Here is a 121,053-nt window from a genome sequence, read left to right as displayed (position 1 = left end):
AAATAAAAGGGTAAAGTTCACGTATCCTCTCAAACTACCACTCAATTGACAATGTCTCTCCAAACTTTGATAATGTCCTCCCAAACTATTAAAACATTGTCAATGTCACCCAAAAGCTAGCAAAAAGATAAAAATGTACTTATAAATTTCTCAATAAGACAAAAATACTCCTATAAATTTGAAAAAATAATAAAAAATGAATTTTTTTTTTTTTAAATGAAAAATTTCAATTAAAATAAATAAATTTTTTAAAGCAAATTTTTTGAAATGAAATTTTTTATTTTTTTTAAAACAAAAATTTTTTATTTAAAAAAAAATTAAGTTTTTTTTTAGAAGTTTTAGTATTTTTTTGTTTTTATTTTTCTAAGGATTGTTTCATCATTGTCATTAAGGTGAATATTAACAATATTTTGATAATATTTTGAAAAATATTGTCTTTGATGAGACGTGGTTTTCTTTTTATTTCCAATATTCAACTCTTCCGGCCCACTCCCGCATTTTTTCAACATTTCCCATTCAACTAATAGTGATGTCCAACCTACTCACGAGGGTCCATTTTCCAACTAAATATCTCTACATTATCTTTGAAGATAATTGGCACTCCTTGAACCATTCACGCGGGATTACATTCAACTATTTCGATTCAACTGATAATGATATGGAATGGACCAACCTCTAACACGATTTCAACGAAAATGATGCAATCCGTTCCCATTCATGCAAAGAATGTTATAAGTCATGGTATGGGACTCGAATTCCTGTTATTTGTAATTTAATAAAAGTGGCTTAAATGTTCACTTTTCAGACTCATTATTTTAACCAAAATAAAATGGTGAGTGAATAGTGAGTACCGTTCACTCATCTATTGATTAAACAAATAATTTCTCTCTTCTTTTTTTTTTAATTTTTTTTTTCTCTTCTCTTCTTTTCTCTGCAAGCCTTTCTCCCTTCTCTTTTTCTTTTCTCTCACTCATTTAGCATTTAGCGACATTTCTCTCTGTTAAATATATTGGAAAATATATTAGAAGCGGAAGAAAGAGAGAGAAGAGAGAGAGAGCGAAAGCACACAATGGACTACATTGTATTGACTCTAATATTAATAATGAATACAGAGGCCTCTATTTATAGAGAGGCAAGTAACCTAATAGATTAAGGAAAGGTAAACCTAGTAGAATAAGGAAAGGTAAACCTAGTAGAATAAGAAAAGGTAAACCTAGTAAACTAATAATACCTAAAGAAGTAAATAACAAGTAATATTCTTAAAATCCCCCCTCAAACTCAATGTGTAAACTTGAGTTTGGATAAACGAAAAGGGAAAGAAAAAGGAATTCACCGAAAAAGCTGCTTGTGCCAAAACAATTGCCGAAGTAACGCCATAAAAGTTGTTAGAGACCGGTGTCTGAATTTGAGCAATGCATTTAAGCTGGAGCTTGGTTCACTTAGTTGTAATTTGACTTGAAAACCATATACTAGTAATGAAGTAGCACACCTGGTCGGCTGAGAAAAGTAGGTTCAGTTAAAAGGGGCTTGTTTGGCCCATAACCCTTGGACTGTCTTGCCTGATCGGCTGAGCTAAAGTCTGACCCAAAAATTCTAGCTAGTAGATCGTCTCGCCTGGTCGGCTGAGATAAGCAGGGCCGGTTGAAGAGGCTAATTATGTCTGAAACCCTTAGACCGTCTCGCCTAGTCGGCTGAGATAAGTAGGCCCGATTGAAGAGGCCAATCATGTCTGAAACCCTTGGACCATCTCGCCTTGTCGGCTGAACTAAAGTCTGACTAGTAGACCGTCTCGCCTGGTCGGCTGAGATAAGCAGGGCCGGTTGAAGAGGCTAATCATGCCTGAAACCCTTGGACCGTCTCGCCTTGTCGGCTAAACTAAAGTCTAGCCCATCTAACTAGTAGACCGTCTCGCCTAGCCGGCTGAGCTAAGTAGGGAGAAAAATGGCCGGTTGAAGAGGCAAATCATATCTGAAACCCTTGGACCATCTCGCCTTGTCGGCTGAACTAAAGTCTGACTAGTAGACCGTCTCGCCTGGTCGGCTGAGATAAGCAGAGCCGGTTGAAGAGGCTAATCATGCCTGAAACCCTTGGACCGTCTCGCCTTGTCGACTGAACTAAAGTCTGGCCCATCTAACTAGTAGACCGTCTCGCCTATCCGGCTGAGATAAGTAAGGAGAAAAATGGCTAATCAGTGACCGGTGATGGCGGCATTTGACAAGGCATAAGTGGGCCGGTTGAAAGGGGCTTCTTTGGCCCGAAAACCCATGGACCTAAGGAAAGATTGGTCTGACCCGAGAGTGCCATCCGCAAGAAGAATGAACCAGATTGAATTGCGCCAAAGAACAGGCTATAAAACCGAATTGAACAAGCATAAACCAACTTGAACCGCATAAAACAAATGCCTAAATTTGAAAAAGAGTCTTGTTTTCTGCCATATAGAGATGCCAAAAGCAAAAATAGACCACAAATTTGAAATCAGGACGAAAAATTGAGTAAGAAACACCTGGTCAACTTTTTCAGTGGTCAAAGTCAAAGTCAACGGTCAACGATTGAAAAGTCAACGATGACGTGGCACTAATGACGTGCTAAGGTCTGACTTGATACTGATGACGTGGCACACAGACTGACGTGGCACTGATGACGTGACACGTAGGGCTGGCGTGGCTATGCTGACGTGGAAATTAGGGCTGACGTGGCAAGGATGGCGTGGCACGTGGGTGCGATGGCGCGTGGATCTGACGCGTGAAACTTCTGGGGGCGCATGGAAGCGCGTGGAGCGCCGTATGGAGGATATGGGACTTGTTCTGGAATCACCGAGATGAAAGCTATCGATCGGTGGCCTTGGAGAAGTGATCGGACCACCGTGGCGGCTGGTGGCGGAAGGGCAGTGGCGGAATTGCCAAAAATTTGGGCCGCGCGTGAGGGCGAGTGGAAGCTCCGATGGGGCTGTTTGTGGCGGCTCTGGGACGGTTGTCTTCCGGGTTTTCAAGCGGTATAGTGATACACTGAAAACCTCGAGGAGAAGATAGAGAACCGTGAGGAGTAGAGAGAATGATTCGCTGGATAACACTGGCGGCGCCGGAAAACGTCAAAGACGTTTATTGGAGGCCACAAAAAGGTGGCTCTGATACCATATTAAATATATTTGATAATATATTAGAAGCGGAAGAAAGAGAGAGAGCGAAAGCACACAATGGACTACATTGTATTGACTCTAATATTAATAATGAATACAGAGGCCTCTATTTATAGAGAGGCAAGTAACTTAATAGATTAAAGAAAGGTAAACCTAGTAGAATAAGGAAAGGTATACCTAGTAGAATAAGAAAAGGTAAACCTAGTAAACTAATAATACCTAAAGAAGTAAATAACAAGTAATATTCTTAACACTCTCCACAAACCCACTTCCTCATTCACAATCTAGGTGGTTTTCTCCTTAAGAAAACCAACCAAGAATATTACCGTTCGATAAAGAATATTATCGGAAAATTACAGATTTTTAAAAATATTAAATAAGACAAATATTCTTAAAATAGATCATTAAGAAAATACAAACATTCAAAATTATACAAGTTAGAGAAAAAATAAACAAATTTTTGAAAAATAATATTTAAATAGAATACTGAAAGTAGATTATTAAAATAGTGAGGCTGTTTTGGATGCTCAAAAAAAGGTGAGTTGTTAAAATAGAGAAAAATACACTTTTGGTTATTTTGGTGTGTAATTTTTTGTGAGGCTGCTAGGAATGCTCTGAGGTTCGATTGGGTGGTTTATTATGGTGTTTACACATTGATCCTAATCATGTTTCGTACATATACACCCTTTTATGTATCTTTTAAGTGCTCTTGATTTCTCTGAAAATGAATTTATATCAAAAGAAATTGATGAAAAAAGGGTAGGATATTTTCGAAATTAAAAAGAAATAAAATTAGAAATCATTATTATAAATATATGAATGAAATTAAAGAGTATGTTAAATTTTTTGAATGGTTAGAGAAAGTTAAAATTGATAATAGAATAAAATTAGACAAATTGAAGTCTGATAAGAAAAAAATAATTGGTAGAACAAAAGGCAATTAAAGTAGAATCAAATTTGCAAGAAATTGTCAAAGAAAAATTTAATTATACACACTCCTATCAATAATTAAAGCAAACACATCTTCCTTCAACGCTCCAACACCTCTGAATGAGATATGCTACCAACGACAAATGGCCGACTCAGTTCGATCTCTTCAATATTCTCTCAAATTTTTAATACCTCATCATCAGCTTACTTGACTCACCACCCACAACCCACAAATGGCGAAAATAGTTCTCTCCGACACTGCTGGGAGCATCATTAGGAGTTTGGGCTCTCTTGCTCTCCAAGAGATTGGAGTGTTATAAGGTTTCAAAGATGAGCTTCGAAAGCTCGGGGACACCGTTTCCACCATCCAAGCTGTGCTTTTGGACGCAGAGGAGAAACAAGCCCAGAACCATGCGGTCAAAGATTGGCTTTGAAAGCTCAAGGATGCCATGTACGACGCCGACGACTTGCTGGATGACTACTCCACTCAACTTCTACGCCGACAAGTGATGACACAGGAAGATGGCAAAACAGGTAACTTCTTCATTAATGTGCATATGATGTTGTCTGTGACTAAAGCATTCCCATACCTGCATACAAATATTTATCACAACACAAGCCAAAGCAAATATATATCATTTTACGTAGTTTAAAATTTCTCAACAACATTTCCAAAGAACAAATCAACAACAACAACAACAATTTGTTCATTATAATGTTAAACCCAACTATTCAATGGTACGGAATGGACCAACCTCTAACACGGTTTCAACGAAAATGATGCAATCGGTTCCCATTCATGCAAATAATGTTATAAGTAATGACATAGGATCCGGATTTATGTTATTTGTAATTTAATAAAAGTGGCTTAAAACTTAATTTACTTTTTAAACTCATTATTGTAACTAAAATAAAATGGTGAGTGAATAATAAATATTGTTCACATCTTTTTGCTTTTCGTTTATCTCTCCCTTCTTTTTTCTTTTCTCTCACCCATTCAGCATTTAGCGCCATTTCTCTCCACCATTTCACACCCACAAACTGACTTCCTCCTTCACAATCTGGGTGGTTTTCTCCGGAAGAAAACTAACCAAGAATATTACCATTCGAGAAAGAATATTACCTGAAAATTACAAATTTTTTAAAATATTAAATAAGACAAATATTCTTAAAATAGACTATTAGGAAAATACAAACATCCAAAAATATAAAAGTTTGAAAAAATAATATTTAAATAGAATAGTGAAAGTGAATTGTTAAAATATTAAGGGCCCGTTTGGGAGTGCGATTCCAATAAGTGCGATTTTAAAAATTGCGTTTTTAAAAATTGCGTTTTTTAAATCGCACAGACGTTTGGTAAAACAAACTAAAAAGTACTTTTTTTTTATCAATTGAGTGTTTGGATAACATTAGCATATAATTGAGGTTTCATGACCAAATTACCAATAAGGATGAGCAAGACAGAGAGGATGAGGAAAAAAAAAAAAAGAAAAAAAAAAGAAGGGTTTTAATATATTTTAGATGGGTATTCTTGGTATTTTTTTCATTCCTGTTCTAAAAAAGGTAACTATTGCGCCAAATATCGTTTTAATAGAAATCGTGATTTTGTTTTAAATTCGCACTTTTTCAAGTAAGCACACCCTCTAATCCGCTTATGAAAATTGCAGATTTTTTTACGATTTTAAAATTTGCGTTTTTAAAATCGAAATCCCAAACACCCTAAAATTGCGATTTGGTTTAAAATCGTAGATTATTTTTTAAAAAACGCACTCCCAAACGCACCCTAAGGCTGCTGTGGGTGCTCGAAAAATGTGAGTTGCTAAAATATAGAAAAATATATTTTTTGTTATTTTGGTGAGTAATTTTTTGTGAGGCTGCTAGAAATGCTCTAAGGTTGGATTGAGTGGTTTATTATAGTGTTTACACATTGACCCTAATCATGTTTCCTGCATATACGCCCTTTTATGTATCTTTTAAGCACTCTCGATTTCTCTGAAAATGATCGAATTTATGTCGAAAGAAATTGATGAAAAAAGGGAATGGTTTTTTAGGATATTTTCGAAATTAAGAAGAAATAAAATTAGAAATGATTATTGTAAATATATGAATGAAATTATGGAGAATGTTAAATTTTTTGAATGGTTAAAGAAAGTTAAATTGATAATAAAATAAAATTAGACAAATTGAAGAAATTGATAATAGAATAAAAACAAGGTTTAGTGACATGGTTATTTGGAGCGTTTTTAGCCAAAAAAAACGTCCCTATTGATTTCGCAACACTTGATTAGGGACACTTGGGACACGTCGGGTAGGATGGCGACTAGAATATAATTTTAAGCCGCTTTTTAATGAAAAACGTCTCTAAAATGGGGTGTTTGAAGCAAAGCGCCCCCTTTTTAAAAAGGGGGCGCTTGGTTGGGCAAGCGTCCCTTTTTTAAAATGGGGCACTTGCCAGGTAAGCGCCCCCTTTTGGGATTGGGGGCGTTTGCACAATTGTAAGCGCTCCCAATATTTAATACATGAGAAAAAAATAAATAAAATTTCCCGTTTTAATTTTGTTTTAATTTTTTTTTTCTTTTTAATTCTTCAATTAAAAAAAAAAAAATTGTTTAAATAAAAAGAAGCAAATTTTAAAAAATTGGTTGTTGTTTCTACCCCCACAATTATTTCCACCTACTCATGAATTATGTTCACCGATTTCAAAAAATAATGAATTAGAGAAAATTGAGGAGAGTAAGCACATAGTGGAATTAAGTTATTAAGTAATTACAGAGAAACTAGTAAGCCATTGGAAAAAATAAAAAATAAAATGTTAAAGTTCACATACCCCTCAAACTACCACTCAATTGACAATGTCTCCTCAAACTTTGATAATGTCCCCCAAACTACTAAAACATTGTTAATGTCACCCCAAAGCTAGCAAAAAGATAAAAATGTGCTTATAAATTTCTCAATAAGACAAAAATACTCCTATAAATTTGAGAAAAAAAAATAAAAATTGAATTTTTTATTTTTATTAATGAAAATTTTTAATTTAAAAAAATAATAATTTTTTTAGAACAAATTTTTTTTAAACGAAAATTTTTATTTTTTTTAAAACAGAAATTTTTTATTTAAAAAAAAAAAAAAAGATTGAAAAAAAAATTAAGTTTTTTTTTTTGAAGTTTTAGTATTTTTTGTTTTTATTTTACTAAGGATTGTTTCATCATTGTCATTGAGGAGAATATTAACAATATTTTAATAATTTTAAAAAACATTGTCACAATTAAAAGTTTGGTGAGACGTGAGTTTCATTTTATTGCCATTCAACTCTTCCGGCCCACTCCTGCATTTTTTCAACATTTCCCATTCAACTAATAGTGAATGTCCCACCTACTCACGCGGGTTCCATTTTCCAACTAAATATCTCTACATTATCTTTGAAGATGCACTCCTTGAACCATTCACGCGGGGTTACATTCAACTATTTCGATTCAACTGATAATGATATGGAATGGACCAACCTCTAACACGGTTTCAACGAAAATGATGCAATCCGTTCCCATTCATGCAAAGAATGTTATAAGTCATGGTATGGAATGTTAGGACAAATGGCCGACTCAATTCTCTTCAATATTCTCTCAAATTTTTAATACCTCATCATCAGTTTACTTGGCTCACCACCCACAACCAACAAATGGCGGAAATAGTTCTCTTTGACACTGCTGGGAGCATCATTAGGAGTTTGGGCTCTCTTGCTCTCCAAGAGATTGGAGTGTTATGGGGTTTCAAAGATGAGCTTCGAAAGCTCGGGGACACCGTTTCCACCATCCATGCTGTGCTTTTGGACGCAGAGGAGAAACACTGAAACAAGCCCAGAACCATGCGGTCAAAGATTGGCTTCGAAAGCTCAAGGATGCCATGTACGACGCCGACGACTTGTTGGATGACTATTCCACTCAACTTCTACGCCGACAAGTGATGACACGGGATAAGAAGATGGCAAAACAGGTAAATTCTTCATTAATGTGCATATGATGTTGTCTGTGACTAAAGCATTCCCAGACCTGCATACAAATATTTATCACAACACAAGCCAAAGCAAATATATATCATTTTACGTAGTTTAAAATTTCTCAACAACATTTCCAAAGAACAAATCAACAACAACAACAACAATTTGTTCATTATAATGTTAAACCCAATTATTCAACGGTACGGAAATTCTAATCTCAATATAATTTCATCATAAAGAGCATATATATATAAGCGATAATCACTTAAATTGACATGCATTTAGAAGTGGCAAAGAGTACAAGTTACCTCGATAGTCAATACTGCACTAAAAGTTAGGCGACAACTATTAAAACCTGAACAATAAGATTCAGCTAAATTATCCTTATACCAGACACATAAATCGTTATTAAAATTTGTTCCTAAGTTACTTGACCTTTCAAACCTTCCCTCTATTATTAGAGATGTTTTATTCTTAGAAATAAGTCAAAAGCTTAACCTAAACATAAAGTTTCTTTTCTTTTCTCTTTATAAAAAAATATTTTTCATGTTTATTTCTTTTTCGTACCTTGGTCCGAACATAAAGTTTTCTTTTTCCTTAAAATTTATCATATTCTAGGAGCTCATTCTATTAATATTTTCATAACTTTTGAATAAATAAACGAAAGTAGGGTTAATCTTGAAATTGCACTAAAAAAAGTGGTTTAGTTTTCTTCCAAAAATCTCAAAATTGTTTTTATGGGGGCTTGGGTAAGAAATGGCCCATTTGAACCTCCTGCTAACTAGGTAAACCAGATAAGGCCCACAACTCACTAAATGGACCTAAAATAGAGCACTACACTTTGGTCACTTGGCCCATTGGGCCACAACACATATATCTAAGGTTTTTAACTTGACGAAATTTGGATCAAATACCCACCTAAACATGCCATGGACTGAAAGTTTAATTTCCAGATTTAACCCAAAGCTCTTCTTGATGCCATATATGAGAAATTACTTATTTTCTTGATATCGTCTTAACACCCCTTGAGGGTTATGTTTGGAAGTTTTTTACTACTCAAATGAGCCATTGAAAAGAGGTTTCTGGTTTTTGGCTCTAGGTATTAGATGCTATGTCTATTTCATGAATGAACATCATTATAAACGTCATTTTCAAAGGACAATATTTTCTTCCAAAAAGATCAACACATCTTGTACACATAGACTTAAATAGCTTTCTGGTTATAAACTATCATCTTACAAAATTATGAATGAAACATTAAATTATGCCCATCATTAGGGATAAGACTATGCCATGGATTAGTCCATTAGGTTAAGAAATTAATTATCTTATATAATCTCTTTTAGGGTCTGATCCAATTTTTATTAAGTTCACTAGGGCCAATAACATTGGTTCATATATCTAAAGCCCAAGACATTGGGCAAAAACTCGTACTAACTTATATCAAATATGGGGTGTTACAGTAACAATGTTTTCATGTATCATTTTGACATTTATAGATGCTTTTATATTCCATTGTTTTGTCTGTTTTCTTTATCCTTACAACTGCTATAAATAGTCTTACCTAAAATAGTCTCATTTGTAAGAGTACTAACCATATGCAAAAAATGTACGGTTAATTAAGTTGCGACATCTTTCCAAGGAGCAAATGGTGTCTAGAAAAAGTTACATAAATTATCGGCCCCCATTATAAATCCAACTATTCAATGAGAGGGGAATTCTCAAACTATCACATTGAACAGATTGGAATGGGTGGTTGTAAATAAAACAACCAAAAAAAAAAATCTAACTTAAACTTGCAACAATTACAAACATGACCTTCATATTTTCCTTAGTTACACATATAGCCCAAAAAATGTTTAACTTTTCGAAATGGATCATACTAAATATTTGGGAGTATTACAGGTACACATCTTCTTTTCCAAATCGAACCAGCTTGTCTATGGCTTTAAAATGGGTCATAGGATCAAGGCAATTAGGGCGAGACTGGATGAAATTACAACTGATAGGATCAAATTTGGCTTCAATGAGCACACCACAGCGACACAATTTGAGCATATGAAAAGACAAGATACACACTCATTTGTACATGGGGAAGATGTCATTGGGAGAGAGGATGATAAGGAGTCTGTTAAAAAGCTATTATTCGATCCTAATATGAATGAGAAGAATGTTTCCATAATTCCCATAGTTGGGATGGGTGGACAAGGAAAGACCACGCTTGCGCAGTATGTGTACAACGACGAGGAGGTTCGAAGACATTTTGACCTAAGGATGTGGGCATGTGTCTCTAATCCTTTTGATGTGAAAGCTATCATTGTAAAGCTCATAGAATCTGTGACTAAGAAGAGACCTAAAAGTCTTGAGATGGATCCATTGCAAAGTGAGCTTCGAGCAAAAATTGATGGGAAGCGATATTTACTTGTTTTAGACGATGTGTGGAATGAGAATCGTGGTACATGGTCCAACTTGGAAAAGTTGTTAGTGCGTGGCCTAAGAGGAAGCAAAATTTTGATTACTACACGTAGCGAAAAGGTTGCAGAGATTACAGGTACAGTTTCACCATATCCTTTAAGAGATTTATCTAAAAACAGTTCTTGGAATTTATTTAAGAAAATGGCATTTAAAGACGGGGAAGAGCCAAATAATCCAAAGCTAGTAGAAATTGGAAGGGAGATCATACAAAAGTGTGCACAAGTTCCTCTTGCTATAAGGAGCATTGGGAGTCTATTATATTTCAAAAATTCAGAAGATGATTGGTTGTACTTTAAAAACCATGAACTTTACAAAATATCTCAACAAGAAAATGATATTTTTCCAATACTTAGGTTGAGTTATGATCATCTCCCATCACACTTGAAGCAATGTTTTGCCTTTTGTTCGTTGTTTCCAAAAGATTATGAAATTGAAATGGAGGTGTTGATTCAGTTATGGATAGCTCAAGGCTTTCTTCATTCATCGTATGGAAATAGACATCTTGAAGATATTGGTCGCCAATATTTTATGGATTTGCTTTGGAGGTCGTTTTTCCAAGACGTACAAAGAGATATAGTTGGTGAAATAGGAAAGTGCAAAATGCATGACCTTATTCACGATCTTGCACAGTCGATAGCAGGTGAGGAGTGCACAATTTTATATCCAGATAGAGAAAATGTAGTTGGAAGAACTCGTCATGTGGCATTTCAGTCTTTAGATTCATTACCGGATATTCCTGCTCTTTTGCCCAAGCCTAACAAAATGAGAACACTTCTTCTACGCATTCTAATACTTCCAGGATTTGATGATGTTCTTAACTCGATCAATTCAGTACTTGAGTTAAATAAGCCAGTCTCTAATACACTTATTTCAAGTTTTAAATGCTTGCGTGCTTTGAATTTGAGTCAGTCGAGTATTCAAAAAGTGCCGAATTCCATTGGCAAGTTAGAGCATTTAAGATTTCTAGATTTGTCTAGGAATAAAGATATCAAACTACTCCCTGCTTCTATAACTAAATTGCAGAATTTGCAAACACTAAGACTTGACTATTGTCTTAAACTTAAAGAATTGCCAGAAGAGACTAGAAACTTAATCAGCCTTAGGCATCTTGGGCTAGATGGGTGTAATAGCTTGACGCATATGCCTCATGGACTTGGAAAGTTGATTGCTCTCCAAACATTGTCGCTATACATTTTAGGGAAGAAAAAAAGTTTTCTTTCCAAGCCAAAGGGTGGGCTAGTGGAGCTGGATGGTTTAGATGAGTTGAGAGGAGACTTATGGATCAAGGGTTTAGAGCACTCGAGATATTCTCCATCAAAAGCAAAGGCTGCAAACTTGGAGAGGAAGCGACATCTTCAATGGCTGATTTTAGAGTGGGACCCAGAACCTAGTGATGAAAGTGATAAGGCAATTGCAAATGATGAACAACTATTGCAAAACCTTCGGCCGCACCTAAATTTGAAATTATTATCTATAGTTGGGTATGCAGGTGTGAAGTTATCTAGTTGGGTGTCCTCGCTCTCAAATTTGACTTCTATTCTAATATCGGATTGTAAATGGCTTCAACATATCCCACCATTGAACCGATTCCCTTTTCTCAAGCGTCTTTTTCTTAGTGACTTAAGTGAGCTGGAGTATATAAGCAATGATGGTAGTGACGTGTCCTCTTCTCCGCTCAAAATTCTTAGACTTGGTGATTTGCCAAAGTTCAGGGGATGGCGAAAGACGAGGGAAACAGATCATCTTCCATTATTCCCTTCATTTCCTTCCCTTTCTTTTTTATGTATAAAGAATTGCCCTATGATGTCTCTAACAACACCCTCCTCTCCCTCTCCCCTTTTCGATCTCCCCAAATTGAAGTATCTTTATCTTATGGAATTAGAGCAACTTGAATATCTGCCACTAGAGTGGCTGCAGAACCTCACTTCTCTTGAGACCCTGGGGATTTTGGATTGTCGTAAAATGAGAATATCAATTTCTCCACTCTTTCAACATCTCACCTCACTTGAAAATCTGACTATTCTTCGCTGCAAAGAACTTACCAGCAATGAGAATGAAGATGGCGCACATGGCCTTGGACCTACAAGATTTGGTCATCTATCTATCATTGGCGTTTCAAATTTGGTTTCTCTCCCAAGAGAGCTTAGAGATGTTACCACTCTGCAAGGGCTTCAAATTATGGTTTGCCCTAGTTTGGTGTCTTTACCGGAGTGGATAGGCGATCTTACTTCACTTCAGGAGCTTGAAGTCGTAAATTGTCCGAAGTTAATATCACTGCCCGAAGGTATGCGCCGCCTCACCTCTTTACGTCGCTTGACAATTGCGGAGTGTCCTTGCTTGGAGGAAAGATGTGAACAAGGAACGGGAGAGGATTGGCCAAAGATTGCTCACGTCCCAAACTTTTGTAAAGGCAGTGATGGTAATCTCAAAGAATGGATAGCAAGCCGAATTCGCCAATATCTTGAGGTTTTTAAGTCACCAATTAGACAATAATTTTTCTTCTTCTTGTTGTTCCTCTTTATTTTACTCTGTCAGGCTTTTGATATATATCTTATTGATTTCATATGCAGGAAGAATTTAGTTTCACATATGGACGCTTCTTGAGACAATCAGACAGCTCGAACATTTACAGTATTTTTTCCTATCTTTCACTTCAATAGCATTTCCAGTATTGTTTTCTTCTTTTAGTTTTTCAACATTTCTTTCATTTCCATTTGAAATTTAAATTCTACAAACGGTAGCATCACGTATTAGGTAAAAGACTTATAATTAATAGATGAGGGAAGTCAATCCAGTGGCGGAGCCACGTTGGTCTTTGGGGGTGCCGTGGATTTAATTTTTTTTTTTTCTACCCACGTAACCCACGGCACCCCAACGGCACACTGCACTGTGTAGTAGTAATCCCAGTGGGTGTTTCATGTTTGATTGTTCATTTGTTTGAACTTTGAAGGCTTAGTCTTGAGAGGGGAAGAGAAGAGGTGCGTCTGGTGAGGAGTGAGGAGTGAGGAGGTGAGTTGGTGAGGAGTGAGCAATGAGGACTCTTGTCTCGTGAAAGGTGAAAAATTGGAAATAGAAGATAAGAAATGAGTGGTTAAAAGATAAGAATGAAATTTTTTAAGAAAAAAAAAAAAAAACCGTGCAAGGAGTAGGCTGTGACTTGCGCGATTTTTTTTTTTTTTTTTCTCTGAGTAGTTGGCTTGCGCGTGAGTTGAAAACTGAAGTTGAAGGAAGGAAAATAATAATAATAATAAAAGAAATAGTTGTAGACAGTAGAATGGTGAGTTTTAAGGTAAAAAAAATATATATTAAAGAGAAAAGAAAGGCATTATATTCTAGAAGGTGAGGAGAACTAAGACAAAAAGATGAAGATAGGCGGTTAGAATTTAGATTGTAGAAGGGTGAGTTTGTGGAATTTGAAGGAAGAAAAAAAATAAATGAACAGAGTAAATGTAAGCATTAAAATCTAGAAGGTAGAAGGTGTGAAGTGGAATTTTAAGGAAGAAAAAAATAAATAAATAGAGGAGTAGGTGTGAGGAGGTGAAATTTTTTTTTTTTTTAAAAAAATTATGGTGAGAAAGTTTAGAATACAATTTAAACTAAAATAGAAGTACTAAAATTAATTAGTGTTGGAGGAAGTTTAGTAGACAATTTAGAAGATAATTTTTTTTTTTTTTTTTGTGTGTTCAATCATTTCTTTTTCTAATTCATTATTTGTTTTTATTGGTTTATAGCATTTGGCTAGACCTTATTGTGTTTGGTTTGTTTTCAAGAAATCCCTTAAGATACCACTGATTCACTGAAAAGTACTAATTTTTCTTAGACACGATTAATTGTGCTCAAGTTTATTTTGTAAGTGGTAAGTAGTTTGTATTATCATGTGTTTGTGATAGTTAGATAATATCTTGAATGGTTACTTTGTTTGTTGAAGTTCTTGATTAGCTTTTTGTTGTTGTTGCTCATGTCTCTAGCAAACTAAACACTTTTGTATTGGAAATGGAAGTTTTTTTTTTCATATAGTGCCGACATGTTACATTTCTAATATATTAATTTAAGCACGAATTTTTATAGATATTTTGTTGTAATGCATATATTGTGTGAATTACCAAATTTTTTAGGGTGGAGAAAATTTTTAGGACACAAAAAAAATTTTAGCGGCATCCCTAATATAAATTCTCTGGCTCCGCCACTGAGTCAATCCCATCCCAAATTTTCACAAAAATTTAATACAAATTTGCATTACTGTGTTAGGATTTTCTCAGTGTCAAATGTAGATTCTGTTGAACAAACGGATAAAAGTTACATTTTTATTATTTTCATTGAAAATTTTGGGTTATAGTTGAATTTATTATTTTGTTTTTTGATTGAAAGCAGCAATTTATGAAATGGGTTGTGGGAATCATGTGGATATTTCTACAATCTGTTTGGATAAGACAAATTCATTTCTTCAAAGAGACTTGGTGTAATTGAGTTTCTCTCTTTTATCTAATGGTGGAATTGTACTAGTGATACGTATACCAATGTTAAAATGTCAAATGCTATTCCTTCTTCCTTATTTCACTTGCAGAAACAATTGAAGCAATTGAAGCATTTTTTATTTATGATTTTAGAGAATTTCTGATTTATCGGATTTCATATGCAGATACAATTGAAGCACTGGCATTCATGGATTTAAGATTTGGAGCCAACTCGAAACTTTTTCACTCTGCAGCTAAGCATTAAGTTGAGAAGTCGGGAATTTGAGATGGAAAAATTAAGAAAAATCTGTATGATTCCTGGAATATCATCTTAAGGCTTGGTCTTTTAATTATCTTCTCAAAGATCATAACGTGCTGAAAGCTGAAGCAGTAGATATTAGCCTTGGAGTGGATCAGGAGGCATTTGTGAAAAGGGTGCTCCATGTCAATTACCGAAAAGGAGACAATTCCTCTTCTACGTGTTGGCCTGTAACTTTTATGTCTTTGCCCCTGGTCCCATGTTCCATTTCCTCTTGCCTTGGAATTGTGTCCTTTTCACTTAACTCACTCCTTCCTTGATCGAAAAAATATCATTTCACAACAGAGGCCAAGAAGGGAGCTTTAAAATGAAGGTCTTCTTTTTTGCCCTTTTGAAGGAAACCCTGGGAAAGAGGTGGGGAGCTGGGAGTTGGGCTCAAGAGTTGTTTGGGTATTTTGCCGGATTTCTATATGATTTTTAAAATGTGTTTGATGGCTTTGTTTGGATTAGAAGCACGATCTTGATATTTAAATCTGGACATGCACAACTAGTGTTTGAATATTAGGAGTTATTATCCATTTTGTTAATCTAGAATACTTGGGTATCTTATGATTATGGGGTAGATTTAAGATTGGGCAAAATGCAGTTTACCCCCCTGAAGTTTCAAGGGTTTTTCAATTTTAACCATAAAGTTCAAAAATTGGCAATCTACCCCCCTGAAGTTTCAAAAATTGGCAATTTAAACCTTCCGTTACTAATTTCCGTGAAATTTGACGGAAATTTTTTTAAAAAAGCCTGAGGGTAATGATGTAATTTCATAGATTTCTGTCAATTTAGACGGAAAAATTAAACGGAGGGTTTAAATTGCCAATTTTTGAAACTTCAGGGGGATAGATTGCCAATTTTTTAACTTTGGGGTTAAAATTAAAAAACTCCTGAAACTTCAGGGGGTAAACTGCATTTTTCCCTCTAAGATTTATTCTTATACTCTGAATGCATGATACTTTATGTCCCTTGATGAGATAATATGTATTGGAAATCCATTTATATTTTTATGCCTTCCTCTGTTATTTGATGAACAAGAAAAATGGGAACAGCTTTGTGATTTTGAATGGAGTATGTGATAGTTACATAATTTTGATAAAAACTGACATAAATTGTTGGTCTGTCAGCTTGAGCAGCAACTGTTTGATCATGTTTTCCCATCTTCTTCAGAGAATGTTTCAAGTTTGGCTCCATTGATTAGTCCTCTGTTTATTGATCAAATATTCTCCTCTTTTTCCATGTGGTGCCATGGTTGAGGCTTATTCAATAGAAAGTATAATTTGTAATACAGTGGGGATCAATCAGAGTTTTCATGGCTATGATCTAGTTAGCTTAACGAACTTCGATTTCATGTGCTTTTTTGTAACTTTACAAAGTTGAACTGAAGTTTGTGACTTTGTTCTGCTGCTTGATGTGATATTGCAACTCAGATACAAGTGAAGGAAGATGGATCTAAGAGGAGGTTTGCTACTTATGATTAAGTTGTCCTTTAGCTTATAATTTGTTCTTCATTTTTATGTTTCTCTTGTGGACCAAAGAGGAGGTCATACTTTGAATGAAGTTTGATAATTGTTTGCAAAGAATGGGTGCATTGATCCATCGTCTTATTATGCATTTTTCTCTCTAATTTACAGCTTACTTTATACAGAGACAGCTGATAGACCTGGATTACTGGTAGAAATCATCAATATTATTGCTGATCTCAACATTGATGTGGAATCAGCAGAGAGTGACGCAGAAGTATGCTCTCTCTCTCTCTCTCTCTCTCTCGTTCTCGCTCTCGCTCTCTCTATGTGTTTAAAAATCCTCTGTTTAAATGCCAGTGATCGGTATTGGATAAAAGACTTATGATAGACCAGGGAAGTGAAACCCATCCCAAATTTTCATAGAAACTCAATAAATTTTTTGCATAACTCTTAGTATTCTCATAATCAATTGCATATTTAGAGAGATTCTTTTTATTATTACTGTTACTGGAGTTAGTGTTGATGGATTGATTTTACCTTTTTACTGTTTTCATTGGAAAATTGAGTTATTGTCGAGTTTATTATTTGATGGTCAGTAGAGACTTGCATAAAAAATCATCAATTGATGAAGTGGATGTGAGAATCATTGGGGGATTTCTACAATATTCTGGGATATGTCAGCCTCACTTGTACTCAAAACAATGGAAACTATACAAAGCACTTTCATGATGAGGAAGATCGGGTGAGTAAATGGTGCAAGCATGCTGAGCCTGTGAAAGTGGACATTCAATTAACCATATTATTTTGAATTTTTAAATACTATTCTGCCTACAATTTGTTGAGCAACTTTTATTAGCATTTAGAACTTAAAAGACATGATCAAAAATCCTAGCTGTCATTAAATGCCACCTAACAAGTATTTTGCATTTTCAGGTTTCTTCCACTTGCTTGAAAGCATTTTAATCTCAAAAGGCAGTGAGAATGCTTGCTTGTCTTCAAGTGAAATCAGTTGTTTTGCTGACTGGAATTGAAGATCATGTTAGCCATCCACTCTGTTTATGTGTCTCTTGTTAGTGCAGTGCTCATATTGATCTCAATTGTTGTAAAATGCGAATATCCATGTCTCCCCTCTTTCAACATCTCACCTCACTTGAAAATCTGTCTATTCTTTGCTGCAAGGAACTTATCAGCAATGAGAATGAAGATGGCGCAGGATGCCTTGGACCTACAAGATTTGGTCATCTATCCATAATAGATGTTCCAAATTGGTTTCTCTCCCAAGAGAGCTTAGAGATGTTACCACTCTCCAAGGGCTTCAAATTATGGACTATCCTAGTTTGGCATCTTTGCCAGAGTGGATAGGCGATCTCACTTCACTTTAGGAGCTTGGAATCGTAAATTGTCCGAATTTAATATCATTGCCCGAAGGTATGCACCGCCTCACCTCTTTACGTCGTTTGATAATTGTGAAGTGTTCTCGCTTGGAGGAAAGATGTGAACAAAGAATGGGAGAGGATTGGCCAAAGATTTCTCACGTTCCAAACTTTCAAAATGGCGGAGATGGTAATGGTATAGAGTGGAACGCAAGCCAAACTTGCCAAATTTATCAGGTTTTTAATTCTTCAATTAGACAGTAATTTTCTTCTTCGTTTTACTCTATGAGGCTTTTGATATATATCATATTTGATTTCATATGCAGGAACAATTAAAGGTTTTACGTATAGACGCTTCTTCAAACCTTGCCGACAATTAGATTTGTACAGAGCTCGAACTTTTACATTTTGTTTCCAAACTTTCACTTCAATGGCATTTCCAGTATTGTTTTCTTGTCCTTTTTTAAATATTTCTTGTGTTTCCATTTGCAATTTAATTTCTACGAACGGTAGCATCATGTATTAGGTAAAAGACTTATAATAGATCAGGGAAGTCAACCCCATCCCAAATTTGGACAAAAATTTAATACAAATTTTGCATTACTGTGTTAGGATTTTATCAGTGTCAAATGTAGATTTTGTTGAATGAATGGATGAAATTTACATTTCAGATGAAAAAAAAAAAAGAAGCAAATTCTACTGGAACTTGATTTTTCACTCCAAACTGCGTTGAGGATCGATGTGACGCCTCTTCTGCTTTGTTGATCACTTAAAAGGCATCTCGATATTGTGGTTGGAAAACCAAACCTGGAAACTACAATACTCCTGGAATAGCATGTTCTGGATTGGGCTTGTAGTGATCAATCAAATTGTTCCATCCTCTTCATCTTGGTTTCCATGCTTCCACTTCCACTTGCCTTGATATCGTGCTGTTTTCACTCAACTCACTCCTTACTCAAAAAGTCTCATTTCACAACTGAGGCCAAGAAAGGAGGAGTCTAAAGTGCAGGCTTTTTTTTTTTTTTTTTTTTTTTTTTCACTCTTAAAGGAAACCCTGGGAAAGAGGTAGAGCTGGAAGTGGTGGCCCCTCAATTTTCATTTGGGCATTTATCCAGATTTCTATATTTGTTTTTTAAAATGTGTTTGATAGCTTTGTTTGGATTAGAAGCACAATGTTGATTTTATTTTATCTGACTATGCAGGAAGCAACAGGAGCTTTGAATATATTAAAACAGAGCTTTGAATACTAACATAGAGATACTTTCAGATCTGCATATCACCCACTAATTTCATTTTTCTGTAAGTTGTCTTGTTTTCCTCATTATATCATCTTCTCCATATATATGAATTCTGAACTTTTCAATTCAGCAAAAAGAAACCTATAAAATTGCATGCAATTACTTTTTATCTTTATAAATAATTGGTATATATCTTGAACATTATGATTTATGACAGTACGTCAACTTCTTTTTTTCTAAAATTTTCCATGATATTAATTAACACTTGACCAAAGAGTCAAAAGACATCGGTTGTACAGTTGAACTTTCAGCATTACTTTGTACCCCTTCAATTGTTCTGTTAACACATGGCCTTAGTTGCTGCATTTCCTGATTGATGTAACACTTCCCTTCCACGGGTAGACTTAAATTTTTTCTTAATAGGTGAGACGTGACACATGGCCTTGCATCATCAATAGGCTTAATAGTGGAGATAAGCAAAAGCAAATTGAACCGCTTGATGGTCTATCCTTAAAAATTTGCACATCATTGCTTATTCAACATTTAAAAGGATGCAAAGATATAATATTAGCTTTCCCTTTTCTTGTGCAGGCTGAGAAGAATGAGCTTCGCAATGAGAAGCAGAGGCTCAAGGCGGGCAAAGAGAAGTTGGAGGAGCAAGTGAAAGCAATGAGTGCTCAACCAGGCTCCCTGCCTCATCCCTCTGCAATGTTGGGTACATTTTCTGCTCAAGCTGATGCCTTTCATTGGTTGTCCCAACATGGCAATTCATGGCACCTGCTGTAGTTGACACATCACAGGATCATGTATTACGCCCTCCAGTTGCTTAAAATTGAACACACCCAGGGTTTTGGTTCATGTTACTTGTAAGGCAAGGGTGTTTCTTTTGTTATGTTTTTTATGTGATTGTTTTCACTATTTCTATGTTGGTATCTTAGGGTCAGAGATGTAAATAGGTGCAACATCTATGTATAGACAGTATAGTGACTAGAACTTCTTGTGGATTTCTGCTCATCTTGTGTACAATTAAATAAGCAAATGCTTTGAAATTGAAGTTGTTGAACGGAAGTGGGTAAATGTCGTTAACAGAATTAGTGGCAACCTTCGCTGTGGTTGAGCTTTTTGAGCGTCAGGTTATTTTTCCCTTACTTCCAGTAATTTGTTTTTTTGAAGATCCTAAATGCCCACCCTCAACTACTCGTCAGAAGCATGAAGGCATCGACATTACCTGCATTTGTAAGTGGCAAATGATTCTCAAACTTTCAAAATTTCAGTTTTACGGTTTCAAATTGTTTCAAAAATTAGGTCAGTCCTGAAGAAGACAATACACAATTACAAACGATGTTGTTTAAACAAGTCTTTAATTATATATACTAGCTTAGAGCCCGCGCTACGCGCCGGGTTTTTTTTTATTTTGTAATTTACTCAAAAAGTCTTTAAAAGATTATCAACAACAATTTTTATTTTCTTCTCTTAATAAACTAATTAGCTACCAAAAATAACAAATGTTCATAAGATCCTTTTAAACCATAGTTTTACTTAATACATATCTAATAAATTTAAAAATTCATAAATTTTAGTTCTTATAAACTGAAACATATTAAATATTTGTTCCCATATATGTAGTTTAAAACGAAACATAAAGGAAAAAAATTCAAAATAAAAACATAGATTAATCAATTATACAAAATGATTGATTAATCATTATATTCCAAAAATGACACCATTTCTCCTCCATTACACAATCCATTATGGTAAACTTTTGTCTTTAGGAGTTGAACTTTCTCCTCATAAACAATTTTTTTGAAAAATTTTTCTATTACACGAACAAAAATAAAGAAGTGTTCTAAAATATATGAGCATATTGATATTTTATTACAGTTATGTTTACTAATTTTGTAAACAAAAAAATGTTGGTAGTTTAATTTTTCTTTTTAAAAATGAAAGAGATAAAAAACACTGGCAGGAATATTGACATAATCTAATTATACATCGTACCAAAAATAATGATAGGAAACTTTTTCACTATCATTTCCCTTAAATCAACGTGAAATTTACAAAAGAAAACTAATCAATTTGAATAAATAATATATAAATTAGTATAAAATTTAAGGGAAAAAAATGGAAGAACATAACCACTTTTTTTTTTTTAACAACCATCCTTCACATATATAAAGTAAATGAAACTAATTTTAAGACATACAGGAAAACAAAGACGAAAAAATCTACACAATGAACATTGACATAATCTAAAAAAGTATCATACACCGTACCAAAAATAATGATAGGAAACTCTCACTATCATTTCCTAATTCAATGTGAAATTTACAAAAGAAAAATATTCAATTTGAATAAATAATATATAAATTAGTAGAAAATTTAAGGGATAACAATGGAAGAACATAAATACATTAAATAAAGATAAAATAAAAAACTAAAAATAAAATTTTAATATAATTGAAAGAATTGTCTTTTTCTACTGTATACGTTTCCCGATTCCATTGAAACCTTAAAAACCAATGTCATCCATTAATTAAGCATGTAAACAAATAAAAATAATGATAGGAAACTCTTTCACTATCATTTCCTAATTCAATGTGAAATTTACAAAAGAAAAATATTCAATTTGAATAAATAATATATAAATTAGTAGAAAATTTAAGGGATAACAATGGAAGAACATAAATACATTAAATAAAGATCAAATAAAAAACTAAAAATAAAATTTTAATATAATTGAAAGAATTGTCTTTTTTCTACTGTATACGTTTTCCGATTCCAATGAAACCTTAAAAACCAATGTCATCCATTAATTAAGCATGTAAACAGATAAAAAAAATTAAATTACTCAATGAACAACAACATGTACAAACTAAAAAATTATCAACCAAAAATAGCGATAAGAAACTCTCTCTCTCATTATTATTTCTTGAGTTCAATGTAAAATTTACCAAAGAAAAGTAATCATTTGAATAAAAAATAATATATAAATTAGAAAAAAAAATAAGGGACAAAAAAAAATGGAAGAACATAAGCACCGGAAATAAAGATAAAAAAAAAGGAAAAAAAATGAAAATACTAATTGAAAATAACTATTCTAGATAAAAAAAAATAATAATAAAAAAAAAACTGTAGTATAATTTTTCATTAAAAAACAACGATTGGAAAATTGAAAAAAACTGTTCTAGAAAAAAATATATATATAAAAAAAAAAGAACTGTAGTATAATTTTTCATTGAGAAACAACAATGCAAATCTCTCTCTCTCTCTCTCTCTTTTATCTTTTTCTGAATTGATTGTGAAATTTACAAAGGAACATTGAGATATAAATAGAAAGTAAGAGAAGAAAAAAAAAATTAGAAAAAGATATAAGGGACAAAAACAAAAATGGAAGAACATAAGCACCGAAAATAAAGATAAAAAAAAATGAATAAAATAAAAATACTAATATAATTGAAAATAACTATTATATTCTTCATTGAGAATAGTATAATTTTTCATTGAGAAATAACGATTGAAAAATTGAAAAGAACTGTTATTGCAAAAAAATAAAATAAAGAAAAGAAATCATTGAGAAACAATGATAAGAAACTCTCTCTACCTCTCTCTTGTAGTCTTGTCTTTTTCCTGATTTGAGTGTGAAATTGATAGAGGAACATTGAGATATAAATAGAAAGCAAGAGAAGAGAAAAAGAAAAATAAACAGAGAGAGAAAGAGAGAATTTGAGAACCTTTTGTTTTCTTCATTAAGACAATTAAATATATTACAAATAAAACTCATACATTTTAATTGTCTCGTATTGAGATATAAACATAAAGCAAGAGAAGATAAAAAGAAAATTAAATCAAGAGAGAGAAATAGAGAATTTGAAAACCTTTTGTTTTCTTCATTAAGACAATTCTCAATACATTACAAATAAAAAAAATAAAAAAAAATCGGTTCAAACATAAATTATGGGAGAGAGAAAGATTTAAGACATTTAAGTGCAGATAGAGGGAGAGAGAGAGAGACCTACGGATTTGTGGGAGAGAGAGTTAAGACAAAAAAAAAAAAAAAAAAATTCAGGACACGTGTCGCAATTCTACGCTCTCTCCGAGCCAAAACTCGGTTTTTATATATGATGATGAATATATATGAGAATATATCTCACATTGAGATATAAACATAAAGTAAGAGAAGATAAAAAGAAAATTAAATAAAGAGGGAGAAATAGAGAATTTGAAAACCTTTTGTTTTCTTCATTAAGACAATTCAATGCATTACAAATAAAAAATCAAAAAATCGGTTCAAACATAAATTATGGGGGGGCGAGAGAGAGAGAGAGAGAAAGAGATTTAAGACATTTAAGTGAAGATAGAGGGAGAGAGAGAGAGGCCTACGGATTTATGGGAGAGAGAGTTAAGACCAAAAAAAAAAGGAGATAGGAGGACACGTGTCGCAATTCTAAGCACTCCCTACGTCAAAACTCGGCTTTTATGGGAGAGTGAGAGTTAGCACAATTAATTAAAAAAAATGAATTTAGATATAAAATTATGGGAGAGAGATTTAAGACATTTAAGTGGAGATAGAGGGAGAGAGAGAGAGACAAAATTATGGGATAAAGAAATAGTTAGTTTAGAGAGAGAAAATAAAAGGTTCAAACATAAAATTATATTAAAAAAAAATGGTTGAAACATAAATTATGGGAGAGAGAGAGATTATGGGAGAGTGAGAGTTAGCACAATTAATTAAAAAAAAAAAAACGAATTTAGATATAAAATTATGGGAGAGAGATTTAAGACAATTAAGTGGAGATAGAGGGAGAGAGAGAGATTGACAAAAAACAATTGAAACACAAATTATGGAAGAGAGTTAGCACAATTAATTAAAAAAAAAAAACGATTGAAACACAAATTATGGGAGAGTGAGAGTTAGCACAATTAATTAAATGTCTTAAACCATAGAATTAGTTTAAGACATTTAAGTTGAGATAGAGGGAGAGAGAGAGAGACGTGGGTGATGGAGTTAGGAGGACACGTGTCGCAATTCTAAGCATTCCCTATGTCAAAACTCAGCTTTTATATATATATATGATTAATTAAAAAAAAAAAAGAATTTAGATATAAAATTATGGGAGAGAGATTTAAGACATTTAAGTGGAGATAGAAGGAGAGAGAGAGAGACAAAATTATGGGAGATAGAAATAGTTAAGACACTTAAACCATATAATTAGTTTAGAGAGAGAAAATAAAGGTTCAAACATAAAATTATATTAAAAAAAACCGTTGAAACATAAATTATGGGAGAGTGAGAGTTAGCAAAATTAATTAAAAAAAAAAAGAAAAAGAATTCAAATATAAAATTATGGGAGTGAGATTTAAGACAATTAAGTGGAGATAAAGGGAGAGAGAGAGATTGACAAAAAACGATTGAAACACAAATTATGGGAGAGAGTTAGCACAATTAATTAAAAAAAAAAAAAAAACGATTGAAACACAAATTATGGGAGAGTGAGAGTTAGCACAATTAATTAAATGTCTTAAACCATAGAATTAGTTTAAAACATTTAAGTTGAGATAGAGGGAGAGAGAGAGAGACGTGGGAGATGGAGTTATGAGGACACGTGTCGCAATTCTAAGCATTCCCTACGTCAAAACTCGGCTTTTATATATATATATATATATATATGACAAAACACTCCCACTACAAAAAAAATGAGATTTTCTGACGTGGCTACAGTAAATATTTTGTTGCCACGTCTGCAATGTTCTGACGTGGGAATTTTACCACGTCAGAAAATAAATAGTACCACGTCAGAATTTTCTGACGTGTTAAAACAAATACGTCAGAAAATTCTGACGTGGTACTATTCCCACGTCAAAAAATTATTACAGATTTAGCAATTTCAAAAAATTATATATTTTCTGACGTGGCTACATTTACCACGTCAGAATTTTTCTGACGTTGGAATGTGCCACGTCAGAAAATTCTGACGTGACACTGTAGCACGTCAGAATTTTCTGACGTGGCACACCACCACGTCAGAAAATTTATGACGTGCTACAGTACCACGTCAGAAAATTATATATATATATATATATAATTTTATATTTATTTCTGACGTGCCAGGTGTCGCACGTCATAAATTTCTGACGGGCAACACCTGGCACGTCAGGAAATTACCTCGATTAGCCCCCAATAGGTGGGATTTTGAACTTCTTTCCCTCTTTTTATTTCCCCCCTCAACTTTTTCCCACTTATTATTTTTTACCTCTTCATTTTTTTTTCCAGCACATTCTCTCTCCTGTCTCAATCTCCCTGCTTCTCTGCCGTATGCACGGCACCTCTAGAGGATGAAGAAAAACAGAAGGTGAAGGGGAAAAATTGAGAAGCATGAAGCAGATCGAAGAAAGGAGAAGAAGAAGAAAAAGAAAAGGAGAAGAGAAGAAAAAAAAGAAAAGGAGAAGAAGAAAAAAAAGAAAAGGAGAAGAGAAGAAAAAGAAAAAAAAAAAGAAAAAAAAGGAGAAGAGAAGAGAAGAAGAAGAAGAAGAAGAAGAAGAAGAGGAGAAGATCGATAAGAAGATTTGTTGGGTTTTTCAGATTGATTTTTTTGATTTCTTGATGGTTGGTTTTAATTTTTTGAAGATGTTTTCGATTTGAGTTTTTGAAAATATTTTCAAAAACTCAAACCATGGTGAAGATCTGCACCATGGAGATCGAAAAGAAGAGGGAGAGAGTGAGAAAATTAAATGGAGAAATGGGAGCTAGAGTTGGAGAAAAGAAGAGAAAGAGAGAATTGAGAAAAGAAGAAAGGGAGTGGCCAGCCATGGTGCAGATCTGCACCATGGTGCAGAGAAATGTGTTCCTCTGCACGGCAGATCCCTCATGGTGCAGAGAAATGTGTTTCGTGAGGGAGCTGCCGTGCAGAGGAATTCCCAAAAAAATGGAAAATTAAAATTTAATTGAAAATTAATTTTAATTAAAAAAAATTCCAAAAAAAATTAAAAAAAAAAAGAAAAATTAATATTTTATTTAATTTTTCAATTTTCTGACGTGGTAGAAATACCGCGTTAGAAAATTTTCTGACGTGGCATCTTTACCACATCAGAAAATTTTCTGACGTGGCAGAACTGCCACGTCAGAAATATTTTCTGACGTGTGGCAAAGTAAAACGTCAGAATTTTCTGACGTTTTACCCACTCACACGTCAGGAAATTTTTTTTCCTGACATCTATGTTTCTGACAATCGACACGCGTCAGAAACGACCCGTTAGAAAAATTTCCTGACCCGTTAGACACTAGAAAATGTCAGAAATCTCCTGTCATAAAAAAATTGTTTTTTTGTACTGTCCGTTTCAATTAAACCCCATGAGTTGCGTTTTATTTTTTAATGACAAAATGCTACATAATCCATACCTAAGAGTTGAGTTGCGTCAAAGCATTTCTAGCAAGAATAGCTAAAATGACTAGTGAAAAAGTACAAATTTTCATTTTAACCATTGATTTTTTTATACTCCAACAAATTCTCTACTCTACTTTTTATTTTAATTAAATATTAGAGAAATACTAGAGATACTAAGCCTTTTATGAACAGAGGGTTACTAAACTGATGTATAGTTTATTTATTGAAACTCGTTACATTTCTATTGAAGATTGAGTTGAAGAAGTTTGAGTGGATTTGGTTGAAGGAATAATAGAGGATGATGCAGGACCATCCAAAGGCGAGTCAGATGGTGATGGAGGGATCATTGTATTTGTAGGAGTGGATTCCTACGCTTGTGTTGGTGAGTTGGATTTCACAAGTGAAAACAACATTGAACATTGGTAATTGGAAAGCCTACAGGTGCTTTTCTTTCAAGTGAATGCTCACTTGAAATGTTTTATTGTTTGGTATTTGGAGTTGGTTTTAGTATAATGAAGGTATGGCAAATGACAGACTTATGATAAAATAGGAAGTCAATCCAATCCTTAATTTTCATTAAAAAAAAAAAAAATCAATACGAATTTTGCATTACTTTGTTTGAATTTTCTAGTGTCAAATGTAGATCTTGTTAAACGTTTTGGACGAACTATTTTCATTATTATTGCTATTGGGGCCTAAGTGGTAGCAGGTTCGTTCAAGGATGGAACTTACACTTTTAGTATTTAATTTCATTGGTAATTTTGAGTTATTGTTCAATTTATTATTTGATTTTCTTGATTTACGCATGCTTAGGATCGAAGCAGCAATTCATGAAATATAATGGGTTGTGGGAATCATGTGGGGATTTCTGCAATCTGTTTGGATAAGACAGCCATAATTCTTCAAAGAGACCGAGTATGGCCAATAGTATATGCCAATGCTATTCCTTCTTCCTCATTCACTTCGGAGGGTTTTGATATTTGGAAGAGCTTCTGATTTCATGTGCAGAACCAATTGAAGTACTATTTAAGATTTGGAGCTAATTCTAAACTTCTTCACTTTGCAACAATGCAATAAGTTGAGAAGCTGGGAATTAGATATCGTTACTTTCATCAATACAATTGCTCAAACACACCTCCAAAATTCAATTACCCTTTTTTAGGATGAGCTTGTTTTAGTGTAAATCACCATAATTTTTATTGATGTCTTGATCGAGCTGAATCCGGATAGAACTCAATTTAACTCTACCAGATTTTAGTATGATAGAAATTAATTGCTTCTTCTTTGGCTGTTCTCTGAACTTGGACGTGAATAAACAAAAAGTATTTGAATACCTTTGGATGTTACCAAGGCCTCTGCTGCTACCCATGACCAAACAGAGTTACTCAAATCAAAAGGTGAAAAGGTTACCTGTTTTTGCTTAGAAACTGTGTCAAGAAAGCCCAAAAATTCAGGATCATGGTTAACCTCTTACTTTCTCTATAAAGCTTATTTAACTTATTTGATGTGAATAAATTATATAAATTAATTTTCAAAAAAAAGATATACCTTTATTTCTACAAGTAATCATGGTAAAACTAACTTTATTCTTTTCATAATTCCTCCTTCTCCTCTTTTCATTTACAACTCCTACGTACTCTTTATAATCTGTTGATGTCTCATCTCATTCTTTGCTCTACTGCCACTCTATTACATAATTAAATGATTATTAGTTTAAGTTTTTAATATCACACAAAAAATTAAATGCATCATCATATTATTTGTTAGAGATGATATATAAGAAAAAGTTGAATACGTAAAATTGTTTAATTAGTAAGGGTTTTGTCAAAATCTTATAAAAAATACTTATTTCATATAAAGATTAAACAAAACTAAATCTTGATTTAGAATAAGTTTGGTAGTTTATAATATTATGAAAATTTGTTTGGTTGATTAAATACTATCTTATTGCAACTAGGTGACCATGTCTCGTGAATCCGGTGGATACTTGAAAACTATTGGTTAAGGGTTTTTTGAGCTAAAAAGGCCTGAAACTGTCTCATCTCAAGATATGGTGAAATGTATGATTGTTTACACTAATTAGATATAGAAATTCTTATTGTGAAAGTTAAACACATATGCTCTAGCGTGTACAACTAGGACACTTTGAGAATTTCTTTAGAGAAAATAAAACACACCCTAGACAACCATAGATTGATAGAAACCAAATGAATATTGTAAGTGGGTGGGTGAAGGCCGGCGAGGGAAATAAAAAGAAAGTAAATTGGGTGGATGAAGGAAGCATCTCCCCGACACTTGACGTTACACCAACTTTAATTTGTATTCTTATGCATCACGACGCCTACATCTTGTCTGTATTCTTAGAAATTGATGAGGACACCATATTTAATTTACATTCGCACAATAATTCAAACTTTATAATACATTAATCATCTTGTATTCAAAATAGGTAGCTCTCTCCACTCCATACCATTATTAATAAATTTAAGGCTGTTAATTAAGTGAGCGAAACCCTCGCGAGCGAGCTCGGACTCGGCTCGTATAAGCTCGGTTCATGCTCAATTTGATTATTAAATGAGGCGTTTCGTGAACACAAATACTAGCTCGAATATTAAACGAAGCAAGCTCGGCTTGACTCGGTTAAGCTCGTGAGCAGGTCGTATAAGGCTCAAATTGGCAGTTGTTCACATAACCAATATCCTTCCCCTCACTTAATTTATTAATTAACTACCAAAAATAAAAAATGTTCATAAGATCATTTTGAACCATATTACATTACTCAATAGCATGAACCCACACATCAAATAAATTTAGAAATTTATAAAGTTTAATCTTTATAAATTGGAACTTGTTAAATATTTGTTCCCATAGATGTAGTTTAAAACAAAATGAACTATAAAGGGAAAAAAATTATCAAAATGAAAGTCCAGATTAAATTATCATAAATTTAATCCTTTAGCGACTACTTTTGGTCGCTGTTAAAGACCATATTTCTTGTAGTCAGTAGAGATAAAAATTAATAACATATGAACACTTCAAATATGGGATAAAATTAAGGGATAATGTATCATAAATCCTTGAAAAAAGGCACGATTTGAAATAATCCTCACTTTTTATAATTCTAACTTCCGTTGCTTCACTTTGTGTTAATTCGAGAAAGATTCCTCCTTGAGTTTGTTGTCCAAATTTTCTGTAGACGGTTAGTACTTAGTGCCACATCACCTTGAATTAATACTTTATAGAAATTAAAATTTTAAAATTAAATTTTCTAGATAAAATCTTTTAAAAAAAAAAGTCACAAAGGGGCATTCCTTTCGTTGGCCACCTCAGCAGTGGACCAGTGGTGGTGCTCCCTTGGGAGTTGGGGGTGGCTCAGCAGTCAGCACCCCCAAACGTTTCACGGTGAGAAGACTAACAAACACGTTCTGAAGGTGGAAAAAGTTGGGAAAGGGAGTGGTTTGAGTAGAAGAAATTATTTGATTTTCTGATTCCTGCTAATTTTTTTTTGTTGAAATATAATAGAGGTGTAAAAAATTAAATGAAAGTCGTTTGTGTAATATTGGATGATGAGGATTGAGGGCCAAAACTCATTCGTCGACCGACAAAATCCACATACTCATTTTTACACTCAACCCACAATATTTAATTAATACTACTAACCCATATATTATTATTTTAACTTAATTACCTATTATTAGTTTGATCTAAATAAATTCTTTGGGTATCTAATCTATCTAATTAAATTACTTCATTTCTTAAATCACCCAATTATCTTATCATCAAATTAATATCTCTAAAATAATGGTTTTAAAATCTATGGCGCTACATCCTACCCACCTTATTGGAATTTCATGATTGAAATTAAAGCCAATAAATTATCATCTAACTTCTAATTGAGCAACTCAGATTTTAATGTAGCGTCCAACTATTAATTCTCAAGTATAGATTTTGCTCTAATTCTCCAAAGTTAATTCGATATATATATTAAAAACCTCAATATTCAATCTCTTAATTCTAAAGTTGATCCCAAGATGAGAAATCAAAAATGTAGGAAAATCCTCTATTTTATAAGCACAAGACCTATTAATTTGTGCTTCGCATCCCAATTAAATGTTTGAGCTGGATGCACTCTACACTAGCGTTTCACCGTGAAAAGACTAATAAACGTGTTCTGAAGGTGGAAAAAGTTGGACAAGGGGGTGGTTTGAGTTGAAGAAGTTATTTAATTTTCTTATTCCTACTAATTTTCAGTTGAAATATAATAGAGGTGTAAGAAATTAAATGAAAAATCTTGTGTGTAATATTAGATGATGAGGGCCAAAACTAATGACACATGTTGACCCTTGAACGCAGTCACCATGTGATCGCATCTGGTCAATTCAATGGATATTTGAAAGGATTAAATGTCTTTTCCGTATTTGTAGTTTAGGCTAAAATCAATCCGCTATTTAGATTTCAGAAAGTGTCATAAGTAGTACTTCTAATAAACCGAAATATCCGTTCCAAATATCATCTAATTTTTTAACAGAGCTTCACATTACCGCCAGTAATAGACGCTTCTTCAGACCGTGAGGAAAATAAACCTTGCACAAAGCTCCCACATGTCGAGTATGTTTCCTACCTTTCACTTCATATAGTATCTACAGTCCTCTAATAAATTGTTTTTTTTTTTTTAATAAAAAAAAAAAATCCCTATGTTTCCATATTAAATTTATATTCCACAATTGGTAACATTAGATAATAGACTTATGATAGACCAGGAGGCAGGAAGTCAATCCAATCCTTAATTTTCATAAAAAAAAAAATTCAATACGAATTTTGCATTACTCTGTTAGGATTTTCTAGTGTCAAATGCAGATCATGTTAAACGATTTGGACGAACTATTTTCATTATTATTGCTATTGGGGCCTAATTGCTAGCTGGTTCGTTCAAGAAAGGAACTTACACTTTTAGTATTTAATTTCATTGGTAATTTTGAGTTATTGTTGAGTTTATTGTTTGATTTTTTTGATGGACGCGTGCTTAGGAAGCAGCAATTCATGAAATGGGTTATGGGAATCATGTGGGGATTCTGAACCAAATTTGGCAACTATGGACCTATGGTACTCTTGGAGTAGCATCTTAAGCATTGAGCTTGTAATGATCTTCTCAAAGATCATAAGGATCTGAAAGTTGAAGTGGTAGGATGCTTGACAGGAGGAGGATCTTGACGTTCTTGTGAAGAGGGTGCTCATGATCATCATGTTATTTTCTGTTATTTTCCATGCCTCCAGTCACTCTAAATTAAGTGAATTTTTTTTTTCCCCTCTTAAAGCAAACCGTGGGGTCCGGTGGGTAAGAGGTAGAATATAAGCTGAAAGTGGAGCCCCCTCAAGAGTCGTTTGGGTATTGGAATTTCTATATGTTTTTTAAAATGTGTTTGATATGTTTGTTTGGATTAGAAGCACGAGCTTGATATTTAAATCTGGAGATGCACACATTAATAGTGAAACTGGCCACAATACAAGCAAAAGTCAAGACATGAATCATTTTAATTAAGCCATACAAACATGTAAAATAACAGATGTGAACACCCTGAAATTTTTGAAATTGCTCAAACACCCCTCTAAATTCAACAACCCCTTTTTAGGATGAGCTTGTTTTAGTGTAAATCACCTTGATTTTTATTAATACATTGATGGAGTTGGATGAGGTTATAGCTCAGTTTAACTCTACCGGATCTTAGTTTGATAGAAATTAATTGCTTCTTCTTTGGCTGTTCTCTTAACTTCGACGTGAAGAAACAAAAAAATATTTGAATATATACCTTTGGATGTTACCAAGGCCCCTGCTGCTATCCATGACCAAACAGAGTTACTCAAATCAAAAGGTGAAAAGGGTACCTGTTTTTGCTTAGAAACTGTGTCAAGCAAGCCCAAAAATCCAGGATCATGGTCAACCTCTAACTTTCTTTATAAAGAGTATTTAACTTATTTGATGTGAATAAATTATATAAATTAATTTTTTAAAAAAATATATACCTTTATTTCTACAAGTAAACATAGTAAAACTAATTTTATTCTTTTCATAATTCCTCCTTCTCCTCTTTTCCTTCACAACTCCTACTCGTTATAATCTATTGATCTCTCATCTCACTCTTTGCTCTACTACCACTCTATTACATTTTCTTTTTATACCTACTCTTAAAGTATTAATTAAATGATTATTAGTTTAAGTTTTTTATATCACACAAAAAATTAAATTCATCATCATATTATTTTGTTAGAGATGATATATAAGCAAAAGTTGAATACGTAAAATTGTTTTGTCAAAATCTTATAAAAAATACTTATTTCATATACAAATTAAAAAAAAAAAAAAAAAAACTAAATCTTGATTTAGAATAAGTTTGGTAGTTTATAATATTATGAAAATTTTTACTGTCTTATTTCAACGAGGTGACCAAGTCCCATGAATCCAGTGGATATTTCAAAATTATTGGTTAGAGTTTTTTTGTTAGCCAAAAAGGCTTGACACGGCCTAATCAAGATATGGGTGAGGTTCATTGTGGTTTACACTAATTAGACATAAAAATTCTTATTGTGAAAGTCAAACACATATGCTCCAGCGTGTACTAGCTAGGAATGGTACAAAAATGGTTAGATGATGATAAGATTTAAGATGTAAAATATGAGAGAAACGTGCATGGCCAAGTTAGATGTGATGGACTCTTTTCAAATATAATTTCAAGTTGACGATGCAGGATGCAGCCAGTGAATATCACCCCTATGAATATCAATCACTAATCACTATAACCAACCATATATAGATTGATAGAAACCAAATGAATATTGTAAGTGGGTGGGTGAAGACCAGCAAGGGAAATAAAAAAGAAAGTAAATTGGGTGAAGAAATGAAGCAACTCCCCGACACTTGACGTTACACCAACTTTTGCTGTGGACAACGCCTACATCTTGTCTATATTCTTAGAAATTGATCAGGACACTATATATATTTAATTTGCATTCGCACAATAATTCAAACTTTATAATATAGTAATACATTAATAATCTTGTATTCAAACTCGATGGCTCTCTCCGTATATAATAATATTTTTTGTTATGATTTTTTCTTTCTGGATTTTTTATGGGCATGTTGGTTCTTTTTATGGCAATTGACCATGTCCATCCCTTCACAGCAAGCACATCTTCCTTAATTCTACGCTCCAAGTTCAACACCTCTAAACAGCCGCTTTTAGCATTCACTCAATTTACCAACAATAAATGGCCGAACCAGCTCTGTTCCACATTTATGCGAGTATCATTAGGAGTTTGGGATCTCTTGCTCTTCAAGAGATTGGACTTCTATGGAGTTTCAAAGATGAGCTTCAAAAGCTCAGAGACACCGTTTCCACTATCCAAGCTGTGCTTTTGGATGCAGAGGAGAAGCAGGCCCAGAACCTTGCGATCAAAGATTGGCTTCAAAAGCTGAAGGATGCCATGTACGACGCCGACGACTTGTTGGATGACTTCTCCACTCAACTTCTACGAAGACAAGTGATGACACGGGACAAGAAGATGGCAAAAGAGGTAAATTCATATATAAATGTGCATAATTTATATGATGATGTTCTCTGTGACTAAAGCATTCCCGGACCAAGATAAAAATATTTATCACAACACAAGCCAGAGAAAATATATATCATTTTACGTAGTTTAAAATTTCTCAACAACAATTCAAAAGAATAAATCCACAACAACAATTTGTTCTTTATAATGTTAAACCCAACTATCCAACGGTACAGAAATTCTAAAAGATCACAATATGACCGGATTCAAATGGATTGTTTACAGGTATGCATCTTCTTTTCCAAATCGAACCAGCTTGTATATGGCCTTAAAATAGGTCATAGGATCAAGGCAGTTAGGGCGAGACTGGATGAAATTGCAGATGATAAGATCAAATTTGGCTTCATTGAACGCCTTATAGTGACACATGAGTTTGAGCATAGGAAAAGAGAAGACACACACTCTTTTGTTCTTGAGGAACAAGTCATTGGGCGAGATGATGAAAAGAAGGCAATTAAAGAGTTGTTATTGGATTCCAATGTAGAAGAGAATGTTTCTGTCATTCCCATAGTTGGGATTGGTGGACTAGGTAAGACCACACTTGCTCAATATGTGTTCAATGACGAGGAAGTCAAAAGACATTTTGAGCTAAGACTCTGGGTGTGCGTCTCTGATCCATTTGATGTGAAAACTATTGTTACAAAGCTCATAGAATCTGCAACTAAAAAGAAACCTGAAAGCCTCGAGATGGATTTGTTACAAAGTCAGCTTCGAGCAGAAATTGATGGGAAGCTATATTTACTTGTTTTAGATGATGTATGGAGCGAGAATCGCGGTACATGGTTGAACTTGGAAACACTTTTATCGGGTGGCCTGAAGGGAAGCAAAGTTTTGATTACTACACGTAGCAAAAGAGTTGTAGAGATTACAGGCGCAATGTCGCCATTTCTCTTGGGAGGTCTATCTGAAAGCAATTCTTGGAATTTATTTAAGAAAATGGCATTTAAAGATGGGGAAGAGCCAAAGAATCCAAAGCTAGTAGAAATAGGAAGGGATATCGTACAAAAGTGTGCACAAGTTCCTCTTGCTATAAGGAGCATTGGGAGTCTATTATACTTCAAAAATTCTGAAGCTGATTGGTTCTACTTTAAAAACCATGAACTTTACAAAATAACTCAACAAGAAAATGATATTTTTCCAATACTTAAGTTGAGTTATGATCATCTCCCGTCACACTTGAAGCAATGTTTTGCTTTTTGTTCGTTGTTTCCAAAAGATTATGAAATTGAAGTGGAGGTGTTGATTCATCTATGAGCGGCTCAAGGCTTTCTTCATTCATCATATGGAAACAGACATCTTGAAGATATTGGATGCGAGTATTTTATGGATTTGCTTTGGAGGTCATTTTTCCAAGACGTACAAAGAGATGGACTTGGTGTAAAAAAGTGCAAAATGCATGACCTTATTTATGATCTTGCACAATTAATAGCAGGTGAGGAGTACACAATTTTATATCCAGATGGAGAAAACATAGTTGGAAGAACTCGTCATGTTGCATTTCATTCTTCAAATTCATTACCGGATATTCCCGCTCTTTTGCTCAAGGCTAACAAAATGAGAACAGTTCTTCTACGAATTCCAATACTTCCAAGACTTGATGATGAGCTCAACGTGAACAATGACATACTTGAGTCGAATAAGCCAGTCTCTGATACACTTATTTCAAGTTTTAAATACTTGCGTCAGTTGCGTGCTTTGAATTTGAGTCGATCGAATATTCAAAAAGTGCCAAATTTCATTGGCAAGTTAGAGCATTTAAGATTTCTAGATTTGTCTAGGAATGAAGATATCAAACTACTCCCTGCTTCGATAACTAAATTGCAGAATTTGCAAACACTAAGACTTGATTATTGTCGTGGGCTTAAAGAACTGCCAGGAGACACTAGAAACTTAATCAGCCTTAGGCATCTTCGGCTAGATGGGTGTAAAAGCTTGACTCATATGCCTCATGGATTGGGAAAGTTGACCGCTCTCCAAACACTGTCGCTATACATTTTAGGGAAGAAAAAGAGTTCTCTCTCCAAGCCAATGGGTGGACTAGGGGATCTGGATGGTTTAAATCAGTTGAGAGGAGTGTTACGGATCAAGGGTTTAAAGCACTCGAGATCTTCTCCATCAGAAGCAAAGGCTGCCAACTTGGAGAGGAAGCAACATCTTCAATGGGTGATATTAGAGTGGGACCTAGAATCTGGTGATGAAAGTGATAAGGCAATTGCAAATGATGAACAATTGTTGCAAAACCTTCGGCCACACCTAAATTTGAAAATATAAAATATAGTTGGGTATGCAGGTGTGATGTTATGTAGTTGGGTGTCCTCACTCTCAAATTTGACTACTATTCGAATATGGGATTGTAAATGGCTTCAACATATCCCACCAATGGACCGATTCCCTTTTCTGAAGCATCTTTCTCTTCAAAACTTGAGTAAGCTGGAGTACATAAGCAATGATGGTAGTGACGTGTCCTCTTCTCCCCTCAAATTTCTCACACTATTTAATTTGCCAAAGTTGAGGGGATGGTGAAAGACGAGGGAAACAAATCATCTTCCATTATTCCCTTCATTTCCTTCCCTTTCTCATTTATTTATCAGGAATTGCCCTATGATGTCCCTAACAACACCCACCTCTTCCTCTCCCCTTTCCGATCTGTCCAAATTGAAGTATCTTTATCTTGTGGAATTAGAGGAACTTGAATATCTGCCACAAGAGTGGCTGCAAAACCTCACTTCTCTTGAGACCCTGGGGATTTGGAATTGTCGTAAAATGCGAATATCCATGTCTGCACTCTTTCAGCATCTCACCGCCCTTGAAAATCGGTCTATTCTTGGTTGCAAAGAACTTATCAGCAATGAGAATGAAGATGGCACACATGGCCTTGGACCTACAAGATTTGGTTATCTATCTATAGTAGACATTCCAAATTTGGTTTCTCTCCCAAGAGAGCTTAGCGATGTTACCACTCTGCAAGGGCTTCAAATTATGGTTTGCCCTAGTTTGGTGTCTTTACCAGAGTGGATAGGCAATTTCACTTCACTTCAGGAGCTTGGAGTCGTAAATTGTCCAAATTTAATGTCACTGCCTGAAGGTATGCACCGCCTCACCTCTTTACGTCGTTTGACAATTGCGGAGTGTCCTTGCTTGGAGGAGAGATGTGAACAAGGAATGGGAGAGGATTGGCCAAAGATTGCTCATGCCCCAAACTTTCGTAAAGGCAGCGATGGTAATCTCAAAGAATGGATAGCAAGCCGAGCTCGCCATTATCTTGAGGTTTTTAAGTCACCAATTAGACAATCATTTTTCTTCTTCTTGTTGTTCCTCTTTATTTTACTATGTCAGGCTTTTGATATATATCTTATTTGATTTCATATGCAGGAAGCATTTAAGGTTTCACGTATGGACGCTTCTTCAGACCTTGCCGACAATTAGATTTGTGCAAAGCTCTAACATTTACAGTATTTTTTCCTATCTTTCACTTCAATGGCATTTCCAGTATTGTTTTCTTCTTTTAGTTTTTCAACATTTCTTTCGTTTCCATTTGAAATTTCAATTCTACAAACGGTAGCATCATGTATTAGGTAGAAGACTTATAATTAATAGATGAGGGAAGTCAATCCCATCCCAAAATTTCACAAAAATTTAATACAAATTTGCATTACTATGTTAGGATTTTCTCAGTGTCAAATGTAGATTCTGTTGAACGAACGGATAAAATTTACATTTTTATTATTTTCATTGAAAATTTTTGGGTTATTGTTGAATTTATTATTTTGTTTTTTGATTGAAAGCAGCAATTCATGAAATGGGTTGTGGGAATCATGTGGATATTTCTAAAATCTGCTTGGATAAGACAAATTCATTTCTTCAAAGAGACTTGGTATAATTGTGTTTCTCTCTTTTTTCTTGATGGTGGAATTGTATTAGTGATACATATACTGATGTTAAAATGTCAAATGTTATTCCTTCTTCCTTATTTCACTTGCAGAAACAATTGAAGCAATTGAAGCATTTCTGATTTATGATTTTAGAGAATTTCTAATTTATTAGATTTCATATACAGAAACAATTGAAGCACTGACATACATGGATTTAAGATTTGGAGCCAACTCGAAACTTTTTCACTTTGCAGCTAAGCATTAAGTTGAGAAGTCGGGAATTTGAGATGGAAAAATTAAGAAAAATCTATATGATTCTTGGAATATCATCTTAAGGCTTGGTCTTTTAATTATCTTCTCAAAGATCATAAGATGCTGAAAGCTGAAGCAGTAGATATTAGACTTGGAGTGAATCAGGAGGGGTTTGTGAAAACGGTGCTCCATGTCAATTGCCGAAAAAAGAGACAATTCCTCTTATACGTGCTGGCCTGTAACTTTTATTTGTCTTTGCTCCTGGTCCCATGTTCCATTTCCTTTTGCCTTGGAATTGTGTCCTTTTCACTTAACTCACTCCTTCCTTGATCGAAAAAGTATCATTTCACAACAGAGGCCGAAGGGAGCTTTAAAATGAAGCTCTTCTTTTTTAACCTTTTGAAGGAAACCCTGGGAAAGAGGTGGGGAGCTGGGAGTTGTGCTCAAGAGTTGTTTGGGTATTTTCCAGGATTTCTATATGATTTTTAAAATGTGTTTGATGGCTTTGTTTGGATTAGAAGCACGATCTTGATATTTAAATCTAGACATGCACAACTAGTGTTTGAATATTAAGAGTTAATTTTCCATTTTGTTAATGTAGAATATTTGGGTATCTTATGATTATGGGGTAGATTTAAGATTTATTCTTATACTCTGAATGCATGATACCTTATGTCCCTTGATGAGATAATATGTATTGAAAATCCATTTATATTTTTATGCCTTCTTCTGTTATTTGATGAACAAGAAAAATGGGAACAGCTTTGTGGTTTTGAATGGAGTATGTGATAGTTACATAATTTTGATAAAAACTGACATAAATTGCAGGTCTGTCAGCTTGAGCAGCAACTGTTTGATCATGTTTTCCCATCCTCTTCAGAGGATGTTTCAAGTTTGGCTCCATTGATTAGTCTTCTGTTTATTAATCAAATATTCTCCTCTTTTTCCATGTGGTGCCATGGTTGAGGCTTATTCAATAGAAAGTATAATTTGTAATACAGTGGGGATCAATCAAAGTTTTCATGGCTATGATCTAGTTAGCTTAACCAACTTCAATTTCATGTGCTTTTTTGTAACTTTTCAAAGTTGAACTGAAGTTTGTGACTTTGTTCTGCAGCTTGATGTGATATTGCAACCCAGATACAAGTGAAGGAAGATGGATCTAAGAGGAGGTTTGCTACTTGTGATTCAGTTGTCTTTTAGCATTATAATTTGTTCTTCATTTTTATGTTTCTCTTGTGGACCAAAGAGTTTGAATAAAGTTTAATAATTGTTTGCAAGGAATAGGTGCATTGATCTATCATCTTATTATGCATTTTTCTCTCCAATTTACAGCTTACTTTATATAGAGACAGCTGATAGACCTGGATTACTGGTAGAAATCATCAAAATTATTGCTAATCCCATCATTGATGTGGAATCAATAGAGTGTGACGCAAAAGTATGCTCTCTCTCTCTCTCTCCGTGTTTAAAAATCCTATATTTAAATGCTAGTGATTGAATAAAAGAATTATGATAGACCAGGAAGTCAATCCCATCCCAAATTTTCATAGAAACTCAAAAAAAAAATTTGCATAACTTTGAGTATTCTCATAATCAAATGCATATTCAAAGAGATTCTTTTTATTATTATTGTTACTAGAGTCATTGTTGGTGGATTGATTTTACCTTTTTACTGTTCTCGTTGGAAAATTTTAGTTATTGTTGAGTTTATTATTTGGTTTTTTGATGGTCAGCAGAGACGTGCATAAAAAATCATCAATTCATGAAGTGGATGTGAGAATCATTGAGGGATTTCTACAATATTCTCGGATATGTCAGCCTCACTTGTACACAAAACAATGGAAACTATACAGAGCACTGTCATGATGAGGAAGATCGGGTGAGTAAATGGTGCAAGCATGCTGAGCCTGTGAAAGGGGACATTAAATTCAATTAACCATATTAATTTGAATTTTTAAATACTAATCTGCCTACAATTTGTTGAGCAACTTTTGTCCGCATTTAGAACTTAAAAGACATGCTCAAAAATCCCAGCTGTCCTTAAAAGCCACCAAACAAGTATTTTGCATTTGCAGGTTTCTTCCACTTGCTTGAAAGCGTTTTAATTCCAAAAGACAATGAGAATGCTTGCTTGTCTTCAAGTGAAATCGGTTGCTGTGCTCCAAGGGTATTGACTGGAATTGAAGATCATGTTAGCCAACCACTTTGTTTATGTGTCTCTTGTTAGCGCAATGCTTCAATTAGTACTGCCTTTGCATATATTTTTTGCAATTTATATTCATGGTTCTGTTATATCTAAATTGGCTTTTATAAAATCCAGTGTTGAAAATTGTGTATGTAGTGCTTGAAAATTCAGCCTATTGCGCCAGGTTGCTCAGTTTCTTTCTGTGGTGGACTATGGATAGCAAAGTAATATTGCAGTATTTGCAAATTTTAAAATGATAAAAGGTAATATTGCAGAGTGCTATATATGGCTGCCATTCTTCTTATCTTTTCTTACTAATCTCTATAATCTAAACTTAGTGATTATTTTTACCGTGGTTTTATTAGGAAAAGTGAATTCCTACCTTCTCCTTTAATCAATTTTCTCCCTAAATCTTGTAACTGATGCAATTTAGAAGGTTGCTGCTGCTTATGACTGCAAAAATGTTGAATGCGTTTTTCTCCATCAGCTGAAGCAGTTTGACAGGAACTACCACTTGAAGATGAAAGCATCTAGGTTTATTTTCAGTGAAATAAATCAGATATTTCTTCCCATGCCATTCACAGCTAGGTGTGTTGTGCCTTCACCGCTTTTTTTAGAACATCGTCTTTTGGTGAATGTGTTAATCATGAACTCTGGCAGCCATATCCTGTTCTTCATGAGAAGCCTGCCGGTAGGAAACTTGTATCTGGGTTAAATGCAGAACCCTGGCCAGATTCACACAAACGCACACAGTTGATGTTAGTTTTGCTAATTTTGCAACAATGGGTTCTTGGTTTTGCATGAGATTATGTTGCTCACATCAAATTCACAGTTTTGCTAATGCTAGATGGTTCGAATGGAGTCGCATCTCATCCACTGCAAGAGCTGCAGCCCACAAAGACAACAGATGATCCCGAAATCAAGGCATTGTTAGCCTTGGGCACAAAGAACTAGAAGAAAGGTAAGCTGGAAGATGATAATTGGTAAACTAGAACTATATTAACCTCAGTTATGTAATGGAATTGTTATTTGTTGGGATTATTTGTGTGTTGCAGGTAAAAATGGTGACAAAGGTGAGGAGTCAACAGAGGCCTAGCCTATGGATGCAACAAATGGTGCTACTTCCTATTCCAAGATTGGGATTATTTGTGTGTTCTAGGCTGGGTCGTGCTTCTTAGTGGCCTGTCTGATGGAAGAGGATTGTTAAGGATATAAATCTTGTATTTAAAATTATTCAAATCATATGTAAAAGTCAATAAGTAAAGACTTGTACTCAATTCAAATATTAAGGAAACTCAATTCAAATATTAAGGAAAGAGGTAGCGTCTAAGGCTTTAAGGTTTGGATGTAGGTCATCGGTCAACTACCTTAATCTCTATCTCTTTCATTTCTTTTCTCAATCTCTTTGTATCAGAGTTTTTTGGCTAACACCAAGATTGATTCCAAATGGTGAAGTCCAAATTTTGGTCATAGTAGCCGTTAGGACCGTTACAATTCAACCTACAGTAGCCATTCTTCAGCCACTGGATATTCAAGATGAACAATCGGTAACAGAGCGTTCATGTTGCAGGGCATGTTAAAGATATAAATCATTTGTGATAAATGTTAATTTGTACTTTCTAAATCAAGGAATTTGGATAATATTTATTAACCATAATTTAAGGGATATGTTTGTATTTAAAATTATTCAAATCACATTGTACTCAAATCAAATATTAAGGAAAAAGGTATCCTATAAAGCTTTAGCTGTAGAGATAGTGAAGGTGCATATGATGATCACACTATTATAAGTGTGGTCATACCCACACCAGATTGTATAATATATACAGGAAGGTAATATAACTTCCAGTGGAAGTAACCTGTCAAGAGACATAACTCTTGGTCAAGAGTTAAGTTGGAACTCTATAAATAGAGTCCCATGAGAACACAAACACTATCTCAATCTTACGTACGATGGTTTTGTTACGTACAGAATGTGTGTTCAAGGTCTCTTGATCTCCACAGGATTTCCACCCTAATGGGAGAAATCCTTCTTGAGATTAATTATACAAGATCCTACGATCGTTAAGAATCTAACAGTGATATCAGAGCCAAGTTGTGGAAGATCAAGAGAATCAAGAAAATTCTGCAAATACTCGTGCAGATACGCGAGATCGAAAGTCTGGCATCTATTTGTGGGTGAACAGCGACAAATGTTGGGGTCTCTCAAAGCCAAGTCTGTGCCGCTGGTCACTGGCGAGGAAGCAGAATGGGTAGACCTGAAGGCGTCTTCATCTGGGCGCTCTTTTGTGAACACGGTTTCTTTCCCATGCGATCTGGGTTTGGAAACTAGAGGGATTGCTTCTCTCGGTGGGGTTTATGTTGTTTGGTTTTCTCTGTGACTGCGGATTGGGATTGTGGCTGCCCATACGATTGGGTTGGTTTTCATGCCGCCAGAACCATTGCACAGGAATCGGAAGGAGTTCTTCAAGAAGAGGAAGAGGAGGCCGCCGTCAATGAGAATAAGGCTGCTGAGGATAAGGGTCCCAAGAGGAGGAATCGGTGGGACCAGTCCCAGTACGAGGGGGCTGCCACGGAGGAGTGGCTGCCGAGGATCGCTGGACGGCTAAGATCGCTGTCGGTGTCGGACTTTTGGTTTCAGTCTTGTTGGAGAAAGTCGGAGGTTTTGTCTCTGGTTTCATCGTGCTGTGAGTTCCTCCTACGTCTGTGTCTGTATAATTTTGCTTGTAATTTTATCATTCATTATAATAAAACATGCTCACACGAAATGGATGATTGACACTGAGATTAACAAGAGAGAAATATCACTGATCGGGGAGGAGCGTGTGAAAAAGAAGGACAAATCTCGAAATCTTCATCTGAGGATTTTAATTCAGATTATTATCTATGGGAAGAAGAAAATCCTGAAGAAAAAAGAAAATATTTCAGACGAAGAAGATGAGGTCTGGAGGAAGAAGAAGACATCGGTTTGAACCTGTACTTCGCAGATGGAAAATGGTTTATTATTTATTTGGTCAAAATCTAACATCAGACATATCTGGTTAAATGGTTAAGTGCCTGTAAAGGAGAAGTGCGAAGAGAAGGCACCGGTTCAATCCAGAGTGTCGGCGATTATTTGGGTTTTAACTAAAACCATTTTTTTCGATGAAAAGGTCTAACCATTGAGACGCGAACTCGCACCCATTGAGTCAAGGATACAGCACCTGCACCAACAGGCTATTAAATTTTCATACAAAATTGTCACTTGGTTAATATATTAACATAAAGCGTAGTGGAAGACAGCATCCGACCAAGCCCAAAACAAACGAGCCCAGGCTGAAGCCCGACCCGCCGAATCACCCGTACCCGAAAACTGGTCCAAGATTCAACCCGCGAGAATCTGGCTTCCGCAGTACCAGTTCAGCATCAGCAAACTGCTCGGTTCATGGCAGTTTTGGCAGATTTGCTCGTTCTATCTGGTTTTAACTCCGATTTGATCCATTCAAAAACAGTTGAAAAGCTGATTCGAAAGGCTACAGCTTTACTGGTTTATGTAGAGGGTGCAAAATATACTATTCAGAGAAAAGATTGATAAAAAGTAGTTATGCTATCTTTCTTCAGAATATCAACTAAATTACTCCTATGGAAATGATCTAATTTTCACAAAATGTAGATCCTCAATGTCAAGAACTACAATATACTTCATTACAAGATGAGCAAGACACATATGTTCAAAACAGTGGGAGTAAAAGAAAATTTAAAGATCAATCACTTGTAGATGCAAGTGATGGAAACAGTGGGAGTAAGAGATAAAGGCAACCGTCAAGTATACTCAGGACTTAGGGGTCATTATGTTTTGAGTGCAAATGACATAACTCTACAAGTCAAAAGATCCCTATATAAACTCATATAGTATCCTAGACAGTGGTATTTGAAATTCCGCCAAGTTATATTGGAAATAGGATATGAGATGAGTTCGTTAAATTACTATGTTTACACATAGAGGTGCCAAGATAAGTTAACAATATAGCCATTATATGTTAATGATATATTGTTAGCTGGTAATTGTTCGGATATGGTGAATAAAATAAAAGGCATTCTCAAGATCCAAATTTAAAATGAAAGACATGGGTAATGACACTCATGTTCTTGGTACAAGAATTTCTGGATATAGAAATTCTGGATTATTGTTTTTGGATCGAAGATTATTTGGATAAAGTGTTCAAAAGGTACAATTTGGAGAATTGTAAAGTTTTGAGCACACTTGTCTGCGAAGAGCAAAGTGACTATGTGCTCTAGAAATGAGGAGTAAATAACAAAGAAATGAAAATGTTCCCTATGCCCAGGCTATGGGCATCCTCATGTATGTTATGACAAGTATTAGCGATGCAGGTTTTGCAGGTTATCTAGATGATAAAAAATTTACAAGTGAATGCATATTTCTATTTGGTGGAATGGTTGTTTCTTGGTTTCAGAAAGAAACAAGGCTGTGTTGCGGAGTTCACAAATCACAATGGAGCTTAGTACATTACATGCAGCACAAAGGTAAGTAATTTGGTTTGGATTTAATTTTTTGTCGACAATTTAATTTAGGTATACCTAGTAGACCAATAAATGTGTTTTATGATAATAAGTATGCTATCTCTTTAATAAAAAATGGAACACATAGCTCCAAAGACAAACACATTTATAGAAGTTATCACTATATTCAAGATATAGTGAAGGGTGAAATAAAGGTTGAATTTATTTTATCAATAAAGATGGTAGCCGATCCTATGACCAAGGGGTTGCCTCTGGATGAATTTAGTGGGCATGTAGCAACAATGGATTGAAATACACCTAGGTGAGAGCTACATGGGTTAACGTATAGTCGGAAGGATCCGGGGACGCCTGGAAGAACGATTCTATGCACTTCTGCCTAATGGGAAAAGAATTGGTCAGTTAAGGGCAGATGACACTAATGAGGTACAGATATTACATCTCACATAAATGTAAAGTCCACTAAAAGGCATTATGTTGAGATTGGATAGTATCTATTCTCAGAGAGTGTAAAAAGACGCTAATAAGGTGTATCAAAGAAAACCATAGGAATAATGGCTTTAAAGGAAGTACTTGATCAAAAATTTAGCGCAGATCGACACATGGTTTGTGTACGACTAAAGTCGTCAATTGTGGAATGGGTGTGGACTATACTCCCAACCATGGAGAATTGATGCCGTTCGTTTGAGAGATAGCGAAATGAAGTCATCCCTAATATACTATCAGTAAGGAAGTATATGGTAAAGGATGCGGTCAGATAAGATGACGAAAACGTGCGCACGTATAGCCATGTCATGATCTGACGACAATCTGTAGGTTTTACAGATGAGAGTTGGCATGGGGCAAAATTATTACTACCATGGTAATCATGCTCAACTAATGGTAAAATGGCGTAATCAGAAGGATTCAGGGAATGCCTGAATGAATGATGATATGCGTTTCTTACGCCTCTTTAAATGTAATGAACATTTTTGGGCGAATGACACTTGTGAATAACAGACATTATAAACTGACATAAATGTAAAGTTCACTTAAAGGCATTATGTTAAGTTTGGTATAATATTTGTCTACCGATAGTCATCGGAAAGAAGTGTCAATGTAAATCTCAAATAGGGATAACCTTGGAGATAAGAAATTGAATGAAAATTTCAATACAAGTTTACATATGGTTACTATGTAAAAATCATTAATTGTAGTTTGCGTGTGGACTGTATTCCCAACTATGGATAATTAATGTTATTTGATTAGATTATATAGCAAGTAAAGTCACCATTAGTATGTCATCAGTAAGACACATATGGTAAAAAGGTGCAATTAGATGAAATAACATAAGTGTGTACACATCAAAGATGTTATGATCTAATTATTGTCTGCAAGCGTTAGCAGATAAGGAGTTGACATGTTTTATGGTATCAAAGGTAAACATGTATAACTAGGGTTTTATTACCGATTATAATAGTATGATCAAGTGGGAGATGAAGGTGCATATGATGATCACACTATTATAAGTGTGGTCATACCCACACCAGATTGTATAATATATACAGGAAGGTAATATAACTTCCAGTGGAGGTAACCTGTCAAGAGACATAACTCTTGGTCAAGAGTTAAGTTGGGACTCTATAAATAGAGTCCCATGAGAACACAAACACTATCTCAATCTTACGTACGATGGTTTTGTTACGTACAGAATGTGTGTTCAAGGTCTCTTGATCTCCACAGGATTTCCACCCTAACGGGAGAAATCCTTCTTGAGATTAATTATACAAGATCCTACGATCGTTAAGAATCTAACAGATAGTCCATAGGACAAATCACCTTAACCTCTATTTCTGTCTCTTTCATCTCTTTCCTCAATCTCTTTAGATTAGTATTAGTTTCTATAAGGATAATAGATCATGATGTCAAGTATATTGCCTTCATGAGCAGCATTGTTTCTATGGATTCAAGGATGCTCACAAGCCACAGCTCATATTTTAGAACCTTCAATACTTGAAGGACACGCCCAAAAAGAAAAAGTAAAAAGGTAGGTTAAAGTAACAATTATGGGATCACCGATCACACTCCATCAACTGTATGTGATCCCATGCTTGATACTTTAACATTCCTTTTACTTTTTCCTTTCGGGGCTTAACCTGTCTATTGAAGCTAGGTTCTAAAGTATGAGATAAATGCAAATGGCCACACCTAGGCTATCAAATATACACCAAACACATCTTCCTAATACACCCCTACACGTCAACAGCGGCTTTGAAATGGCCGAGGCAATTCTATTCGACACTGCTGTGAGTATCAGTAAGAGTTTGGGCCCTCTGGCTCTCCAAGAGGTTGGGCTGCTATGGGCATTCAAAGACGAGCTTCAAAAGCTCGGAAATACGGTTTCCACTATCCAAGCTGTGCTTTTGGATGTAGAGGAGCAGCAGTCCCAAACACTGAAATTATAATTGTGGCCGCCTTTCCATCGTGTGTGTGTGTCTATATATATATATATATATATATATATATATACATGCAAAATCTCCACAATAGGGGAGTTCTAAAACTAGCACAGTGATTATATTTGAATTGGTGATTATAAATACTAGCTTAGAGCCTGCGCTAGGCACTGGGGTTTTTTTTTTTTTCTTATATAATTAAGTCAAAAAGTCTTTAAAAGATTATCGACAACAAATTTTATTTTCTTCTCTTAATTAACAAATTAGCTACCAAAAATGACAAATGTTCATAAGATCATTTTAAACCATAATTTTATTTAATAGCATAAACCTACATATCCAATAAATTTAAAAATTCATAAATTTTAGTTCTTATAAATTGAAATGTGTTAAATATTTGTTTCCATATATGTAGTTTAAAATGAAATATAAAGGAAAAAAAAAAACTCAAAATAAAAACCTAGATTAATCAATTATAGAAAATGATTGATTAATCATTATATTCCAACAAGGATACCACTTCTCAAAAACATTGTTTTTTTTAGGAGAAAGTTCAACTCCTGAAACTTTATTATATTCCAACAATGATACCACTGACAAAAATAAAAAGTGCTCTAAAATAAATAAGCATGTTGATATATGATTACAATTATGTTTACTAATTTTGTAAACAAAAGAATGTTGGTAGTTTAATTTTTCTTTTAAAAAAGAAAGAGGTAAAAAACAATGGCAGGAATATTGGAACACCCAAAAACAAAAATGAACAACAAAAATCAATTAAACTTACAAAAGAAAATTTGTAACTTGTATTAAATAAATTAATAAAATTTGAATGAAACATAATACATAAATTAGAATAAAAATTAAGGACAAAAAAAAATGTAAACAAATGCAAAATACTAATATAATAAAAAAGAACTCTTTTTTCTATATTTTTCTCCATTCCAATGAAATCCACAAATATTAAAAAAGGTTTTGTCAAATAGATTTTTTTTTTTTTTTCAACCATCCTTCACTTATATAAAAGTAAATGAAACTCATTTTAAGACAGAAAAACAAAGACAAAAAAAAATCTACGATCAGAAAATTGAGTGTGAAATATATTGGAAAAATTGAGTTTCTATGAAAAGAAACCCTCTCACTATTATTTCCTAAATTCAATGTAAACTTTACAAAAGAAAAGTAATCATTTGAATAAAAAATAATATATAAATTAGAAAAAAAAAATAAGGGTAAAAAAAAAAATGGAAGAACATGAGCACTAGAAATAAAGATAAAAAAAACGAGAAAAAAAAATGAAAATATTAATATAATTGAAAATAACTATTCTAGCAAAAAAAAAAAAAAAAACTGTCATATAATTTTTCATTGAGAAACAACGATTGGAAAATTGAAAAGAACTGTTATAGGAAAAAAAATATAAAGAAAGAAAATTACAGTAGTATAATTTTTCATTGAAAAACAACGAATAAAAACTCTCATAGAATCTCTCTCTCTCTCTCTCTCTTCTTTTTCTAGAATTGATTGATATAAATAGAAAGTAAAAGAAGAAAAAAATAGAAAAAAAAAATATAAGAAACAAAAACAAAAATGGAAGAACATAAGCATGAAAATAAAGATAAAAAAAATATATAAAATGACAATACTAATATAATGAAAAATATATATAATTTTTTTCAACCATCCTTCTCAAAAAAAAAAAAAAAAAAAAATCTACGATTAAAAAATTGAGAGTGAAATATATTGCAAAAATTGAGTTTCTACGAAAAGAAACTATCTCACTATTAATATTTCCTGAATTCAATGTAAAATTTACAAAAGAAAAATAATCATTTGAATAAAAAATAATATATAAATTATAAAAAAAATAAGGGTCAAAAACAAAAAATGGAAGAACATAAGCATCGGAAATAGAGATAAAAAAAATGAAAATATGAAAATATTAATATAATTGTAACTATTCTAGCAAAACAAAACAAAAAAACAAAGAAAAAAAAATTGTAGTATAATTTTATTTTCTTCATTAAGATATCAATTAAATGCATTCCAAATAATATAAAGAGAAAGCAAGAGAAGATAAAAGGAAAAATAGAGAGAGAGAGAGAGAGAGAGAATTTATAAACATTTTGTTTTCTTCATTAAGACAATTAAATATATTGCAAATAAAACCTATACGTTTTAATTGTCTCACATTGAGATATAAACATAAAGTAATAGAAGATGAAAAGAGAGAATTTGAAAAGCTTTTGTTTCCTTCATTTAGACAATTCAATACATTACAAATAAAACCCTTATGTTTTAATTGTCTCACTAAAGGCTAATATCTAAAATACCACGTGTCGCAATTCTAGGCAAGAGAATTTGTGAACCTTTTATTTTCTTCATTAAGACAATTATGTCTCATATTGAGATATTAACATAAAGCAAGAGAAAATGAAAATAAAATCAAATAAAGAGAGAATTTGAAAACCTTTTATTTTCTTCATTTAGACAATTCAATGCATTACAAATAAAACCCCTATGTTTTAATTGTCACTAAAAGGCTAACATCTAAAACGCCACGTGTCGCAATTTTAGGTACTTTCTAATAGGACCAGTTGAGGACACGTGTTGCAATTCTACGCACTCTCTAAGCCAAAACTTGGCTTTCATATATATATATATATAGATGATAACAACAACAACTATAACATGACCTTCATCTTTTCCTTAATTACATAGCCAAAAAATTGTTTCAACTTTTCGGAATGGACCATACTAAATATTTGGGGGTGCTATAAGTTTGCATATTTTTTTCTGAATCAAACCAGCTTGTATATCACTTTAAAATGGGTCACATGATAAAGCAAGTTAGAAACAGACTGGATGAAGTCACAGCTGATAGGATCAAATTTGGCTTTACTGAGCGCCTCATAGGGACACAATTTTTGCGTAGGAAAAGAGAAGATACACACTCTTTTGTACGTGAGGAAGAAGTCATTGGAAGAGAGGGTGAAAAGAAGGCTATTAAATAGCTGTTATTCCATTCCAATGTAAAAGATAATGTTTCCATCATTCCCATAGTTGGAATTGGTGGACAAGGCAAGACCACACTTGCTCAGTATGTGTACAATGACGAGGAGGTCCGAAGGCATTTTGATTTAAGAATGTGGGTGTGTGTCTCTGATCCTTTTGACGTGAAAACTATAATTCAAAAGATCATAGAATGTGCAACTAAAAGGAGACCCGAAAGCCTTGAGATGGATTTGTTGCAAAGTCAGCTTCGAGCGGAACTTGATCGGATTAGATATTTACTTGTTTTAGACGATGTATGGAATGAGAATCCTAATAGATGGTTCAATTTGAAAAATCTATTGGTGGGTGGCTTGAGGGGAGGCAAAGTTTTGATTACTACACGTAGCAAAAAAGTTGTAGAGATTACAGGCACGATGTCACCATATCTTTAAGAAGGTCTTTTCCAAATCAAACCAACTTGTATATGGCCTTAAAATGGGTCATAGGATCAAGGCAGTCAGGGTAAGACTGGATGAAATTGCAGATGATAAGATCAAATTTGGCTTCACTAAGCACCTTATAGTGAAACATGAGTTTGAGCATAGGAAAAGAGAAGACACACACTCTTTTGTACATGAGGAACAAGTCATCGGGAGAGAGAGTGAAAAGATGGCTGTTAAAAACTTGTTATTTGATTCCGATGTAGGAGAGAATGTTTCCATCATTCCCATAGTTGGGATTGGTGGAGTAGGCAAGACCACACTTGCTCAATATATGTTCAATGACGAGGACGTCAAAAGATATTTTAAGCTAAGACTTTGGGTATGCGTCTCTGATCCTTTTGACATGAAGACCATTGTTGCAAAGCTCATAAAATCTGCAACTAAGAAAAGACCTGAAAGCCTCGAGATGGATTTGTTACAAAGATAGCTCCAAACAGAAATTGATAGGAAGCTATATTTACTTGTTTTAGATGATGTATGGAACGAGAATCGCATTACATGGTTGAACCTGGAAACATTGTTATTGGGTGGATTGAAGGGAAGCAAAGTTTTGATTACTACACGTAGCAAAAGAGTTGCAAAGATTACAATCGTAAAGTCGCTGTATCTTTTGGGAGGTCTATCTGAAAGCAATTCTTGGAATTTATTTAAGAAAATTGCATTTAAAGACGGGAAAGAGCCAAAGAATCAAAAGCTAGTAGAAATTGGAAAGGATATCGTACAATAGATTGCACAAGTTCCTCTTGCTATAAAAAGCATTGGGAGTCTATTATACTTCGAAAATTCGGAGAATGAATGGTTGTACTTTAAAAACAATGAACTTTACAAAATTAATAAAAAAGACAATGATATTTTCCCAATACTTAGGTTGAGTTATCATCATCTCCCGCCACAGTTGAAGCAATGTTTGCCTTTTGCTCATTATTTTCAAAAGATTCTGAAATTAAAGTGGAGGTGTTGATTCAACTATGGATAGCTCAAGGCTTTATTCATTCATCAGATATAAACAAATGTCTTGAAGATGTTGGTCACGAGTATTTTATGCATTTGCTTTGTAGGTCATTTTTCCAAGACATAAAGAAAGATATATATGGGGATATTGTTGGATGCAAAATGCATGACCTTATTCATGATCTTGCAGAGTCAATAGTAAGAGCCGAGTGCATAATTTCAACTCCATATGCAAAAAATGTAGTTGAAAAAACTCGGCATGTGGTATTTGATCCTCCATTTGAATTAAGGGATATTATTCCAACTCCCTTGCTCAAGGCAGACATAATGAGAACCCTTCTTCTGCGACTTCCTATATATTATGGATATAGTCAATCAGTACTTGATGGGAATAAGGGAGTTTATGAAACACTTATTTCAAGTTTTAAATGCTTGCGTGCCTTGAATTAGAGTAACTTGAATATTCATGAAGTATCAAACTTCATTGGAAAGTTAAAGCATCTAAGATTTCTTGATCTTTCCTTAAATGAAGATATAAAACTACTCCCCACTTCTATGACTAAATTGCAGAATTTGCAAACATTAAGACTTGACTATTGTCGTGGGCTTAAAGAATTGCCCAAAGATACTAGAAACTTGTGACAAGTGCTAAAATATTCATATTTTCAGCCCTTAACTTGTATGTTTTAATCCTTTAGTTTTGGTTAATTAGGCCATTTTACTTCCTTTTTGTATTTTCTTTGTTTTATAGGCTTTTGGAAGAAAAGAAAGCGTTTCTGGAAAAATTCCGAGCTTAAAGGACAAATTTGGAAGACCTAGAAGATATGGTTAAGCTTAACCAATCATGGTTAAAGTTTAATCAAATAAAGGAAAGGATTAACTCGGAATTTTTCAATTTGAAGTCAAATCGGATTGGATGCAAAATTGGATTCTTAATACGTCTCAGTATTTTGACCATAACTTTCAGTTCAGATATCCGATTGAGGTGATTCAAGCGGCATTAGAAATCTAACTCAAAATTATACAATTCATTGTGACATATCATTTTCCCAATTCGGAGCTCCGCAAGGCCAAAATCATGCCACAAGATAGGACCGCAATTATGGGCGAATCCTATTTCGATTTGGACTTGGGTTTTCTTTATTCTAATTGGACTTGGACTTAAATCTTAGAAATTCCTAGGATTACTAGGGCTTCTAGGACTCTCACAAGCCCGATAAATAGACCTCTAAGCCTCACAATTGAATAGACAATTAGACGGAGACGCGTCGGGGGCGCTGTACTTTGTCAAAAATTCGTGTTTTCTGGGTTTTTGCAGCTTTGAACTCCAATTCTTTTGTAAGTATTTGATTTTTAATGAAGTTAATTAGTTTCTATATGATTCCTTTTGTCATGAGAGGCTAATTCTTCAACTAAGGTTGAAGATGAAGCCTGACCATTGATTTGTTTTATGTTTTCATGTTTTGTTCGTACAATTCCGACCTTAATGTCGTATGTTCGTTTCAAATTCAATTATGTAACAAAATTGTGTTTAATTGTGCCGAAGTTTGATATTCATTGTGTTTCATCCAACAGATAAACTACATCTTTTAATTTACTTTGGATATCCATTGTCTTTTGTGCAAAGCATGGATACATTGGATCTTTTGAACTAAATTAGATATGCATTGTCATTTGTCAAATGGATGGATTCATTGAATCTTTCAATAGGAACAATAGAACATGCATAGGTTTTAATTGTTTGTCAGATGTATGAACTAGCACATGAGAATGTATGCTTTAATTTGGTGAGGTGGATTCTAAAAACCTTAGTGCCATTTTTATCTTTTAACAAACTTCGGAACTAGGTTAAAATAGGATTAGTTTAGATAAGAATTAGTTTTCACGACACAATTCCCTGTGGATCGACCTCGCACTTTCACACGCTATACTGCACACAACTCGTGCGCTTGCGAGTACAATTAAATTTGTACATCAAATTTTGGCGCCGTTGCCGGGGAATTTGTTTGTTTGTGAAAATTGATTTTTGTTTAAATTGATTTTATTTTTCTACTAGTTATTTTCTTTTTACAATTTGTTTCTTTTTTTCTTTTCTTTTTTTTTTCTTTTTTTTTTTTAATTTTTTATCTTTTTTACTTGTTTCTGTTTATAGTTACTAATAAAAAATAAATAAAAATAAATAAAAATAAAAAAATAAAAAAAAGAGAAAAAGTTGTTTGTTTTTGTTGTTTCTGTTGCAGTTCTGTCGAAGGAACTAGTCCCTGCCAAAGCGCTCGATCGCACATCACCTACGCTTGAGCGCATTCGAGCCTAACGCAGCAAGCATCCGGCGTGCTTGCGCTCGACGCTTTCACAGGTCCGAGCGAGCACACACCCTGCGCCCATCTACGCTTGATTACACATCACCTGCGCTCGAGCGCACCTTCGCAGACTGCACCAAAACGGGCCAGCACCTTGAATTTTGCCAAACTTATGTTTGGTTCGTTTTGTGAGTTTTTGTTTTGAGTTTTTATTTTTAATTTTTGGTATTTTTGTTTATTTTATTTTCAAAAAAAAAAAACCCAACCCAACAAAAAACAAAAAAAAATTTAGTTAATGTTTCATGTGGAAATGTTTTTTGTTTAAAGAATGAGGATAAGCATGAATTTTCCTTTAGGTAATTTTAATGCTATCCCTAGTTGTAGGATACCCACTCCTACCAACTATCCTCACCATTTTCACTCATATGGACCATGTTCATACAGCTCTAACCCTTATCATAGTTCAGGTAATTGCCCATCCTGGGGACAATTTTCCAATTTTTCACAAGAGCAGATGAACACCAACTTCTCTAGTCTGGGGTCTAAATCAAATTTCAATTGCTACACCCCAGACTGGAGCAACCATTCTAATTTCTCGTGGCAAGCTAATGCTACTGGAAATTATGCTCCCAAATTTGATGAACTGCACCATCCTGAATATCCGGAGTTCGACAACCAATCCTCTACCCCTTCACCCTGCAATTATCCTCTACAAGATTTATCATTGGAAAACACCCTCAAAGCGTTCATACAGTCTAATGGCCAAACCTTGCAAGAGCTTAAAAATGCCACCATGGTCAACTCCCGAGCCATAAATGAAGTGGAGAATGCAGTCATGGCCAACACTCAAGCAATTGAAAACTTGGAAGGACAGCTTGGTCATTTAGTTGCTGAACTCACCAAAAGAGAGGAAGAAGAGCTTCAAAGTCAGTTGATAGCTGAAAGGCACTACATGATTGATGAGTATGATTCCAGCAATCCTTATCATGAGCATGTTCAAACCACCACCATACTTGGGAGTGAGGAAAAAGATGAGGAGATTGTTGATGAGCCAAATCTGGAGGACCCATTGGAAAAGTGCTTTGCTCAATTTGGATGTAACATAGACATTGACAAGTTACTTGAGCAAGCTGATGCCTTATTGGACTCCACTCCTAAGATGCGAACTGAAAATGGGAAAACCACTGAGATAGCATCATCTAAATCATCTTCATCAATGGCTAAACCTTTCATTATGGATAACAATGAAGAGGAAGAGAAAGAGGAGCACTTGGAGCAAGTTGAGCAACAGGAGCAAATTAAGCCTCCAAGTCTGTCCAATGACAAGGAAGCGAGTACTGAAGCTCATTCCTTCATCACAACCCCTCTTGAGACACTCCATGAACCCCAAGCTCCACTTATTCAATGTCAAAGAGCCATTTTATGCCAAGACTCTCAAGGATCTTTGCAAACAAGCGAGCAAACCTAGGAACCATCGTCCCAAAAAGATCCTTCGGAGCAAGCAAGTTGGCTACATAAGATGGCGAAACATCCTTTCAGAGGGATATCAAATTCTTAAGAAGAAAGGATGGAAGGGATTGGTCGGACACCCAAATGATCGGGGAAAGTGTGGTCTTCTTTCTTCCTGTTTATTTTATGCACTTTATTTTGGATTTCTTTTCCTTTTTGTCATTTCATTTCTTGTCATTTCATTTTTTGTCTCTAACAGCAATTAATCTTTTGATGTTTGTTTCTATGAGGAAATATTGCTGTTAGATTTTGACAAGTGTCTGCCATTCAAGTTTGGGGGAGCATTCTCCTACGTTACACCCGACTTGCGCCGCTCACCTGGTATTGTATCTCTGGACCCATTGGAGACAATGTGTCATTTTAGTTTGGGGGTGGGGTAGACATTTCTCTGTCTTTTTCCTTGATTATTCGTGTTGTTTTGTTAAAAATAAATAAATAAAAAAATAAAAAATCTGCTATGTTATTGATTAAGCAAGGGTAACACCTATTCTGTGGTTTGCATGTCATTGGTCTGTTTAGCATTTTGAACACAGTATGTTAGTAGGAATTTGAGTCTTTTGACTCATTGTTGAATTAGAGAGATTTCACATGTTCGAGTTTATCACCACGAGCACACTAGCACAGAATCGGTAAGGTATAAGAATTGACTTGATTGGGGTGTATTTTGAGATAGGTTGGATGAAGTATGATGAAACCTTGGGTTGAAAATAAAAAATTTTTTTTTAAAAAAAATCAAATCAGTTTGAGCTTCTCATTGAGTAACCGGACCTCATGCCTCACAAAGCATTGAGTGTTCGCGTAAAAAGATGAGAAACCTAACCTGGTTGGTTGTATGGCTAGTTTGGCTTCATAGTCTAGTTGACTTGAGTAATTAAGCCCTTAGGGATGTTTCTACATCTAATGCCCTAAAACCATTTGGTTTGAGAGTCTTTGGCCCAACACTTGTTACTTGGGTTAATTAGAAAGCTTAAGGAAGCTAAGCATTGCATAACCTACACCAAAAAAAAAAAACAAAAAACAAAAAAATTAAGCCTTGGTTGTTTCATCTGAGCAAATTTCTATCACTTCTAAAGTACACCCAAGTTTGAGAATAAATTGAAGCCTCCGGATTTTATGTTAGTCTCACATTGCACTTATTGGAACATGTGTTGTCTCAAATTTCCATCTTTGAGTTGAATGATTTGTGCTTGTCTTGATGATGTGATTGTAGTGTTCACTATGATAAACCTGCTCATGATGTTAAACACCATATGTTCGTGTGGAAGTCCTTGTTTATCAAATAACATAGTGCATAAATGTTTGTGGGTATCATTCCTGTTAAACCTTCACGAGACTTCACTCGTCCTTTAGGGATGCCTAGGAGTTTAATAGGCTTGTTGCATACGCTAAATGCAATCGTACATCTCACGAAAGATGGATTTATCTTTTGTATTCTGTTTTTCCATTCTTGTTTTTAGTTTTGTATTGCTAAGGGACTAGCAATATGTAAGTTTGGGGGTGTGATAAGTGCTAAAATATTCATATTTTCAGCCCTTAACTTGCATGTTTTAATCATTTGGTTTTGGTTAATTAGGCCATTTTACTTCATTTTTGTATTTTCTATGTTTTATAGGCTTTTGGAAGAAAAGAAAGCGTTTCTGAAAAAATTTCAAGCTTAAAGGGCAAATTGGGAAGACCTAGAAGATATGGTTAAGCTTAACCAATCATGGTTAAAGTTTAATCAAATAAAGGAAATGATTAATTCGGAATTTCTCAATTTGAAGTCAAATCGGATTGGATGCAAAATTGGATTCTGAATACGTCTCGGTATTTTGCCCATAACTTTCAGTTCAGATATCCGATTCTGGTGATTCAAGCAGTATTGGAAAGCCAACTCCAAATTATACAATTCATTGTGAAATAGTATTTTCCCAATTCGGAGCGCCGCAAGGCCCAAATCATGCCGCAAGATAGGACCGCAATTCTAGGCGAATCCTATTCCGATTTGTACTTAGGTTTTCTTTATCCTAATTGGACTTGGACTTAAATCTCCGAAATTCCTAGGATTACTAGGGCTTCTAGGACTCTCCTAAGCCCTATAAATAGACCTCTAAGCCTCACAATTGAATAGACAATTAGACAAAGACACGCCGGGGGCGCCGTCCTTTGTCAAAAATTCGTGTTTTCTGGGTTTTTGGAGCTTTGAACTCCAATTCTTTTGTAAGTATTTGATTTTTAATGAAGTTAATTAGTTTCTATATGATTCCTTTTCTCATGAGAGGCTAATTCTTCAACTAAGGTTGAATATAAAGCTTCACCATTGATTAGTTTTATGTTTTCATGTTTTGTTCGTACAATTCCAACCTTAATGTAACGAATGTTCGTTTCAAATTCAATTATGTGACAAAATTGGGTTTGATTGTGCCGAAGTTGGATATTCATTGTGTTTCATCCGACAGATACACTGCATCTTTTAATTTACTTTGGATATCCATTGTCTTTTGTGCAAAGCATGGATACATTGGATCTTTTGAACTAAATTAGATATGCATTGTCATTTGTCAAATGGATGGTCTTTCAATAGGAACAATAGAACATGCATAGGTTTTAATTGTTTGTCAGATGTATGAACTAGCACATGAGAATGTATGCTTTAATTTGGTGAGGTGGATTCTGAAAACCTTAGTGCCCTTTTTATCTTTTAACTATTGCATTTTGTTTCAGTCTTTGTTTTCAATTTCAAATGTACGACAAACTTCAGAACTAGGTTAAAATAGGATTAGTTTAGATAAGAATTAGTTTTCAAGACACAATTCCCTATGGATCAACCTCGCACTTGCACACGCTGTACTGCACACGACTCGTGCGCTTGCGAGTAAAATTAAATTTGTACATCATAGACACATTTTTCAGACCTTGCCGACAATCAGATTTGAGCCAACCTCTCAAATTTTCAGTATTTTTTCCTATCTTTCTTTCGCTTCAATGGTATTCCTACGTGCCTAATATCTTGTTTTTTTTTAAATTTTTCTTGCATTTCCATTTGAAATTTATATTCTACAAATGGTAGCATCACATATTGGGTAAAACACTTATGATAGACCAGGAAAGTCTTTCCCATCCCAACTTTTCATAAAAACTCGATAAAAGTTTTACGAAACTCTGGGTTTTCTCATAATCAAATGCAGATCTAGACAAAAAAAAATTTTATTATTGTTACTGGAGTCTAATTGCAACTCACTCTGTTCATGGATTGATTTTACCTTTTTACTGTTTTCAAAATTTTGAGTTATTGTTGAGTTAATTATGTGGTTTTTTGATGGTCAACAAAGACATGCATTAAAAAAGCAGCAGTTCATGAAATGTGTATGAGATTCATTGGGGAGATTTATGCAATTTGCTTAGATATGTCAAGCTCACTTGTAGACAAAACAATGGACAATATACAGGGGACTTCCGTGATGAGGAAGATCGGGTGAGTAAATGTTGTAAGAATGAGAATGAGCTGAGGGTGTTAAAAGGAGATGTTCAATTAAACATATTTCTCATTTTTAAATAGTATTATTCCTACAATTTGTTGAACACCTTTTTCAGCATTTAGAACTTGAAAGACATGATCAAGAATCATAGCCGTGCATTTTGCATTCACAGGTTCTTTCACTTGCTTGAAAGCATTTTTAACCCAAAAGACAGTGAGAACTTCTGTATCGAAGCTTATATGTGATGCCCTTGAAATTGGTTGAATGCTTATTACCATGGTTGGTAGTGCAGATCATTTAGTGATGAAGACGCAAGGTGTTTCTTCTAAATATGTATATGCCAGGTTCAATATCAGTTATTACTAATCAGAATCAGGACAGCATTTACAGAAAGTTCAACCTGTTTTCTTCAAAGACGTGTCCGGATAGCATTTATAGAAAGTTCATTCTACTTGACCTATACGGACAACCAGAAGCAATGTCCAGACAGAATTTACAGAAAGTTCATTATACTTGGCATGTCCGAACATTGAGGGTTTACGCATATGTAACCCTAACCGTGTCTGGACACGTACTTATCCCTGTCCAGACACGTTTGCTTAATTGTTGTGCAAATTTCTTTTTAAACGATCCTTATGCACATTCTTATGTATGTATTCAGAGAGCGAATACTGTGAATTAAGAGAGAGATAAAGATATCAATTCGGAGCGTTTGGATCTCTTAGAGTAAAGGTGAGAAATCTCATTCTTGTTTCTATGATTAAGCACTTGAAGTCAATCGGAGTTCTAGTAAAGGAGACCATATAGAAGAATTGTGCCACATGTTCTGGAAATGGCTACTGCGGTAAAAGTCAAGTGGGTCGCTTGTCTTATGCAAGGGAGTGTCAATTGCAAAGGTTTAGTAAGTGTGAACTTCTTGTAATCCTTATTCTTTTATAGTGGAGTGATTTCCTGGGTTTGGATGCCTCGGAGAGATTTTATGTTTAGAGAGTTCTTTAAATAGTTTCCTCTTCGTAACCAAATATCTGTGTTCTTTATTAATATTCATTGTATATCTGTATTTGGTTGATTATTATCTGTTACGTCAGATCTATTTCCGCATACTATTTTATGAAACACCTATACAATCACAATAAGTGTTAATTGGAGTCAATTAGGTTTTCACAATGTTTTAGTATTTTTTTAGCCCATGTTTGCCTATATGTAAGCATTTTTTTGTGTAGGCCCCTTTAGCTTTTAGGCCATCTTGTTTTTTAGCAGTTGCTTATGAATATTTGCAGAGGATCTAACAGAAAAGTAGATTTTTTTTTTTTTTTTTTTCTTATCTTCCTAATAAAAGAAAAGAAAGTCCAACTGGGGTTCATTTATCAATTATCATATGCCTTTTCGGTGGTCGTCCGTTCTATTTTTAACTTGTTTCCCAAATGCATCAGGTAAAATAAAAACTTGGTCACATAAATCACTCAACAACATTCCCCACGAAGTAGAAAACCATATCTTATTCAAGACCTTATGAATGGTTCAGTTTATGGTGTTAAACTTTCATTAATCTGATTCCAACTATTTAGATTGTTAGTTCTTATAGTTTATTGGCTGGATTCGTTTGATCAAAATACTTATGCTTAACATGTTAGTTTTATATGTGCAGTGCGCAATATAGTAAAAGTAAGTGAAACCGAAGAATCATAGAGTGCTTCGTCTGAAGCCTCGGCTGCGCCACGTTCGGACGAGAAGATTGAAATTGATTTCCAGATAGCCCTGTCTGCAACTTCATCTACAAATCGTCTGGACGAGATAGCTGAACAAGAAAACCCGAGATCCTCATCTGCAATCCCGTCTGTAAGCCGTTCGGACACGCCGCCAAAAGAACTAGGATTTAACTCATTTAACCTAGTTTCGTCCGGACGAGCTTACTTACAGTCCGGATGCCATGTGTATTTTAAAACTAATTTCAAAAGAGTTTGTATCGCACTAGAATAGGGGTCTTTAGTCTATTTACATGGATCTCTACTGATATGTACAACTACGAATTTTGCATCTAGAGTTCGGCAATTTTGTGCTAAGAGATCCTTTGGTTATAAAGCGTTAATTCACTATCTTAGAGTAAGGATCATTTGATCATCATCATTGATAAAGCAATTGAAGTCAACCGGAGTTCCGGTGAATGGTTTAGATGAGGAGGAGGCTTATGGATCAAGGGTTTAGAGCACTCGAGATCTTCTCCATTAGAAGCAACGATTGCAAACTTGGAGAGGAAGCAACAACTTCGATATCTGATATTAGAGTGGGACCCAGAATCTTGTGATGAAAGTGATAAGGCAATTGCAAACGATGAACAACTGTTGAAAAACCTTTGGCCACACCTAAATTTGGAATTATTATCTATTACTAGATACGCAGGTGTGAGATTATCTAGTTGGGTGTTCTTGCTCTCAAATTTGACTTCTATTCAAATATTGGATTGTAAATGGCTTTAACATATCCCACCATTGGACTGATTCCCTTTTTTGAAGAGTCTTTCGCTTAAAAACTTAAGTGAGGTGGAGTACATAAGCAATGATGGTAGTGACGTGTCCTCTTCTCAACTCAAAATTCTCACAGTCGTTAATTTGCCAAAGTTGAGGGGATGACGAAAGACAAGGGAAACAGATCATCTTCCATTATTCCCTTCATTTCCTTCCCTTTCTCATTTATGTATCGAGAATTGCCCTATGATGTTCCTAGCAGCAAGGAGCAAAACAACACCCTCCTCTTCCTCTCCCCTTTCCGATCTCTCCAAATTGAAGTATCTTTATCTTATGGAATTAGAGCAACTTGAATATCTGCCACTAGAGTGGCTGCAAAAACCTCACTTCTCTTGAGACCCTGAAGATTTGGAATTGTTGTAAAATGCGAATATCCATGTCTCTGCTCTTTCAGCATCTTACCGCACTTCAAGATCTATGTATTGTTGGCTGTAAGGCACTTATCAGCAATGAGAATGAAGATGGCGCACATGGCCTTGGACCTACAAGATTTGGTCATCTATCTATTGTAGGCGTTCCAAATTTTGTTTCTCTCCCAAGAGAGCTAAGAGATGTTACCACTCTGCAAGGGCTTCAAATTGTGGATTGCCCTAGTTTGTTGTCTTTTCCAGAGTGGATAGGCGATCTTACTTCACTTCAGGAGCTTGGAGTCGTAAATTGTCCCAATTTAATATCACTGCCTGAAGGTATGTGCCGCCTCGCCTCTTTACGTCGTTTGACAATTGCGGAGTGTCCTTGGTTGGAGGAAAGATGTGAACAAGGAAGGGGAGAGGATTGGCGCCAAAGATTGCTCACGTCCTAAACTTTCGAATTGGTGGAGATGGTCATCGTAAAGAATGGACAACAAACCAAAGTCACCAAATCAATCAGGTTTTTAAGTCACCAGTGAGACTGTAATTTTCTTCTTCGTTTTAATCTGTCAGGCTTTTGATATATATCATATTTGATTACATATGCAGGACAAATTTATGGCTTTTCATAGAGACGCTTCTTCAGACCGTACCAACAATTAGATTTGTGCAAAGCTCTAACATTTGCAGTATTGTTTCCTAACTTTCACTTCAATGGCATTTCCAGTATTATCTTCTTTTTCTTTTTCAAATATTTCTTACGTTTCCAATTAAAATTTAAATTCTACAAACGGTAGCATCACGTACTAGGTAAAAGACTTATAATATATCAGGAAATTAATCCCATCCCAAATTTTGAGATTTAATACAAATTTTGCATTACTGTGTTAGGGTTTTCTGGGTGTTAAATGTAAATTCGGTAGAACGATTTGGTCACTCTTTTCATTATTATTGCTATTGAAGCCTAAATGCAAGTAGCTTCGTTCATGGATGAAATGTACATTTTTATTATTTTCATTGGAAATTTTTGGGTTATTGTTGAATTTATTATTTGGTTTTTTGATCGAAAGCAGCAATTCATGAAATGAGTTGTGGGAATCAAGTGGAGATTTCCACGTTCTGTTTGGATATGGCAATCTCGCTTCTATAAAGAGATTGAGCTTGACTGGTAATACCCACTTATTTCGAAGAAAGTAGAGATAGACAAGAGACTTGACACACGTTTCTCTCTTTTTTCTGATTGCGGAATTGTGTTAGTGACGACAGTTCTCAGAATTTGCTGCATCTTTGACTTCTTTAGGTATAGAATAGAAATTCGTATACCGATGTTAAAATGTCAATTCTATTCCTTCTTCCTTATTCACTGTTTTGATATGTTAAAATGTCAACACATACGCAGAAACAATTGAAGCACTGACATACAAGGATTTAATGTTCGGAGCCAACTCGAAAGCTATTCACTCTGCAATAAGTTGACAAGCTGGGAATTAGATCTTACAATTGCTTTGTTGATCTCTTCGAAGGCATGTCGATGTTGTGGTTGGAAAACCAAACCAGGAAACCACAATACTCCTGGAATGGCATCTTAAGGATTGGGCTTGTAATTATCTTCTCAAAGACCACAAGGTGCTGAAAGTGGATCATACATATCACTTTCTGAAAACGACTGCGTTTGATCCTTTTCATCTTGCTTTTTAAATTCTGGCTTGTGACTTCTATTTCTCTTTGCCCCTGGTTTCCATACTTCTGTTAGGGATGGCCACACCCTTGACTCAATGGTTGTGCAAACTCCACAGAATAATAATGGAATGATAAATGCAAGAGATCAACACACAGCATTTACGTGGTTCGGCAGTGGGCCTACATCCACGGAAGTAACTCCAATCAATCCACTATAAACAACTTGTTACAGTGGTGTTTACTCAAGTTATGCAAAACTTGAGTTAATACAGGAGTAAAACAATCAAGAGAGAAACAACTTCTGTTGAAACTAATATACACTCTCAGTGGTGTATTAAAACACTCTTTTCTTAACTCTCTCTCTGGAGTATAACTGAGGCTCTCTTGACTTCTCTTCTTGTGTGTGTTGTGCTTGATCTTCCTCAAGCATCAATCATCTTAGGCATAAGACCCCTTGGCTATTTATAGCCAAAGTTAGAATCATCTAGATGATGAATTTAGCCCCAAAGTTAGAACCTTCTAGATGAATGAACTTGGCCCCCAAGGTAGAACCATCTAGATGATGAAGACAAATTGAGAACCTTCTAGATGAATAGAGAATCATCTAGATACATCTTGAAGAGAACCTTCTAGATGGATGGAGAACCATCTAGAATAAATCTTTGAAGAGAACCTTCTAGATGGATGGAGAACCATCTAGAATAATCTTTGTAAAGAACTTTCTAGATGGATGGAGAACCATCTAGATAAATCTTTGTATGACTTGCTCCATTTTGTTTGATCAAAATCTTATCTTAAGTAGGGAAAAACCTTGTCGGCAGCCAACAAATCTCCCCCTCCCTACTTAGAGGAGCAAGCCACAACTAACTTCACTCACAGGAAGGTTAAACCGGATAACTAAGAACATAGCTCATGCTTCCCAGTCAGAACCACCTTAGTCAACATATCAGAGGGATTCTTTTCTGTATGGATCTTTTCAAGCTTCATTTGCTTCTTGTCTATCACCTCACGTAGCCAATGATACCTCACATCAATATGCTTCGTCCTTGAGCATAAATTGGAAGTACCCTTCAGATATCTTAAGATCCATTTCATAGCTTCCCAATAGTCTTTGCCTAGATTTGGGAGAAATCTATTGATAGTACCTACAGCATGTGCAATGTCTGGTCGTGTGCACACCATGGCATACATAAGACTCCCAACAACTAAGGAGTAAGGAATGACCTCCATTGCTTTCTTCTGTGCAAAGCTTTTATCTACTAACCGTGCTTTGTGCTTTGCTAGCTTTCCACTGCTATCCCTCTTCAGCTTGAACACCCACTTGTTTTTCAATGCTTTTCTGTCTTTAGGAAGCTCTACCAACTCATAGGTATCATTTTTCTGCAAAGAATTCATCTCTTCTTGCATGGCGTTTACCAGGCAGATTTTATCCTTATGAGATTGTACTTCTTGGAAACTCTCTGGCTCCCCCTCTTCAGTAAGCAGAATATATTCTGAAGTAGGATATTTGGATGACAGTCTATGCTCTCTCGTAGATCTTCTAACTTGAGATCTTGAATCTTCCTGATCATGAGGATGCTCCCTCTGCTCAGTATCTTCATCATTATCAAGCAACTCCGGCTCATCACTGGGAGTCAATTTTGGTGTAGCATCATGCAGAACTTCCTCATCTAGAGTATGCTGAGAAGGACTGGAAGATAAATCAACTATATCTTCAATCGCAGCTTTAGACTTCTCAGGTTTATCTGCATCACCATAGAATTGATCTTCATAGAAAACCACATCTAGACTTCTGACAATCTTCCTCTTGATTGGATCCCATAGCCTGAATCCAAATTCTTCATTTCCATAACCCAGAAAAATACAGGGAAGTGCCTTGTCATCAAGCTTCAACCTGTTCTCCTTTGGAACATGTGCAAAAACCTTGCACCCAAATACCTTCAGATGAGAATATGAGACATCTCTTCCACTCCATACTCTTTCCGGTATGTCGAAACCCAAAGGAACTGAAGGTGAACGGTTGATTAAATAGCAGACCGTCAGTGTGGCCTCTCCCCAAAATGACTTGTCTAATCCAGCCATTTTGAGCATGCATCTAACTCTTTCTACAATGGTGCGGTTCATCCTCTCCGCAATACCATTGTGTTGTGGGGTGCCTGGCACAGTCCTTTCATGCCTTATTCCATGCTCTGAGCAAAAGCTTCTGAATTTCTTCATAGTATATTCTCCTCCGTTGTCAGTACGGAGACACTTCAATTGCTTTTCAGTCTCTCTTTCAACCATGGCATGGAATTGTTGAAAGATATCAAAGACTTGATCTTTTGTCTTTAATAGATAGACCCACACTTTCCTTGATGCATCATCAATGAATGTGGCAAAATATCTATTGCCACCCAAGGTTGGAACTTCGATAGGTCCACAAACATCTGAGTAGACCCTCTCCAGAATAGTAGATTTCTTTTATGAAGACGTTGCAAAAGAAACTCTATGCTGCTTCCCGAATAAACAATGTTCACATGGATTAAGAGCTTTACCTTTGTCAATAGGAATGAGCGACTTCTTTGCCAAAATCTGCAGCCCTTTCTCACTCATGTGACCCAGCCTTTTGTGCCATAAATTTGGAGATGAACTATCTTCCACAGCGAACAGCTCATCACGACACACCTTCATATGTATCTTGTATAATGAACAAGACTTGCCTTTAGCCACCACCAAAGATCCCTTGGTGAGCTTCCAAACTCCTTTGCCAAAGTAACTTTCATACCCTTCTTTATCAAGGATATTCCCAGATATGAGATTGAGACGCAGGTCGGGAATATGTCGAACATCCTTCAAAATCAATGTACACCCGACATTGGTTTGAACACGGATGTTACCAACCCCAACTATCTTCGAGTTGCTAGTGTTACCCATTCTTACCATACCAAAGTCTCCTGCTTTGTATGATGTGAAGATCTCCTTGTTAGGAGTAGCATGGTAAGAGGCAGCGGTGTCTACAACCCACTCCTCATCATTACCCGTAACATGCAAACAATCCCCAGCGCCATAAGATAGAACTACCACATCTTGCCCCGAGCAAGTGGCAGTTGTATTCTTTTCATCATCTTTCCTTTGGCTGAAGTCAGCTTGGTTTTGTTCTCGCTTCCAAGCATAGCAATTTCTCTTCATATGACCCTCCTTGCCGCAATGATAACATTTTCTTCTTTCAATCGACCTCCCTCTTGACTTTGACCTTCCTTTGGATTTATCACGACTCTTGAAACCTCTGTTTTTGCTTCTGCCACTGTTCTTTGTGACAAGAGCTTGTGCATTGTCTGTCCCAGCAGCCTGTCTTCTGGTTTCTTCATTGAACATGCTGCTTGTGACTTGCTCCATGGTCATCGTGCCATCGGGAGTTGAGTTACTCAAGGACACCACCAAGGTTTCCCAGCTATCTGGTGGAGAGCTCAAGAGCATCAAAGCTTGTAGCTCCTCATCAAGAGTCATCTTCATAGTGTTCAGTTGATTTACGATACTCTGAAAATCATTCAGATGGTCGGAAACTAAAGCACCCTCCTTAAACTTCAAGTTAACAAGTTGTCGAATCAAGAAGGCTTTCTTTACGGCTGTCTTTCGCTCATATCTTGCTGTCAGCTTCTTCCATAATTCACAAGCATTGGTTTCATCGGAAATATGATGGTATACTTTGTCATCCACCCATTGCCGAATGAGACCAACTACTTGTAAATTTAATTTCTTCCACTCTGCATCTGAAGTCTCCTTTGGCTTGGCTGTGTCACCTTCAATTGGAGCATACATATCTTTATAGTAAAGTATGTCCAACATCTTGCCTTTCCAAAGCAGCCAATTACTACCATTTAGGCTTATCATTCTGCTGCTTGTACCGTCCATTAAAATTGCACAACAATCTTCAAATGAAAGACGTCGGTGAATAGTACCGTATCACCGTCAGCCTGGCTCTGATACCACTTGTTAGGGATGGCCACACCCTTGACTCAATGGTTGTGCAAACTCCACAGAATAATAATGGAATGATAAATGCAAGAGATCAACACACAGCATTTACGTGGTTCGGCAGTGGGCCTACATCCATGGAAGTAACTCCAATCAATCCACTATAAACAATTTGTTACAGTGGTGTTTACTCAAGTTATGCAAAACTTGAGTTAATACAGGAGTAAAACAATACAGAGAGAAACAACCTCTATTGAAACTAATATACACTCTCAGTGGTGTATTAAAACACTCTTTTCTTAACTCTCTCTCTGGAGTATAACTGAGGCTCTCTTGACTTCTCTTCTTGTGTGTGTTGTTCTTGATCTTCCTCAAGCATCAATCATCTTAGGCATAAGACCCCTTGGCTATTTATAGCCAAAGTTAGAATCATCTAGATGATGAACTTAGCCCCCAAGTTAGAACCTTCTAGATGAATGAACTTGGCCCCCAAGGTAGAACCATCTAGATGATGAAGACAAATTGAGAACCTTCTAGATGAATAGAGAATCATCTAGATACATCTTGAAGAGAACCTTCTAGATGGATGGAGAACCATCTAGAATAAATCTTTGAAGAGAACCTTCTAGATGGATGGAGAACCATCTAGAATAATCTTTGTAAAGAACTTTCTAGATGGATGGAGAACCATCTAGATAAATCTTTGTATGACTTGCTCCATTTTGTTTGATCAAAATCTTATCTTAAGTAGGGAAAAACCTTGTTGGCAGCCAACAACTTCCACTTCCTCTTGACTTGGAATTGTGCTGTTTTCACTCAACTCACTTCTTACTCAAAAAGTCTCATTTCACAACAGAGGCCAAGAAGGGAGATCTGAAGGGAAGCTTTTTTTCCTCTTAAGGGAAACCCTGGGAAAGTGGTAGAGCTGGAAGTGGTGCCCCCTCAAGAATCATTTGGGTATTTATTCAGATTTCTATTTTTTTTTTAAAAAAATGTGTTTGATAGCTTTGTTTGGATTAGAAGCACGATGTTGATATTTAAATCTGGACATGCACAATTAGTGATTGAATATTTGGATTTATTATCCATTTGGTTAGTGAGAAAAGCTAGGAGGGGGAAAAGAAAATATTTTATAATTAAAAAGTCTTGAAATTTCTAGCATTTGGAGCCAACAACTACAGTGAATGCTTACTTGAAATGATGAGTCAAATTTTTGCAAGTGAAAACAACATTGAACATTAGTAATTGGAAACCTTATTGTGCTTTTCTTTCTCACTCATCAGAAAAATGCCAAGCAGCAACAGTTGAGATTCATTCATCAAAGCTTGAATGCATGTGATTGGTTTCATCGTAGAGATAGAAATTAATATCATAAGAACACTCCAAATATGGGAGAAAACTAATATCATAAGAAAGCGCATACCCTTTTAACCGCAGTCTCTAAATTAGTCAAATACCATCAAACTATTATTCGTTGTTGTCTTTTGTACCAAGTATGTTGATTTTATTTTATCTGATTATGCAGGAAGCAACAGGAGCTTTGAATATATTAAAACAGAGCTTTGAATACTAACATAGAGCTACTTTCAGATATGCATCTCACCTACTAATTTCATTTTCTGTAAGTTGTTGCCTTGTTGACCTCATTATATCATCTTCTCCATATATGTGAATTCTGAGCTTTTCAATTTAGCAAAAGGAAACCTATAAAATTACATGCAATTACTTTTTATCTTTATAAATAATTGGTATATACCTTGAACATTATGACAGTATGTCAACTTCTTTTTTTCTAAAATTTTCCATGATATTAACACTTGACCAAAGAGTCAAAAGACAATGCTTGTACAGTTGTACTTTCAGCATTACTCTGTACCCCTTCAATTGTTCTGTGAACACATGGCTTTAGTTGTTGCATTTCCTGGTTGATGCAACACTTTCCCTCACGTGTAAACTTAAATTTCCCCTTAAAATTGAACACACCCAGGGTTTGGTTCATGCTACTTGTGTAAGGCTATGGTGTTTCTTTTATTATGTTTTTTATGTAATTGTTTTCAACTACTTCTGTGTTGGTATCTTAGAGTCAGAGAGGTAAATAGGTGCAACATCTATGTATAGACAGTATAGTGACTACAACTTGTTTTGGATTTCTGCTCATCTTGTGTACAATAAAATCAGCAAATGCTTTGAAATTTAAGTTGCTGAACGGAAGTGGGTACATGTCTTTAACAAATGCTTTTGATCATCATCTCTGAATTAGTGGCAACCTTTGCTGTAGTTGAGCTTTTTGAGCGTCAGGTTATTAGTCAAATATAGGAGGTAGAGCTAGAGATGAAGGCAAATATATATATATATATATTTTTTCTCTATTATGGTTAAATTATGATGGCTACTATGATGCCGAAAAATGCCAATGCTAGTACTTCTTCCTCATTCACTTCTGAGGGTTTTAATATTTGGAAGAACTTCTGATTTCATGTGCAGAACCAATTGAAGCACTATTTAAGATTTGGAGACAAGTCAAAACTTCTTCACTCTGCAACAATGCATTAAGTTGAGAAGCTGGGAATTAGATATTGTTACTTTCGTCAGTACGATTGTTCATTCCACATTTGATTTCTTAGTCAAAACTACTCCAAGAATACGATGTCTTTGCTGCTTTGTTGATCTTTCCAAAGGTATATGGATATTGTGGTTGGAACACCAAATTTGGCAACTATGTTGCTCTTGGAATAGCATCTTAAGCATTGGGCTTGTAATGTCTTCTCAAAGATCGTAAGGATTTGAAAGTTGAAGTGGTAGGATGCTTGACAGAGGGAGGATCTTGAGGTTCTTGGGAAGAGGATCTTGAGGCTTCTCATTCTGTATTCTTCATCTTTCTTTCAAGTTTTGTTCTATGGTTTCCATTCCTCTCTGCCATATGCCCCCATGGTTCTACTTCCTCTTGGAACTTGGCTCGAGATTGTTCCTTTTCTACTCAACTTGCTCCCTGGTTGAAAATGTCTCAATTTGGCAACAGAGGCCCAGAGAGCTCTAAAGGGAAGCGATTTTTTCCCACTAAAGGAAACCATGGGGAAGAGCCAGAGCTTGAAGGGGTGCCCCCTCAAGAGTCGTTTGGGTAATCATCCTGATTTCTGTATTTTAAGCCCAGAAAAGTTTGGAGAAGAAAATAAAAGATTTTATAATGCAAAATGTCTTAAACACGTGCAGCATGTTGATTTAAAATAATCGACATGCTTATTACAGTATTATTATTTAAAATAATACTACTCTATATTGTTACCTTTTGTCTCACGTATGTTGATTTAATGATATCTGATTATGCATGTGAAGCGAAAGGAGCTTTGAATGCTAAAACAGAAAATGATTTTTAGATATGTGAATTCTAAACTTTTCACTTAACAAATAGAAACCTATAGTTGCATGTAATGATTTTTATTATCCTTATAAATAATTGGTCTATATCCTGGATGTTTAACTAGGGTCCTAGTTATTGCATTACGTTTTTAATTTTAAGATCCCAGAACTCTCACCCCGTTGTGAGAGGCAGGGTATTACATGTTACTTAAAAACGTATGTCCACTTGTCTGGTTCACACTCAGAAATGCTAAAGGATCTAGGTGGGACATACTTCGAGCTTATATGCTTGCAAGAATTATGGAGTTAAAACAGGTTGCAGACTGATGGATACTCAAGGTTGGGTTGAGACGGGAATGGGATTTGTGTAGGAGAGACCACAATAACTACTTTCGGGTAAGAGAGGCCACAAAACTCCAAAGAGGATGGGATGATAGCACAAAATTCACAAATAAGTTTTCTGCATTTCATTAATCACAACTAGTTTTTATATAGGTACAATAAGATGACTCATGAATTGACAAGACTCCTAATTTTAAATGACATAATCCTAATTTGAAATGATGGAATCCTAATGACTCTAATTCAACTCTTAAACCTTAAACCTATCTAATACTAATCTTATCTCTATCATAGACTGAACGTAATCATAGATTACTAATCTTGAAAGTGAGTTATGTCATATTAAGTGTATTATCATAATTTGGGAATCAAATCACAAAGAATTGATACGCAATTGCAATGATTTGATTGTAATCACAAGACCCGACTAAGCCATTGCCAAGACTTCGCCGGCATATCGCCGAGACCTGGTTAGGACTCGGCTAAGACCTCGACATTGTCAAAGAAAAAATAATTGGTAGAACAAAAAGCAATTAAAGTAGAATCAAATTTGCAAGAAATTGTGAAAGAAAAATTTAATTATACACACTCATTTTCACTCATTCCCCATCTTTTAAGAATTATCAATAAAAAGAAGCAAATTTAAAAAAATTGGTTGTTGTTTCTACCCCACAATTATTTCACCTACTCATGAATTATGTTCACCAATTTCAAAAAATAATGAATTAGAGAAAATTGAGGAGAGTAAGCAAATGGAGGAATTAAGTAATTACAGGGAAACTAGTAAGCCATTGAAAAAAAAACAAAAAAACAAAAAAAAAGAGGGTAAAGTTTACGTACCTCCTCAAACTACCACTCAATTGACAATATCTCCTCAAATTTTGATAATGTCTCTCCAAACTACTAAAACATTGTCAATGGCACCCCAAAGGTAGCAAAAAGATAAAAATGTGCTTATAAATTTCTCAATAAGACAAAAATATCCTTATAAATTTGAAAAAAAAAAAATATAAAATGAATTTTTAATTTTTTTTTAAAATGAAAATTTTTAATTTTTAAAAAATAAAACAAATTTTTTAAAACAAATTTTTTAAAACGAAAATTTTTATTTTTTTTTAAAACAGAAATTTTTTATTTTTTTCTAAAGTTTTAGTATTTTTTGTTTTTATTTTATTAAAGATTGTTTCATCATTGTCATTGAGGAAAATATTAACAATATTTTGAAAATTTTGAAAAATATTGTCTTGATGAGACGTGATTTTCTTTTTATTTCCATTCAACTCTTCTGGCCCACTCCCGCATTTTTTTTCAACATTTCCATTCAACTAATAGTGATGTCCCACCTACTTGCCCTCCATTTTCCAACTAAATATCTATACATTATCTTTAACACGGCACTCCTTGAACCATTGACACCAATTTCAGTGGCGTGGCTTAAACGTCAAGCAAAGTAGAAATGGGATTTACTTGGAAGACCCAACTGGAATTTCTGGAAATGCATGTCTGATTGAATTCAATCTTCAAATAAGACTGAATTCAGTGGCGTGGAAATGCATGTCAACCATTGACACCAATTTCAGTGGCGTGGCTTAAACGTCAAGCAAAGTAGAAATGGGATTTACTTGGAAGACCCAACCGGAATTTCTGGAAATGCATGTCTGATTGAATTCAATCTTCAAATAATACGAAATTCCACTTCACAAAGATCGAACCAATTTTAAAAAGTGTTGACTCTTTTTTGTTAGCAGATTTATAAGATACCCAGTTCACCGTCCATATTAAACACCTTTGGGTCCGACACGGCCACACGGCTTTAACCGTGTTGATGTCACGTACAGCTTCTTATTTTACAAGAAAGTGAGAAATTATAATAATAAAATGCACTCAATTGAAAGAAAAATAATTTCTTTCTTGCCAAGAGAAAAAAGGAAGAATTACATTTGACACGCATAGCATCGGTGTCGGTGAATAAATTTTGGAAAAAATTTAATTTGGATAATGAAAAAACATAAAGATACCTAAGTTCACCGTCCTTATAAATAGAAACCCATCGATAATCGTTGAAATACTTATACGTCAATACCAATACGGCCTGGCTGATTTGATGAGCAATGACCTACCCAATGCCTACTACTATTAGTGGGGATCTTTTAAATATTAGGTGGCGTAAACAAATTAAAATATATATATATTGCGAAAAATGGCCCAACGCAAAACCCAACAAACAAACCCCACCTTCATTTATCAACCTAATATAGCATAGATTGGAATTTCTTAACTATTGTGCTTAAATTTCAAGACATTCCGACAAAATTTTGGAGAATTCTCGTTTCATGTAAGAATTGATGAGTTTAGAGTAGGGGTGACAATTCATATTTGCACGTCAGGTTTAAATCGTGACGAAGTATGTATATAAGACTATGTAAGTTAATTTTAACCCGATCCATTTAATTAAACGGATTAGATTAATTCCTCAATCCTAACATTAACTTCTTAATTTTATATTATATTTGTGTTGAATTCATGAGTCATGTCAATTAGAATGTCACTTGGACATTTGATCCTTTAAAACACTTAATCATGACGTCCCTTAGACGAGAGATCCCTATTATTCTTAACATAAGAAGGTAATTAATTAGATAATAACTTGAAGATTAGTGGCTGCTTTTGGTATGCAGTAAAACTTTTTATAATATTGGTGGTCAATAACCGAAAGTGCCTAATATGTAATATCTAATCCCTTGTTTAGGAGGTGAAGAAGAAATTAAGAGACGAAGCAACACGTTTTAAGAGACAAACGAACATGGCAACCCCACTCAACTCTAGCTTTACTATTATCCTTCTCTATGCTTTGCCAAATCTTATCCACCAAGGCACAAATTTCCCCAGCATTTATTGTACCAAGTCCAATTTCTCAAAGAGCAAATGGCAAATATTGGATATTTATTTGACTGGCTTACTGTCTCATCACATAAATGCACCTATTTATGTCCAATTTACAAAAAAAAAAAAAAAAAAAAAAAAAGGGAAAGTCCATATACCCCTCAAACTACCACCCAATTGATAATGTCCTCCCAAACTTTAAATTGCGACAATGTACCCTCCAAACAACCAAAACATTGTCAACATACCCCTCATTGACGAAACTACCCTTAGTAAAATTTTTAAAAAAATACTAAAATTTCTGGAAAAACCTAAAATAAAATTAAAAAAAAATCTTTTTATTAGAAAAAAAAATTAAAAAATTTCGATTTTTTTTTTTATAAAAATTGAAAATTGTTCGTTTGTTTTTTTGTTTTTTTTTTTTTAAAAAAAGTTTTCTTTTATAATTTTTAAATAAAAATTTCCGTTTTAAAAAAAATTAAAATATTTTCGTTTAAAAAAATAAAATTTTCGTTTTTTAAAACATATTTAAAAAAAAATCTAAAAAAATAAAAAATTGATTTTTTTTTAAATAAAAATTTCGGTTTTAAAAAAAATCGTTTAAATATTAAAAAAATTAAAATTTTCGTTTTATTTATTTATTTTTGAATTTTAGGGGTATTTTTGTCATATTGATAAATATATAGGGGTATTTTGATCTTTTTGCTAATTTTGGGGGGATATTGACAATATTTTGGTAGTTTGGGGGGTACATTGTCGCAATTGAAAGTTTGGGAGGACATTGTCAATTGGATGGTAGTTTGAAGGGGTATATGGACTTTACCCAAAAAAAAAAAAAAAACTCAATGAATAACGAATAATGATGCACCAACGACTCCCACGATTTCCAAATCTTTTCCTGTACGTTCAACTGATATTGATATGGAATGATGGACCAATCTCTAACACGGTTTCTTCTACTGCCATCACTCCCACTCAAACCAAAAACTCTGATACCAATTGTTAGGAAATTAAGCCTATTTCCCAAGACCCGTGAGATGCAAAAAATAAGAAGTATGCGGAATAACAAAGATAAGCAATCAAATCACACACGATACCAATATTTAAGTGGTTCGGCTTAACAAGCCTACATCCACTGGAGGAGACTTCCTGGGGGAAATCATTATCAAAAGATGAAGTACAAAAATAGTAGATAGAAAATCACTTAGATACCAAAGCCCCAATACACTCAAATCTCACTATTACACAAGAAAGATTATTCTCAAAATAGAATACAAAAGACTGATGTACAAACTCTTCTTTTGCTAGAGCAGATGACGGCTGATCTCTATTTTCTTCTCTCACTCTGCAGCACTTTTTTCTTCTAATCACTTGTTTTTGGCTCCTCTAAAATTACCAAGAAGAAAACACTGTGACAGTCCTTGTACCTCCTTCTCTTAAATTCTCTGTCTTTTTATCCTCCCTTTGGTGCTCACATATATTCACGTTTGGCACACACAAATTCACCTTGTGCTTTGTTCCTTATATAAAAGCTTAACTCTCCTTTTACATGTTGGTCTAGGATTCCTACTATAAGTCAAATAAGAAGTCCAAGTACACATAAGAGAAGGACTCCAAAACCCACATGTAAAGGAGCAAATTGGTTGAACCAAGAACCTCTCATACTTGAAGAAGGAGACAAACCACTGGGTCTCAACATTACTTTTAATTCAAGTCATACTTAACATGGGATTGGGATTCCAATTATTTGTAATTTAATAAAAGTGGTTTAAATTTTCACTGTTTAGACTCATTATTTTAACCAAAATAAAATGGTGAGTGAATAGTGAGTACCATTCACTCATCTATTGATTAAACAAATAATTTCTCTCTTTTTTTTTTTAATTTTTAATTTTTTCTCTTTTCTTCTCTTCTCTGCAGGCCTTTCTCCTTTCTCTTTTTCTTTTCTCTCACCCATTTAGCATTTAGCGCCATTTCTCTCCACAAACCCACTTCCTCCTTCACAATCTGGGTGGTTTTCTCCCGAAGAAAACCAACCAAGAATATTACCGTTCGATAAAGAATATTATCGGAAAATTACAAATTTTTAAAAATATTAAATAAGACAAATATTCTTAAAATAGATCATTAGGAAAATGCAAATATTCAAAAATACAAAAGTTAGAGAAAAAATAAACAAATCTTTGAAAAATAATATTTAAATAGAATAGTGAAAATGGATTATTAAAATAGTGAGGCTGTTGTGGGTGTTTGAAAAAGATGAGTTGTTAAAATAAAGAAAAATTTACTTTTAATTATTTTGGTGAGTAATTTTTTGTGAAGCTGCTAGGAATGCTCTAAGGTCCAATTGGGTGGTTTATTATGGTGTTTACACATTGATCATAATCATGTTTCCTGCATATACGCCCTTTTATGTATCTTTTAAGCGCTCTTGATTTCTTTGAAAATGAATTTATAGCAAAAGAAATTGATGAAAAAAGGGAATGGATTTTTAGATGTTTTCGAAATTAAAAAGAAATAAAATTAGAAATGATTATTATAAATATATGAATGAAATTAAAGAGTATGTTAAATTTTTTGAATGGTTAGAGAAAGTTAAAATTGATAATAGAATACAATTAGACAAATTGAAGTCTGATAAGAAAAAAATCGTTGGTAGAACAAAAAGCAATTAAAGTAGAATCAAATTTGCAAGAAATTGTCAAAGAAAAATTTATTTAATTTCCGTAAAATAATTTTTCTTTTTAAAACTGTAAACTATTATTTGAGTTTGAGCTTCTTATTCTGAAATTAGCTAAAAGAAATGATAATCAAATAGAAAAATAAAGATAAAACGGAATAAAAAAAATAAACAAGATTTTAAAGAATTCGGTTTATGATCTACTTCTACATAATAAAGCCTCATAGGCTGCATTTTGCTCTTATTTCACTTGATTGATTTACAAAGATCAATCAATATCCCTACTTACAGGAAAAATAGGATAGTTGAATACACTACAAATAAGGTAATCAAATCACAAAGAATTGATATGCAATTGCAATGATTTGATTGTAATCACAAGACCCGACTGAGCCATTGCCAAGACTTTGCCGGAATATCGCCGAGACCCGGTTAGGACTCGGCTAAGACCTCGACATTGTGAAAGAAAAAATAATTGGTAGAACAAAAAGCAATTAAAGTAGAATCAAATTTGCAAGAAATTGTGAAAGAAAAATTTAATTATACACACTCCTTTTTATTCATTCCCATCTTTTAAGAATTATCAATAAAAAGAAGCAAATTTAAAAAAATTGGTTGCTGTTTCTACCCCCCACAATTATTTCACCTACTCATGAATTATGTTAACCGATTTCAAAAAATAATGAATTAGAGAAAATTGAGGAGAGTACGCAAATAGAGGAATTAAGTAATTAAGTAATTTATAATCTGTTTTTTTTTTTTTACAGGGAAACTAGTAAGCCATTGGAAAAAAATAAAAAATAAAATGGTAAAGTTCACGTACCTCTTCAAACTACCACTCAATTGACAATGTTTTCTTAAACTTTGATAATGTCCCCCCAAACTACTAAAACATTGTCAATGTCCCCCAAAGCTAGCAAAAAGATAAAAATGTGCTTATAAATTTCTCAATATGACAAAAATACACCTATAAATTCGTAAAAAAAAAAAAAGAAAGAGTTTTTAATTTTTTTTTAAATGAAAAATTTTAATTAAAAAATAAAAAGAATTTTTTTAAAACAAATTTTTTTAAACGAATTTTTTTTTTTTAAACAGAAATTTTTTATTTTCAAAAATTAAGTTTTTTTTTTTTAGAAATTTTAGTATTTTTTGTTTTTATTTTGTTAAGAATTGTTTCATCATTGTCATTGAGGAGAATATTAACAATATTTTGATAATTTTAAAAAATATTTTCACAATTAAAAGTTTTTTTTCTTTTTATTTCCATTCAACTCTTCCTGCCCACTCCCGCATTTTTTCAACATTTCCCATTCAACTAATAGTGATGTCCCACCTACTCACGCGGGTTCCATTTTCCAACTAAATATCTCTACATTATCTTCGAACATAATTGGCACTCCTTGAACTATTCACGCGGGTTACATTCAACTATTTTGATTCAACTGACAATTATGTCCAATTTACAAAAAAAAAAAAAAAAAAAAAAACTCAATGAATAAGGAATAATGATGCACCAACGACTCCCACGATTTCCAAATCTTTTCCTGTACGTTCAACTGATAATGATATGGAATGGACCAACCTCTAACACGGTTTCAATGAAAATGATGCAATCGGTTCCCATTCATGCAAAGAATGTTAAAAGTCATGGTAAGGGATGTTAGGACAAATGGCCGACTCAGTTCTCTTCAACATTCTCTCAAATTTTCAACATACCTTCTAAATTATGAAAAATTATCAATGATGAAAATACTTTTAATAAAATTTAAAAAAAAAAACATATAAAAGTGGCTAAATTCAAAAATATAAAAGAAAGAGCATTAAAATTTTTTGTTTCTTTTAAATTAATTAATTAATTTTTTTTTAATTTATAGGACTATTTTTGTCTTCTTGAGAAATCTTTTTTTTTTTTTTTTTTGTTTTGTTTTGTGAGTACTTGATAAATCAGTTCTCTTCAATATCTTTCAAACTTTAATTAATTAGGACAATGTACCTTTTGAATTACAAAAATTGTTAATTAATGTTTCCCCGTGATGAAATTGCCCTTAATAAAATAAAACCATTTTTTTAAGAAAAAAAATTATAAGAAAAAAAATGGGTAGCCAAATTTTAAAATATGAAAGAAAAAAAAATAAAAGAATTTGTTTTATTTTTTTTATTTTGAATTTATAAGAATATTTTTATCTTATTAAAAAATTTGTTGAGTTTTTTTTTTTTTTTTGGTAGTTTAGAGAAGATATTATTTGAATTAAAAGTTTAGAAGAGACACTGTAAATTCCGTAATAACTTAATTATAATATATCAAAATTTCTTTGTTAATGAAATACATTTTTTTTTTTTAATGAAATACTTTCTTATTCATGCATATAAGACCACACGGCTATGAGCCACCCATTATATATTGATCATGACCTTTGGAAATTGATTCCGCGAGATGATAAGAAGATTTAAGATGTGAACTATGAGCCACACATGCATGGCCACATCATATCTAATGGACTCCCTTTAAAGTTTGAACGTCAAGTCAATCATGTTACCAAAAATTAAAAAAAAAGAAAAAAAAAAAAACGTCAAGTCAATGATGCACCTCTAAATCATCAATAATATATCCTATACACCTCTGCATCATCAATAATTCCCTCAAGATCGGTTTACTTGACTCACCACCCACAACCCACAAATGGCTGAAATAGTTCTCTACGACACTGCTGGGAGCATCATTAGGAGTTTGGGTTCTCTTGCTCTCCAAGAGATTGGAGTGTTATGGGGTTTCAAAAATGAGCTTCGAAAGCTCGGGGACACCGTTTCCACCATCCAAGCTGTGCTTTTGGACTCGGAGGAGAAGCAGGCCCATAACCATGTGATCAAAGATTGGCTTCGGAAGCTCAAGGATGCCATGTACGACGCCGACGACTTGCTGGATGACTACTCCACTCAACTTTTACGTCGACAACTAATGACACAGGATAAGAAGATGGCAAAACAGGTAAATTCTTTATTAATGTGCACATGATGTTGTCTGTCACTAAAGCATTCCTAAACCTGCATACAAATATTTATCACAACACAAGCCAAAGCAAATATATATCATTTTACGTAATTTAAAATTTCTCAACAACAACAATTTGTTCTTTATAATGTTAAACCCAACTATTGAACGGTATGGAAATTCTAATCTCAAGATAATTTCATCATAAACCCAATTATTGCTTTGATATATATATATAAAAGCAATAATCACTTAAATTGACATGCATTTAGAAGTGGCAAAGAGTACAAATTACCTCGATAGTCAATACTGTACTAAAAGTTAGGCGACAACTATTAAAACCTGAATAGACTGAATAGTAAGGTTTAGCGAAATTATCCCTATACTAGGCACGTAAATTGTGATTAAAATTCGTTCCTAAGTTACTTGACCTTTCAAACCTTCCCTCTATTATTAGAGATGTTTTATTCTTAGAAATAAGTTAAAAACTTAACCCTAAAGTTTCTTTTCTTTTCTCTTTATTAAAAAATATTTTTAATGTTTATTTCTTTTTTGTACCTTGGTCCGAACATAAAGTTTTCTTTTTACTTAAAATGTATCATATTCTAGGAGCTCATTCTATTAATATTTTCATAACTTTTGAATAAATAAACGAAAGTAGGGTTAATCTTGAAATTTCACTAAAAAAGTGGTTTAGTTTTCTTCCAAAATTCTCAAAATTGTTTTTATGGGGGCTTGGGTAAGAAATGGCCCATTTGAACCTCCTCCTAACTAGGTAAACCAGATAAGGCCCACAACTCACTAAATGGACCTAAATTAGAGCACTACACTCTGGTCACTTGGCCCATTGGCCCACAACACATATATCTAAGGTTTTTAACTTGACGAAATTTGGATCAAATACCCACCTAAACATGCCATGGACTGAAAGTTTAATTTCCAGATTTAACCCAAAGCTCTTCTTGATGCCATATATGAGAAATTACTTATTTTCTTGATATAGTCTTAACACCGCTTGAGGGTTATGTTTAGAAGGTTTTTACCACTCAAATGAGCCATTGAAAAGAGGTTTTTGGCTATAAAAGTTTCTGGTTTTTGGCTTTTGGTATTAGATCCTATGTCTATTTCATGAATGAACATCATTATAAACGTCATTTTTAAAGGACAATATTTTCTTCCAAAAAGATCAACACATCTTGTACACATAGACTTAAATTGCTTTCTGGTTATAAACTATCATCTTACAAAATTATGAATGAAACATTAAATTATGCCCATCATTAGGGATAAGACTATGCCATGGATTAGTCCATTAGGTTAAGAAATTAATTATCTCTTATAATCTCTTTTAGGGTCTTTGATCCAATTTTTATTAAGTTCACTAGGGCCAATAACATTGGTTCATATATCTAAAGCCCAAGACATTGGGCTAAAACTCATACTAACTTATATCAAATATGGGACGTTACAGTAACAATGTCTTCATGTATCATTTTGACATATATAGATGCTTTTATATTCCATTGTTTTGTCTGTTTTCTTTATCCTTACAACTGCTATAAATAGAGTCTTACAAAAAACAGTCTCATTTGTAAGAGTACTAACCATATGCAAAAAATGTACAGCTAATTAAGTTGCGACATCTTTCCAAGGAGCAAATGGCGTCTAGAAAAAGTCACATAAATTATCGGCCCCCATTATAAACCCAACTATTCAATGGTAAGGGAATTCTAAAACTATCACCGTGAACGGATTGGAATGGATGGTTGTAAATAAAACAACCAAAAAAAAAAAACTCTAACTTAAACTTACGACAATTACAAACATGACCTTCATATTTTCCTTAATTACACATATAGCCCAAAAAATGTTTAACTTTTCGCAATGGACCGTACTAAATATTTGGGAGTATTACAGGTACGCATCTTCTTTTCCAAATCGAACCAGCTTGTATATGGCTTTAAAATGGGTCATAGGATCAAGGCAGTTAGGGCAAGACTGGATGAAATTGCAATTGATAGGATCAAATTTGGCTTCAATGAGCACACCACAGCGACACAGTTTGAGCATGTGAAAAGACAAGATACACATTCATTTGTACATGGGGAAGATGTCATTGGGAGAGAGGATGATAAGGAGTCTATTAAAAAGCTGTTATTCGATCCCAATATGAATGAGAAGAATGTTTCCATAATTCCCATAGTTGGGATTGGTGGACAAGGAAAGACCACGCTTGCGCAGTATGTGTACAACGACGAGGAGGTTCGAAGACATTTTGACCTGAGGATGTGGGCATGTGTCTCTGATCCTTTTGACGTGAAAACTATCATTGTAAAGCTTATAGAATCTGCGACTAAGGAGAGACCTAAAAGCCTTGAGATGGATCCATTGCAAAGTGAGCTTCGAGCAAAAATTGATGGGAAGCGATATTTACTTGTTTTAGACGATGTGTGGAATGAGAATCGTGGTACATGGTCCAACTTGGAAAAGTTGTTAGTGGGTGGCCTAAGAGGAAGCAAAGTTTTGATTACTACACGTAGCGAAAAGATTGCAGAGATTACAGGTACAATTTCACCATATCCTTTGAGAGGTTTATCTGAAAGCAGTTCTTGGAATTTATTTAAGAAAATGGCATTTAAAAACGGGGAAGAGCCAAATAATCCAAAGCTAGTAGAAATTGGAAGGGAGATCATACAAAAGTGTGCACAAGTTCCTCTTGCTATAAGGAGCATTGGGTGTCTATTATATTTCAAAAATTCGGAAGATGATTGGTTGTACTTTAAAAACCATGATCTTTACAAAATAACTCAACAAGAAAATGATATTTTTCCAATACTTAAGTTGAGTTATGATCGTCTCCCATCACACTTAAAGCAATGTTTTGCTTTTTGTTCATTGTTTCCAAAAGATTATGAAATTGAAATGAAGGTGTTGATTCAGTTATGGATAGCTCAAGGCTTTCTTCATTCATCATATGGAAATAGACATCTTGAAGATATTGGTCGTGAATATTTTATGGATTTGCTTTGGAGGTCGTTTTTCCAAGACGTACAAAGAGATATAGTTGGTGAAATAGGAAAGTGCAAAATGCATGACCTTATTCACGATCTTGCACAGTCAGTAGCAGGTGAGGAGTGCACAATTTTATATCCAGATAGAGAAAAAGTAGTTGGAAGAACTCGTCATGTGGCATTTCATTCTTCAGATTCATTACCAGATATTCCTGCTCTTTTGCCCAAGCCTAACAAAATGAGAACACTTCTTCTACGCATTCCAATACTTCCAGGACTTGATGATGTATTTAACTGGAACAATTCAGTACTTGAGTTGAATAAGCCAGTCTTTAATACACTTATTTCAAGTTTTAAATGCTTGCGTGCTTTGAATTTGAGTCGGTCGAATATTCAAAAAGTGCCGACTTCCATTGGAAAGTTAGAGCATTTAAGATTTCTAGATCTGTCTAGGAATGAAGATATCAAACTACTCCCTGCTTCTATAACTAAATTGCAGAATTTGCAAACACTAAGACTTGAGTTTTGTCGTGGGCTTAAAGAATTGCCAGAAGAGACTAGAAACTTAATCAGCCTTAGGCATCTTGGGCTAGAAGGGTGTGATAGCTTGACTCATATGCCTCATGGACTGGGAAAATTGATTGCTCTCCAAACATTGTCGCTATACATTTTAGGGAAGAAAAAAAGTTTTCTTTCCAAGCCAAAGGGTGGGCTAGGGGAGCTGGATGGTTTAGATGAGTTGAGAGGAGACTTATGGATCAAGGGTTTAGAGCACTCGAGATATTCTCCATCAAAAGCTAAGGCTGCAAACTTGGAGAGGAAGCGACATCTTCAGTGTCTGACGTTGGAGTGGGACCCAGAACCTAGTGATGAAAGTGATAAGGCAATTGCAAATGATGAACAACTGTTGCAAAACCTTCGGCCACACCTACATTTGAAATTATTATATATAGTTGGGTATGCAGGTGTGAGGTTATCTAGTTGGGTGTCCTCGCTCTCAAATTTGACTTTTATTCAAATATCGGGTTGTAAATGGCTTCAACATATCCCACCATTGGACCGATTCCCTTTTCTCAAGCATCTTTGTCTTAGTCACTTAAGTGAGCTGGAGTACATAAGCAATGATGGTAATGACGTGTCCTCTTCTCCCATCAAAATTCTCAGACTTGTTGATTTGCCAAAGTTGAGGGGATGGCAAAAGACGAGGGAAACAGATCATCTTCCATTATTCCCTTCCTTTCCTTCCCTTTCTTTTTTATGTATAAGCAATTGCCCTATGATGTCTCTAACAACACCCTCCTCTCCCTCTCCCCTTTCCGATCTCTCCAAATTGAAGTATCTTTATCTTCTGGAATTAGAGCAACTTGAATATCTACCACTAGAGTGGCTGCAGAACCTCACTTCTCTTGTGACCCTGGGGATTTTTGATTGTCGTAAAATGAGAATATCAATTTCTCCACTCTTTCAACATCTCACCTCACTTGAAAATCTGACTATTATTCGCTGCAAAGAACTTACCAGCAATGAGAATGAAGATGGCGCACATGGCCTTGGACCTACAAGATTTGGTCATCTATCTATCATTGGTGTTCCAAATTTGGTTTCTCTCCCAAGAGAGCTTAAAGATGTTACCACTCTGCAAGGGCTTCAAATTATGGTTTGCCCTAGTTTGGTGTCTTTACCGGAGTGGATAAGCGATCTCACTTCACTTCAGGAGCTTGAAGTCGTAAATTGTCCGAAGTTAATATCACTGCCCGAAGGTATGCGCCACCTCACCTCTTTACGTCATTTGACAATTGCGGAGTGTCCTTGCTTGGAGGAAAGATGTGAACAAGGAACGGGAGAGGATTGGCCAAAGATTGCTCACGTCCCAAACTTTCGTAAAGGCGGCGATGGTAATCTCAAAGAATGGATAGCAAGCCGAATTCGCCAATGTCTTGAGGTTTTTAAGTCACCAATTAGTCAATAATTTTTCTTCTTCTTGTTGTTCCTCTTTATTTTACTCTGTCAGGCTTTTGATATATATCTTATTTGATTTCATATGCAGGAAGCATTTAGTTTCCCGTATGGACGCTTCTTGAGACAATCAGATTTGAGCAAAGCTCAAACATTTATAGTATTTTTTTCCTATCTTTCACTTCAATGGCATTTCCAGTATTGTTTTCTTCTTTCAGTTTTTCAACATTTCTCTCATTTCAATTTGAAATTTAAATTCTACAAACGGTAGCATCACGTATTAGGTAAAAGACTTATAATTAATAGATGAGGGAAGTCAATCCCATCCCAAATTTTAACAAAAATTTAATACAAATTTGCATTACTGTGTTAGGATTTTCTTAGTGTCAAATGTAGATTCTGTTGAACGAACGGATACAATTTACATTTTTATTATTTTCATTGAAAATTTTTGGGTTATAGTTGAATTTATTATTTTGTTTTTTTGATAGGAAGCATCAATTCATGAACTGGGTTGTGGGAATCATGTGGATATTTCTACAATCTGTTTGGAGAAGACAAATTCATTTCTTCAAAGAGACTTGGTATAATTGAGTTTCTATCTTTTATCTAATGGTGGAATTGTATTAGTGATACGTATACCAATGTTAAAATGTCAAATGCTATTCCTTCTTCCTTATTTCACTTGCAGAAACGATTGAAGCAATTGAAGCATATCTGATTCATGATTTTAGAGAATTTCTAATTTATTGGATTTCATATGCAGATACAATTGAAGCACTAGCATACATGGATTTAAGATTTGGAGCCAACTCGAAACTTTTTCACTCTGCAGCTAAGCATTAAGTTGAGAAGTCTGGAATTTCAGATGGAAAAATTAAGAAAAATCTATATGATCCCTAGAATATCATCTTAAGGCTTGGTCTTTTAATTATCTTCTCAAAGATCATAAGGTGCTGAAAGCTGAAGCAGTAGATATTAGCCTTGGAGTGGATCAGGAGGCGTTTGTGAAAAGGGTGCTCCATGTCAATTGCCGAAAAAGAGACAATTCCTTTTATACGTGTTGGCCTGTAACTTTTATTTGTCTTTGCCCCTGGTCCCATGTTCCATTTCCTCTTGCCTTGGAACTGTGTCCTTTTCACTTAACTCACTCCTTCCTTGATTGAAAAAATATCATTTCACAACAGAGGCCAATAAGGGAGCTTTAAAATGAAGCTCTTCTTTTTTTCCCTTTTGAAGGAAACCCTGGGAAAGAGGTGGGGAGCTGGGAGTTGGGCTCAAGAGTTGTTTAGGTATTTTCCCGGATTTCTATATGATTTTTAAAATGTGTTTGATGGCTTTGTTTGGATTAGAAGCACGATCTTGATATTTAAACCTGGACATGCACAACTAGTGTTTGAATATTATGAGTTATTATCCATTTTGTTAATGTAGAATATTTGGGTATCTTATGATTATGGGGTAGATTTAAGATTTATTCTTATACTCTGAATGCATGATACCTTATGTCCCTTGATGAGATAATATGTATTGGAAATCCCTTTATATTTTTATGCGTTCCTCTGATATTTGATGAACAAGAAAAATGGGAATAGCTTTGTGATTTTGAATGGAGTATGTGATAGTTACATAATTTTGATAAAAACTGACATAAATTGCAGGTCTGTCAGCTTGAGCAGCAACTGTTTGATCATGTTTTCCCATCTTCTTCAGAGGATGTTTCAAGTTTGGCTCCATTGATTAGTCCTCTGTTTATTGATCAAATATTCTCCTCTTTTTCCATGTGGTGCCATCGTTGAGGCTTATTCAATAGAAAGTATAATTTGTAATACAGTGGGGATCAATCAGAGTTTTCATGGCTATGATCTAGTTAGCTTAACCAACTTCAATTTCATGTGCTTTTTTGTAACTTTACAAAGTTGAACTGAAGTTTGTGACTTTGTTCTGCAGCTTGATGTGATATTGCAACTCAGATACAAGTGAAGGAAGATGGATCTAAGAGGAGGTTTGCTACTTATGATTAAGTTGTCCTTTCGCTTATAATTTGTTCTTCATTTTTATGTTTCTCTTGTGGACCAAAGAGGAAGTCATACTTTGAATGAAGTTTGATAATTGTTTGCAAAGAATGGGTGCATTGATCTATCGTCTTATTATGCATTTTTCTCTCCAATTTACAGCTTTCTTTATATAGAGACAGCTGATAGACCTGGATTACTGGTAGAAATCATCAATTTTATTGCTGATTTCAACATTGATGTGGAATCAGCAGAGAGTGACGCAGAAGTATGCTCTCTCTCTCTCTCTCTTTCTCTCGCTCTCGCTCTCTATACGTGTTTAAAAATCCTCTGTTTAAATGCCAGTGATCGGTATTGGATAAAAGACTTATGATAGACTAGGGAAGTCAAACCCATCCCAAATTTTCTTAGAAACTCAATAAATTTTTTGCATAACTCTTAGTATTCTCATAATCAAATGCATATTTAGAGAGATTCTTTTTATTATTATTGTTATTGGAGTCATTGTTGATGGATTGATTTTACCTTTTTACTGTTTTCATTGGAAAATTGAGTTATTGTTGAGTTTATTATTTGGTTTTTTGATGGTCAGCAGAGACTTGTATAAAAAATCATCAATTGATGAAGTGGATGTGAGAATCATTGGGGGATTTCTACAATATTCTGGGATATGTCAACCTCACTTGTACTCAAAACAATGGAAACTATACAGAGCACTTTCATGATGAGGAAGATCGAGTGAGTAAATGGTGCAAGCATGCTGAGCCTGTGAAAGGGGACATTCAATTAACCATATTATTTTGAATTTGTAAATACTATTCTGCCTACAATTTGTTGAGCAACTTTTATTAGCATTTAGAACTTAAAAGACATGATCAAAAATCCTAGTTGTCATTAAATTCCACCTAACAAGTATTTTGCATTTTCAGGTTTCTTCCACTTACTTGAAAGCATTTTAATCCCAAAAGCCAGTGAGAAAACTTGCTTGTCTTCAAGTGAAATCATTTGTTTTGCTTACTGGAATTGAAGATCATGTTAGCCATCCACGCTGTTTATGTGTCTCTTGTTAGTGCAGTGCTCATATTGATCTCAATTGTTGTAAAATGCGAATATCCACGTCTCACCTCTTTCAACATCTCACCTCACTTGAAAATCTGTCTATTCTTCGCTGCAAGGAACTTATCAGCAATGAGAATGAAGATGGCGCAGGATGCCTTGGACCTACAAGATTTGGTCATCTATCTATAATAGATGTTCCAAATTGGTTTCCCTCCCAAGAGAGCTTAGAGATGTTACCACTCTCCAAGGGTTTCAAATTATGGACTATCCTAGTTTGGCATCTTTGCCAGAGTGGATAGGCTATCTCACTTCACTTTAGGAGCTTGGAATCGTAAATTGTCCGAATTTAATATCATTGCCCGAAGGTATGCACCGCCTCACCTCTTTACGTCGTTTGATAATTGCGAAGTGTCCTTGCTTAGAGGAAAGATGTGAACAAAGAATGGGAGAGGATTGGCAAAAGATTGGGAGAGGATTGGCAAAAGATTGCTCACGTTCCAAACTTTCAAAATGGCGGAGATGGTAATCGTATAGAGTGGAATGCAAGCCAAACTTGCCAAATTTATCAGGTTTTTAATTCTTCAATTAGACAGTAATTTTCTTCCTCGTTTTACTCTATGAGGCTTTGATATATATCATATTTGATTTCATATGCAGGAACAATTGATGGTTTTATGTATAGACGCTTCTTCAAACCTTGCCGACAATCAGATTTGTACAAAGCTCTAACTTTTACATTTTGTTTCCTAACTTTCACTTCAATGGCATTTCCAGTATTGTTTTCTTTTCCTTTTTTAAATATTTCTTGTGTTTCCATTTGCAATTTAATTTCTACGAACGGTAGCATCATGTATTAGGTAAAAGACTTATAATAATAGATCAGGGAAGTCAACCTCATCCCAAGTTTTGACAAAAATTTAATACATATTTTGCATTACTGTGTTAGGATTTTCTCAGTGTCAAATGTAGATTTTGTTGAATGAATGGATGAAATTTACATTTCAGATGAAAAAAAAAAAAGATGCAAAATCTACTTGAACTTGATTTTTCACTCCAAACTGCATTGAGGATCAATGTGACGCCTCTTCTGCTTTGTTGATCTCTTAAAAGGCATCTCGATTTTGTGGTTGGAAAACCAAACCTGGAAACTACAATACTCCTGGAATAGCATCTTCAGGATTGGGCTTGTAGTGATCAATCAAATTGTTCCATCCTCTTCATCTTGGTTTCCATGCTTCCACTTCCACTTGCCTTGATATCGTGCTGTTTTCACTCAACTCACTCCTTACTCAAAAAGTCTCATTTCACAACTGAGGCCAAGAAAGTAGGAGTCTAAAGTGAAGGCTTCTTTCTTTTCTTCTTTTTTTTTTTTTTTTTTTTTTTTTCACTCTTAAAGGAAACCCTGGGAAAGAGGTAGAGCTGGAAGTGGTGCCCCCTCAATAATCATTTGGGCATTTATCCATATTTCTATATTTGTTTTTTAAAATGTGTTTGATAGCTTTGTTTGGATTAGAAGCACAATGTTGATTTTATTTTATCTGATTATGCAGGAAGCAACAGGAGCTTTGAATATATTAAAACAGAGCTTTGAATACTAACATAGAGATACTTTCAGATCTGCATATCACCCACTAATTTCATTTTTCTGTAAGTTGTCTTGTTTTCCTCATTATATCATCTTCTCCATATATGTGAATTCTGAATTTTTCAATTCAGCAAAAAAAACCTATAAAATTGCATGCAATTACTTTTTATCTTTATAAATAATTGGTATATATCTTGAACATTATGATTTCTGACAGTACGTCAACTTCTTTTTTTCTAAAATTTTCCATGGTATTAATTAACACTTGACAAAAGAGTCAAAAGACAACGGTTGTACAGTTAAACTTTCAGCATTACTTTGTACCCCTTCAATTGTTCTGTTAACACATGGCCTTAGTTGTTGCATTTCCTGATTGATGTAACACTTCCCTTTCACGTGAGACTTCAATTTTTCCTTAATAGGTGAGACTTGACACATGGCCTTGCATCATCAATAAGCTTAACAGTGGAGATGAGCGAAAGCAAATTGAAACGCTTGATAGTCTATCCTCAAAAATTTGCACAATATTGCTTATTCAACATGTAAAAGGATGCCAAGGTATAATATTAGCTTTCCCTTTCCTTGTGCAGGCCGAGCAGAATGAGCTTCGTGATGAGAAGTAGAGGCTCAAGGCTGGCAAAGACAAGTTGGAGGAGCAAGTGAAAGCAATGAGTGCTCAACCAGGCTCCCTGCCTCATCCCTCTGCAATGTTGGGTACATTTTCTGCACAAGCTGATGCCTTTCATTGGTTGTCTCAACATGGCAATTCAAGGCACCTGCTGTAGTTGACACATCACAGGATCATGTATTACGCCCTCCAGTTGCTTAAAATTGAACACACCCAGGGTTTGGTTCATGCTACTTGCAAGGCAATGGTGTTTCTTTTATTATGTTTTTTATGTAATTTTTTTTCAACTACTTCTGTGTTGGTATCTTAGGGTCAGAGATGTAAATAGGTGCAACATCTATGCATAGACAGTATAGTGACTAGAACTTGTTGTGGATTTCTGCTCATCTTGTGTACAATAAAATATGCAAATGCTTTGAAATTTAAGTTGTTGAAAGGAAGTGGGTACATGTCTTTAACAAATGCTTTTGATCATCATCTCTGAATTAGTGGCAACCTTTGCTGGGGTTGAGCTTTTTGAGCGTCAGGTTATTTTCCCTTACTTCCAGTAATTTGTTTTTTGAATATCCTAAATACCCACCCTCAACTACTCATCAGAGGCATGAGGGCATCGACATTACCTGCATTTGTAAGCGGCAAATGATTCTCAAACTTTCAAAATTTCAGTTTCACTGTTTCAAATTGTTTCAAAAATTAGGCCAGTCACGAAGAAGACAATACACAGTTGCAAACGATGCTCTTTAAACAGCTCTTGAATTATATATACAAAACGCTCCGTTTCAATTAAACCCCATGAGTTGTGTTTTGTTTTTTAATGAAAAAATGCTTCGTAATCCGTACCTAAGAGTTGAGTTGCGTGAGAGCCTCTCCAGCAACAATAGCTAAAATGACTAGTGAAAAAGTACAAATTTTCATTTTACCCATTGCTTTTTCTATAGTCACTCTAACAATTTTCTATTCTACTATCTATTTTAATTAAATATTAGAGAAATAATAGGTATACTAACTCTTTTACTAACAGAGGTTTATTAAATTAATGTGTAACTCATTTATTGGTAGTCGTTACATTTCTGTTAAAGATCTAGTTGAAGAGGTTCGACTGGATTCGGTTGAAGGAATAATAGAGGATGATGTTGGACCATCCAAAGGTGAGTCAGATGGCGATGGAGGGAGCATTGTATTTGTAGGAGTGGATTCTTGTGCTTGCGTTGGTGAGCTAGATTTTGCAAGCAAGGGCGGAACTACATGCAAACCCCATGTTTCCCCAAATTTTTTTTAAAATTCCCTTAGAATTTAATAAGAAAAAATAGAATATGCCCCCCCCCCCCAAATATTTTTATTTTGTACTTTTGCCCCTCAAACTATAATTGCTAGCTCCCACCCTATTTGCTAGTGAAAACAACATTGAACATTGCAAGTGAAACCTTACATGTTGCTTTTCTTTCAAGTGAATGCTCACTTCAAATGTTTTATTGTTTGGTCTTTGGAGTTGGTTTTAGTATAGAGAAGATATGGCAAATGACAGACTTATGATAGACCAGGAAGTCAATCCAATCCGTAATTTTGATAAAAAAAATAAAAAATAAAAGAATCAATATGAATTTTGCATTACCCTGTTTGAATTTTCTAGTGTCAAATGTAGATCAGATTGTGTTAAACGATTTGGACGAACTATATATTTTCATTATTATTGCTATTGGGGCCTAATTGCTAGCTGGTTCGTTCAAGGAGGGAACTTATACTTGTACTATTTAATTTCATTGGTAATTTTGAGTTATTGTTGAGTTTATTATTTGATTTTTTTGATGGACGCATGCTTAGGAGACAGCAATTCATGAAATGGGTTGTGGGAATCATGTGCGGATTACTGGAATCTGTTTGGATAAGACAGCCTTAATTCTTCAAAGAGACCGAGTATGGCCGGCTAAGAAGGCAGACGCAAACAAGGGACTTGGTATATGTTTCTCTCTTTTATCTGATGTGTATAGCAATAGTATATGCCAATGCTATTCCTTCTTCCTCAGTAACTTCTGAGGGTTTTGAGATTTAGAAGAGCTTCTGATTTCATGTGCAGAACCAATTGAAGCACTATTTAAGATTTGGAGCCAATTCTAAATTAACTTCTTCACTCTGCAACAATGCAATAAATTGAGAAGCTGGGAATTAGATATCGTTACTTTCATCAGTACAATTTTTCATTCCACATTTGATTTCTTCACAACAGTGCTTGATTTCTTAGTCCAATTAACTACTCCAAGAATATGACGTCTCTGCTGCTTTGTTGATTTTTCCAAAGGTATATTGCTATTGTGGTTGGAAAATCAAATTTGATGCCTTGATGGAGTTAGATAAGGCTATAGCTCAGTTTAAGTAGTCTACCGGATTTTAGTTTGATAGAAATTAATTGCGTCTTCTTTGGCTGTTCTCTTAACTTGGACGTGAAGAAACAAAAAAATATTTGAATGATGTTACCAAGGCCTCTGCTTCTATCCATGACCAAACAGAGTTTACTCAAATCAAAAGGTAAAAAAGGGTACCTGTTTTTGCTTAGAAACTGTGTCAAGCAAGCCCAAAAATCCAGGATCATGGTCAACCTCTTACTTTCTTTATAAAGAGTATTTAACTTAATTGATGTGAATAAATTATACAAATTAATTTTCAAAAATATATATATAGACCTTTATTTCTACAAGTAAACATAGTAAAACTAATTTATTCTTTTCATAATTCCTCCTTCTCCTCTTTTCATTCACAACTCCTACTCTTTATAATCTATTGATCTCTCATCTCACTCTTTGCTCTACTACCACTCTATTACATTTTCTTTCTATACCTACTCTTATCTGATAGACCAGGAAAGTCTTTCCCATCCCATTTTTATTATTATTGTTGTCTAACTGCAACTCTCTCTGTTCATTGAATGATTTTACCTTTTTACTGTTTTCATTGGAAAATTTTTAGTTATTGTTGAGTTTATTATTTGGCTTTTTGATGGTCAGAGAGATATGCATAGAAAAGCATCAATTCATGAAATGGATGTTCATTGGGCGATTTATGCAATTTGCTCAGATGTGTCAGCCTCACTTGTACACAAAACAATGGACAATATACAGAGGACTTCCATGATGAGGAAGATTGGGTGAGTAAATGTTGTAAGCATGACAATGAGCTGAGTCTGTGAAAAGGGGACATTCAATTAACGATATTTTTTGCATTTTTAAATAGTATTCTGCCTACAATTTGTTGAGCACCTTTTATCAGCATTTGGAACTTGAAAGACATGATCAAGAATCCTAGCTGTCCTTAAAAGTCATCTAACATGTATTTTGCATCCATAGGTTCTTTCACTTGCTTGAAAGCATTTTTACCCCAAAAGACAGTGAGAACTTCTGTATTGAAGCTTATTTATGATGCCCTTGAAATTGATTGAATGCTTCTTACCATGGTTGGTAAGACCACTTAGTGACGAAGAAGCGAGGTGTTTTCTTCAGAATATGTATATGCCAGGTTCATTATCAGTTATTAATAATTTAAGCTAATGGTTGTTCGAAAAGCGTGTGATTTGCTTGTTATCTGTTCTACTTGTAGAGCTCTCTGATGCAGCTCTTGATTCCGATTCTACACCCGTCATACTCTTTTTCTGGCCGGGTCTACAAGGAATGCTTACTTTTCTTCAAGTGTAATTGATTGCTTGACTGGAACTGAATATCATGTTAGCCAACCACTCTGTTTATGTATTTATTGTTAGTGCTGCCTTTCCATATATTCTTTGGAATTTATTTTCATGGTTTTGTTATATATAAATAGGCTTTTCAGTGTGTTGAAGATTCAGATTTTTTTTTTTTTTTAATGTGCTAGAAATTTAAAATATTAGGCACTGATGCCTATGAAAGCCTGGATCATAGTAATCTCACTTTCAAGGCTGGATGGAATGAGATACTTGAATGTTGGAGCAACAACTGGTGAAATTTCAAATTATGAAGATTTACTTGAATGTTCTCTGCTGATTGCTCTGGCAAGTTATTTACATGCAGATTCTGCCATGATAAAGTCAGTGAAATTTAATGGTTATGTAAGTTCGCCCTTATATTGTTTGCTTGATTGTACATAGATAATATCTTTAGTATCAATATTTATTTGCAGGGAAGCTACAGCTGAAATATTGTGTATGCAGTGCTTGAAAATTCAGCCTGTTGGACCAGTTTGCTCAATTCCTTCCTGTGGTAGACTATTGATAGCAGAGTACTATTGGTTCTCTCCTTTGCCTGTTGCCTTGAACTGGCTAAGCTATTGAGTCTTGTTACTGACTTGTTTGAAATAGGCACAAGAAGAAGAAGAAGATGGCAGAAAGATGTGCCTCCCTTTTGGTATTCCAGAATGTACTATGAAATGGGTGAAGCTATCATAAGTGTGGGTTGTGCGGATCCTTTGATAGCAGTCTACTTAAGGTTGATTCCTGTTCCTACATAGTAATTTAGTAAATAACTATTTCTTAAGGAAAGATAGCATGGATGATACAAATATTCTCCAAAAGTTTCTTGATGATAAAAGTAAACTAATTCACTTGAGCAACAAGTAAGTAAAATAGCATTACTCTTTAGACGACTATTAGTGTGTAACAAAAAGAAAAAGAAAAAACAAAGGAAAATGCAAGTATGCTTACTTTAATCTCTTTCCTTCTTGCAAAGATTGTTATATGCACAGTTATATTTTACTAGTGGGTGTTTGGACTGTATTGCTTTCTCTTGTATTGTGTTTTTAATGAAGATTTTAACTTCAGAAAATGAAGATGCAGGGTTATTATGCATACCATAGTAAGAGAGAAGGAGGATTCTATCCTGGTGCCTAGAAGGCCGGCCAAAACAGACAAGGCTGCCATTTTGAGTGATGCTATGTGAGTGGTGACCCAGTTACAAAGTGAAGCCCAGAAGCTAAATGAATTAAATGAGGATTTGAAAATGAAGATTAAAGAATTGAAGGTGGGATTTTTTCAGAGTAACAACTTTCTTTTATATGTTTGGAGGATGTACTTCGTTTAGAAACTGCTGCTTCATCTGCATTTCCCTTTTCTTGTGCAGGCTGAGAAGAAAATGCTTCGTGATGAGAAGCAGAGGCTCAAGGCGGACAAATAGAAGTTGGATTTGAAATATAGATGCTTCTTCAGACATTTCTGACAATCAAATTTATGCAAAGCTCTAACATTTCCAGTATTGTTTCCAATCTTTCACTTCATTGGGATTTCCAGTGTTGTTTTCTTTTTTAATTTTTTCTTGCGTTTCTGTTTGAAATATAAATTCTGCAAATGGGAAGTCAATCCCATCCTAAATTTTTACAAAACTTCAATATAAATTTTGCACTACTCTATTACGATTTTCTCAATATCAAATTTAGATCATATTGCACAATTTGGGAACGCTCTTTTCATTATTGTTGCTGTTGGAGCCTAACTGCAAGTAGTTCCAGCAATGGTTGAAATTTACACTTTTAATATTTTCATTGGAAATTTTTGAGTTATTGTTGAATTTATTATTTGGTTTTTTGATTGAAAGCAGCAATTCATGAAATTGGTTATGGGAATCAGGTGGAGATTTCTATAATCTGTTTGGATATGACAATCTTTCTTCTTCCAAGTGACTAATTTTGGCTGGTACCTTATTTCTAAGAAGGTAGAGACAAACAAGAGACTTGGTATAACTTTCTCTCTTTTTTCTGATAGTGGAATTTATTTCAGAATTTGCTGCGTCTTTGACTTCTTTAGGCATAGAATATAGAAACACCTATACCAATGTTAAAATGTCAATGATATTTTGGAGAATTTCCGATTTTCACTCTAAGGGTTCTGATATTTTGGAAAATTTCTAATTTTCAATCTTATGCTGAAACAGTTAAAGCACTGACATACATGGATTTAAGATTCGAAACACTCTACAATAAGTTGACAAGTCGGGAAATAGATCTTATATTGTCCTGTGTTCCTCTTCATCTTGCTTTTTAAGAATTGAAAGTAAATATTGATTTCACATTAATATGCAAGTTTAATAGTTCAATTCTACCACAACTGGATTCTTTGAGGGCACTAAATGCAACATGTGTTTATTGGATTTTGTTGAGTTTAAACACATGGGTGGAAAAGAATTTAAGTTTCATATTAAAAAGATTAGACAAGTATGAATGGTTAATGTGACACAATTAAACCCAATTACAATAATTTTTTTTTAATTACAACCTGAAAGGAATTGCAATTGCATAATGGTGTGCTCATCTGCACAGCAGGCTTTCCATTGAAAGATTTTTCTTGCATGCAAAATAATTAGCAGTCTTACTCAATTATTCTACCGTATGCCTTTCTCATTTTCCTTCTTGTGCCATGGCTGAGGCTTATTCAGTAGAAAGTATAATTTGTAATACATTGGGAATCAAAGTTTTCATGGCTATGATCTAGTTAGCTCAACCAACTTCAATTTCATGTGTTTTCTGTAACTTTACAGGTTTGAACTGAAGTTTGTGATTTTGTTATGCAGCTTGATGTTGATATTGCAACTCAGATACAAGTGAAGGAAGATGGACATAAGAGGAGGTTCGCTACTTGTGATTAAGTTGTCTTTTAGCATTGTAATTTGTTGTTCATTTTTATGTTTCTCTTGTGGTTCTACCTTCGCAAGATCCAACCTGTTGGGTGGTCATATTCTGAATGAAGTTTGATACTTGTTTGCAAAGAATGGTTGCATATATTGATCTATCATCTTATTATATATTTTTCTCTTCAATTTACAGCTTACTTTGTATAGAGATAGCAGATAGACCTAGATTACTGGTAGAAATCATCAAAATTATTGATGATATCAACGTTGATGTGGAATCAGCAGAGATTAACGCAGAAGTATGCTCTCTCTCTCTCTCTCTCTCTCTCTCTGTTTAAATTGTACCAAATCATCCTTGAGCTAAAAAAATCTCCAGTTTAAATTGTGTGCTTCAAGATTTGATTTATGGTTCATAGTTGCATTTTGTGAGGTTTTTGGAACAGATGCCAGTGACTCAATCCCTTCTAGCTACCTTGAAAACGACTAATTATCAATCATGTTTAGTGAAAAAGCAAAACCAGATCAAGCTTGTTCGTCAAGTAAACCTTCTCCTGTGCAATGTATTTTTAAATTTTTAAAATGAGCATGTATTTCCCACTGTTGCTTTGTGACATGGTAATCTTGGCAGCACATAAGAGCATATGGTTGTGCATTTTCAATATAATGTAGTTTCCTTGTGCATATCTTCTTTTCATATAAAATATGCTGCTCAACTTCTTAAATGAATTCTTGATAGGTACTAGGAAACTGTTGTTAACAAATGTCCTTGCTCCTTTTTGTTTTATTCAGGTTAATGTATGGGGAGATCCTGTCACTGGTTTCTATCCCTCTGAGCTAAGGAGTAATTAGCGTGTAATATCAGTAACAACCAACCTTAACAACTTGCTTGGATAATAGTCATGGCTAATGCCATAATCCCAATAGACCCGATGATTGTAGTGCATGTGTGGCCCATCTTTGATCAAGTCTATAACGTACTCAACCATCAACACAGCTTGCCTGCAATGATTGGTGTAGATATTTCAAGTATCCATCTTCTGATGCATGTGAACAAATTGTTAGAATATTTCAACAATAGATTTATTCTTTCTCCATAGCATGTATAAATAAAATCTAACAATGACATACCTCAAATATTCTCTTGACTAAACAGATGGCTATGCTAGTCTACCCAATAGGAATAAATACAATACAAATTTCATGCTCATGACCAGTAAATTACTTTCTCAAAATCGTGCAAATTACATTGAGCCACGTTGTTGATGTATTGTGGAGCTTGTATAAATCTCATAGGGATGTGGTCCCAACAGTTATCTTTTAGGATATGTGAAAAAAGGCTAGGTTCTTTGGGTTCATATCTTAGTTTGGCTTTATTATCTTGTCTAAAGTTTTTTGCCGAAATGAAAGTGAACTCATCATAAGTTTCTCAAACATGCCAAAAGAACAATTTTAGTCATTGGAGTTAAATTTTGTTAAAAAATTTGTTGAATTATGTTAGATGTCACGTCAATGCCAATAAAATGGTGACACGTGTCATTCTTGATTAAAAAAATATATAAATATATAAAACTAAAAAATTAATTATCTCTTTTTTTTTTTAAAAAAAAAAAAAAAAATGGAAATGTGTGGCTGCTAGTTGGGCAGCCATTGGCAGGAGGCGGCTTGCTGCCACCTCCGGCCACCTCAGGGCACAAGCCACCCCAAAGGTGGGGGTGGCCTTCTGGCGACCCCTATTCCTGACTGCGGGCTATCCCTAGCCAATGGGGGTGGCCGAGCGCCACACTCGGCCACACCAGATGTGGCCGGTGGGCCACTTAGAGGTGGCTGTTATAATATTTGGGAGGTCTTTTCAAAATGCGTGATAGTTCAAGAATCCAAAATGAAGTTATTCATTTTTTCATATATATTTTTTCCAAAAAAGAAAAGAAAAGAAAACTAAAAACACCAAATAGAAGTGGCCCTTTTCATTTTAGCGCAATAATATACAGTAAATGGAGTATCAATGTCGAAGTATAATTACAAATAAATGATAGTTGTTTTGTTCCGCTCAATAATTCTGGAAAGTGATGCCACAAGCAATATTAGATAATTAGATTCCACCCGGCACCACCAGATCGAGATAAGGATCATAAGAGGAATTGGATGCCACAGGGAAATGAAAATGGCCACGTTAGATGTGTTGGACTTCTTTCAAATCTAATTTCAAGTTGCAACCAAATAAATATGCATGCATGGCTGATTTTTTATGATTTGTTTGTCATTTTTTCGGAGGTCGTTGGTTCTATTTTGAATTTGAAATTTAATCAATAATTTAATATTGAACACTTTTGTTACGAACTTGTCTCCCAAATACATTTGGTAAAATAAAAACATGGTAACAGAAATCACTCAACAACATTCCTCACGAAGAATTTATCTGATATATTATTGTTATGTTATGCCTAAAGCATCATCATTATGAAGTTGAAACCCATATTAGGATGTGTTAGAATATGATTAAATGATTAAATTTATCTTTTTTTATTAACTTAAGCTTTTGAGATAATCGATAATTTAACATTGTATTAGAGCTAAAGGTCTTAAATTCGAAACTTGACTCTATTATTTACCTTACATTTCAATTAAAAATCATGTGTAGATTCTCGTCCATTAAAAAGAAGTTCGAGTCCACATATGAAAAAGAGTGTTAAAATATAATTAAATGATTAAATTTATTTATCCCTATCGACTTAAGCTTTTGAGAGAAATTGTAATTTAAAAGGATGCTGACAAGAGAACTACGTTTGTGAGCCAATGAGGATGGTGGTTCAGTTGAAGATCTAGTCACTTATTTGGTTAAAGGAATAATTAAGGATGATGCAGGACCATCCAAAGGAGAGTCAGATGGCGATGGAGGGAGCACTGTATCTGTGGGAGTGGATTCTGGCGCTTGTGTTGGTAGGAAGCCGAAGTACTTTCTGGAGTTGGAGTAGGAACCAGAGCCAGAGGTGTCACTGAAGAAGCTGGTGGTTTTGCTTAGTTGTTTCTTCCACTTATTAGCCTGTTTGTAAACTTTCCTCTAGTATTTTCTTAAGTTTTTTGCAATTATTGTAAAGAGCTCTTAGCTCCTTTGGTTATAAATATAAGAACAACTTATTGTCTTGGTTAATGCAACCAAAACAGAGTTTCTCCAAAATCTTCTTTCAAGCACATCACGGTTAGGGGCATACTGGAAAACTGTGAATTTAATTCAAATCATAACAAGTAGAATCATGTTTATATAGAAATAAAGTGATTGTCGGTATATAAAATTGAGTCTGGTGGCTGTATCCCACCCACTGTTTGAGCTAATCACAGAGAAATGATTTGATTGGTTTTCAGTTTGAGCTAATCATAGGTGTTAGTTCTTGTGTTGGCTTAATTCAGTTCCAAAATACAGAGGCTACTGTTCACAGGCTCAAACACTGATATAGAATGCTCAGAATCCAATCTCCACCGTTCATAATGTAGATTCATGTGTTATGAACGTCCCTGCAAAATTTCAGCTCAATCGGACCACAAACGCCTATCGATCAGAGCTGTTGATGAAGACTTGACAGGCCGGGTCCGGACCGCAATTCCCCGGGTCCGGACCTCATTTACAGAAACTAAAATCTTGCTCCGCGAAGCTGTGTCCTGACCGCCCATTAACATGTCCAGACACCCCGTAAGTTTTAGGCCCAAAAACATGATTTTAAGTGGGTTAGGTCTAGGGTTTTGTCGGGGGTATATATACATCATTATAGAAGAGAGAAGCACGAATTTTCACCCCCAGAGAGTTCGTGTGAGGCTGTGCTTGAGTGATTATTTTGTTGTGAGCCAAATTGATTCCTCTTAGAGGATTTTTGTTAGTTTTAATTGTGTGCTTAATTGAAGTCTATCGGAAGGGTCCGATAAAGGAGAATCACATTGAAGAAGATTGTGAGCAAGGAGACGAGTTGTAGGCTTGTCGATCTTACAGAGCCAAGGTCTTGCAAAGGATTGTAAGTGTTCCTAGTGTCTGTAATCTCTAGATAATCTTTTGATAGTGATTTCCTGGGTTTGGCTACCCCGAAGAGGTTTTACTTTTAGAACGTTTTCTAAAAGGTTTTCTCTTCGTAACCAAAATATCTGTGTTTGCCTCTTTATTGCTTTATATATTTTGGGTGATTGAATTGTTTATTGCTTCATAGTTTAATTCCGCATAAATTGTGATAAACAAGTTTTTGGAGTCGGCATAGCGTTTTTTCAATTGGTATCAGAGCGGGTTCACTCTATTTGGATTAAATTCTTGAGTGAGATCTGTTGACTCCTGTTTGCTATGAATACTTCTCAAGAAGAATATGATCTTATAAACTCCTTCAACAATTTGTTGGAAAAATTCACTCTTTTGAGACATCAATACACAAATTGTTTGGGGGATTTTCAAGATCTTAAACATGTGAATGAATCTATTGTTAATGAATTGTCTAAATCACATGTCCTAATTGATTCTTTGAAATCTAATAAAGAATCTTTGGCGAATGATTTGTCTAAATCACATATCTTGATTGATTCTTTGAAATCTGAGATTTCTATGCTTGTTGAAAAGTCTTTATCACTTGAGAATGAATTGAATGTTTCTAAGGAACTCTCACGAAATTTCTCTAGTGATAATTTGAAAAGTTTTCTTTGTACTAAAGAATTTGTTCCTAACAAGCCTAGTATGATTGTTGATAATGTTGGTGCATCTACTTCACATGTTTCTAATGAGTCCTTGAATGTTGAGCCTGTGAATGTTAAAGAAACCAAGGCTAATTTTTCTAAGACTCCTACAGTTAAACAAACTCAAGGTAAGTTTTTTCCTACATGCCATCATTGTGGGATTGTTGGTCACATTAGACCAAATTGTTGGAAATTCAAAGCTGCTCCAAAGAAAGAAAATCATGCAGCTGCTCCGACTCTCCATGGTAAGAAAGGTAAGAAAATTTATGTTAAGCATCATGCATCTTACCCTAAGCTTAGAGTCATGCATCCCCATAGAAAATTACCTTCTAAAAGGTTTGTGCCCACTTGTCATCATTGTGGAAAGGTTGGTCATATTCGACCAAAGTGTTTTGATTTGAAATCCCATAAGCATAAAAGTGAAAATTCCTATTTTAGGAAAGAAAGTGAGGGTTTGGTCATAATGATGAGAGAAGTGTTATCTAGGCTAGATAAGTTTGAGCAAAGTCATAAGTCTAGACGTAAGATTTCTCAAGTGTGGGTTAGAAAGGATGATACCATTCACCCATTGAGGGGGAGTGGTAGTGATCTCACCTAAAGTTAGGTGAGTCAATAACATGCATAGGATTGATTATTTTCCTTATTTTGTAATATCCTAGAGCATGTTGTTTTTTTTCATTGCATTTTTTTTTTGTTTGTTTTTGCTTTATTGTTTATGCACTGCATTGTTTTTGTTGTTACACTTTCTGTATGAAGAGTATATACATGATTGTTTTGAGATTCATGTTTTGAGGCATATTCATAAAGGATTTGTCAAGAAATTCATATATCATGATCTTTGAAAAGCTTATAGATGAGATGTTGTGTGCGGACCACCAAGATTTTTGTCTACTTGCGAATCAAATGTTTAGGAATGTGTAATGTCTTGTGAAGACCTAGAAGTAGTTATTAAACCAAATCATTATTTTGTAGTGGGACCTATAAGATGTGATGAAAGTTTAATGCTAAAGGACATTCATGTCTTGCCTGTTGTAATCTCAATTCAAGCATGTTGTTTTGTTCTGCATTGCATTTTTCTTTGTTTTGCATTTGTTTTTCTTTTGTGTGCATTTCTTTTGTGAAAAATTTCAAAAAGACAAAAATATATTACTTTGATTGTTTCCTTTTCTTTCTTTTGTCTTATGCACCTAGATAGTCCATTAATTTCTCATGTTGCTTTTTATGGATTTAATTCCTTACATCTCGGAATGTTCTTAATATGCATGAGATGAAAATTTGTATCAATGGACTTGTTTTTGTGGTTACCTAAAGCCTGAGCTTATGTGGTACATTTTGCCTATGCGTTATCCCTTGTGCACATTTAAGCTTAAATTGAGTTTTTGTTTCACTTTATTTGTGAAGTCTGTTAGGTAACCATATGAGGTTTTTGACTAGTAATATTTTTCAAATTGACCATATGCTAGTTGAACCTTGGGCTTAAAAATTCTTGCTTTCTCTTTTGTGGTAAGCACCAAAAGTTTAAGGACATTTTCTCAAAGAAAAAAATAAACAAAATAGTGAAACAAATAAAATCAAAAGATTATATTCCAAAAGGAATTTATTTCACTGTGTCAAACTTGTGCAAAATGTTTTACAAAGAGAAATGTATAGGATGAGAGTGGCTAGGCCCTAGTATGATAAGGTTTGACTTTTGATTTGATATAATTGTCAAAACCTCATGGTGGTGAAACTTTCTCCTCATTTTGTAAGTTGAAAATTTTTCTCTTTGGATGGCTTACCCACACACCACACAAGCATGGGTTGAATGGAACATTTTATTGGCTTGGGTTAAGCAATATGAGTTTCTAGCCATTTCTAGTCTCATGTATGTTTTGCATAGTTGGAGCATGTTTGGGATATTCATTGTGCAATACATGAGTCATTGATGTGTTATCATTTATGTTCATTTGACTTTTGAGGGGGAGAAACATGTTTTGCATTTTTTAGTTTCTTGTTGATTATTGAGTCATATGTTGAGGGGGAGTTTTTGGTGATGTGTGTTCATGATCTTGCATTCTACTTCATTTTTTTGTGATCATGAGTTTTATTTCTGTATTTCTGTTCCACATATGCCTTGATATATTTTGTGAAGTGTTTCAGGAAATATGAAGACCTTTTGTCATTCTGTGACAAAAAGGGGGAGATGGGATTGGGATTGACTCAGCATTTTGGTTTTGTCACTGAATTGCCAAAGGGGGAGTTTGTTAGTTCTTGTGTTGGCTTAATTCAGTTCCAAAATATAGAGGCTACTGTTCACGGGCTCAAACACTGATATAGAATGCTCAGAATCCAATCTCCACCGTTCATAATGTAGATTCATTTGTTATGAACGTCCCTGCAAAATTTCAGCTCAATCAGACCACAAACGCTCATCGATCGGAGCTGCTGATGAAGACTGGACAGGCCGGGTCCGGACCGCAATTCCCCGGGTCCGGACCTCATTTACAGAAACTAAAATCTTGCTCCGCGAAGCTGTGTCCGGACCGCCCATTAACATGTCCGGACACCCCGTAAGTTTTAGGCCCAAAAACATGATTTTAAGTGGGTTAGGTCTAGGGTTTTGTCGGGGGTATATATACATCATTATAGAAGACAGAAGCACGAATTTTCACCCCCAGAGAGTTCGTGTGAGGCTGTGCTTGAGTGATTATTTTGTTGTGAGCCAAATTGATTCCTCTTAGAGGATTTTTGTTAGTTTTGATTGTGTGCTTAATTGAAGTCTATCGGAAGAGTCCGATAAAGGAGAATCACGTTGAAGAAGATTGTGAGCAAGGAGACGAGTTGTAGGCTTGTCGATCTTACAAAGCCAAGGTCTTGCAAAGGGTTGTAAGTGTTCCTAGTGTCTGTAATCTCTAGATAATCTTTTGATAGTTATTTCCTGGGTTTGGCTATCCCGGAGAGGTTTTACTTTTAGAACGTTTTCTAAAAGGTTTGCTCTTCGTAACCAAAATATCTGTGTTTACCTCTTTATTGCTTTATATATTTTGGGTGATTGAATTGTTTATTGCTTCATAGTTTAATTCCGCATAAATTGTGATATACAAGTTTTTGGAATCGGCATAGCGTTTTTTCAACAGGAATCATGTATATATACAGGTAGAGTAGAGGGAAAAGGAGAGAACCCTTTGAGAATGAAGATAAGCTGTTTAGTTGTGTTTGGTCTTTGGAGTTGGTTCAAGTATCATGAAGATATGGCAATGACAGACCAACTTACCCTCACTCTCCCTCTCTCTCTCTCTCTCCTTCGTCTGCTACCATTTACCAAAAGTAACCCAACCTCAATACCCATGTCAGATTCAGAGTTTTCCAAGCTCAAATCTTTGGAAAAAAAAGAAAAGAAGAAGAAATGTGTTATGTGGGTAAAGCTACAAAGATCTTCTTCATCTTCATTGTCACGTGTTGGTGGTTCTTGGCCTTGTTCTCGGATTTGGGCTTCTCCGCCACACCCTCCAGAAGACCCACAAATGCACTGGCGACTCTTGCCACTCTTCTTCATCTTCTCCTCCGGTGGCCTTTCCCAACCCCAGCTTTGCCCCACCAAGCCCACCTAACCCATATCCATGCGCTGAACCTAACATGTCCAACCAGCCCAGTCCATCTAACCCAAGCCCAAGCTCACCTCCACCTGAATCTTACCCACCTCCGTCGGTTGCGCCACTGCCAATTAATCAGCCGACTCCGGTGATGGCGACACCTGGCCCTGTGCATGGTTAGCTGCATTTTTTATTTTGTGTAGAATTTTATTATGGCATTATTTTGCATTAGATAATTCTGATTAATTTGTATTCTTTTTACGGTTAAATAATTGGTAATTCTTAGTTGAGTTTGTATATATAGGACAATGTGGGTTGATTGATTGGTGGGGTGTTCCTGCTTCTGGTTTTTGCAACGGTGGATCTGGTTTTTCTGGGTTTGTAGAATCTATTTGTTGGTACAATCTTTGGGTATCAGTGGATTTACAGAGTTATCCCTGCAATTCCACTCTATTTTTGTGCAATGAATATTGACCTTTTTATCACTTTAAAACCTAAAACTAACATTTCAAAAGAAAAAATAACATCATATAATCTCCCAAAATACCGAAAATCAACATTTAATCAAAAACTTTAATTAACATCAAAACTCAACAATAAACGAATAAAATCTGGGATTAATGCTTATCACCATGGAGTTTCTTCATACTTTTCTCCCTCGCCTTGCTTACTCTATTTTCCTCTTTCATAAATTTTTTTTCCATAAAATCAATTTAAAAAGAATCGCTAAGCCCTGGGGGGACTCACACCATTCCTAGAAGCCAAATCAACTTTTAAACCAAACTTTTTTTTCTAAAATGAAATTTATAAATTAAATGTTCAAAGCGTAAATATTGTTTGTAAATCATGAATATTGACCTTTTTATTTTTCTATTCAAACGAAGAAAATGGAAAAGGAGGAGAATGGATATTTTTTAGGGGATAAAAATATTCTTCCAAATGAACCGGTGAGGATCCTAATTCTATGCATACTTAGACAACATCTTTACTTTACTGCATATAATATTTAGATAAAATTACTGAATCATCCCTGAATTTTAAACCTTTATTTTACTATATATATAAATATATATTTTTTTAAGCTCCTTGAATTTGTTCCTCTTATCAAATAGTTCATTCCGTTTAATTCTGTAAAATATTTTTTAAGGAATCCACATAATATTATAATTACAACATTTTTCAAAAAAAAAAAAAAAAAAATTATAGGAAAGTGGCTTGCATTTATCCTCGACAAAGTTTTGGAGCCACTCCCAATAGAAGGGTGCCTTACGACCAGCCCCTATCAGAGAAGGGGCTGATAAGAAAATAGTATAATTGTAATTTTATGTAGACTCTGAAAAGAAAATTGATGGGTTCTATACAAAATTGACAGAATGATTAATTTAATAATGAAAACAAACCCGAGGAGATAAAAGATAAAAGTAGAATAGAGAGTAATTTGATTTAGGTCAAAACGTAGGGAATGAATCAATAATTATGAAAACAAGAAAGAAGATGATCAAAGAGGCTCAAAGGGAAACACCCACTCAATAGAAATTAAACCAAAACCCTATCTAAAATCTAAATCCCAAGCCTTTCAAAGAATAATATTTGCTTAAACTTACCTTTGTCCTTTAGAAAGAAACTGATCAGTTCCAAACAATCTATTTTAGCAATTGCTCTTCAGTTTTGGGATGATAAACTTATAAACCTGTTATATAATTCCGTAACAAAATGATTCTTCTGTACAAATTTCAACCATTTTTCCGACAGAGCCCACATGAAAATATAATTTACGTAAGTAAAAAATAAAAAGAAAAAAAAAAAGAAAAAAGAAAAGAAAAGAAAAGAAAAGAATAAGTTGATTCTTGTGGCCTAACGGCGTAGCCAAAAACCCCCCAAAACAGACTAGAATAATTCGGGTCTAGAATCCAGATCGAGATAGAAAAAATCAGAAAGGAAATCGTACAAAAGTGTGCACAAGTTCCTCTTGCTATAAGGAGTGTAGAGAGTCTATTATACTTCAAAAAATCGGAGGATGAGTGGTTACGCTTTGAAAACAATGAATTTTACAAAATTACTCAACAAGACAATGATATTTTGCCAATACCTAAGTTGAGTTATGATCATCTCCCATGACACTTGAAACAATGCTTTGCTTTTTGGTCGTTGTTTCCAAAACATTCTGAAATTGAAGTGCGGTTGTTGATTCAACTACGGATAGCTCAAGGCTTTATTCATTCATCAAATAGAAATAGTCGTCTTGAAGATGTTGGTCACGAGTATTTTATGGATTTGCTGTGGAGGTCATTTTTCCAAGACATAGAAAGAAATGAATATGGTGATATAGAAACATGCAAAATGCATGGCCTTATTCATGATTTTGCACAGTTAATAACAATGAATGAGTGCATAATTTTAGATCCCTTGCTCAAGGCACACAAAATGAGAATGCTTCTTTTGCTATTTCCAACAATGTCTAGCCATAAGCTAATCTATGATACACTTATTTCAAGTTTTAAATGCTTATGTGCTTTAAATTTGAGTCGATCAAATATTCAATATTTATCGTATTCCATTGGCAAGTTAAAGCATTTAAGATTTCTTGACCTTTCTTGGAATGAAGATATCAAACTACTCCGGTCTTTTATAACTAAATTGCAAAATTTGCAAACACTAAGGCTTGACTTTTGTAGTGGGCTTAAAGAATTGCCAAAAGACACTAAAAAATTGATCAGCCTTAGGCATCTTGCACTTTATGAGCGTAGGAGCTTGACTCATATGCCGGGTGGACTGGGAAAGTTAACCGCTCTCCAAACATTGACAATGTACAGTATAGGGAAGAAGAAGAAAGTTATTTTCCAAAGCAAAAGGATGGGCTAGACGGTCTGGATGGTTTACATGAATTGAAAGGAGAACTACGTATCAAGGGTTTAAAGCACTTGAGATCTTCTCCGTCGAAAGCCAAGGCTGCACACTTGGAGAAAAAGCGACACCTTTGAAAAACTCTAAACAGATAAATATCACAATTTTATGCGGAATTAACAGATATTTATCAAAACAAATATTCACCAAAATATGAACAATCACACACAAAGATTTTGGTGACGAATAGGAAACCTTTTAGAAAACGTTCTACAAGTAAAACCTCTCAGGGGCAGCCAAACCCAGGAAATCACTATCAAAAGATTATCTCAGAGTTTATTAAAGTGTTTTTTTTTTTTTTTTTTTTGTACCCCTATGAAGATTAGATTATGATTAATGATAAACATATATTTTGTGTGAGGCATGACTCCTCTTCTCCTTGGTGATGAGACTCTACCAAAAGCTCTATTGTTGATGGTGTGACTCTAATCAACATGGTTTTATTTATCTTTTATGTTATTCTCTTTTTGCCATGTGTTAGGTTCACAAGCCTAGCTATCTGTTAAATAAGTAAATTTAATAATTTAATTTAATCACCACTTCAACACTCACCGGGCTCAAACTCACTTCTAATAGATGATACTTAATATGTGAAATATTTTAATTAAATGAAGGTTGCATTGGCAAAGTCAGGATTTGAACTCATGGCTTCTGGCTCTGAAACAATTACAAACATGAGCACTATATTATGCCTAACTACTCACATAGCCCAACTTTTTAAATTTTTTTGGGATGGACTACACTAAATATTTTGGGGTATTACAGGTACGCATCTTCTTTTCCAAATCAAACCAACTTGGATATGGCCTTCAAATGAGTCATAGGATTAAGGCAATTAGGAAGAGACTGCATGAAATTGCGGCTGATAGGTGGACATTTGGCCTAGTTGAGCGTCCTATAGCGACGCAGCCGCCTGAGCATAGGAAAAGAGAAGACACGCACTCTTTTGTGCTTAATGAAGAAGTCATTGGAAGAAATGATGAAAAGAAGGATGTTAAAGAGCTGTTACTGGATTCCAACATGGAAGAGAATGTTTCCATCATTCCTATAGTTGGGATTGGTGGACTAGGCAAGACCACGCTTGCTAAATATGTGTTCAATGATGAGCACGTCCAAAGACATTTTGATCTAAAAGTGTGGGTGTGTGTCTCTGATCCTTTTGACGTGAAAACTATTGTTCAAAAGCTCATAGAATCAACAACTAAGAAGATACCTGAAAGCTTTGAGATGGATCCATTGCAAAGTGAGCTTCGAGTAATAATTGGTGGAAAGAGATTTTTACTCATTTTAGATGATGTTTGGAATGAGAATCGTGACAAATGGTTGAACCTGAAAACACTGCTAGTGGGTGGCCTGAGGGGAAGCAAAGTGTTGATTACTACACGTAGCATGAAAGTTGCCAAAATTACAGGTACAGTGTCACCGTATCTTCTAGGAGGCCTATCTGAAAACAATTCTTGGGATTTATTTAAAAAAATGGCATTTAAAAACGGTGAAGAGCCAAAGAATCTAGAGCTAGTAAAAATCGGAAGGGAGATTGTACGAAAGTGTGCACAAGTTCCTCTTGCTATAAGGAGCATAGGGAGTATACTATACTTCAAAAATTCAGTGGATGATTGGTTGTACTTTAAAAACAATGAACTTTTAAATGTAACTCAACAAGAAGGTGAAATTTTTCCAATACTTAAATTGAGTTATGATCATCTCCCATTACACTTGAAGAAATGTTTTGCCTTTTGTTCAGTGTTTCCAAAAGATTATGAAATTCAAGTGCAAGAGTTGATTAAGCTATGGATAAGTCAAGGCTTTGTTCATTCTTCAGATAGAAATAGATGTCTTGAAGATGTGGGTCATGAGTATTTTATGGATTTGCTTTGGGGGTCATTTTTCCAAGAACCACATAGAAATGCATATGGTGATATAAAATCATGCAAAATGCATGACCTTATTCATGATTTTGCACAATCTGTGACAGAGAACGAGTGCATAATTTTAAATCCAAATGCAGAAGAAATAGTTGAAAAAACTCGCTATGTGGCATTTGATCGTGTATATTCATTCAGTGATATTCAAGCTCCCTTGCTCAAGGCAAACAAAATGAGAACGCTTCTTCTACAACTTCCAATAGTGAATAGAGATTTTGAAGTACTTGCTGGGTGGAATAAATCAATCATTGATACACTTGTTTCAAGTTTTAAATGCTTGCGTGCCTTGAATTTGAGTTGCTCGAATATTCAAGAAGTGCCAAATTCCATTGGCAAGTTAAAGCATCTAAGATTTCTTGATCTTTCTTGGAATGGAGGTATCAAACTACTCCCCACTTCTATAACCAAATTGCAAAATTTGCAAACACTAAATCTTGATTATTGTAGTGGGCTTACAGAATTGCCAGAAGATATGTCAAACTTGATCAGCCTTAGGCATCTTGAAATTTATGGGTGTAGCTTGTCTCATATGCCGCATGGACTGAAAAAGTTGACCGCTCTCCAGACATTGTCGCACTACATTTTAGGGAAGAAAGAAAGTCATGTCTTCAAGCCAAAGGGTGGGCTAAGCGAATTGTATGGTTTAAATGAATTGAGAAGAAGCTTATGTATAAAGGGTTTAGAGCACTTGAGATCTTATCCAGTAGAGGCCAAGGCTACAAACTTGGAGAGGAAACGATACCTTCAACATTTGGGATTACGGTGGGATCCAGAAGCTGATGATGATATTGATAAGGCAATTGCAAATGATGAACAGCTGTTGCAAAACTTTCGGCCACACCTGAATTTGAGAAGCATATTAATAGATGGGTACGCTGGTGTGGAGTTGTCTAGCTGGGTGTCTTCACTCTCGAATTTGGTTTTTCTTAGCATATGGAGTTGTAGATGGTGCCAACATATCCCACCGTTAAACCAATTCCCTTTTCTCAAGTATCTTCATCTTTCTAAATTAAGTGCGTTGGAATATATTGGCAATGATGATAGTGATGTGTCATCTTCTTCACTTCAAAGTATCCGTCTTCAAAATTTGCCTAAGTTGAAGGGATGGTGGAGGATGATAGAAACAGTAACAGCAGAGTATGAGCCACATCATCATTTTCCATTATTCCCATCATTTCCTTGCCTCACTTATTTAAATATAAAAAACTGCTCTACGATGTCTCTAATACCAGTCATATCACCATCCTCTTCCTCTCCATTTTCTGATTTTTCCAATTTGAAGTCTCTTTTTCTTAATGGATTAGAGGAACTTGAATATCTTCCAGAAGAGTGGCTGCAAAACCTCACTTCACTTGAGACTCTGTTGATTGGGGAGTGTGGTAAATTGACAATATCCATGTCTCCACTATTTCAACATCTCACTGCGCTTGAACATTTGCTGATTAGTGAATGTGGGGAACTTATCAGCAATGAGGATGAAGAGGGCATACAATGCTTTGGACCTACAAGACTTCGTCATCTATATATAAACAATGTTGCAAACTTGGTGTCTCTCCCAAGGGAGCTTAGACATGCTACCACTTTGCAATGGCTTGACATTGGGGATTGCCCTACACTGATGTCTTTACCAGAATGGATAGGTGACTTCACTTCGCTTCAGACGCTTCAGATCCTCAATTGTCCAAATTTAATATCAATGCCCGAAGGGATGCTTCGCCTCACCTCTCTACGTTATTTGACAATTGTGAGATGTCCTCACTTAGAGGAAAGATGTCAAGAAGGAATAGGTGAGGATTGGCAAAAAATCGCTCACATCCCAAACTTTCCGATTGAGCCGTTGTACTACAAATGGGAATCGGATTAAATCTCTGCCTAGTGCACCAATTATTCTTGAGGTTTGTAAGTCACCAATTAAACACTCTTGTTGTTGTTCATCTTCATTTTGTTAGGCTTTTGTTAGATCAGATTTTCTTCCATATGCAGAATCAATAGATGCTACTTCAGACCTTGCCGACAGTAAACTTTGCACAAAGTTCCCACATCTTTGATTGGTATGTTTCCTACCTTTCACTTCTTATAGTATCCCCATGTGAACAAGAAAACAGCAAGTTGAAGGGCTATCACAAGAATCAAAGAAATCTTCTCAAACAATAGAGACTATCTATGTTTTAAGAAAAAATAATGAAGAAACTCAACTCTGACTATTTTTTATTGATAAACAAAAAAAATAATGAAAACTAAATTGCTAAAGGCTATAAGCATATATTTATAGCCCCTAGTCCTAAGATAACAATGAAATAAAGTCAGTTTAGAAGTCTACGAAAGACAACTAAACCAAATAAAAGGCTAACAAAGGAACCTAATTCAAATAAAAGACTGAAAGATAAGATAGAATAAAAGACTAACAAAGAAACCTAATAAAAGACTGAAAGATAAGATAAGATAAGATAAGTCGTTCTAAACTATATTTGCATCAATTTAAACCATTCAAATGTAGATGCTGATGAATGATTAGGACAGACTCTTTTCATTATTATTGCTACTAGCACATAACGTGCACTATCCCGCGTTATGCGCGGGATTCTTTATTGTAATTTAATTTCAAAAATTTAAATGCATCTAATCGTATTTGTCATTATAATTAAGTTAAAATAGGTGTGTGCAAAAATCTATTACGCCTCTTTTAATGAAAATACATACTAAATGTTATACGCAGTACATTACTAAACATGTATTTTTTTTTCTTTTTTGAAGTGTACCAAACATGTACTTAATGAAAAAAAAATAAAAAAAAAATAAAAAAAAAGTAGCAAGTGGAAAACTTGAATTCTGATTATCAAAATATTAATAGAAAATTAGTAGGAAACTCTGATATTAATGTTGGTGTGATACTTGTTATATTTCAATACAAATAAAACATATAAAGTTCTAATCATTTCAGAAAAATACAGAGTAAAATAAATAAAATCTTACAAAGAATATATATCATTCATTCTTTTTTGAAATAGTATTCATTGCTTTCTCATTAAAACAAATCAACCGATGGAACAGTATGCTCCATCGTTACAATTTCTGAGATACAATCACAATAAAATCTTCACTCAATAAACAAAATCTTCTCTCTTCTTTTTAATACAAAATAAAACATATATTTCACTCAATATTAATGCAATCAAATAAATTTCATCAACACTTTCAAAAAATGCTAGAAAATCCGAGTAAATCACAAAAACGAAAAAAAAAAATCGAATAAAATATTCAAATGAATTAAAACATAAAATCTTATAGGTGTGATACCTATTATATTTTAATACAAATAAATTTTCAAGAGAAACAAACATAAAAATAATCAATTTACTGTCGTGAAAAATTTATACATAGATACACAAAAATAAATCCAAGCAACAAAATTTCAATTAAAAAGAAACCCTAGACGAAAGCAAATACAGTGCAAAAATAGACAAAATCGTTTTATTTTGTAAGTACCTAATAAAACAAAATATGGCACTCAACATTTAACGCGATCAGATAAATCCTCTCAGGTTCAATTTTAATTATTTCTTTAGTATTTTGAAAGAGTTTCTATTCTTTTTTTTTTTTTTTATTTTGCACAAAAATCAAATAAACACACTATAATCTTCTCTTAGCCCACTAAAAATCCAAACAATTTATTATCTTAATTCAAAAGTTGCAATTTTCATCAAATAACAAACTGGAAAAAGTAAACAACCTACAAATACAATTAATACTTGATTACAATTGTTTGGAGAGGGTTGTGTTATTCTTATTAAGGGCTCCTTTGATATTGCATTTTTAATAAGTACAATTTTAAAAATTGATTTTTTTAAAAAATTGTGTTTTTGAAAGGTTAAGAATAAGAATTACTTTGGGATTGACTTTTTAGGTTATTATTGTTGAAGAGTGAAGAGAGAAAAAGAAAAACAAAGTTAATTCTTGAAGTTGTAGTTTTTCTGAAATAAAAAACATACACATGGAAGATTAAGAAAAATAATTACTTCAGGTTGATTTTCTAGGTTGTTATATTTAAAAAGTTGAGAGAGAGACATGAAAAAAAAAAAAAAAAAAGTTAAATCCGTGAGAGAGAGAGAGAGAGAGAGAGAAAATATCCGAAATAATTGGGAGATCTTTATTTTTTAGGCCTTATTATTTTGCAGATAATCTATTATTAATCAAGTTGTTTTTCAATGGCTTATTATTTAGAAAAAAAAAAAAATCTTATTTTATAAATTATCTATTATTACATGCACAAAGTATATGTAGAAAAAAAAAATTCGTCTTCTCTAACCTTTTCTAAATTTGAATTAAAAATATTAAAGTGACTAAAATGTATGAATACATAATAATTTGATTTGTATTATTTGTTTTCTTATTTGATTTGGACATTAATAATACTTAATATTGTGCATTAAATGTTTGAATTTAATGAAATCACATGTAAGGAAAAATATTAAAATATAATTAAATGATTTTAATTAAGCTAATTTAATGATGGGTTCACTACTGAAAAATTGGTTCACTCTTAAAAAATTAGTTAAAAATTTATTCATTAAAAAACCAGTTTATCTTTAAAAAAAAAATATTAAGGCACTTCGAAGAGTGAGAAAAAAAATTCTGAAATAATTGAGAGATCTCTATTTTATAGGCCTTATTACTTTGTAGATAATCTATTATTAATCAAATTGTTTTTCAATGGCTTATTATTTAGAAAAAAAAAATCTTATTTTATAAATTATCTATTATTACATGCACAAAGTATATGTAGAAAAAAAAAAATCATCTTCTCTAACCTTTTCTAAATTTGAATTAAAAATATTAATATATAATAATTTGATTTGTATTATTTGTTTTCTTATTTGATTCGGACATTAATAATACTTAATATTGTTGATTAAATGTTTGAATTTAATAAAATCGCATATAAGAAAAATTATTGAAATATAATTAAATGTCTATAATTAAGCTAATTTAATGACCGGTTCACTATTGAAAAACCGGTTCACTCTTAAAAAATCGGTTCAAAAATTATGTCTTAAAAAACCGGTTTATCTTTAAAAAAATAATTAAAAAAAAAAGAGAGGTTCACGCCACATGTCGCAATATTAAGGGAAAGTGATTCGGCGCATATATATATATATATATATATATATATGTATGATGATTGGGGCCGAATTGGTAGTAGCTCCGATGGAATTTACACTTTTACTATTTTCATTGGTAATTTTGGAGTTTATTATTTTATTTTTTTGATCGTCATTGGATGCATGCTTAGGAAGCAGCAATGAATGAAGAGGGTTGTGGGGATCATCTGGGGATTTCTGCAATCTGTTTGGATATGACAGATTTAATTCTTCACAGAGACCGACTATGCCCGGCTACACCCTCTATTGCTAAGAAGGCGGCTGCAAACAAGGGACTTGGTATATGTTTCTCTCTTTTATCTGATAGTGGGAAAAACATGTATACCAATGGTATATGCCAATGCTATATTCCTTGTTCCTCATTCACTTTTGAGGGTTTTGATATTTGGAAGAGCTTCTGATTTTTATCCGATTTCGTGTGCAGAACCAATTGAAGCACTATTTAAGATTAGGAGCCAATTCTAAACTTCTTCACTCAGCAACAATGCAATAAATTGAGAAGCTGTGAATTAGGTATCATTACTTTCATCAGTACAATTGTTCATTCCACATTTGATTTTTTCACAGATGAGATGGAAAAAATATGAAAGCTTGATTTTTTAGTCCAAACTGCGCCAAGAATATGATGACGTCTCTGTTGCTTTGTTGATCTTTTCAAAGGTATATCAATGTTGTGGTTGGAAAACAAAATTTGGCAACTAATGGACCTATTGTACTCTTGGAATAGCTTCTAAAGCACTGGGCTTGTAATGATTTCTCAAAGATCATAAGGATTTGAAAGTTGAAGTGGTAGGATGCTTGTCAGGGGAAGGATATTGAGGTTCTTGTGAAGAGGGTGCTTATCATGTTATTTGCTGAAAAAGGACTCAAGCTTTTATATCATTCTTTATTCTTCATCTTTCTTTCAAGTTTTGAACTATGGTTTCCATTCCTCTCTGCCCCATGCCCCCATGGTTCTACTTCCTCTTGGAGCTTGGCTCGAGATTGTGCCTTTTCTACTCAACTTGCTCCCTGGTTGAAAGTGTCTCAATTTAGCAACAGAGGCCCAGAGAGCTCTAAAGGGAAGCTATTTTTCCCCCTAAAGGAAACCTTAGGGAAGAGCCAGAGCTCTAAGGGGTGCCCCCCTCAAGAGTCGTTTGGGTAATCATCCTGATTTCTGTATTTTAAACCCCAATTTTGATATTTTAGTTTAGACATGCACAATTTTAGATATGGAATATGTGTATTTGGCTCGATTTGGTTGCTGTGAAAAGTTTGAAGAAGAAAATAAAAGATTTTATAATGCAAAATGTCTTAAAACATCTTATCATTTGGAATAAAAAACTACAACGAATGCTCACTTGAGATGATGAGCTCATTTCTTGCAAGTGAAAACAACATGAAAATTGATGGAAGCTTTCTGTAATTTAATTTCTCTCTCGCTTAGAGTAATGCCAAGCGGCTACAGGTGAGATTCATGCATCAAAGCAGGTATGCATGTGACTGCAGGTGATTACATCTTAGAGATAGAAATTAAAATCATTAAAATATATGAGAGAGAACTAATATCATTTTTAACGCTCCAAATACTTCTACTAGTCCACACATATTATTTAACCTCAGTCTACAAATTAATCGAATACCATCTAACTACTGTTTATTGTTACCTTTTGTCCCAAGTATGTTGATTTAATGATATCTGATTATGCATGTGAAGCAAAAGGAGCTTTGAATGCTAAAACTGATCATGATTTTTAGATATGTGAATTCTAAATTTTCACTTAACAAATAGAAACCTACAGTTGCATATAATGATTTTTATTATCCTTAGAAATAATTGGTCTATATCCTGGATATTTAACTAGGGTCTTAGTTATTGTATTACCTGATTAATTTTAAGATCCCAAAACTCTCACCCTGTTGTGAGAGGCAGGGTATTATACATGTTACTTAAAAATGTATGTCCACTTATCAGGTTCACACTCAGAAATGCTAAAGGATCTAGATGGGACGTACTTCCAGCTTATGTGCTTGCAAGAATTATGGAGTTAAAACAGGCTGCAGCTGACTGATGGATACACGAGGTTTGTTGAGACGGGAATGGAATTTGTGTAGTAGAGACCACAATAACTACTTTCGGGTAAGAGAGGCCACAAAACTCCACTGAGGATGGGATGATAGCACAAAATTCACAAATAAGTTTTTTGCTTTCAATTAATCACAACTAGTCTTTATATAGATACAAAAAGATGACTCATGAATTGACAAGACACCTAATTAATCATAATCCTAATTTTAAATAACATAATCCTAATTTGAAATGATCGAATCCTAATGACTCCAATTCAACTCTTAAACCTTAAACCTATCTAATACCAATCTTATCTCTATCACAGATTACTAATCTTGCAAGTGAGTCATGTCATATTAAGTGTATTATCCATAATTTGGGAATCATCTGAGTTGGAAATAACAGCCATGACTCATTGTCCTCTCATTTGGTTTATACTTAGGACTTACCGCAGTTGATATTTCACTGGAAGAACTAGAATCCCCTCCACTAGTCACAAAAACAAAAAAATCTCTTGAGGTTCCAATAATCTGCCTCCTTTACAAGCTTAACAAGTGAGGGGTTTTCGTGGTCATACTTGGACCCATAGCTTCAATCATACTTTCCTTTGTAACCAAAACAATTTATGAACAACCACAACAACTGAAACAGGATTCGAAGTCTTGGGTTTTACTGTTTATGGTCCCTGGTTTCCCCCTTCCCCCTCCTTTCGGCTAATTACTTACAAAAAAAAAAAAAATGAAGAAATTGATCAACTGTATCAGATCAACGTGTTTCTTTTAAAAGGCGGTTCCGGTCAGTGTCCTCCAAAACATGATTTAAATTTCTAGGACTGCGGCTTGTTTACCATTCTGAATTTCTAGGCAAGAACAATGAACAAAAAGAAAATCTGCTCAAGATTAGGGAGAACTAATTTGCCCACTAGAAGCACATAGCTAGAATTGGATCTCTATTTTGCATATCCCGTTTGCTGTAAAGTGTTATCTAATTGTGTTGTAATTTTTTTTTTAACTTATAAGTTAGTTTTTTCAGTCAAGATTATCCGCGAACATAAAAATTATGATAATTGCAGGCAATGCATAAGTGTTGGTTTTTATGTTGGCTAAATTCAGTGATCTAAAGACGAGTTCTAATTGCTTTATAAACAGGTTTTCTTGCGTTCGAACCAGTCTGCTTCTTTGTAGACAATGAAGCATTTCAGTATGTCTTGTTCCAATGGGCATTCGAAGAAAGACTTCTAGAGAAGTTCATTCCAAGTGGCGTTCCAAGTAGCGTCAAACGCTTCGTTCTATACATCGTTCCAATATCTGTTCGAACGAACGAAAACCCAAGGACCTCATTCCAAAGACCCATTCAGACAGAATCCCGACTTCCATAATATTCTGGAATCAGATCTCTTTCTTGCTGCTCAAGTTTCTCAAGTCTCTCAAGTCTATTTAATGAGATCTTTTGTAAGTTATTTGTAACAACTTTAGGTTATAGAACCTTGTGCTAGGAGTGGTTAGAAATTGTGTTTATAGCCGTCATGCTATTTTTTGTCTTCTAGAGTAAAGTTGTGCATCACACAAGTCCATATATCTCGTGATGCCTAAAGCCTATCGGAGTTCCAATATATAAAAGATCTAGTAGAAGAAATTTCCAGATATTCTGAAGATCTACTATGGTAGTTAGATAGTGGGTTGCTTATCTAAAGCAAGAGAGTATCCATTACAAAGGTTTTGGAAAAGTGAACTTCTTCTAACTCTGTTTCTTCTATAGTTGATTGATTTTTTGGGTTGGCTGTCCTGGAGTGGTTTTACTTTCAGAGAGTTCTTCAAAAGGTTTCCACTTCGTCACCAAATTACTTGTGTTAATTGATTTATTTATTTCTTTATATTTGGTGATTGTTTGTGTGGTTTATTACTTTTAAATTCTGCATTAATTGGTAAACAGCTCTTCAACCCCCTTTCTAATGTGCTAGGAGTCCGAGTTTGTATCTTCAAAGAGGAACCAAGCCAAGTTGGTAATGATATTGTTGAGAGTACATGACAATTGCTTCTTGTTGTAATGAAGAGAAGGTGAAGCAACTATTCTGCAAACGTGATGTTTTGAGTACGTGCAAACTTAACGTTTGCAGAAAAACTGTACTCTCATATGTTTGTTGAGTAAATATCCGTTTCAAATTTGTCAATCTTTCTTCCAACAGTTTTTGTAACTTTCAAGAAGTTTGAGATTCATTCACACCAAATAATTCAGTAACTTTTCAAAATTATGTGTGTTTTACAGGTTTTGGCAACAATGGCTATTTCTCAATCAGGTCCCGTGGCTTGTGATTCTAGCAAAAGCCAAATCTGCCACTGCTTCCATTTCTTTGCCATAAAGATTCAAAGTTAAACAGAGACCTCAAATGAGTCAAATGACCCCAAATGATGAGCTTCATCGTGTAAGCTATAGATTATGCATCTACGGTTGCCGTGGCCCATTAACTATCAACAATAAAATAAAATAAAATGCTAATATAAAATTGATAATCAGTGAGAATTGTGATAATCTTTTCTTTTGTACTTTCAATATTGTCTGAGAACTAGTAAAATTCTAATCAAGCAGTGCTGCTTAAATTTTATTTTTGATATTTTTCCTATTTTCATTTTTATCGAAAATATAGGTAAATATTATTATCGTCCTACATCATGGGGCTAGGCCATGCTATGGCTTGGTCGGATTTGAGGAAGCGCATGTGGTTTCTACCGCTTAGGCCCCCTCGTGTGCGGCTCAAATATTATTTTGGGGAAATTATCCTTTCCCCCCGTGAACTACCACGCGATGATAATTTCCTCCATCAACTACCAACTTTACATTATGACCCCATCAAACTATCATTTTGTTACCAAAAACGTAACCCTCCTCCGTCAATCAAGGTCGTTAAGTCGGACAGTCAATCCTGTGAACAGTGATACGGTTGACCGTCCGACTTAACAGCCTTGACTGACGAAATGGAGGTTTTGGTAACAAAATGGTAGTTTGATGAGGTCGTAATGTAAAGTTGGTAGTTAATGGGGAGAAATGGTCATCGCATGGAAATTACCCTGTAAACAGTGTTATGAACAGTACGGTTGACCGTCCGACTTAATGGCCTTGATTGACGGAATGGGGGTTTTGGTAACAAAATGGTAGTTTGATGGTGTCGTAATATAAAGTTGGTAGTTGATGGAGAAAAATGGTCATCGCGTGGTAATTCATGGGGGAAAGGATAATTTTTCCTATTATTTTTGATATTTTTCCTATTTTTTATTTATTAAAAATATAGATAAATATTGTCCTACGTCAATATCATAGGACTAAGTCAAACTGTGGCACGGTCAGACTTGAGAAAGGGCTTGCACAAACAAGAAGCAGTGACATATATTGATTTAAGATTTGGAAGATTCCGAGCCAATTCGAAACTTATTCACTCTGCAACTATGCATTAACTTGACAAGTCCGGTGAATTTTTGCAAATGAACATAATTGGTAATTGAAAACCTTGTTATGATTTTCTTTCTCACTAGAAAAATGTCATGCGGCAACAGGTGGGATTCATACACATTAAAGCTTGAATGCATGTGAACGGTTACATCATCACTACAAGAAAAAGGGTTTTTAGTGACCATATTATCAGCAACCGCCCAAAAGTCATCTTTAATAATCACTTCTTAGCGACCACAAATTCAGAGGCGGACCTAGTTGATAAAAATTTTAAAAATCTCCCAATTTTTTTTTAACGTATACTCTTAAAAATATTTTTTTAGCCCCTCAATTTTTTTTTTTTTTTTAACATCCCAAAACTAA

The 121,053-nt window shown here is 34.4% G+C and overlaps 3 protein-coding genes, 1 long non-coding RNA gene and 4 pseudogenes across 6 annotated transcripts; all 8 read left to right on the top strand.

Moving 5' to 3' along the window:
- Nucleotides 1-4,299: 4,299 nt before the first annotated feature.
- LOC132182327 (putative disease resistance protein RGA3) lies at nucleotides 4,300-20,249 on the top strand (annotated as a pseudogene). The gene is made up of 8 exons (XR_015912138.1): nucleotides 4,300-4,600; nucleotides 7,633-8,056; nucleotides 9,966-13,001; nucleotides 16,421-16,500; nucleotides 17,973-18,369; nucleotides 18,459-18,516; nucleotides 19,335-19,431; nucleotides 19,962-20,249. The product of XR_015912138.1 is annotated as a putative disease resistance protein RGA3 (transcript).
- Nucleotides 20,250-34,015: 13,766 nt separating this feature from the next.
- LOC148585233 (putative disease resistance protein RGA1) lies at nucleotides 34,016-37,786 on the top strand (annotated as a pseudogene).
- Nucleotides 37,787-39,082: 1,296 nt separating this feature from the next.
- Nucleotides 39,083-39,911, top strand: LOC132181635 (uncharacterized). Its single transcript, XR_015912109.1, has 3 exons — nucleotides 39,083-39,520; nucleotides 39,602-39,656; nucleotides 39,820-39,911. It is a non-coding gene; the product is annotated as an uncharacterized LOC132181635 (long non-coding RNA).
- Nucleotides 39,912-40,325: 414 nt separating this feature from the next.
- On the top strand, nucleotides 40,326-42,005 carry LOC148585232 (ERBB-3 BINDING PROTEIN 1-like; annotated as a pseudogene). Its single transcript, XR_015912137.1, has 5 exons — nucleotides 40,326-40,366; nucleotides 40,808-40,820; nucleotides 41,106-41,363; nucleotides 41,478-41,633; nucleotides 41,728-42,005. The product of XR_015912137.1 is annotated as an ERBB-3 BINDING PROTEIN 1-like (transcript).
- An 8,448-nt stretch (nucleotides 42,006-50,453) lies between these two features.
- LOC148585231 (putative disease resistance protein RGA3) lies at nucleotides 50,454-62,878 on the top strand (annotated as a pseudogene).
- A 16,854-nt stretch (nucleotides 62,879-79,732) lies between these two features.
- Nucleotides 79,733-85,167, top strand: LOC132182600 (putative disease resistance protein RGA3). The gene is made up of 2 exons (XM_088516188.1): nucleotides 79,733-80,097; nucleotides 82,018-85,167. The coding sequence occupies exons 1-2, from the start codon at nucleotides 79,792-79,794 to the stop codon at nucleotides 85,078-85,080; spliced, it is 3,369 nt and encodes a 1,122-aa protein (XP_088372314.1). The 5' UTR covers nucleotides 79,733-79,791; the 3' UTR covers nucleotides 85,081-85,167.
- Nucleotides 85,168-88,398: 3,231 nt separating this feature from the next.
- On the top strand, nucleotides 88,399-97,039 carry LOC132183263 (uncharacterized). The gene is made up of 13 exons (XM_088516190.1): nucleotides 88,399-88,710; nucleotides 88,799-88,856; nucleotides 89,692-89,788; nucleotides 90,317-90,440; nucleotides 92,176-92,308; nucleotides 93,354-93,493; nucleotides 94,213-94,404; nucleotides 94,498-94,577; nucleotides 94,676-94,802; nucleotides 95,150-95,333; nucleotides 95,433-95,561; nucleotides 95,904-96,042; nucleotides 96,876-97,039. The coding sequence occupies exons 7-10, from the start codon at nucleotides 94,235-94,237 to the stop codon at nucleotides 95,250-95,252; spliced, it is 480 nt and encodes a 159-aa protein (XP_088372316.1). The 5' UTR covers nucleotides 88,399-88,710; nucleotides 88,799-88,856; nucleotides 89,692-89,788; nucleotides 90,317-90,440; nucleotides 92,176-92,308; nucleotides 93,354-93,493; nucleotides 94,213-94,234; the 3' UTR covers nucleotides 95,253-95,333; nucleotides 95,433-95,561; nucleotides 95,904-96,042; nucleotides 96,876-97,039.
- An 8,212-nt stretch (nucleotides 97,040-105,251) lies between these two features.
- On the top strand, nucleotides 105,252-111,901 carry LOC132181607 (putative disease resistance protein RGA1). Its single transcript, XM_088516671.1, has 4 exons — nucleotides 105,252-105,384; nucleotides 105,513-105,619; nucleotides 108,878-111,176; nucleotides 111,267-111,901. Exons 1-4 carry the CDS (start codon nucleotides 105,252-105,254, stop codon nucleotides 111,899-111,901), a joined length of 3,174 nt encoding a protein of 1,057 aa, XP_088372797.1.
- The last annotated feature ends 9,152 nt before the right edge of the window (nucleotides 111,902-121,053 follow it).

The sequence above is a fragment of the Corylus avellana genome, chromosome 5, assembly GCF_965113065.1.
Source record: "Corylus avellana chromosome 5, dhCorAvel1.hap1.2, whole genome shotgun sequence".
Taxonomy (NCBI): Eukaryota; Viridiplantae; Streptophyta; class Magnoliopsida; order Fagales; family Betulaceae; genus Corylus; species Corylus avellana.
The sequence above is the reverse complement of the archived record's forward strand: the minus strand, read 5'-3'. Positions and strand labels throughout refer to the sequence as shown.

Excerpts from the sequence above, each read along its gene's own strand:
- LOC132182600 (XM_088516188.1), top strand. The coding sequence starts at position 79,792 with ATGGCTGAAATAGTTCTCTACGACACTGCTGGGAGCATCATTAGGAGT. Across the intron at positions 80,098-82,017 it reads ATAAGAAGATGGCAAAACAG|GTACGCATCTTCTTTTCCAA; the intron begins GTAAATTCTTTA and ends GGAGTATTACAG.
- LOC132181607 (XM_088516671.1), top strand. The coding sequence starts at position 105,252 with ATGTCCAACCAGCCCAGTCCATCTAACCCAAGCCCAAGCTCACCTCCA. Across the intron at positions 105,385-105,512 it reads GACACCTGGCCCTGTGCATG|GACAATGTGGGTTGATTGAT; the intron begins GTTAGCTGCATT and ends TTGTATATATAG. Across the intron at positions 105,620-108,877 it reads TTTGTTGGTACAATCTTTGG|GTACGCATCTTCTTTTCCAA; the intron begins GTATCAGTGGAT and ends GGGGTATTACAG.
- LOC132183263 (XM_088516190.1), top strand. The coding sequence starts at position 94,235 with ATGCCTATGAAAGCCTGGATCATAGTAATCTCACTTTCAAGGCTGGAT. Across the intron at positions 94,405-94,497 it reads GCAGATTCTGCCATGATAAA|GGAAGCTACAGCTGAAATAT; the intron begins GTCAGTGAAATT and ends ATTTATTTGCAG. Across the intron at positions 94,578-94,675 it reads TTGCTCAATTCCTTCCTGTG|GCACAAGAAGAAGAAGAAGA; the intron begins GTAGACTATTGA and ends TGTTTGAAATAG.